Source organism: Lepidochelys kempii, chromosome 1 (genome assembly GCF_965140285.1).
Source record: "Lepidochelys kempii isolate rLepKem1 chromosome 1, rLepKem1.hap1, whole genome shotgun sequence".
Taxonomy (NCBI): domain Eukaryota; kingdom Metazoa; phylum Chordata; order Testudines; family Cheloniidae; genus Lepidochelys; species Lepidochelys kempii.
In genome coordinates this window covers 33,333,433-33,455,328 of record NC_136380.1, presented here as the reverse complement: position 1 = coordinate 33,455,328, position 121,896 = coordinate 33,333,433, and the positions used below count along the sequence as shown (strand labels likewise).

The window sequence follows — 121,896 nt, the reverse complement described above, 5'->3', positions numbered from 1 at the left end:
TTTATTATGTGAAACTACTATTTTTCCTCTTTAGTTTGTGGCACATACTATATCCATGTAATTGTGAACCACCTGTGTAAGCTCTGTGTAAACTCAAAAGCTTGTGTCCTTCACCAACAGAAGTTGGTCCAATAAAAGATATCCCTCACCCACCTTGTCTCTCTAATATCCTGGGTCCCAAATAGCTGCATCAGCACTGCACACAACAAAGGTAAGTGTAATACAGTCAAGGAAATTCAGAAGCTAGGAAGGTTCCAGCATTTTCGGTAAGAGCAGCTGGAAGAGAAACCAAGAGAAGCATGAAGCTGACAGCATGGTCAGTTTTAGGGCCATCAAACAGAATTGTTGACCGAGAGGCATAGACAAGTCTGTAGTAGACTGGAGTGGGGCCACTGGATGAAGGATAAGAGATGCAACATTTACCTGGATTATTGATAATCAGATGATTTTCTACAACATACCTTTTACAAATGTAACAGAATTTATTAGCAAATCTGGAAAACCATGAAGATAGGAGATTAATTTATACATAATCTTAACCTGAGTAGCAATATAATCTCTTTTCCATGTCATTTTAATTAAATATACAATAAATTTACAACCAGCTCATTAAAATGTGAGGTATTTCCATTCTTTTAAAAATGCAATATTTTACAATAAAGTGCATAATAGAATGTCTTAAATGTAAACTAATCAACTGACATTCATTACTTGTGTTACTGTTTACATCTTTACACTGTGGTTGATTTTATAGTGTGTAGTGTTTTGAATACAAGTATACATTATATAAAGAACATGAGGCTGTATTAAAATAAAATCCAGTGAAGCATCCTTTGATAGTCCATGTTACTATCTTCTCTGCAGTCGTGATAGAGTATCAGCTGACATACTCAGATACCTTTGCATGGCTAATGGAGGATCCACAGAAGGGGAGGATGCAGATTGCTGAATGTTCTATAACAAATTGAAGAATAATGCTTTTTTATGTGTAGCATACTGTGGGGGATACCCAGAGCTGTGAGTTACTGTGTTATCCCTCTGCCTCAGCAAGAGTGAGTTTTGCTTGCTATTAGACTGTGTGTCAGCTGCCTGCTACACCAGTCTGTTTTCTTCTCAGTAAACTCCTCAATGCTCTCCCAACCCAAACCTCGCCTAGCAGGTAGCAATCAGTGAACTTCAGCCTCCGAGCTCCTCAGAGATGTTTCTCTGCAATGTGAACTCCTTACACTGTGCATTCACAGAAGATATTAAGTTTGCTGGTCTGTTACAGAGTCAATCACATCTTATTAATTTAACTGGGGTAAATATAACCCTTCAAACATAGCACTGAATTGGCTTATAATAAACGTAAAACAAGTGTACTAACAAAAGAGCATGGATTAAGTGATACCAAATAAAAGAGATAAAGGTAGAGATAGTTACAAGCAAATAAAAGAGAAAACACACATCTAAAAGTCTAAAACTTAATCTAGCAAGGTACAGTCTTTGTTCAAGATGGTTTCTCTGACCCCCAGTCTCCTTTCCAGCCTTATACTGGCTGACCTGGTCAGGACCCATCACAGAGATTAAATCACTTAGTTTCTTTGTCTCCTTAAGGTGAAGGTTCAAGATGAAGTCTCTTTCTGGTCCTTATATCCCCAAAGAGGTTGTTTTTGTCTTAAAAGATAGGGAGGCCTCCTGGGGATTCAGTCTTCTGTCTCTCTGGATTGCAGGAACTATGTTAATTCTCTATCAAGTTCAAGACCAGGATAACACACTGGTTTAGCTTGATAGCTTTGTTTACTGCTAATATGCAAATTGAGGGAAACCCACATGCCTTTGTCTAGGACAGACCTGTTTATCACCTTCACCTAGGCTAGGCTCTCTGGTCTTAAACAGGTTCTAGTAACATCATACAGAGGGGATTCATAATTTCACATACAAGATTAACATGCATCTTATAAATAATATTAATGACCAGTGTGTTGCTAGCATTCCTGTGATACCTCACAAGGCATATTTTGTACAGTAGTGTGTAAGGTGTGAATACAGGGGTGCCTAAGGTCACAATATGATAATTTATATTTTATGGTGTTTAACATAAAACCAAAGAAACATCAATTGACAATATCATGTGATCTTCTATTTTCAGCTACATAAAAGGTGCTGAGCCTTTCCTCTGAGGTAATGAATGGCCCCTTCTCTCACTGAAATCCATGGGAATTGAAGAAGATAAAACTCACCCACAGACTTCGATAGAGCAGGAGTCAGAGTGTAAACTCTTTGAAACAGGGAATATGTCTTATTATATAGTTTGTATACAAAATCACTAGTATCCCTGGTAATAATCCCTCTGGTGCAGGAGAGGGGAATCTGACTTTTCAAATTCCACACATACTATCATGGCTAGAAGGAATGGAGGCAGTTGAAGTGTCCTGCCTTCTTTTACAGTCTTGCTTCTGGTATCATTGAATCAGTAGGGGTATAAGTGCTTCCACAGGCACTGCTTTCAGAGATTTCCGCTGTTATGCTGTACAACTGGTGCAACTCCAGCTAGTGAGAATGTATAGAGGCCTCTTGAAGAATGAGTAACTTCTTTCAGACCAAATTTTTCTTTACACTCATTACACATTTTGGGGGTAATAGAACTGTGTGAAATATACAGTCACCTGTCCATATTTTTTCTCAATATACATGTAGAGTAAAATAACAGAGAATACTGAATCACACACAATATTTTTTGAATAACAGTGATAATTTGAAGTGTAAAGTCTGTGCTTAAGGTACTCACTAGCCTATACAATCCTATATATACCTGAAACTGGTATTATATTGGTTATATTATATTAAAGAAACAAAACTATAAAACAGAAAATAAAAATACTGAAAAAAGAAATATAATGCAGATTAGTTGTAGAACATGAAGTGATCTCTGCAGGTCATGAAAATATTTAATTATAGACTCAATTACCCTTCAGGTCACAATAGAGTACATCTTTTTTTCCTTCACATTATTAGGGAAAAATAACTAATTAAGGGCCTTATTTAGCTCAAATGAGCCTGCAAAGCCACTGTTCTTAGGAAACTTTGTAGGCTTTGTGGCAACTGCTCCAGATTCCAGAAGAGGAATGATACGTTATATTCTCACCTAAAGCCAAGGCTGACAGGCCAGATACTCAGCTGGTGTAAATGAATACTTAACGTAGCTCCATTGACTTCAAAGCCTGATATAAAATCCCAACAATACACTTAAAATTTAGGGCACACGGCTCATTAATTTATTCTGTTAGGTGCTGAGGGTCTCAAATCCAGGCCTGCGAGGTTGCTGAGCAAAAACCACCTCTATGACACTGCACAGAAGGATCAGATGAACGAACTGCACCTAATGCCCAGCTAATGCCCCGCCTGCTAATTCACAGAGTCATGTGACTAGCAGCAGAATACTGGACACCACTAGATACATAGGTGCTGATTTTTCTTTTTTCCAGTGGATGCCCCACACTAGCTCTGCCCCCGGGGCCCCACCCTCACTCCACCTCTTCCCGCCCCGCCCCTCCCCCCAAGACACCCTCCCCTGAGCGCCTCCCACCCACTGCTTGCTCCTTTTTGCCTCCTCCTGCCTTAAGGGCAGTGAGGGAGGGAGGGAGAGAGGGAGGTGGGCAGAGAGGAGCCAGTGGCAGGGCAGCCCTGCTCAACAGTTGATGGGCAGGATGGCCTTGCTCAAAAGCTAAGGGGAGGGGCAGCCCCACTCAACAGCTGAAGGGTGGGGCAGCCCCGCTGAAGAGCTGCTGGGAGCATAGGTTCAGCCACTGAACAACTGATTGGTGGCCAAGCCCAGAGCCACCACAGCAGCAGCTCTGGTCAGCCCTGTGGATGCTGAGCACCCTCTATTTTTTCTCTGTGGGTGCTTGAGCCCCTGAGCACCCACAGAGTCTATGACTGGGTATAAAGTTTCCTGTACCTGTTCTACCTCTTGTCTGAGCAACTAGTTGCAAGGCCTGTTGCTGCCTAGATCCCTGAGACCAAGTCTCTGCTTCTTTGTTCGGCTCCTAATCCCTTTTCCTATCACCATGGCTTGTCCACGCGCACACTACCAGGCCCTACTCCTTCTTCCTGCTTCCTTGCACTGATGCCAACTGCTGACTCCATCTTTCATCCTGGGTGTGACTTCTGACTCTGATTCCAGCTTAATCCTTGGTGTGGCTCTGACCCTTGTCATGGCTTCTGACTCCGGCTTTGATCTTTGGTGTGACTCCTGAGAGCAATGCCAACTCCACCTCTGGCTCTGACGACTAGGTCAGACAGCCCTGTTCCGAACACTATCCCACACAAATGGCACTCTGAAATTCTAGCAACTCAGTTAATCCTAAAACAAACCAAAGTCAATACTGTCTAAGTCAGAAAACAGTAAATCTGAATGCTTACCAAAGGAGAGATTATCTGTAAAACACTTGATGTGGATAAGTTTTTGGCAATGGTTTCTTGGACATCTAAAAATAGTACAAAGCTATGATGCAACAATTATATAAAACACCTGCTAGAACAAAAACATGAACAATAGTCAACAAGTCAGTACCAACCTTCCTAAAGACTGTGGAAAATACAACAATTTAACTGCAATTTAACAAGTTAACTATTTTTCTTTGGCCTGAGGAAGGTTGAAACATCTACTTTATTTGTATTTATAAAATTTGGAATTGTAAATTAAACATGTAGCACCTAAAAAGAAATCCAAATCTGAAAAAGAGAAGGCCAGTTCCTCAGAGATAGGATAACAAAAACCAAACCAAACAAAAAATAACCCACTCAGAATGGGTTAGCCATTTACATGGCCATGTTGAAGGCACACTGTCTTGTAGTATAGTGCCAGATTTATGTTTTCTGTAAAACAAAACAATAAAGGAGCTGAGATGGTGAAGGTTTAACAAAACCCTGGCATCTCTGTCAAGAATGCTTTTTTGCCGGCTCTCAAATATAAAGGGAAGGATAGCAATCTTTATGCATGCGGTAACATAAAATCCCTCGTGGCCAGGTGTACTGAATCACTTTACTTGTAAGGGGGTTAAGAAGTTCAAATAACCTGGTTGGCACCTGACCAGAAGGACCAATAAGGAAAGAAGATACTTTCAAATCTGGTGGGGGGCGGGAGGTTTTATTTGTGCTCTCTTTATTTGTTCCCTCTCCAGACAGAGAGAGAGACCAGGCAGGTAAAACATCTCCTGAAAACCTACCTGAAATGATTAATCTAAGATTACAAAAATTGTAGGTAAGGCAAGGAAATGCGTTAGATTATCTTTTGTTTTAGCTTGTGAATTTTCCCTATGCTAAGAGGTGGTTTCATTCCTGTTTTGTAACTGGGAAGCAGAGTCAGAGGGGAATCCTCTGTGTTTTAAATCTTTTTATTTACCCTGTAAAGTTACCCTCCATCCTGATATAGCAGGTGTGATTCTCTTACTTTTTTTTTTATAAATAAAATTCTTCTTTTAAGAACCTGATTAATTTTCAGGGTCCTAAAAACCAAAGGGTTTGGTCTGTGCTCATATTGTAACCAATTAGTTAGTATATTATTCTCAAGCCTCCCCAGGGAAGGGGATGAAGGGACTTGGGGGGATATTTTGGGGGAATAGGGACTCCAAGTGACCCTTTCCTGAATTTTTGTGTGAATCACTTGGTGGTGGCAGCAATACTGTCCAAGGACAAGGAAAGGAATTTGTGCCTTGGGGAATTTTTTAATCTAAGCTGGTAAAATATAAGCTTAGGAGGTCTTTCATGCAGGTCCCCACATCTGTACCCCAAAGTTCAGAGTGGGGAGGGAACCCTGACACCAGCTATACCTGGCCAGAAAGTTGCCACCTTTTCTTTCAGATATGGACTTTGACATAGTGATCCATGTCTTTGACACCTCCACACTGGATTACTTTGCAATACATTCTATATAGCATTACATCACTTGGAGCTAAGACCACTTGGAAATGTCAGCTGGTGATGGATGCTCGTACCCATACTGCAAAGTGGCTGGATTCTGGCTGTAAATTTTCTTGGGATAATTCCTCTTGTGGAGATGAACTTCTTACTGAGATAAAGCTGGCAGAGTCGACTTCTGCACCAGCCACCCTCCCCTGCCTCTATTGTAGGGGTCCATCAGGGGAGGAAAAGGACATACTGTGGATGGTGCCGGGACCTGTCTGCTACTTTACCTACCACCAGTGTGGGTAGACTCAGAATTAGGGAGCCAGATCTGATGGCCACCCCCCTTGTTGCACCTAGTGGAGCTTGGATAAAAGGGGAATCGAGCCCATGGTGTCTGATAAATTTGGAATACAATGTGCAGTAGTTAATTGCACACTAGCAATGTTTTACTTTAGTTTTTGTAATTGTATGGTTTGCAGTCATTACTTTTACATTTCTTTCATTGTTCCCTTAATATTCCTTGTTGGACTTTCCTTTTTACTTTCTAGTTTTCTTAACTTTTTCTCCATTTTAATTATCTTCTGTCTGTTGCTTTGCTACCTTCTTTAGTTTTACTATCTCCTGTCCCTTTCCGATCTGCCTCTATGTGCGTGTGTCTCTCTCTTTTTCCTCTACAGTTCATAGAGTACCTTCTTTTCCATTTTTCAGTGTTTCTCATTTAATATCTCCTTCTGCCTAATCCAGAGGACATCATACCAAAACTACCTCTTAAAATAGAGAAGTCGGAACTGCTGTTTTTCTGGGATCAGTGACTCTGTGTTACAGCTAAGCAGATTCCCAGTGGGTGCAAGGTTCCTCTTCTCTGCTTCTGCCACTCCTATGGGAAAGGGGAAATCTGAACTCCTTTTCAGAAGTTGTATTGAGATGTCATTCAGGCTAACATCTCATGTGGGACCAGTGAGCATACACAAGTTTAACGGATTAAAAAAAAAAATACAGGGACAAATCCAAAAATCTTACTTCGTTTTCACTCAGGCAAAACTCCCATTGTTTTAAATTAGTTTTGCCTGAGTAAGGGTTTTGTACTTTTTGGTAAGTTTACTAAACAGCAAAATGCAACAGGACGGAGCAGATGCACCTATAGGTCTTTATTGCCACATATATGTCTATGCTTATATATGTCACTCAAACGATTCTTTAAAATTTATTACTATGTTAATACTATACATTGTACTTACTCTGCAACCTTTGATTGAGACGATCAAGTGACTGAAGAATCTTCTGTTCTTCTAGTGACAGTGCACTCATGCCTCGTTGCTGGGCCTTGGTAAGCACCATGGTTTGTCCAGGTGGTTGCACTGTTTCCATAGCAGCCAGGATTTCACCTTCTGTAACTGAGGTACTTGCTAGATTTTCTGCCAGCAAAAACTGGGCAGTGCTTTCTGAAACTAAAGATTTTACAGAGCTGGTCACAGTCTGAACTTTTTCAGATTAGAATATTTTATAACATCTAGACCTATTGCTCATTTTCATGGATATACTGCACACAAAAATCCACATTAAAACAATATTAATGTCACAAAGTCATGCATTCAAATGTTAAGAAATGCCAGAATTAAGGTTGCCTGTGCTCTTACTATGGGGCAGAGGAAGAGAGCTGGTGGAGGAGCCAGTCCTGCCAGCTTTACGTCCAGCTAATGGTGACATACTGTGCCTGTACATGTAGCTGTCATACACTTAAATAAAACGCAACACTAGAGGAATAGAGACTTTTTTTTTTCCCAGTGATGCTCTTCTAAACCACCACTCAGATTTCAGTGATATTGTGCTGTGCTGTATTAACTTTTAGTGGAAAAATCTTTACTTCCAGCCAACAGACCATATTTTCTGATTCAGAATCATTGATGCTACAAGGCAACAGCTGATGTATAGTGCAACTATTTTATCTATAACAAAGAATGGAACTGAAATGAACTACTATACCTTCATCAGAATTAGGGATGCCACTCACAGTTTGCACTGGCTCAAATGCACATTGAAATGGACTTAGCTGGACAGTATGTATTGTATTCTGTAAAAATTGATCACTTTATCAGAATAATTTTTAAATATTATTTAAAATCTTAACATTTCTGGAGCTTTTTAATGTTTTAGTTAAATAAGATAGTTTATGTTACTGAAGTTTACAGGCTGTGTGTTTTCAAGTTCAAAAGCTACTGTATTTTGAAAAATATGAGCAATTAATAAAGCTTTTTTAAAGCACACAAAAATGTCTATGTACATCTTTGTCTATATTGTGATTGCTAAGCAACAGCCTGCACTGGAGAAGTGTGGAGAGGATCCACAATAGCAAGAGACCTTAGAGGCATTCTGGTTGACTTTTGTTTTACACTTTTAGTAGATGTCAAGGTTCCTCCCCCACTCTGAACGCTAGGGTACAGATGTGGGGACCTGCATGAAAACTTCCTAAGCTTATCTTTACCAGCTTAGGTCAAAACTTCCCCAAGGTACAAAATATTCCACCCCTTTGTCCTTGGATTGGCTGCTACCACCACCAAACAAATACTGGTTACTGGGGAAGAGCTGTTTGGAAACGTCTTTCCCCCCAAAATACTTCCCAAAACCTTGTACCCCACTTCCTGGACAAGGTTTGGTAAAAACCCTCACCAATTTGCTTAGATGACTACAGACCCAGACCCTTGGATCTTAAGAGCAATGAACAATCCTCCCAACACTTGCACCCCCCCCCCTTTCCTGGGAAATGTTGGATAAAAAGCCAACATTTGCATAGGTGACCACAGACCCAAACCCTTGGATCTGAGAACAATGAAAAAGCATTCAGTTTTCTTACAAGAAGACTTTTAATAGAAATAGGAGTAAATAGAAGTAAAGAAATCCCCTCTGTAAAATCAGGATGGTAGATACCTTACAGGGTAATTAGATTCAAAACATAGAGAATCCCTCTAGGCAAAACCTTCAGTTACAAAAAAGATACACAGACAGAAATAGTTATTCTATTCAGCACAATTCTTTTCTCAGCCATTTAAAGAAATCATAATCTAACATGTACCTAGCTAGATTACTTACTAAAAGTTCTAAGACTCCATTCCTGGTCTATCCCCAACAAAAGCAGCATTTAGACAGACAGAGACCCTTTGTTTCTCTCCCTCCTCCCAGCTTTCGAAAGTATCTTGTCTCCTCATTGGTCATTTTGGTCAGGTGCCAGCGAGGTTACCTTTAGCTTCTTAGCTCTTTACCAGTGAGAGGAGTTTTCCTCTGGCCAGGAGGGATTTTAAAGGGGTTTACCCTTCCCTTTATATTTATGACAGTAGATTTAATAGAAATTTCAGTTGGAACACTGAGGGTTCAAAAGTCCTTTACAGATACCCTTTTATATTCCTTCAAACTCTTCTCTATTTAAGGCTAAATAAGCACAGTCTTTGTAGTATCTCATATGTAAATTTTTCCATACCTCTAACCATTTTCACTGGATCTCTTTGATTTACGCTATTGCATTAATAGTTGCTGGCAATGATGGTAAAATTCACCATTGTGCAAAGGACCAGCACGAAACCTTAAATCCCACATAAGCCCTCAAAACAGGAGTTAAATAGGAATTAAAGGCTGAATTTCATTTTGAATGAATACGGTTGTGAAAAATTACTATGATTCAAAATATGTTCCCAGATATTCAACAAAAAGTGTTCATATGAAAGTTATTTACAAAGCTTCTTAGATGTTGTATTAGTGCTATATACAAATAAGAAATTCCTGTACTAACATAGTTTGGTATTTTTATAGTCTCTTTATTGTCATCATTAGCAATTTTAAAATCAAGATTAGATGTTTTTTCTAATTGATAGTATATACAGGAATTATTTCAGTGAAGCTCTACGACCTGTGTTTTGTAGGAGGTCAAACTAAATAATCACAACAGTCCCTTCTGGTCTTAGAATGTATTAATCTCTCCCGAATGTGCATTTTGTAAAATCCTCTAATGACTGATTTTGTTTTTATTAAAAACACTAATTCATTTATTTTACAAATATTAAAAAACAAGGAGCCCAGTGACTATTAGACATTTTATTTAAAAGTTCTAATAAAAACTTTGAGCATTTTTATATGCCCATATTTGTAATGTATTTAGCTCTGAAATCAATGACAAGTAGGCTAGTGCCAGTAACAGCATCCATGATGTCAACCATATCAGATTACCTTAAACTACATCACATTCCAGTAAGATGTCGCTACCACGACAAGTTTTTACAGCTAAAGCAATATTTAATTCTGCTCTGTATACTTTATATGTACAAAATGATGAAAACAAAACATTTTGATGCAAAGGAAACAGTTATATTTGGAATAAGCAATGTTGATTAATGAATCTCATAACAGCTGTATGCCTTCTATAAAGATATTTGGTAACATTTGGTCTATGTATTTCTGGTGACTGGTTTATAGAAACAAAACCCCTAAAGAAAATAATACATTTGTTGTTAGGGTAGATAAAGTATTTTATTGTGACAATCATTAAAAACTATTGAGAATGTGCAGAGAAACTGTTTTTATGTTTGCAGGAATGTTGGACAAGTATACAGCAGTAGGAGACTATTATTCTGTGATAACCTTTGACTGACATTTTCAGTTCAATGTTCCTGAAACTGATATTTACCTGTGCATGATGAGCGGGTCTCCTTCCTGCAGAGGTTATAATTTGTCTTCTCTGTTCTAAAAGAACTCTACGTTTATTTTCGCTATTGTCGGAAATTTGTTTTCGTCTTATAACAGGAACAGCACCTAAAATGAGAAACACAAAAAAGCAGCCAGTATGTAAAAGCATGCTAAATACAGAGGTGCAAAGATTATTGGCACTTTGATATTACAGTAGAACCTCAAAATTATGAAGACCTCGGGAATGGAGGTTGTTCGTAACTCTGAACAAAACATTATGGTTGTTCTTTCAAAAGTTTACAACTGAACATTGACTTAATACAGCTTTGAAACCACTATGCAGAAGAAAAATGTTGTGCCTCCCCCCCCCCCGCTTTTTTTTTTTTTAAGTCTAACACAGTACCGTACTGTATTTGTTTTTGTCTCTGCTGCTGCCTGATTGTGTACTTCTGGTTCCAAATGAGGTGTGTGCTTAACTGGTCAGTTTGTAATTCTGTTGTTCGTAACTCTGAGGTTCTAGTGTATAGTGACTGATCCTTTATAAATATGTAAAGGTTGATGAAAACTGAATAGTTAGCTAACTTCTGAGTTACCTTTGTGATACAGCAACGTCTAATGACATGCCAAACAATAATTCCATTTTATAAGATAGGCAACATTTAGGAAACAGCCTTAGGACCTGACTATCCAGGGTAATCAGTGCTTCCTACTCAGGGCTGCATGGTCTCAGCTCCCGTTTGATTAAGTTTCATCCCATTTGACTAAGTTTCATCCCATGAGATTTTACTACCACTGCTGTACATATTAGAGCTCCTGGCTATCTTTGTTTTCGCCTTGCTAATTTATGAATATTTGTATTCATTTTAATGTTTTTAAAACAAAAAACACTGCAGCAATTTTCTTCCGATACATAAGCTTAAACTAGATACTATACTGCAAATTTAATTCAGTTTTCTTCTGTGTTTTAATACATTTTCAAAACTCAGCCTCTAACCTACACCTGAGGGAAACATACATCCACACATGGAATTTGCAGGTGCAAATCAGGAACTTGTATACCCAAATAGATATGATATGCTAATTTTGTGCTTACAGTTACTTGATGTGAAAATGGGGGTTCTGCGTGTGCAATTATATATGTGCTTGACCATTTTTTGGGTGTACAATTTGGTAAGGTTTTGAAAATTTGCCCAAGAATGTCTTTTGGTGCTTTTAACAGCATTTTCTCTGTTGTTTTTACTACAGTGATATCTAACAAATAAGATCTCTTACCATTTGATGACGAAGAGAAAAATCCATTCATTCTAGATGATTTAAAACTGGTCAGAAGGTTGCCACTATCAATAGTAACATGGGATATGTTAGCTTTAGTAGGTTGCAAATTAGTGCTACAGGAATTATTGTAATGAACATCGTAATGCCGGAAACCACCTGAAAGGAAACTGAATGTAATGAAGTTGTATTCATTATATACTGAGGAACATTAACAATTTTGAAATGCTGAATTATTAATCAAGTAATACATTTCTGAAAAACAGTCAGTTAGAAGTGAGCTTCTTGATCTGCACCAAGATTAGTTTCATTGGTAAGTAAGCCAAGATGGATTTAGATCTATGAAGTGACTACGGAATAAAGTTTTAGTGAGACTTACCCAACACAGTAACAGAATATGTTAGGACTTGATCCTTCAAGGTATTGAGGACTCTATCCCGATATAGCAAAGCACGTATGCAAGTGTTTAACTCTGAGCATGTGAGTTAGTCCCACTGACATCAGTGGTACCATTCCAGTGCTTACTGTTAAGCATGAGTCCCGATGAGTCGAAAGAATAGTAAATATGGCAGGCGACCAACTTGGCTTAATGGTGAAATCCTAGCGGATCTTAAACATAAAAAAGAAGCTTACAAGAAGTGGAAGGTTGGACATATGACCAGGGAAGAGTATAAAAATATTGCTCGGGCATGTAGGAATGTTATCAGGAGGGCCAAATCGCACCTGGAGCTGCAGCTAGCCAGAGATGTCAAGAGTAACAAGAAGGGTTTCTTCAGGTATGTTGGCAACAAGAAGAAAGCCAAGGAATGTGTGGGCCCCTTACTGAATGAGGGAGGCAACCTAGTGACAGAGGATGTGGAAAAAGCTAATGTACTCAATGCTTTTTTTGCCTCTGTTTTCACTAACAAGGTCAGCTCCCAGACTGCTGCGCTGGGCATCACAAAATGCGGAAGAGATGGCCAGCCCTCTGTGGAGATAGAGGCGGTTAGGGACTATTTAGAAAAGCTGGACGTGCACAAGTCCATGGGGCCGGACGAGTTGCATCCGAGAGTGCTGAAGGAATTGGCGGCTGTGATTGCAGAGCCACTGGCCATTATCTTTGAAAACTCGTGGCGAACCGGGGAAGTCCCGGATGACTGGAAAAAGGCTAATGTAGTGCCAATCTTTAAAAAAGGGAAGAAGGAAGATCCTGGGAACTACAGGCCAGTCAGCCTCACCTCAGTCCCTGGAAAAATCATGGAGCAGGTCCTCAAAGAATCAATCCTGAAGCACTTGCATGAGAGGAAAGTGATCAGGAACAGCCAGCATGGATTCACCAAGGGAAGGTCATGCCTGACTAATCTAATCGCCTTTTATGATGAGATTACTGGTTCTGTGGATGAAGGGAAAGCAGTGGATGTATTGTTTCTTGACTTTAGCAAAGCTTTTGACACGGTCTCCCATAGTATTCTTGTCAGCAAGTTAAGGAAGTATGGGCTGGATGAATGCACTATAAGGTGGGTAGAAAGCTGGCTAAATTGTCGGGCTCAACGGGTAGTGATCAATGGCTCCATGTCTAGTTGGCAGCCGGTATCAAGTGGAGTGCCCCAAGGGTCGGTCCTGGGGCCGGTTTTATTCAATATCTTCATAAATGATCTGGAGGATGGTGTGGATTGCACTCTCAGCAAATTTGCGGATGATACTAAACTGGGAGGAGTGGTAGATACGCTGGAGGGGAGGGATAGGATACAGAAGGACCTAGACCAATTGGAAGATTGGGCCAAAAGGAATCTGATGAGGTTCAATAAGGATAAGTGCAGGGTCCTGCACTTAGGACGGAAGAACCCAATGCACAGCTACAGACTAGGGACCGAATGGCTAGGCAGCAGTTCTGCGGAAAAGGACCTAGGGGTGACAGTGGACGAGAAGCTGGATATGAGTCAGCAGTGTGCCCTTGTTGCCAAGAAGGCCAATGGCATTTTGGGATGTATAAGTAGGGGCATAGCGAGCAGATCGAGGGACGTGATCGTTCCCCTCTATTCGACATTGGTGAGGCCTCATCTGGAGTACTGTGTCCAGTTTTGGGCCCCACACTTCAAGAAGGATGTGGATAAATTGGAGAGAGTCCAGCGAAGGGCAACAAAAATTATTAGGGGACTGGAACACATGAGTTATGAGGAGAGGCTGAGGGAGCTGGGATTGTTTAGCCTGCAGAAGAGAAGAATGAGGGGGGATTTGATAGCTGCTTTCAACTACCTGAAAGGGGGTTCCAAAGAGGATGGCTCTAGACTGTTCTCAATGGTAGCAGATGACAGAACGAGGAGTAATGGTCTCAAGTTGCAGTGGGGGAGGTTTAGATTGGATATTAGGAAAAACTTTTTCACTAAGAGGGTGGTGAAACACTGGAATGCGTTACCTAGGGAGGTGGTAGAATCTCCTTCCTTAGAGGTTTTTAAGGTCAGGCTTGACAAAGCCCTGGCTGGGATGATTTAACTGGGAATTGGTCCTGCTTTGAGCAGGGGGTTGGACTAGATGACCTTCTGGGGTCCCTTCCAACCCTGATATTCTATGATTCTATGATTCTATGATATGTTTAGTGCTTTGTTGGATAAGGGCTAGAGTGCTTAGCACTATGCAGGATCAAACCCTTCGGGAATACTATGCCTTGGTCAGTAAATACAGCACTTGATGCTTGCAGCTCCATTTAAAACAAGACCCTCATAGCTGATCATTTTGTTTACGGAAATTAACATTTTGTTCCCTGACTGCCCTCCCTATTTTGTTTTTCTTTAATATATAGTAGGTTGTATGTTGCAGCAAATAATATTTTTTGTTTTCTAAGCTGCTCACACACACTGCTGAACTTCAGGGTATTGTTGCAGCACTATATGTCACTGAAGAAGAACAGTGCAGGATTCGCTCTCTCTTGGAAAGAACTTTAGGACAAGGATTGTGTCTTCTCATATGCTTGTACAGTGCTGAGAACATTTTGGGCACTACTGTAACATAAATAATAAGTCTCTAAAACCAAATTTGGGTATTTAATTAAATAATCTGACTTAAAGAATACAATAGACATAATGAATAGATACTGAAAGAATACCACCACTGATTTTCAAAGAAAAGGGAATGTCTCCATCTATCCCTCCAGTATATAGGTATGATTGGGGGAGTGGGGCAGGGGAAGAGGTTTAAAATATTTGCATGTGATGCTTAAAATCTGTCTCTAAAAGTTACACTGCTCAGTTGTATGAAGACACAGAAGGGTAGGGAAACAAACTCTCCTCTCTCTCTCCCTGCCTCTTTAACAAAAAATATATTCAAAGCACTCTGCTCTTCCCCAAAGAAGTAGTTTTTGAGACACACAGTGTACTGTGACAAAGTTCCTCCTCTACCTTGGTGGGTCTTGCGCTTATTGGCGGATTTGCTCGCCTTGAAGCTTCATGGCAGCCCTCAGTTTGGCTGTTTTCGTGAGCCCACAGTCCAGGTCAACTCCTCCTGTGTTTGACCAGGAGTTTGGAGGTTTCAGGGGAACCCGGGCCCGCCCTCTACTCTGGGTTCCAGCCCAGGGCCCTGTGGAATGCAGCTGTCTAGAGTGCCTCCTGGAACAGCTGTGTGACAGCTACAACTCCCTGGGCTGCTTCCACATGGCCTCCTCCCAACACCTTCTTTATCCTCACCATAGAACCTTCCTCCTGGTGTCTGATAATGCTTGTACTCCTCAGTCCTCCAACAATATGTGTTCTCACTGTCAGCTCCTAGCACCTCTTGCTCCCAGCTCCTTACACCCACACCACAAACTGAAGTGAGCTCCTTTTTAAACCCAGGTGCCCTGATTAGCCTGCCTTAATTGATTCTAGCAGCTTCTTGATTGGCTGCAGGTGTTCTAATCAGCCTGTCTGTCTTAATTGTCTCCAGAAGGTTCCTGATTGTTCTGGAACCCTCCCGGTTACCTTACCCAGGGAAAAGGGACCTACTTAACCTGGGGCTAATATATCTGCCTTCTATTACTCTCCTGTAGCCATGCAGTCCAACCCTGTCACAGTATGTACTGTAAATAAAGTGACAGGCCCAATTATAAGGGACATGGAAGCTCCTTATTTTAATAGAAGGGGGCTCTGCACCAGCCTGAGTGATCCTTAGGATGGTCACAACAGTATGGTAGGAGGCACAGAGTGGCTCCTGGTACACGAAGTGGAGTTGGTGGAGTCATGGACTCTGCCTCTAGAAGAGGGTGCAAGGATGGAAAACCACACAGCAGCTCAGCTGGGTACAGTGTGGGGACACAGGATTCCATTACTGCTCCAAGGCATAGAACTTGGCTAGAGTACAAAGGGGTTACTTGGAAAGCATTTGTAAATATAAATTAATCAGTCTGAAACATGCTTTCAAAGTTAATTAGCAGGAAGATATGATTTAGTCTTTTAAATTTTCTTGTGTATCTTTTGCTCTGTCTTGCCCATAGTTATTTCTACAGTAATGTTCCCAGAAAATGTTTTTGTAAAGCACGTAAAGCTTCTATAAATTCACTCTGACACAAATATTTGCCAGCACAGTGACATATGGCTGTTAGAAATTTCTTCCACTTTCTTTATTCTATTAACATGGGCAACTTTCTTTGAAACATTCCCTGTGTTAGTGACACTTAGAGTCTTCGCAATACCAAATATTTACAGAGCAGTCACTTTAAAAACATGGCAGATTTATGGCTCTTTCATGAGATCCTGTCAAAAAACATTTTCCCAGATGACAGAGTCCTGCCAGCTGATAGTGGCTGGCAGGTGGTAAGCTATAGTTTACCATGTAAAACTCACTCATTTTACTGGTTTCAGAGTAACAGCCGTGTTAGTCTGTATTCGCAAGAAAGAAAAGGAGTACTTGTGGCACCTTAGAGACTAACCAATTTATTTGAGCATGAGCTTTCGTGAGCTACAGCTCACTTCATCGGATGCATGCATCCGATGAAGTGAGCTGTAGCTCACGAAAGCTCATGCTCAAATAAATTGGTTAGTCTCTAAGGTGCCACAAGTACTCCTTTTCTTTTTTACTCATTTTACTGTTAACTTGTTCTCTGCCTTCCTCCTCCCACATGTATTTGTTTCATCCACCTGTCTTTGGGGTAAGGATTTTCTTTTTATTTAATGCTTGTAATGTACCCAAGAAAATGGGGCCACCATCTCTGACTGGGGCCTCTAGGAGATAACAGATAATGACCAAAGTAGAAACTCTTCATACTGTTGTGTGAAAGGTGAAAACAGCATTTGTAACTGAATGCAAGAGCCTGTTATCATTTTAAAACTCCCTATTTTGAAAAAAACAAGAATGGTTCTTACCAGCAGCATAATCCTTTTGAGCTAGGGCACTATTCACACCCTGCCACAAAAGATTTATTTCTTCATCAGTTGGTGTACGATCAAGGCGTAGTCCATTTTCTGCACATACAGGTTTCCTTTTGGTACCAGTTATCAAGCTGTCTTGCTGGGCAATTGTCTGAATATTATTTACAGTGTAATTTGTCTTTTCCAAAAGCTCACTTGGAGATACATTGTAGGAAGGTGGGGTTGCCAATGTCACGGTGACCAAGTCAGAACTACAAGTAATACTCTTATTATTTTCTATAGTGGTTCTATTTAAAACCTGATCTGCTGGCAAAAGATGTCTTGCATTTACATAGTTACCATTTGTAGTGTTGGATTGAAGTTTGGAAGAATTTACTGGTTGACACATAGCGTCTGCAACATTTTGATCAGTCTTGTTGCCTGGTACAGGTTTAGGTGGTGGATGAGGTACAATGATTTTACCCTGAGCTTTTATAACCTTATGAACTTCACTAGCAGACTGTGGTCGGATTATAGTGCCCTTTCTATTCTTAGATGTAAAACCTGACTGGGTTTTGGCAGATCTTGGTCTTCTGATTATCTTTGTCTTACCTTTATGCAGATTACCTTTCTGAATTTTAGAGTCACCACTATATCTTTCATCACCCTTTGATGCCATCCAAGCTTGTTTAGCAAAGTGGTAACCTGTAGATACAAAAGAACGCAGAGGCATACAGTCTCTTTCTGAGCCTCCAGCAGCAACAATTTTTGTGGATATCGAGGGATAATCCTGGTGATTTTCTGTGCAGATAGAATTTGTGGTGCAAGCGGGAATACTTCTTAAATTACTGTTAATAGCATTCAGTTTACTTTGAACATAAGATGGCTGCAACTGTGCCTGAGATACTCCTGTGGTATTCTTTTCTGAACACTCTTCATCATCTTCTACTACTATTTTGTCAATTTCATCAAACCATCTGAGTTTCTTATTAGTCTTTTGATTTTCTGCATCTTTCTCTTTTATTTTTGCCAATTCTAAACTGTCTCTGATAGAAGATGCAGTTTGATTCCCAAAGCAGATCCTTCGGTTCATAACCACTGCTTTGAAACAATAATTTTCATATTTAGATTCTTTCTTTAAAATGCTTTTGGGCAATTTCACTCCCTTTCGCTCATGCATGTTATTTCTCAGGTATCTGTGATGTTCAGACAAGTCACAATTAAACTTTGCATTAGACAAAGGTGACATGGCTTCAGCCACATTTCCCTTTTCTTCTTTTTTGTCCTCTTCTTGATCAGCGTTGCACAAAATGGAAGCATTAGATGTGTCTTGAAATAAAGATGATCCCTGATTAATACCATTAAAATTTTTAATGTTTTCATCTTTTGTTTCTGACAAATTGTTTAGATCATCAGTACATGGCACTGTGTTTGTATTTTTGCCCTTTTGTAAAGGATTAGCTGAGATGGTACTGTTGTGAACACCAGTTGAATTCCATGGTTTTGGAGGTAAGATTACAGGTGTTGCCATAGGTTGATTTGAGGTTTGTACTGATGAGGTGGTTCTTCTCTGTTGGGTCAGTTCAGAACTCTGCTCCTGTACAGAATCTGGAACTCGTTCTCTTGGAGTAGGATCAGAGGTGGCCCAGGGTTTGCTGGATTTGAACACAAGGCTATCAGTGGCTAATGAACTCTCTCTACTAACCATTCCAGAAGATGGAACTTTCAACATATTGTTTTTTTCCTCTTTCCTATTTTGCATAAAAGTATACGGACTGTTTACAAAGGTTATTTGATTATCGGAAGTACATATCTGTGTTCTTTTTTCTGTTCCACTAGAAACAAATGATTTCTGTTTTGGATTGTGTATATTTTCAGCAGGAATTAGAACATTTTGTTTAGCTAAAGTGTCATGAAAAGGAGTGTTTGCCTGGCTATTTTGGGTATTTAAATTTATCAGCCAATTATTTACATGTTGATTTTTAGAAAAAGTTAGTTCAGGTGTATCAAGGAAGCTCTTATTCGTAGACTGTGATTTTTGTGAATCGTAGAGTATAGAGTCGTCCCACTGTGTAGTCAAAGATATTTCACTAGGTGTTGTATAATTTTCATTTTGTTCTCCTGCCTCAAGGCTGTCCAGGCTTGACGGGCTGTCATAATTTGTTATTTGGTTGACTTCTTGGTGAAAATTCTGAAACACAGAAGTAAAACAGGACTGCTTACATTCATAATATGCTATTGTATTGATTAGTACTGTTTTGTTCTTTTATATTAATTAAAGCTTAGGTTAAAATCAGATAAATACTACTACACTTTCGGTAGAGTAACAGAAGTTATTTTCACTCTTATGTTCACAGCATCATCAATTGATATCATTTATTATATTTATTACAAAAGAAAAGAATGAACTTTTGAGATCACATTCTAAGGAAACAGATGTATAATTCAAGGATTTTATTTCTGTGTTCTTATATCAGTTCTTCAAGAGCAGAATTAAAAAATACATTGGTGTAGTCATGGATCTATTGCCACTGCCTAATCCTCAAAACTTCCCTGGGTGCTAAGACACAAGGAGCATCCTAGAGATCTGGGCTTTATGGCATTCAAGGGACAACACAATTTAGGTTTCCTAAATCCTGTTGCCATCCATGCAGTGAAATCACAATAGTTCTGCTGTGGTCAGGGACATCTACATCGGTGGGGTTGTGGGGCTTTAAAATTTTTAGTCTCTTGCACTGAACTGCTCTCATTTTGTTGACCCACAAATTACATTACTTTCCAGCAAGATGGTTACTATCAGGACTAAGCAGTGAAATGACAACAATTAGGCATTTTTATTTTTAAAGATATTTTATAGTCAATAAATGGTGAGAATTGCAGCTCCCATGTGAACTTTCAAATTGGTCCACTTAATAAAACAGATGCATGTTATTTTAAATATTCAAGCCCTGATTCTCCACCATGTCCATGCACTATGCTGCCCCTGACAACTTTCACCTGGTACAGGGTTCCCCTACATGAAGGGAATGCTATACTTGCTATCTTCATTTAGTGGGCAGGAGAATCCAATAATCATTTTTTTCACAGTTTGCAATGAAATTCATCTTAAAAGTTTATTGCTAATACCAAATATCTGACGGTAAAACCCTCATCACTTCTAATCCTCTGTAATTTTACAATCTTTGCAGAGGTAGATAATTGGGTTGTGAATCAGGAACCATAACAGAAAAAAGCATAGCTTCTAACTTTTAGTATATTGTACTATATTTATGAGGAAATTGTTACTTAAGCTACCTTTCCATCCCCTTTACACTTCCGGAACAGCACAAAGAAGATGGAGTGAGGCCATGGCTATAACTCAGACTGGAATTTGTGCATAATATTGGAATAAATATCCTTATCCTTATGCAAAGTGTCATGACATCTTTTCTCAATTCTAGCGGTTACAACTCAACCACCTATGATCTTATACAAAGTTCATCACAAGAGTATCTTAACACAACACATTTTAAAAGAAATACATAGCATCTCGATTTCTTTCTTTTTATCTCTCAGGAGGAAGGAAATTACATCACATCCAAAAGCATACAGTAGTGCAGTGCCGTTCACCTCCCCAAAACACCTTAGTGAGACACTAACACAGTAATTATCTCAGAGGAAGGAGTGGCACCTACTGAATCATCAAAGTCATCTCTTTCAATACTAAGGTGTTCGGTGGATGTCTTTCATTCCAGTACTGCCCCAGCCTGGACATACATAATTTATAATATCTAATGGTATCATTACACAAGGCAGTATGTCTGAAACTGTACACAAACAATGAAAGAAAAATGGCATTTCAATTATTTTCCTATTTTCTCTCCACTTCTTTTTGTTATAGTTTTAATGCCCTGCCTCAACACTGTAGACTAGACAACTGATTTCAGAATCTAACATGAATTAAATTTAGGGTTGCCAACTTCCTAATTGCAGAAAACCGAACACTTTTCCTCCCCGTCCTCCTGCCCCTTCCCTGAGGCCCCGCCCCCCACTCACTCCATCCCTCCTTTCTCTGTCGCTTGCTCTCCCCCACCCTCACTCACTCACTTATTTTCACTGGGCTGGGACAGGGGGTTGAGGTGTGGGAGGGGGTGAGGGTTCCAGGTTGAGGTGCGGGCTCTGAGGTGGGGCCAGGCATGAGAGGTTTGGGGTGTAGAAGAGGGCTCCAGGTTGGGGGGTGGGACTGAGTGGTTCAGAGTGTGAAAGAGGGCTCTGGGCTGAGGCAGGAGATTGGGGTGTGGGAGAGAGTACGGGCTCTGGGCTGGAGGTGCGGGCTCCAGGGTGGGGCCAGAAATGAGGGGCTCAGTGTGTGGGAGGGGGTGCAGGCTCCAGGAGAGAGTTTGGGTTTGATCGGGGGATTGTGGTGTGGAAGGGGGTGAGGGGTGCAGACTCTGGGTGGCTCTTACCTCAGGTGGCTACCGAGAAGCAGCAATATGTCCCTCCAGCTCCTAGGGGGAGGGGCAACCAGGGGGTTCTGTGCACTGTCCCCGCCCACAGGCGCCGTCCCCACAGCTCCCACTGACTGCAGTTCCCAACCAATGGGACCTGCGGAGCCAGCGCTTGGGGTGGGGGCAGAACGCGGAGCCCCCATAGCCGTCCCTCTACCTAGAAGCCAGAGGGATATGCTGGCCACTTCTGGGAGCGGGGCGGGGAGCCTGCCAGCTCTGCTGCTCCAGCAGCACAGCCAACCGAACATTTAACGGCTTGGTCAGAGGTGCTGACCAGAGCCACCAGGGTCCATTTTCGACCGGGTGTTTCAGTCGAAAACTGGATACCTGGCAACCCTAATTACATTCTGGTGAAAAGAATAGTAGGAGATACATTAAGAATAATAGTGCAAGCACTATTTTTTTTTTTTGGCTTGTAACTTTAAAGGGAAACATTTGCAAATTGGAAGAAACAGGACTAACTATGGTAAGAAATTATATCTCCTTTAACAGTTATGTTGAAAGAGCTGAATTTCTGAAGGCTTATTAAAGAAACCACACACAAAAAAATCTGTTAATAAATAAGTACATCTTTCCCCAGCGGAATGCTATTTATTTTAATATTGTTATTGTTAAACTACAATATTGCATATTTTAAAGTTGTTCAATGATTTTCAATCGCAAAATAAAAATTTTGAGAGCCCTTTTGAAACAAAAGTATCTTGAAAGACTTTTTATGGTTGAATTAAATCTTATCTTGCACTAAATGTTCAGATGCAGGCTTATATTATAGTTATTATCTGAGATAAAGAAACCAAATACAAGAACAAAGAACCAAGTGTAGGCAAAGATCCCTTTAGGGAACATTTTCAAACTAAGACTATGCAAGCTGGTGTCTTTCTAGTAAAACAGAATATATGGTTACTTATTAACCTTTCCTTTTAGCCAAATTATATTTTAACCTCTATTTGAGCTTTGCAGCTGAAGAAAGAAGGGGAAAAAATTCCTTTCTAAATTTTCTACATAAGACCACACTTTGGGATTAGCTGCAGTGTTTCCAGCTAGTAAAAATGTACAAGATATCAAGGACCTCATTCTTATTCTCATTTATACCCGGTCTCCACCTAAAGATAAGTAAAGGTGTATTTCTAAACTTATTTAGTTAAACGGAGGCAGAACTTTGAGTGGACTCTACTATATCAGAAAAGGATTACTTGTGGCACCTTAGAGACTAGCAAATTTATTTGAGCATAAGCTTTCGTGAGCTACAGCTCACTTCATTGGATGCATGCAGTGGAAAATACAGTGGGGAGATTTATATACATAGAGAACATGAACCAATGGGTGTTACCATACACACTGTAATGAGAGTGATCACTTAAGGTGAGCTATTATCAGCGGGGTGGGGGGGGGGGGCACAGACTTTTTGTAGTGATAATCAAGGTGGGCCATTTCCAGCAGTTGACAAGAACGTCTGAGGAACAGTGGGGGATGGAGGGGGGGGGGAAATAAACAAGGGGAAATAGTTTTACTTTTACTTTGTCATTACACAAAGTAAAACTATTTCCCCTTGTTTATTTCCCCCCTCCATCCCCCACTGTTCCTCAGACGTTCTTGTCAACTGCTGGAAATGGCCCACCTTGATTATCACTACAAAAAGTCCGTGCCCCCCCCCCCCCCCCGCTGATAATAGCTCACCTTAAGTGATCACTCTCATTACAGTGTGTATGGTAACACCCATTGGTTCATGTTCTCTACGTATATAAATCTCCCCACTGTATTTTCCACTGCATGCATCCAATGAAGTGAGCTGTAGCTCACGAAAGCTTATGCTCAAATAAATTGGTTAGTCTCTAAGGTGCCACAAGTAATCCTTTTCTTTTTGCGAATACAGACTAACACGGCTGCTACTCTGAAACCTGTTACTATATCAGAGTAAACTTGGCTTATATCAGTTTAGTTGCATTTGAATTATCCAGAATCTTCATAGTTCTGCCTAATCCTATTCATCTCATCATCCCAGACACATACTATGCACATCAAGTCAGGATTTTATCATTGCTTTGGATCTCTCTCTCTGATTTTAAAGTTCACTGATTTCTCCTTCACCCGTTGCTACTTTTGATACTGCTCTGTTGCCTCAGTGGACACACCTAATGCACAGTAATTTAGTACTTAGTGGTTTCCTTCAGTCTTCTAGGTTTGTTAAATAGTTTTTAGTTTGGAATTATCTGAGTCACTTCCCTAATTTGCTGTTGCTGTGGTTAAGTTATCTGCAGGATGTAATAACCCTTTTTTGTACCATCATGGTTTTTTTCTGCCCAAAAATAACTTAATGCATCTTTTCTTTCTTCTATACAAGTAGGCTTGGGAGAATTGGATTTAAAAAAAAATAATTTTGATGGATAGTATTAATTGTTTGAAGCATTTTCCTTGAGTTAAATTTTCACAGCTGCAGAAAAATATGGGGGGGGGGGAATTAGACAATTATTTAATGACAGTAGACAGTGAGACTCAAACAGTTAAAGCTTTATAACCATTGAAACACTAGTTGTCAATACCATGTCAAAATATACAAAATAAATATTGGTAAATCAAACTCAAGTTCTCAAGCAGCATTTTTCTTACTTTGCCTATCTGCAAAATTCAATTATCATTGGTAGAAATATTTTTTGTAAGTTTGTGTATGTCTGATGAAATCAAAGTTTACTAGTATTAACCAATAAAAATCTAATCCTTCCAAGCCTACGTATAAGCAACTTAGAAGTACAAAAATAGAATGTGCAAATATAAAAAAAAGAGAGACTGACTTAATATTTATTTTGATATTTGGAAAAGACATCTCGCACTGGGGAAAAGTTTGATTTCAACTACAGCAATTTTCCTGTGAATAATTTCTACTAAGGTGAAACCAAATATTCAATCCCCATCATGTATGTTCCGGGACTGAGAATTTCATTAACAGTACTCAAATCCTAAATTCTTTTCTGTCTGGTTTGGAATTGAAAGAATCCAGTGTCTTTCCAGCCACTTTGTCTCATTTTTGTACTACTGATTATATAAGTAGGATGGCAACAAATACTAAAGGTTGGGTTTTAAAAAGCACCTATGTGAGGTAGGTGCATAACTCTCATTGAATGTTAATGGGACTTAAGTGCTTTTGAAAATTTTACCCCAAACCTAGATGTTTTCCCAGCAGTAACAAACACTGATATCCTGATGCTTCTGAATTGATCAGAGACTTGAAAGGTTTTGCTCAGACCCAGCAATTCATCTTCTACATCTCAGTTATCAGTATGCTTTCTATATTCGCTTTGCTAATACCCTTTGTGGAATATATTTAATCATGACAGCGTGTGATGTGTATGGAATTCAGTGCAAGTCTCAGAGGCAATGCCCCACTATAATTTAAATCTCACTTCAAAGGCTACTGCCAGTAGTTTTAGACGCTGTTACTATTGAACTCCATTGGTGTCCCCAGGGGTCATTCTGTGGCTCATGTTATTTGCTATTTACATATAACCATTTTCACAGTTATGTGAACTATTGATGTCTGAGGAGGTAAGGTAGTCTGTTTGTTCTCCCTGTGGGATAAGACCTCCTATTGGAAATGGCTGTGAATTTCCAGAAGCACAATATATTATCCAACATTTTAATATTTATCCATTTATGTTTAAATTTAGCTTCGTAACTTAAATATGCACTTCAGATGGAACCCTACTTGAGGAACCCTTAGGGAAAAGTCCTACAGAACGAGATGAAATAAATACAAGTCTTACAGAAATGTTTCTAAAATCCTATAACCCTGTAAAATCTGGTAGAGAATATCTTTCATAAAGGTTTTTGGAATTACACGTAGCACATATAGTAACACCTACGGTTAAGGCTGCATAAAACTTTATATTTTAAGACCAGAGGGGAGGCAGAGGGGCAGGAGTTGTGCAGTGGATAGGCTAAAAGCAGATGCGGGGGGCAACGTAACTGAGTAAAAGCTTGGGATAGGAGCACGAGTTGGACCAAGCCAGGACCTGGGTAGAAAGAGGGGAAAGGATAGCAGCAGGAGACAGGACAGGATCTGTGGATGGGTGGGAGGAGAGCACGACAAAGAGACATTTTTTTGTTCTACAAATGAAAGCACCCAACTCATATTTTAGTATCAGTAGTCTTACCTTTCTAATGCGATGGATGTGCCCTCTTTCCCCTGCCATGGCAGCCCCCAAGCTGGGGCTGGGAAGGAGAGAGGGTCTTCCCCACTGGGGCTGAGAAGGAGTGGGGGTCTCTCCCTTGCCGCAGGAGCCCCCAAGCTGGGGCTGGGAAGGTGGGCCATCTCTCCCCGGCAGCCGCAGCCCTGGAGCTGGGGAAAGTCGCCTCTTTCTCTGGCCCACTCAGCCCTGCATGTCCCAAATTCCCCCCACCCCCTCTTCTCATCCAATTGCCCCCTCCCATCTACCTCTTATTTCCCCCAAGGCCACCACCTCACCTTACATGTGTGTCTTCTCCAGGGTCCAGGCACCTAATTAGTGGGGTTTGAGAACCTCTGATATGGATGATAATGGCATTGTACTTCTACTAGTTTCTCTATTAGCTCAAGTGGTGGAAGGTTATGCTGTGGATCTAAAGAAGCCAACCTTGCTAATGAGCCATAGTCACAATATGGGTCCACATGAAGACATTTATTTATTTCAATTATGGAAAAATTTTAGGAAATCACATTAAATAAATGTTAATGTTGCAAAGTCAAGCACTCAAAAGTTAGGAAAAGCCAGAATTAAGGTTCCTTTGGAACCGTGATTTGGCTCTCTTGTGCGTATGCATTACTATACAGCAGAGGTTCTCAAACTGTGGTCTGCGAACCAGTAGTGGTCTGCGAGCTGCATTCACGTAGAAGAGAAAGAGGCGACTTTCCCCAGCTCCAGGGCTGCGACTGCCAGGGAGAGATGGCCCTCCTTCCCAGCCTCAGCTCTGTGGCCGCTGTGGCAGGGGAGATACCCTCCTCCTTCCCAGCCCCAGCTCGGGGACTGCTGTGGCAGGGGAGAGAAGGAGAGACCCCCCCCCCACTCCTTCTCAGCCCAAGCTTGGGGAAGGTAAAGACTACTCATATTAAAATATGAATTATGTGCTTTTATTTGTAGAACAAAAAAACATTATTACGTTTTTTTTAATATAGGACTTTTATCCAAAGTGCTTTGCAATAGTTAGCTAATGGTACAAACAACATCTGGAAAGATCATTAAGTGGTCTGCCGAGACCCTCAACAATTTTCAAGTTGTCCACGAAAAAAAAAAGTTTGAGAACCACTGCTATACAATTTAAAAACAGAATCACATATTACTTTTTCAACAGAATCCCTGCCTCATTCAGTGCACAGGAGGAACTGTGGAGGGAATGAATCAGGTGTGTATAGAGAATGAGGTTATTGTCTGTAGGACCCCAGCATCATTAGTTGCAAAAGTTGGAAGATGTGTGGTAAATAAGATAGGGAACAAAAAGTCTTACAGTTAAGGTGTTTGAATGCTGCCCTGGACAATTAGATTCCATCCTTACCTTTGCCAGAATTATTATGTCACATGAAGCAAAAATTTCTGAGATGGCTACTGTGTGTTCCTCATTTTCTGGGCACCCAACGTGAGAAACCTGGTGTCTGATTTGCAGAAATGTGGAGTACACACAACTGCAACTGAGATTCAATGGAAGCTCTACCCTGAACATTAGAAGTGCTGTAAAAACAATAAATACTCAGAAAAATCACATCCTAGACTTCTCAAATTGGGCAAAAATAGTTAACACTTTTGACAATTCTGATTTTAATCTTTGGGCCTCAGTTCCTAATGTGTAATACTGATTACACCTCACAGGAGTGTAATGAAGAAAAAATAATTAATGTATGTAAAGGACTAAGATACTATGATGAGAACACCATAGTAAAGTCCACAAGCAAATTAATAATTCTGTATTCAGTGCATGGTTTGGATGATGTGCTTTAAATAATGCATAAAGCCACAAACTGAATGATGAGGATGAAAATACATATTGAATAGATGAGTATTCCATCCATCGTGTGCACTGAATGAGGGAGGGCTTCTGTGGAAAAAAGTTTGCAATCATGTAACTGAAGACTATATCATAATGCATATGCACAAAGGAACCAAACAGATGGGCAACCTTAATTCTGATGTTTCCTAACTTTTAACTATCCTTCTGAATGCATCTCTTTATAAAATTACTCTCTCCCAACACAACCACTTCACCAAGCAAGCACAACTATTAGTGCTGGGGAAATAATAATCTGGTAAATGGGAGTGTGCAGAAAAGCAAAAGGGACGGGGTGGTGGTGCACAGTTAAAGTTGTGTTCATGGTAGTTGTAATGGTAAGGTGTGTACTTGTGGGTGGAAGAGGAGACAGTTATGTACTGTTAGGTGTCTTAACTTCTCATTTCCTTGCTTTTGTGGTTTGTGCCAGGCATGTTGTATGTGCAGCAACCCTAACTTCTTCACAGCAAAGTGCTTTTAGATATTAATTAATTGGTGAAGCAGATTCCTTTCATTTGTGGTTTGCTATGTTGTGGCCCTTACCCGCATAAGTATCTGCTAAAGTGGACCCCTGTATCTATGTAAGGTGCCCTTGAAACCACAAACCCAGATTGCCAGATCTTGAGTGAAGGTGTAGTTCCATTCTATAGATCAAGAAAACACATGTGCTTGGAAGCAATTGTAATTTCACTTACATAAGAATACTCTGAGAAATACACTGGCAGCTATATTTTAATTTAATTGGGCAGCTATATTTACTTTGATTAATAAGAGTTATAGCTAATATAAAGTTTACTTTAGTGTCATTTGGAATAGAAAAATAATCTGGATTATGTTGCTATATTGCAGGACTGAATGAGAGCCAACAAAAACTTGACGTCATTGACTTTGCTAAGAGGAAAGTTAATGTGGAGGTCACCTGATTCTGTCATATGACCAACACATTCAATTTTAGCTATTAGTTTTAACCTATAAAAATGGCCATTTATGTAAATGTAACTCTCCACCAAATTAAACTTGATTTCTATCCAAATTCCATGTACTCCTTAACAGTCCTTTTAAGAACCTGTTTTCCCTAATTAGCCCAAGAAACTATACAACTTCTTAGAAAGACAAGGTAGGTGAGAAAATATCTTTTAATAGTTATATTAATAAATTAAATTAAAATTAATGTAATATTTAGTCCAATACAAGTTATTACCTCACCCACTGTGTCTCTCTACTATCTTGGGACCAACAAGGCTACATCAATACTGCAAACATACAACTTTTTGACACTCTGACAAACAGTATAGAATGGAATGCTCTTTTTTTTTTCTTTTTTTAATCTCAGTCACGTCTAGATGTCTGAACAAGGCAGCATGATAGAACATGCACTGAAGATGCAAGTGATGATGCAGGTCAACTCCATCCACAATAATGCAAAGGTACTGCAAAAATGAATTCCATTTTCCCAATGAGTTCCATTAATTACCTTTAACATTTTAGTTTTAAAGAAGTATAGTTCAATTCTGCAAATACACAGGAGAAACTTTGCTAATGCGGTCAATGGTCACATGAGTCAACTCAAAGAGATGCAAGCAAGGTTACCCACATGCATAAGTGTCTGCAGGATTGGTCTTCTCAAGGTTGTATTTATTAACTCATCATGAAATAAAAACAAAACACGTTTTTTCATTATTTCAAATACAATGAAATTTATATATGTGTAGAACAGATCAGGTACTATTTTTTTACAGGTTTCTGCCTTCTTCAGTAAATGGGGATTTAATTACTCAGTTTTTCTTTCTATTCCCCTCATTCAATGTGTGGACCACACCTTTATGCACACCATCCAACCCTGAGTTGAATGCAAAATTACTGATTTCCTAAAGGGTGTTTTTATGATGCTCTCACAATTATATCTACTTCACAAACATTAATAAATTTATCTTCATAACACCTCTGAGTGGCATGGTATTATCTTAATTTTATAGCTCGCAACCCTGAGACACAGTGTTAAAGACCAAAAGTGTCCACTAATTTTGGGTGCCCAAATTGAGACACCTTGGGCCTGGTTTTTCAGAATACTTAGCATTTTTATAGCACTTTGTGTGTTCCAACACAGAGCCAATGGAGTTCAGTTGCAGCTGTGAGTGTTCTGAGCACCAGAAAATCTCATGTGGAGCACCAGAAAAAATGAGGAAAACACAATTAGCGGCCAATTGTAAACATTTCGGTTTAAGAAACTTACCCATTGAAGTCTGTGGCAGAGACAAAGAAAGGATCCAATTAATCAGAGTGACATAAATTTCCTGATCTATGGGGCCACTCCTACTTTTCCTGCAATCCTCTGCCTAATCCACTACACACCATCCAATTTCTGCAACGAATGAGGCAGGGTCCTGCAGACCATTCACTACGTACACATTTGATTGATTTCCAAGCCCCAGACATCCTGTGCACTGAATGAGGCAGGGATCACGTGGAAAAAATAGTTTGTATTCATGTAATTGAAGTCTTTCTCATACATAATGCATATGCACAATCCTTAATTCTGGTATTTTCTAATTTTTGAGTGCTTCAATTGCCACCTACCATTCTTTTAACATAATAGATTACATTAAAATAAAATTTCTATATTTTGGTTAGTTTTTATTTTATCTGCGTCATTAGGGAATGCACCATTACATACACAGCAGAGACCTCTTCCATTTGAAGTAGTAGGCTATCATCCTCTCTGTGGACCACACTTTGCCACTGGGTTTCACAGCTATTTGCCACCAGCAGAGTAATGTAGACACTCAGGACTCTTGGGTTCAATTCATGGTCTCTAAGTGAGTGTGCTCTATTTGTTTTTAGACCCCTTTGCCCAGGCTGTCTTTTTTCTCCTCTGCTCCTGTACACCCCCAATCTCCTTTCCAACCTCCTATAATTCCAGTTCTGTCCCCTTTCCCTTCTGCTGTCCCTTATGCTTTATTTTTCCTGCTCCCAATCTCCCTGTTCCCCTCACCTCCTGCATTACTCAATCCTCTGCAGTCCAGTCACTGTTTCTTCCTCCTCTTGCACACTGCTTGGATTGGGCCCCAGCAGCATGAGCACTGAAAGCACAGGAGAGAAGTTACTCTCAGTTACTGTGCTCAGCATTAAAGCGTCCTCTGGCTGCCAAAAAGAGCAGTTGCAGGGAAAAGCCTGCTCAGCCTCTGCACTGGGGCATGCTCATTACAGATGGAATAATTGGCGAATTCAACTGCCAAACTAAAGATTTCTGTGGAAAGGAACATTTATGAGTTTCTACCCAATTTTAACACATCTCCTCAAAGCAAGTGCGAACTGACAATTTTTAGAGGCTTATAACATGGACAAATTTTATATGGACTGCAAAAGATACATCCCTGATACCTGGGCAACCTCCTTTCCAAGTTTCAAGTCCCTGCTACAAAGCATGGCGGTGCTTGTTTATCTTAACTAAATGGCTGTAAGAATTTTTTAATGTGGGCAAAACAATGTATTTTCCCCCAATCTCATTCTTAGAAATGGCTGAACTGTTATAATAGAAACTTTCCAAAAAGTTCAGCCAGGTCTGGAACACTTCCGCACAAACAGTTAATAATCTTGGGTAATGGTGGATGGACCACTGCAAAATGCAGATTTATTTCTGGAACAATATTAATCTTTAGGGATAAAAACAGGAAACAAACACTGAATATTAGGGCTATAAGGAACTTTATTGCCCTGTAAGAAAGAAAGAAAATTTTAGGAATCTGAACTTGATCATCTTTGAGAAGAAAACAGATTTTTTTAGACAAAGGAAATGCAGTGGATCTAATTTACTTCAATTTCAGTAAGGCATTTGATACAGTTCCAAATGGGGAATTATTAGCTAAATTGGAAAAGATGGCGATCAATATGAAAATTGAAAGGTGGATAAGGAACTGGTTAAAGGGGAGACTACAATGGGTCACACTGAAAGGTGAACTGTCAGGCTGGAAGGAAGTTACTAGTGGAGTTCCTCAGGGATCGGTTTTGGGACCAATCTTATTTGATCTTTTTATTACTGACCTTGGCACAAAAAGTGTGAATATGCTAATAAAGTCTGCGGATGACACAAAGCTGTGACGTACTGCCAATACAGAGAAGGACCGGGATATCATACAGGAAGATCTGGATGACCTTGTAAACTGGAGTATTAGTAACAGGATGAAATTTAATAGTGAAAAGTCATGCATTTAGGGATTAATAACAAGAATTTTTGTTATAAACTGGGGACACATCACTTGGAAGTAACAGAGGAGGAGAAGGACCTCGGAGTATTGGTTGATCACAGGATGACTATGAGCTGCCAGTATGATATGGCCATGAAAAAAGCTAATGCGGTCTTGGCATGTATCAGGCAAGGTATTTCTAGTAGAGATAAGGAGGTGTTAGTACTTAGGAACAAAGCCACCATTCTCATGCACTTTGTAAAAATGCGGAGGCTGTGGATAGGCCAAATGGCAGGACTGCAAACTGACAGTGGGATTCGTTGACCATAAATCTAAGGAATCTCCTGTGGCTTTGAGGTATTGCCACATGGAAATATGCATCCTTTAAGCTGAGGGCAGCATACCAGTCTCCAGGATTCAGGGAGGAGATAACAGAAACCAGACTGACCATGTGAAACTTTATTTTCTTTATGTATTTGTTCAGCTTGCAGGTCTAGCATGGGTCTGAGACCTTCTTTAGCTTTTGAAATTAGGAGTAACCCCTTTCCTCTGCATAAAGGAAGAACTTCCTCTATGGCTCCCAATAGGAGGAGAGATTAAATGGAGGAGAGGCAAACAGAGGGAGTTTGTCTGGGACTTTTGGATCTGGTTTTGATCAGCAGGGATGAATTAGTTGAGAATGTGAAGGTGGTCGGGAACTTGGGAGGAAGTAATCATGATCTGATATAATTGAAGATCCTAAGGAAAGGAGGACATAAGAACAACAAAACAAGTACACTGGACTTCGGAAAGGCAGATTTCAACCAACTCAGAGAAACAGTATGCAAGGTCCCATGGAAAGGCCAATTAGGAAGAAAAGGAGTCAAAGGAAACTAGGAGTTCCTAAAAGATGTAATACTAGAGGCTCAACATTTAGCTATTCCAATGCAGAAGAAACATAGTAAGAGCCACAGGAGGCCAATGTGGCTGCACAAGGAGCTTTTTAGCTATCTCAAACCAAAAGGGAAAACAAACAGGAAATGGAAGAAAGGGCATGTCACCAAGGAAGTGTACAAGGGAATAGAGTGTAGGGACAAAATCAGGAAAGCCAAGGCAAAGAATGAGTTACAGCTGGCAAGGAAATTTAGAGAAGGGGTTCTTCAAATACGTAAGACAAAAAAGAAAGATCAGGGATGGAGTGGGTCCACTGGTCAATGCAGGTGAGCTGATAACAGAAGATGATGGCTTGGCGGTAGCAGCACACTGAGAAGGTTCTGGGAGTTGTGGTGGATCACAACCTCAACATGAGTCAGCAATTTGATACTGTTGCAAAAAAAAGCAAATGCAATTTTAGGTTGCATTAACAGGTATAGTATGGAAGTCACAGGAGGCGATAGTACTGCTCCAGCAATGTATAGAAAGGATGCTGAGAAACTGGAAAGGATCCACAGGCAAGCAACAAAGATGATCAAAGGGATGTAATGCAAACCATATGAGCAAAAGCTGAAGGAACTAGATATGTTTAGTTTGGAAAAGAGGAGATTAAGGGGAGACATGATTGTGGTCTTCAAATACTTGAACGGCTGCCACAAAAAAGAGGGAGAAAAGTTGTTCTTTCTTGCCACCCAGGGCAGAACAAGAGGCAATGGGTTCAAAGTAGGGCTGTCGATTAATCGCAGTTAACTCACCCAATTAACTCAAAAAATTAATCGCGATTAATCAGTTTTACTCGCACTGTTAAACAATAGAATACCAACTGAAATTTATTATATATTTTGGATGTTTTTCTACATTTTCATATACCGTATATACTCGTTCATTAATCTGTTCGTTTATAAACAGACCCCCCCTAAGATGGATAGGTAAAAAATTGTAAAAACTGTACGACCCTTTCATAAGCCGACCCTATATTTCAGGGGTTGGCAAACTTTGGCTCCTGGCCCGCCAGGGTAAGCAGCTGGCGGGTCAGGACGTTTTATTTACCTGGAGCGTCTGCAGGCATGGAGCCCCTCAGCTCCCTGTAGCTGCTGGGTTGCCGTTCACAGCTCCCATTGCTGGGAACGGCGAACTGCAGCCACAGGGAGCTGAGGGGCTCCATCCCTGCAGATGGTCCATGTAAACAAAACGACAATGTATTTTATATTCAATTCAATGATTTCATAGAGTTTAAAATCATCAAATTTTGGTGTAGACCCATTTATAAACCAACCCCCTCTCTTTGATGCGTCGTTTTTTTACCAGAAATATTTGGCTTATGCATGAGTATATACGGTATATTGTATTCTGTGTTGTAACTGAAATCAAAGTGTATATTATTTTTTATTACAAATATTTGCACTGTAAAAATGATAAGAAATAGTATTTTTCAATTCACCTCATACAAGTACTGTAGTGCAATCTCTTTGTAGTGAAAGTGCAATTTACAAATGTAGTTTTTTGTTTGTTACATAACTGCACTCAAAGACAAAACAATGTAAAACTTTAGAGCCTACAAGTCCACTCAGTCGTACTTCTTGTTCAGCCGATTGCTAAGTCAAACAAGTTTGTTTACATTTACAGGAGATAATGCTGCAGTCTTCTTATTTACAATGTCACCAGAAAGTGAGAACAGCCGTTTGCATGGCACTTTTGTAGCCGGTATTGCAAGGTATTTATGTGCCAGATATGCTAAACATTCATATGCCCCCGCATGCTTTGGCCACCATTCCAGGGGAGATGCTTCCATGATGATCATGCTTGTTAAAAAAAAAAAAAAAAAAGTGTTTTTATTAAATTTGTGACTGAACTTCTTGGGAGAGAATTGTATATCTCCTGCTCTGTTTTACCCGCATTCTGCCATATATTTTATGTTATAGCAGTCTCGGATGATGACCCAGCACATGTTCATTTAAAGAACACTTTCACTGCAGATTTCGCAAAACGGAAAGAAGGTACCAATGTGAGATTTCTAAAGATAGCTGCAGTACTTGACCCAAGGTTTAAGAATCTGAAGTGCCTTCCAAAATCTGAGAGGGATGAGGTGTGGAGCATGCTTTCAGAAGTCTTAAAAGAGCAGCACTCCGATGCGGAAACTACAGAACTCTAACCACCAAAAAAGAAAATCAAACTTCTGCTGGTGGCATCTGACTCAAATAATGAAAATGAACATGCGTTGGTCCGCACTGCTTTGCATTGTTATTGAGAAGAACCCATCATCAGCATGGACGAATGGAATGATGGTTGAAGCATGAAGGGACATATGAATCTTTAGCACATCTGGCATGTAAATATCTTGCGACATCGACTATAACAGTGGCATGCGAATGCCTGTTCTCAATTCCAGGTCCTGACTGAAAAAGGAGTTTGGGAGAGGTCGCAAGGTTATTTCAGAGGGGTTGTGGTATTGCCACCCTTACTTCTGTGCTGCCTTCAGAACTGGGCAGCCAGACAGCGGCAGCTGCTTACTGAAGGCCCAGCTCTGCAGGCAACAGTGCAGCAGTAAGGGTGGCAATACTATACCATGCCATCCTTACTTCTGCACTGCAGCTTGCGGCTGCTGTGCCTTCAGAGCTGGGCTCCTGGCCAGCAGCTGCCGCTCTCCAGCTGCCCAGCTCTGAAGGCAGCCGCACTGCCATCAGCAGTGTAGAAGTAAGGCTAGCAGTACCGCAACACCCCCTACAATAACCTTGCAACCCCCCCAATGCCTTTTTCAGTCAGGACCCCTACAATTGCAACACCATGAAATTTCAGATTTAAATAGCTGAAATAATGAAATTTATTATTTTTAAATTCCTATGACCGTGAAATTGACCAAAATGGACCGTGAATTTGGTAGGGCCCTACTCATCAGGAGATGAGCACGAACCCAAGGCTGGCTGAGGTGGTGCTTCCCCCAATTCCTTCAAAGAGTATATCAGTACTGAGTGAGATATCTCTTGAAATTGAGAAATTGGCACCAAGAGACTCAGAAGATCGCATGCCATGGCATATGCCTCAGGTGTTGACGGCACTGATACATTCTCTTGCACTGATGAATAAGATGGTGCTTCCTTACAGATTGGTCTCAACAGCACCACCTGAAGTGTTGTCTGCACCAGGGAGTGTCTGCTTCCAACCTTGTTTGTTGGACATTGGTACCAAAGACCTCAATCTCCTGGATGACAGTTCCCTTGATGCAGTATACTGGCTTTTTCTTCAGGACTGAAGAAGGAGATTGACACTGAGATTCCGCCATGTCAGGAGGAGTACTCCTAACCAAAGCAGAAGTGTTCTATGGTCTCCCCAAGCAGGAAGGTTCCAAGGGTGGGGGCAGGACTGCCTCCATAAGAAAGTGCTTTATAGTTTGACCTCCCTGTATTTTTAGTTCTGGACTTAAACTCCCTGTAGATTTGGCACTTTCCCCTGATGTCAGCTTCTACAAGACACTTCAGGCACCTGAAGTGCAGGTTACTGAACTGCAACAGCTTCTTGCATCCATCACAAGGTTTGAAGAACAGGGACTGAGGCATGCCCTGGCATCAGGCAACAGTACCCAGAACCAGTGAGAACTGAAGAGTACACTGAATACAATGGTAAAATAGGAAACCTACTAGGTAAAATACTACACTAAGACTATTAACAAGTACCAAATATATTCAAATGGAAAGAGTAGGAAAGAGGGAAACTCTCACAGTAGCAAAGTAGTACACTGCCACAGCCATCATGAGCAGTAAGAATGAACTGGAGGGTGAGGGGCATGGGCGGATCTCTCCTTTATATCATTGTGCAGCAGCACGAAGGAGCAGACAGTGCACGTGCTTTCCTGACTGGCACCATGAAGGGAAAATCTGATACTATTAGTATACTGGGCAGGCACACACCTAAAGTTGAGTGGACATGTGCAATCACTTGAAACCGAATCAGATTGTCAGGATGATAATTGCCTATCTGACTTTTCATTTTTAGTAAGACACTTAAGAAACATTATTTAGTGAATAACTTCCAAATAATCCTACCGCCAAGCTGCTGAGATGCTGTTCTTCAAGGAGTCGCTGCATTTCTTCCAGATTTTGCTGGAACAGAAGTTGGTCACTATCCAAGTTTGTTCCACTGTTTTCTTGGATCATTTTATCATAGCCACCATTTGTGGAGATCTGCTTCCGATGTAAGAAGCCATTTTTAGATGCTGATGAATCAGAGGGAGAATCTGTAGTTCTTGGTGTGAAAAAATAAAAATTAAGCCTAAAATAACTAAACTATGTATTTCTTGATCTAACTATATACTTTACAATACATATCTTTTAAAATAAGAAATATACTGAAGTGCATGGCAAGAATATAATATCTCCCAAATAAAGGCAACATAATATATACATAATTCCTCGTGGGGCTGATAGCACCACCGATTATTAAGGCTGCGCAGTTGCTTATAGCTTTGCCAAACTTTAACCATTTGGGCTGGAATTTTTCATGCTTAATGACTGCCTCAGGATGAATTTTTTTGGAAAGCTTCTGCCAAAATGGTTCAGCCATTTCCAAGAATGAGTCTAGGGTTTCTTTTTGCCCACGTTAAAAAATACTGGTGATATTTTCTTTGAGAAGCTCTAGTGTCCCCATGCCTTGGAAGAGGGATTTGAATTTGACATAGGGTGGAGGAGAGCTTTGTGTCAGGGATGTGGCTTTGCCATCCCACGAAAATTCACCCAAATTTGGCCAAGTTATCATAAGCCTTTGAAAAACTGGAGTTCACAAATGCTTAGCAGAGACTTGCGAGAGCTTTGCAACTAAACTCCCCAAAGATAATGTGTACATTGTACATGCGCCAGCCCATGGTTAAGCAAGATTTTCCCTGCAATTGCAGCTCTGGGCTGCAGCAGGCTGGGTCCCAGCACTGAAAAAGACAACAGGAAGCCTGTTTCTCCTGTGCTCCCAATGACCGCTGGGCCCCAAACAGCTGGGAGGAGGAAGCTGCCTCATTTGAATGCAGAGAAGACAAAAACCAGACTAGGGATGGGAGTGGGGGAGTACATTAGGATAAAGAGCCAGGGAGGGACAGCTGGGATTGGAAGTAGTGGGGGAAGAGGAAAAATGGGACTGGGAGTTGGGATGGAGAAAGACTGAGACTGGTTTGGCAAGGAGACTGGGAGAAGACACTATGACTGGAAGCCACGGAAGGAAACAGGTGGGAGATACCTGGGAGCCAGTGAATCGGGTGGAGTGGAAGACTGACGTCAAATGAGGAATTGACTGGCAGGGGTGGGGAGGAATGGGACTGAGAATCGGTGGTGCAGGGGGAAGGAGCAGGTAGTAGAGACAGCTTGGAGGAGGAGTCATGGTGCATGAGAACTGGGATTGGCTGGGCAAAGACTGAGACACAAACACAATGGTGGTCAGGGACACACTGAGACTAGGTGAGGGAGGAAAACTGGAGCCAGGGAGGAAAACTGGAAGTCACTGAGGACAGGAAATGTGGGCAGGGGTGACTGAAAGGGAGAGAGAGAGATTGGATGAGGAGCCGGGAGGGTACTTGGTCTGGTTGGGCAGGACATTGAGAACAAGAAGCTGTGGGGGAGGGACAGGGAATGACTGGGCAATGAGACTGGGATGAGAAGCCTATGGAGTTGAGAAACGACAGAACTGGGACAGGGGCAGGTAAAAGCGGGAGGGGAAGAGGAGATCAAGCTTGGGGGGATTAGGCAGAAGAGTCTATGCTGCCCACTAAAACACACACTCCTCTGCAGCCTGGAATAGAACCAAAGGTTCCTGACCCTCAACTTTCCTCTGCTGTCAGAAAATCATAGACAAATCATAGAAGGTTATGGCTGGAAGACACCTCAGGAGGTCATCTAGTCCAACCCCTACTCAAAGCAGGACCAATCCCAACGAAATCATCCCAGCCAGGGCTTTGTCAAGCTGGGCCATAAAAACCTCTAAAAATGGAGATTCCACCACCTCCCTAGGTAACCCATTCCAGTGCTTCACCACCCTCCTAGTGAAACCCATGAAGTGTTCCATTCCCCACTAGTGCTGGTCCACAGAGAGGATGACAGCCTACTACTGTTATCAGTTAGCCACTTAATTCAAGTAGGAAAAGTCTATGCAGTGGATATAAAGATTCCAGCCTTTCTGATGATCCATGTAGGTGTCAATATGGCATCACACTATAGAGATTCTATTTTTTCAGATTGCTTTTTTAAAAAAGAACCTAGAAAATCACACAGAATAACTATATTCAAAGAACATTAAGATTGCAAAATCAAGCACTCATAAATTAGGAAATGCCAGATTAAAGTTGACTGTGCAACCTTAATTCAGCCCCCTTGTGTTGTACATATTGGGATACAGTCTTTAATTAAAAAGAAAAGGAGTACTTGTGGCACCTTAGAAACTAACATTTATTTGAGCATAAGCTTTCATGAGCTACAGCTCACTTCATTGGATGCTTGTCTTTAATTACATGATCACATGCTATTTTTATAGAAGTTGGAAAGTATATAGTGGATGAGGCAGAAGATTTCAGAAAGAGAAAGGATGGTCTCACAATTAAAGCAGTTGAATGCTTTCCTGGAGAACTGACTCTGCCACAGAGTTCCTGTGTGATGCTGGGCAAATCACTTAAATAAAACATTTCACGTGGGGTCAATAATTCTGTGTTTCTCATTTTCTGGGTGCCCATCTTGATACACTGGGAATCTGATTTGCAGAAATGCTGTGCACTCTCAGCTGCAACTGAAGTCAATGGGAGCTGTTCTTTGACCACAGTAAGTACTGTACAATGCTAAGTACTCTGAAAAATCAGGTCCTAAGTGCCTCAAATACAAAACTAATAGATAGTCTCGACCTTAATCTTTGTACCTCAGTTCTCCATACATGAAATGGGAATAACACCTACTCATATCATATCTTCTTGTGCTTCAGCAATCCTGGGTAGAGCTGGGTGAATTTTTTTCAACTAATAGTTTATTCACTGAAAAATGCAATTTTGGATGACCCAGTATTATTCACTAATATGTGCTGAGTTCGCTGAATAGCTTTGACCAAACTGAAATTGCAATGTTTCAGAATGGTCAAAATAAAATATTTTGTTTCAACCCAACTTGAAATTGTTATAACGAATGACCACAAAATGTTACTGGGAATGACAATGAATAGGCATTGGGACAGAAAAAAATAGAGAGAAAGACTCTATACCCTGATGGTTAGGGCACTCGTTTAGTATCTGGGAAACCCAAGGTCAAGTCTGTGCTCCAATGACTTTTTAATTATTTATATCAAGTGGAAGAGTTTCAACAGGAAAAATTACAAAAGACCAATGCCACATATATCCCATAGCCCAGGGGCTAAGACATTGTCTTGCAACATGGGAGATCAAAGTTCAAATTCCTTCTTCACACCAGGTAGGGGGAAACCAGGGGAATTAAACCTGGGTCTCCCACATCTCTGGTGAGTTTCCTAACCACTGGGCTAATGCTCATAATGAGGGTTCCACCTCCTTCTCCTCCTCATTCCTGCTGTTTGTAAAGCTATTCCTCCTTTGCTTTTGTTAAAATGCCCAAAATTGAAACAAAAAATTTCAAGTTAGGCTGGAACAAAATGTTTCATTTTGATGAGACTTGAAATTTTTTCAACATTTCAATTCAACCCAAAATGAAACCTTTTTAAAAAAAATTTTTGGAACTGCCCAGAAACAAAGAAAATTCCTTATTCATCCCGTTCTAATCCTTGGATGGGAGAATGGCCTTTGGCAGCCACTGCAACTGGTTCAGGCTAGAACAGTCCCGAGGCTGCTCTAACTGATGCTGGGCATTGAACTAGCCCCCAGGATTAGGGGAGTGTAAACGTTTGCCTCCTTTCCTCTGCTTTTGTGCCATGTAGACATCAAACAATTTAAGGATATGACACAACATTTTCATTTTAATAGTACTCATAGCAGCATTTTTTGCTACTTGATAGTTTGCCAAAATTTCCAAAAGAGTAGTGTTAATTATTTGCTGTATAATACAATGCATTAACTAAATAATTTAGTTTTTAAACACAATAGAATAAATAGAAATGTTTACCTGCAGGTACTTTTGTGCCTATTAGATGATGATAAATATAACCTTGATGTTAAAACTGATCCTTGAATTTGTTCAAGTGCCTCTTCTAATCGAGGAGCTGGTTTTCTCTGGACTATATGAGTTAAAGGGAAAGACACATCATCAGGAAACATTCTATAAAACTTTATCATAAAACATTTTGGCCAAAATTTTCAAATTTGGATACCTAAAGTCAGACTAACAATAAACAGAAATGGTTTGATCATCACGGGGAGCTGGGGTTGCTCAGTACTGCTGAAGACAAAATCCAGGCCAGTTCTATTTAGATGCCTAAATATGGATTATTCAGGAGCCTGATCTGAATTTGACAATTTTGGCATTTGTCTTTAGTCTACATTGCTGAAAGAAATATGCAATATACCACTCTTTTTGTTGTTGTTGTTTTAGCCAAATCATATTGTACAACCTGATAAATGACTGAATAATTCTGTCCAGTATTTTCCCAGGATGAATTATGGTCTACTTTCCACATCACAGGTAGTAGTAAAGGAGGGGAAAGATGGTCCACAGAACTGTTACATCTCCTTTTGTGCAGGTGGGCAGAACTGGGGACTTTCTCCACCTCCTTAACACATTAGGTGGTGTAGCTATTGACCACTGGCGCCATTTATTCCTGCCTTGAAGCAGCAGGGAAAACACAAGAGCGTTTGCAAAAACAACTATGAGTCCTTGTGGCACCGTAGAGACTAACAAATTTATTTGGGCATAAGCTTTTGTGGGCTAAAACCCACTTCATCAGATGCATGGAGTGAAAAATACAGAAAGCAGTATAAATATTACAGCACGTGAAAAGATGGGAGTTGCCTTACCAAATGGGGGGGGGGGGTCAGTGCTAATGAGGCTAATTCAATTAAGGTGGAAGTGGCCTATTCTCAACAGTTGACAAAAAGGGGTGAATATCAAAGAAGAAAAAATACTTTTGTAATGTTAATAAGGCCAATGCAATCAAGGTGGACGTTGCCATTTCCAACAGTTGACAAGAAGGTGTGAGTATCCGCAGAGGGGAAAATTACTTTTTGTAGTGACCCATTCACGCCCAGTCTTTATTCAGGCCTTTTTGATGGTGTCCAGTTTGCAGCCTGACTCTCACTCTGGGCTCATGGCAAAGCCATGATTAAGTCCTAAAGTAGTACCATCCTTTTTTTTTTTTTTTTTTACTTTGATATTTGATCTTAAAGTCAGAGACATTAACTCACAGTTGATGCTGCTGCATTTGTGACAACAAATCTGACAAAACCCTGTTATTATTTAAGTGACATACCACTTTTGAGGCTATGGCTATACTACACAATTTTTTTGTTCAATACAGACCCAGTCTTAGGCTGGGTTAGGGTGCCCCCAATCCACTACTGCTTTGAGCTGGCTGGCTTGATAATACCATAGAATATTTGGAACAGCTAGTCCACCCTATTTAAGGAATCTGTACAAAGTATCTACTCTCACTCTTGGTTTTTTCTTATTCCATATAAATTCTAACAGCATCCTCAGTATTCCTGCTACAGTTTTATCTAGGATAAACACAGAAAGATTTTAAAATAAGAAAGATATCCTTGTCTGAATATTCATTTTGACTGTGGCTATTCTTCCCAATCAAGAAACTGCATACTTTTTTCATTTGCTGAAGTAGTGGTTTGACATTTAACTCACAGAGTTCTTCTAGGTTGTTTGAGATTTGAATTGCCAGATATCTTATAGAATTTGTACCCAAATGTTTTCTGGAGGAGTGACTTTTCAGAGTCTGGCAAACTGAAAGCTAACATTTGAGATCTGGCGTAGTTTACTTTAAATCCAAAGTCCTGGATTTCTTTATACACTCATTTTAGAGAAATACTCGGTTTAGATAAAAACAATATAATACTATGTACATGTAATGCTATTTTCTAATGTGTTTCTGAATGTTTTAATCCCATGATAGATCCATTGTTCCTTATTCTCTGTGCAAAAGGCTCGATAACCAGCGCACAAAAAGTAAAGGAGACAATGAACATCCCTGCCTAGTTCCTCTGTGTAATTCAAAAAGGGGAGATTTAACTCCATTAACTTCCACAGCTGTTTTGGGCCAGTGTAAAGACAACTTATCCCTTTAAGGAACTGGGGGCCAAAGTTATGGCTAAGTTCCCTCTAAACTGTGCAGCTGTGCAGAAGGATATCAAGGGCTGCGCAGGTGCGCAGCGAGGAGAGGCGCCTCTCCCCCGCCACACATCACCTCCATATTGGTGCACATAACAAAATTCATTCCGCACATGGATGTAAAAAATTAGAGGGAACATTGCTTATGGGACAGGACTTGAAAAAGAAAGTTCCACTCTACTTTATCAAAGGCTTTCTCTGCATCTAGTAATAACAAGAGAAATGGATCTTTTTTGGTCTTGTACTATGGATGATTCCAAGTACTCTCCAAATATTGTCTGACATTTGCCTATCCTTAATCCAGTTTGAGCTGGATTTATAAACTGAGTTGATTACAGTTTATGCTTTGTTATACTTTGTTTTATATGTAACTGTATCTGTTTCTATCATTATCCCTTTTCACTATCTCCTAAATCTTAGCCTTTAGACAAGAAACATGTTTGTTTTCACTATAAATATATCTCAGTGCTGTGAGGTTACATTGGGGCTGATCCTCAGCTAAATCAAACAGGCTGGTGTGTGCACTGTTCCTTTAGAAGATAATTTATCTAGTAATTTCTGTGAGTATCCAGTGGTTAAGGGAACATTGGACACTGCAAGGGAACACTTTCAGGTGGCTTAGGGATTGGGGTACATCTATTGTTAACCTGCAATGCAAAGTGAGGGCTAGCACTGCCCTGAGGAGATTGTTTGGGTAGCTGACAGATTGATGGTGTCAGGGACTGACTCTAAGTTTAGTATAAGAGAATCTTCCTATCACTGGAGGTAGAAGGGTAACAAGTTGACTCACAGTCCTGGGCACTTTGAGGAAGCATTCTACTGACAAATACATACAATATGAGGATTCACTACACTGAGCGATGAATTTCCAAACCTGTTCTCCTGCGCTGGGAAAAAGGGAGATGAGCACGCTGGAACTTTTCAGTTGCTTCTTGAAGTTTCAGTTTCCTTTGTTTCAGGATCTGTTCTCTAAATCTTAGTTCTTTTTCTTCTTCTGCCTTCTGTTTTTCCTCAAGTGCTCTATTTAAAAAGCAAAAACAACAGGATATCTTGTTTTTCTGATGAACATAACCCATCACACAGGAATTATAATTACACTCAGAGAAATGCCTTCATAAAACTATTTGCATAATATTATAATATCCTGTTTAGTTTAAAAGTTTACTTTTGACAGATTGCAGTGCCACACAAACTTCAGAGTAACTGGAATATGAGGGTTCAGTTGAGAACATTTTTAAAATTGGACAATGTCCTACAAGTGCCAAGAAGAGGGGTCATATCACAATCTTTTTATTTGCTAACTTTGGTAAGAAGATCTGACCCTCCCTTATGAAAGGAATATAAGAATTGCCAAGCAGATTAGACCAGTATCTGGTCTCTGACAGTGGCCAGTACTAGATGCTTCACAAGGAAGAGTTCTGTAACAAGGCATATCCTCCCTATAATACCCTTTGCTGGCCAAGTGTGGCATTGCGGGTGCTCCCTGCCTCAGTTTCCCATGTCATCAATAAGTTTAATGAAGCTTTACATTGGGAACAATGCCCTTTCTGAGGGGTCTAGTTTATGAACCACAGACACAGAGAAAATACAAACCTGGGGCCCTAGACACTATTTGACCCTTCCTCTCTCCACTGTGTAAGAGTGATTAAGACTCAAATGGGAGTCTTGTTACACACCACAGATCTGAAGTCACTGATAATCTAGGTCTAAGCATTAGACCTGCTTTGGGACAGTGTCTCTGATGCAAGAGACTGTCCACTGTGCACTTTTTTGGTGGCTGGACTTAAGAACCTGAGGGAAAAGGGTGTCTTTTGCTCATCGTTTATGTTTATGAACCTTGTTTATGGCGTTTTCCCAAATTAATGCTCGGTTACTTCCCTCCTTTTGTTAAAAGGGGTTTCTTTTCTACACTCAGACTCTGTGCTTGTGAGAGTGGAAGTATTGCCTCTTACAGGCGCCCAGGGGGTGATATGTAATTGTCCCAGTCTACTGGGTGGGGTTTGAGCCTGTTTTGTGTTGTATTGTTGAAAAGAAACCCCTAGATATTGAACCCAGCCCTTGTTGCTCCCAACTCCAACAGGCAGAAAGGTTACACAAATATTCCTGCAACAGTGACCACAGACTACATTTTTGAACTCTGTGGCTAAGGGATGACAATGACTAGAAGCTCATCTTCCAGTTAAAATCCCCAGCATGTTTAGTCTAAATTCCCATTGACATTGATGAGGACTTCTGCTTAAAAACGATGTCATGAAATGGCCCCGAATAACTAACAGTAGGTGTGTCTATGCCGAAAAATAATTTGTAATCCAAATATGTCAAATTAATGCTGGTTCCAGTACTAGATGGATATGATAACTGCCTTCTACTTGCTTGAGACAGTAAATAATTGAGTGATTCAAGCTGAAATGTGCCCAGATCTGAATATAACCTACTGGAAAAGGAAGACATGTACAAGAAAACTATAGTAAATTTAGATTTGAATTTAGGCCACCTAAAAACCAGTTACAACATAAAAGTCCTATCATAAAAGGTCTTTCCTACACTCCTTCCTCAAGCTAAATTCTGTTGACCTTATTGGCAATTATGACTACATAAGGAGTATGCAATCAGTCCATTTGTCTCATTGAAGGGTAGCAAAATTCTCCTGTGGTTAAAGGAAGGTATTGGAAATCAGGACTTCTGGTCCCAATTCTGTCAATGGCTTGCTATGTGACTGTGAGCAAGCAACTTAGCCAAATGTTGATGTTGCTTTTGTTTTGAATGTTGAAATTGAGACACTTAAGATCTGATATTCAGAGATCCTGAACATCCCAAAATACAATGGAAGTCAATGAGAGCTGCAGGAACTCAGCATCTCTGAAAATTAGGCCCTTGGTGTATCAAACTGAGATCTCAAATGTTACTAAAAATTGTGGACACTTGGTGGCATGGGGGGCCTAGAGGGAGAACATTTCTGTGGCTCAATTAACTTTTCTATAAAACTGGACTATTTACATACCTGACAGAGATGGTTTGAGGCTTAATTAATGCTGTCAGATTCTCAAATGGAAGTGCAAGGTATTATTATATTTGCTGTTTGTTTTACTATTTATAAAACAAGGGCATTAGGAGGTATGTTGTATTATACCACTGACTTTTTTACTAAGCAATAAAGGTTATTTTCATACACACACCTGAAGTCATTTGTACTTTATACCTCCAAAATAAACAAGAAACATTGTATGAAGATGGTGTCAATAGAAGCAAGGAATCCCAATGGATTTCATAACCTCCCCAAATTTTACAGGCCTAACCCAATGACCCACTCATGAGGAGGTAAACCACATCCCTCTCAATGGAACAGCCAGGAAGAAAGAATAAGTTAAAACTCAAGGAGCTTCCTAGTCCCTACATTATTTTCCCCACAAAGGGGAACAGTAGCTCTTGATTTTCAAGTTTTCTATATTTTGTATATTTCACAATGTATTCATGCTGAGAACTTTACAACTTTCAGACTGCTGAGCAGAACAAAACAGGTAGTTTCCCTTTCATCTTCCACTTGTTAGGAGAAGATCTCTCACAACACACTTACAGTTCAACCACTGATAAATTATATCTCAGATGCCATACAAATAAACAATTATTTATTCTATATACATCATACCTACATTATTTAACTAATAATTTTACCTCAATCATAATCTAGAAACACATCATATTTCTTAAGGCTACTATTATAATGGAACTCTTATGGAAGTGCATATAACATCTACATGAATACCCATTTAATGACAGTAGTCCACTATAAATACAGACTTCTAGAGTCTGTTGTTACATTAAGAGTATAATATTTCAGGATTAATAAACTAATGTACAGTGTACATCTCAAATGCATAGCAGTAACAACAGTAATGTAACAAAACTAAGCAAAATACCTTATCTTGCCATTGTGATTTAGTTTATTATTCTTTTCAAAGCTCATCAGTCAAAACATTGTGTTTGATGATTTTTAGCCAACTGTCATGTTTTTGCATACAACATGTATTAGGAGAGGTAGACAATTCAGAGTTGCCATTTAAAATACCCACAAGATGACTGTTACAAATAAAATAAAAAGGGTTCAATCCTGTATTTGTTGCAAATTCAAAGCTCCCACAAAGCCAATCAGAGTTTTGAGAACACAAGGAATACAGATGGGGCCCAGCAGATGAAGAAATATTGCTAAAGGAAGGTAATTCTGATCAACAAAGCTAATTAAAGAAAAAGTTTCCATAATAATGAGAAACTCTGAAGAAGACTCACACTTTTCATATTTTGGGTGTCTTATAACAACAAACTAATCCTCGATTCCTCTGGAATGGAGCTGTGCTACTATTTAGATCCATAGATTTTTTTTAAACAAATCAATAAAACAAATCTCTAACAACTTAACTAAGTCCTCACAGAACAAAATACAAACAACCCCCCACAACCAAATCCCATAATTACTTACTTTCTTCTTCTGTTTGTCTCTATACAATGTTTTCGTGCCCGACTCCTACATATTTTTTGATCCTCTAATAATGCTTCACGCTCTTCTTCTAAATCTCTTTCAAGAAGAAATTTCAAAGTTCTGACCATGGCATTATGTTAAGGAGAACAGAAAATGTATCTGAAATCCTTGAAATTCCTATGCAGTATTCTTATTAAGTTTTAGAATGATTATAAAAGAGTTTGTAGTGTTCGGCACATATTTACAATTGGACTTTTCATGGGCATAGTAGTCTGTTGCATCCTTTCGCGTGATTGGAGCTTTATGTAGTTTTTTGAGAAAGTGTAAACTTTATCCATGAGCAACTAAAAGATGACAGGTTTCAGAGTAACAGCCGTGTTAGTCTGTATTCGCAAAAAGAAAAGGAGTACTTGTGGCACTTTAGAGACTAACCAATTTATTTGAGCATAAGCTCACGAAAGCTTATTGGTTAGTCTCTAAATTGGTTAGTCTCTAAGGTGCCACAAGTACTCCTTTTCTTTTTAACTAAAAGATGATGATTCTTCAAACTAATTACACAATGGCTCCTTATCACAAATATATAATTTTAAATAAAGGTACTGCCTTAATGTATATACACTAAGAATGTAACTCCATCACTTAGTTTCTATGACCATATCAAACCACTCACGCTTTGCACTCTGGCTTTATGATGTTACCACATGGAATTACAACTTTATTATGCACAGTTGAGGATACATCAGTCCTTATTATCTGAACTAGCTACCAGACAGCAAGGTTATCAAAGGGAAAGTATTTCTTAAAATAACATTAAAAAAATCCCTAAATGGTCATTGTTTAATCTGTAATTTAATGAGTAATCCCAACTGAAAATTATATGATATTCTTGCTTAAAATACTTATCTATACAGTAAATGTCACTCTGGATCCAATATTTGCCTTAGTATTGTGTCCATTACTTTCCTGGGGCACCAATACACACACATGAATGTTTAATACAATCTGTTTAAGGAATCTGTAAAGTGCCTGTTGTTATAATACCTAGGCCTGGGATTTTCAAAGCAGCCCAAGGGATTGAAGCACTCAACCTCCATTAAAATTCAATGGGAGTTGAGTGCCTGACCACATTAGGCCTCTTTGAAAGTCCTAGCTGTCAGTTTTAAATATGATCTTTGTATTTTGGAACATGAAATGTTTGGATCAGAGACTGAGTGTTTTTCTTTGTCTTATTCAAAACCAAGCACGTCGCTACTTAACAAATAAATAATAATAGTATCTAATCAGATACTGCCCTTATGCTTAGACATTACAGCAATGGGTGCAGTAGAAATACAGTGATTAGGCACACAGGTTATATAGACAGCAGGGAAACAAACACATAGGCTAGACATTTCTGGTAGTTGCCAACCACTGTACTACCACTGGTACAGTAGCACCAAGGGTAGCAATAGTGGGAGCAAAAGTGCACACAGACCACAGGCTCTGTTATTGCTATGTTGTCTAATCAGAGCAAGTCTCACTAACAAAGTAGTAAAAATAAAAGGAGTACTTGTAGCACCTTAGAGACTAACAAATTTATTTGAGCATAAGCTTTCGTGAGCTATAGCTCACTTCATCGGATGCATTCATCGGATGAGCTGTAGCTCACAAAAGCTCATGCTCAAATAAATTTGTTAGTCTCTAAGGTGCCCCAAGTACTCCTTTTCTTTTTGCAAATACAGGATAACACGGCTGCTACTCTGAAACCAGTAGTAAAAATACTGCTGAGCATGAGTGCCCTGTCTACTCAAGGACTCCCATCATTTCTACCACAGGTAAAGATGAATCAAATTGTGCAGCAGTGAGATATCCCCAAGATATCTACCGTATGCAAGACTAGAGAAAGACAGAAAGTTCAAACCAACTAAAACCAAATGGTTTTAGGTACTGTTTTATTCTCCTTGATGTAAAAAGAGACTGTTTTTATGCCCATGTATCTTGCTGTAACATCACAATATATTGCTCCAAGATGATCAAAATGGTTCCTTCTAGCTTTAGAATCCAAGAATAACCCCATATTGCCACCACTCTGGGGAGCACCACAGGGACTGGGTACCTTGGGTATCCTGACAATAGTGTAAGCAGGCCCCTCCTGTAAAACCACTGGGGAGGATACGCCCATCCATTCGACAAACCCCACCCCCATCTAAACAGGAGGGCAGTTGAGCAATCCTGAGTCCCACCCATCCCTGGGGTGGCTGTCCCACCTATTCCTAAAGCAGCCACCTCTTGGGACCGCTGAATCAAGCCTCTCCCGCATATCCCCAGTGAGTCACCCCATGGGGCCTGTCCTCCCATCCCCAGCCTCCCTCCTCAAGAGGCCCATTCCATGCACCTCTTCCCTTCTTCCCCAGAAAGCCTGTCGCTGGGGCCCGTCTCCCCCTCCTCCAACGTCCCCCGGGGCGGGGGGGGGGAAGGGGGAGCCCTCCCGCGGGGCCCGTCAGCCCTCCCCCTGCAGAGCCCGCCGTGGCCAGGGCCCGGACCTGCGAAGGATACGCGCACGCGCACGCGCTGCCCGCGAAGGTGCCGGCGTGACTCTGGCGGGCGCTGTCCGGCTCTGGGCGGAAGAGGCTTCTCCAGCCGGGGCCGCCCGGGGCAGCAGAGCCCGGCTCCCGCTGTGCGGGGCTGACGCCCCCCGCGGCCCGCACGCCGGGCTCCATTCAGCCCCGCCGGGCCGCCCCCATGCCAGTTCCTGCCTCCGGCCCGCTCGGTCCCTCACACGCAGGTCAGTGCGGGGCGGGGGCGCCCACGGCCCCGGGGCTCGGCCGCCCCGCAGCCATCTTGGCAACCGGAGACGCCGCTTCCTTCGCAACGGAAACCAGGGACGACGCGAGGGGAGGAGGAGGAGCCTGGGCACCCTCGGCAAGTGAGACGGGGCGGGGCCTGGGGCAGGGCGGGGGAGGGGCTGGGGGGCAGGGTGGGGCCTGAGTAGAGGGCGGGAGTGGAAGCGGAAGGGGCTTGGGTGAGAATTGAAGGGAGAAGCCTGTGGGGAGGATGTTGCTAACCTCTTCAAAACCCTTAAACAGCCAAGAAATGAGTTTTTTTTTTTTAAAAAGATACACATTTGGGGTTCTTTTTATTTGCTGTCTAGTTTTTGAGCATTTAAGGGATCATGTTTTCTAAGAAAACTACTTCTTTTAAAAAAACGAGTATCTTATGTAATCAGGAGACTCTTGGAGCTGGGGCTTTACCAAAACACCAAACATAACCAGTCTAGTGATAACATTTTGTGAGAGCTGGTAATACTGGGACACCTTTATGGGTAAATCATGTTAACAGTTTTGTAAGCTCTCACAATTTTAGAGTTCTTCTTAAAGTCCCAGCTCCATGACTTGTATCTGGTAAGACTGTCTGCTTGTGTAACCCACACACTTCTTTGGTGTGGTGCTCTGTCCCATCTAGTAGCACCGGGACCACTTAGAGAGAGATTAATGTGTCTGCTCTACAGCCTTAGCTAAGAAGGGTCATGTGGCTTTTATCTCATGCAGTAGATGTTCATGCACTAATCTCCAGAGATCCCAACTTCGATCCCACCTGCCAACAACCAGGGTCTGTTGGTGTTAAAAATGGGGGCTTGTCGGGGATTTCAACAGAGAAGTCTCTGATGCTTGGCATATGCTTCCTCATCAAGTTGCAGTGGGGGAGGTTCAAGTTGCAGTGGGGGAGGTTTAGATTGGATATAAGGAAAAACTTTTTCACTAGGAGGGTGGTGAAACACTGGAATGTGTTACCTAGGGAGGTGGTAGAATCTCCTTCCTTAGAGTTTTTAAGGTCAGGCTTGACAAAGCCCTGGCTGGGATGATTTAACTGGGAATTGGTCCTGCTTCGAGCAGGGGGTTGGACTCGATGACCTTCTGGGGTCCCTTCCAACCCTGATATTCTATGATTCTATGATTCTATGATCTAGGAGAAGTATGTAACCCACACACCTCCTGGGTGCATCTAGTGGCACTGAGACCACTTAGAGAGAGATTAATGAGTTTGCTCTATAGCCTTAGCTAAGGGCCATGTGGCTTTTAGCTCATGCAGTAGAAGTTCATGCATTTAGGTCCACCAGTCCTAGGTTCGATCCCACCCACCAGTGACCCCACCACTTGCTTGCTTTCTCCGAGTTTCTAGCTTTCATGTTTGCCGAGAAAAGCTGGAAAACCTGAGTGCACCTTGAAAAATAGAAGAATATCCAAAAATACTCCTATCTTAAAGATCCTGTCCTAAAGATTAGAAAACAATTTCATGATTTTAATCCAATCTCATAATTCTTTGAAGCATGAACTCATTTTTGAATGCTGGGAGTTGGCAGTACTGATGTTGTTTCAAATGGGCCTTTTATTGGCTCAGAATCATGATATGGAGAACAATACTCATTGCTGCACTTTGCTCCCTTTTGGAGGCATTTGGGAGGATTTTGTACTCCTTTCGTTCCCTCCACACAGTGCAGCACTTGGCATATAGACACTGCTCATCAGCAGGCAGGACAGCCAAGCTAGTGATGTGGCAGCACAGGGTGTTAACATGCTTAACTGAGAATGTTTACATGCTTTTAGAATAATAATAATTTTTTTTTCTCTAAAAAGTAAATAGCATTATGTGGAATTCTATGTTTGTTGTCTCAACTATTTCCATATTGTTCCTGATTTATGGTAAAAGGATGTCATTTTCTACCTGTCTACAAACTAAGGCTGGATTCTTTGCTCGTCTTGTTACTGAAAATAAAGATTTTGCAGCTCAAAACGTGCTTCAGTGAGCCTATTGCCTTCAGTGGATTTGCACAGATGTAACTGATTACCTTAGTAAATCATTTTGTTTGTTGATGATGCAGAACATGAAATAGAATTCAGCTCGCTTTCTGCTAGCTGTGCTAACTTTGCAATGCTAAAATGAATAGACAGCAATGAACAATTATATTTGTAATTACAGTACACAGTTATAACACATAATACAAAAAGGGAGCAGCTGTGTGGAATAAAAACGTACTGTTTGTTCCGTTAGAAGAGAAGAACTGCACTTTAAGCAATAAGACAGAACAGGGTGTGTAATACTGGGATATTGCCATACCTTGGATGAGATGTCAGTACAAGGCCAAAAGCCCCGGTGATTTCCTGGCAAGGCACTTCTTGGCAGCTATGTTTGTTTTTAAACCACTTCTTCTCTTTCATAATGTGCAGCTGTTCTGTGGTTGTACTGATGAGAATAAAAATAATACTTTGCATTTGAGTTCTTTTTTCAACAGTGCTGTACAGGGCTCACCATACTTTCTGACAGGTTTCAGAGTAACAGCCGTGTTAGTCTGTATTCGCAAAAAGAAAAGGAGGACTTGTGGCACCTTAGAGACTAACCAATTTATTAGAGCATAAGCTTTCGTGAGCTACAGTTGAGCTGTAGCTCACGAAAGCTTATGCTCTAATAAATTGGTTAGTCTCTAAGGTGCCACAAGTCCTCCATACTTTCTGAGGTAGGCATTATTATCACCATTTTACAAATGGGAAAACTTAACTCAAAAGGCTAAGAGACTTGCATAAAAGTACCCAGCATATAAATGTCAGAGCTGAGATGAGACTCCAAGAATCCTTGCTCTCAGTCCCCAATGCTAAATACTAGCGCAATAGTCACCTTGTATGCTTCCCACCAGTACAAAATTGGTATAAAGCATTAACAAAACAGAATAGTAATGTTTCACATCCACTTTTAAGTTGGGTATATTGTCACAATTCAGGGCAACTGCACCTGTATTTTACTTCAGTGTTCCAGCAAGGGTAACCACTTTCAGGCTTCCAGCTTCCCAGCCATTGCTTTTCTGCGAGGAGTCCCATGTCTCTCTCCCTTCTGAATGGAGTATTGCCAAGCTGCACAGTTCCCTGCCTTCACTGGGTCATGTCCAACACAGGCAGGTTTACCAAGGACATCTGCTTGCTTTCTCTTCAGAGACAGTTAACAGGTGTAATTGCTACAGGTATAAGGCACCACACAGTTCTTTCTCTGAATGACTATTTTATTCTTCAGGTAAAAGCATTACAGAGAAAACATATTAAAAACAATTAAAGATCCTACATGCATGCTAATAAGCTCGTCAGAGTTCAACTTAAAATGGATTCTGGCAGGTGTAGTCTTTCAACGCCAAACCCAAGGGGATTCTTTGCAGTTACCAGTTCATCAGAGCTTCAGCTCAGAACAAGCACACAGTCTTATGAGGCCTCAGTAGGCCCAGTGCTTCCACCCTATCGTAAGGATTGGGGCCCTCAGGGGACCAGGAATCATTTCCATTTGATTTATCAGGAAGAAGGCCATGAGACAGTTTAAAACCAGACTATGTATCCAAAAACCATTTCTTTGCTTGTTGGTCCCTGGAGAATCCAGTCTGAACTAGTATATGTGCACCTTTCTAGGGATGTGGCTTCAAAGGGCTGATAATGGAGGAAGTACATTATCACCTCCCTCCCCACTAGAGAACATATACAATTGTATTTTTAATACAATATACCCCAAAAGGTATTAATCCTAATTCAATAAAGTTTAATGTAAATCAATAAAATAGGGTTACCATAGTTGAACATTCAAAAAAGAGGACACTCCATGGGGGGGGTATTTGCTCGTATCCCCACGCCCCCACCTCAACCCCACCCCCATTCCAACCCCTTCCCCTAAGTTCCCGCCCCAACTCCGCCCCCTCCCTGCCCCATCGGACCCCTTCCCCAAATCCCTGCCCTGGCCCCGCCTCCTCCCCTGAGCATCTCGCGTTCTCCCTCCTCCCCCCTCCCTCCCAGCCATGTGAAACAGGTGTTTCGCGGCGCAAGGGCTGGGAGCTAGGGGGAAAAAGCGGGCACTGTCTCAAGTAATCAACATTTACTTTCTTTCTCGAATGATCAACATTCACTCTCTTTCCTGAACGATCAACTCTTCTTTGGGGAAAAATAATAATGTCAAAATCCTGGACGTTTTTAGATATTTAAAAATTCCTCCTGGGCGGTGATTTAAGAACCAAAAAGCCGGACATGTCCAGGAAAATACGGACATATGGTAACCCTACAATAAAATGTATCTTATTTTCTTAAGGTTTGTCCAGGATACTACAGGATATTTTCAATCTGTCACATATTTTGTGAAGTCCTGTCCCTTTAAATGTGTGAGTAATGCCTCCCTACCCAGTACAAAGCCTCTTTTTTGTGGTACTTTCAGTTTTGCAGCCAGAACAATTAAGAGAGCAAAGCAGACATCTGTGTTTCTATCAGCTCCCCCTGTGTCTGTCTATCTCTTTCTCTGCTGGGTCCAAATGTATCATCTTGCAACACAGGATTTCTATCCCACAAGTGCCCACTGCTGTCTCTGCGTGAAGAACAAGAAAAAGTAAGCAAATAATACTATATAAAAAGGTTGACATTTCACCTAGAGGCACAAGATGACAGACTGCTGCTTTTTGCACCTGGGATAGTGTGAGCCAGATAGCTAGAGAGGGGAAGTGGGCAAATAAAGATAGAACAAGGGATAAGGGTACTGCAATTACTACCAGAGCTGTTTAAACACAAAAGCCATGAAGAGAAAGTAAGCAGACCACATGATTGATTGACCACATGCAAGCAGTCAGAGAGAGAAACAGCTTAGCCTGCACTGAGGATCTATAGCTAGCAGAGGGAGTCCAGGTACCGCCCAAGGAAGAATTCTGAAATCTGCAGTGTTGGCACACAGCCAGAAAAGGAAGAATGAGTACAGACAGTGCAGTAACAACAAAACAGTTTCCTGTGGCACAGAAGACATCCAGGAGGAAGTCCAACAGGAGAGCAGAGAAAATGGCAACTTTTGTGGGCACTGTTGGTGAATTCAACCACAGCTGCAAATCATGGGTAGTATACCTTGAATATTCTGAGTAATTTGTAACCTGCAACACCATTCTAGATGGATGAAGAGTTTCAAGTTTGCTGACAATTATGGGACTGAAGGCACATGGACTGTTGTGTGACCTATTGTCTACTGTGCTTGGAACTGTCACGTATGCTGAAGCTACTGCAGCAATGCAGGAACATTTTTCTCCCACCCCACTGATTATAGTGGAACAATATCGGTTTAATCGGCAACATCAGGGAAGTGGAGAGTTGATAGCGCAGTTTGTTGCTGGTCTAAGGAAGTTGTCAGAGCATTATCAGTTTGGACAAACATTAAGTGATGTCCTGTGTGACCAATTAGTCTTCGGATTATGCAATGACCAGCTCCGGAAGAAGTTACTGATTGTATCAGCGCTTACATTCAAGAAGGCTGTTGAAGTAGTAGTTGCAATGGAAACTGCTGAGAAGACTCCTATGGAAATTAGTGTGAACTGAGATGTTCACCTCCTGCATCAGCGTGATGGAGGACCACAAGAATGTAAAGGATTTCCATGTGGCGGTTGTGCACAACCTACACACACTGGGAAGGATTGCTGGACATGCCAAGCTATTTGCAAAAGTGCCAGAAGAAAGGACACACTGCCAGGACCTGTCGTACAGTTCAACGATGAGAAACACAGAGTAACCGTACATCCAAGAAGACATCTCTGAAGACTGAACCTAAGAAAGGACAGAAATCAGGAATTCATAAGTTGAAAAAAGACAAGAGCTTTAGTGACACTGACCAAGACCTAGCACTACACATGTTATCAGAAGTTGGAGTCAGAAATGGCTTTGGGTCACACCTTTGTTCAAAGAAGTTCCTACAAGAATAGAGCTTGATACTGGAGCGCCGTTTCATTGATTTCTGCCTGTACCTATCATCATTCTTTGTCACAATCATCTCTGGAAGAAACCTTCACAGTTTTGAAGACTTATACAAGAGAAAATTTAGGATACCCCAAAAGGGATATTCCAGGTGAAAGTTAAACTAGATGGACAATCTGTTGTTTTACCCTTGTATGTGACTGAAGAAAAATATGCACCATTATTGACAGATCTTGGTTTGAGGAGCACAAAGTGAATTGGACTGAGATCAAGGTGATCACAAAAGCACCTTGAAATCTTCAAGAAATACTGGACAGACTAAAGTTTTTGAAAAAGAGCTTGGATAGATGAGCAATGTGTCAATGAAGCTCAGTGTTAAGTCTGATAGCCAGCCAAAATTTTGCAAGTCCATAGTTATCCCTTATACTCTGAGGCCTGTGGTAGAAGCTGATTTGCTCCATTTAGTGAACACTGGCATCCTGTCACTGGTTTCACACAGTGAGTGGGCTATGCCCATTGTACCAGTGATCAAGAATGATGGCTCCATTCAAATTTGTGGAGATTTCAAAATGACACTGAATCTAGTTTTATCTGAAGATCAGTGTCTACAACCTCGTATGGAAGATTTGTTTGCTACTCTTAGTAGAGGACAGTGTTTCAATATATTAGATTTGCTCAATGCATACCTACAAATGGAGTTTGATTCAGCATTTTGCAAATATCTCACAATCAGTACAGAATAAGGTTAATTTTGTTACAACAGGTTGACTTTAGGTATCACATCAGTACCTGCCCAGTTCCAGAAAGCCATGGATGAGATCCTGAAGGGACTGAATGGAGTTCAGTGCTATTTGAATGACATTCTTGTTACAGGAAAGGTTCAAGGGGATCATGTTTGAAATTTGGACTGTGTCTTGCAACATTTGGAATATCATGGACTGAAAGCATGTCGAAACAAATGTGAGTTTTTCAAAACTTCAGCTGAATACCTTGGACATGTCATTGATGCCACGGACTTAAGAAAATCACCAGAGAAAGAGACGGCAGCTCTTGAAGTGCCAACTTCAGAAAATGTGTCACAATTACATTCTTTCTTAGGATTGCTTCATTACTACAGCAAATTTCTGCCTAATCTGGTGACAGTATTTTGTGACAGGGCAAGGCCAGATGGCTATAGAAAAGTAGTGGGAGATAGATATATTAGCTCCAGGCTAAACAAATCCCTTGTACCAGGTTAAGTGAAATGGAAGCTGCTCCAGGTCAATTAAGACACCTGGGGCCAATTAAGAACTTTCCAGAAGGCAGGGAGAATGCTAGGTTGATTGGGACACCTGAAGCCAATCAGGGGCTGGCTGAAACTAGTTAAAAGCCTCCCAGCCAGTCAGGTGGGTGTGCATGTCAGGAGCTGTGGGAGGAAGTTGTGCTGTTGGAGAGACTGAGTAGTACACACCATATCAGGCACAAGGAAGGAGGCCCTGAGGTAAGGGTGAAGTGGAGCTTGAGGAAGTGAGGGCTGCTGTGGGGGAAGTAGCCCAGGGAATTGCACATGTCATGTTTCTAAAAGGTCAGCTACCATAGCTGATACTATTAGGGTCCCTGGGCTGGAGCCCGGAGTAGAGGGTGGGCCCGGGCTCCCCCCTGATCTTTGCCCTCTGATTAATCACTGAGACTGGGAGACAACAGAGACTGTGCAAGGAAGGATAATTTCTCCTCATCTCCCTTGCTGGCTTATGATGAAAATGACTCAGTAGACTGTGACCCTTGTCTCTAGAGAGAGAAGGGTTACGTGGAGGGTCACAGTGAGCCTCTGAGGCTAGCGAAATCTGCCAGGAAATGCGGACCCACGGAGGCAAGGACAGAGCTTTGTCACAATTTGCATTGTTACATAAACTCTTACAAGCAAAGAAAAAATGGAACTGGACTAAAGAATGTGAATTTAGAAAAGCAAAGAAACTGTTGACATCAACCAAAACTTTTATGCTCTTTGATGCTTCACTACCATTACAATTGGCTTACGATGGTTCACCATACAGAGTGTGTTCAGTTCTTTCCCATGTTTTTTCTAATGGCATGGAGAAACCAATGGGAGAAATTTTGGTACCAAATCCATTTAATACTGTACCAGTCCAGTTGATTCCTGTTGTTCAGGACACTTCAGTACTATGGTCACCATGTTATCCCAAGAGAGTGGAAAAACCAGTTGTCCAACTGAATTTATAAATTGTTTAGTTAGTGAGTTGCTTTTCAGAGAGAATAATCCCTTGCAGTTTAGGAGTCTGTGATAGTCCACCTGCAACTTTTAGTTAGGCTATATGGTGTTTCATATTAGCCATCTAAATGATAATGTATATGTGTTTAGAAAGCTTTTAAAAGTAGGATGAAGAAATGTTATGTCCTGTCTCTTTAAATCTTTGAGCACTCCCCCCTCCCCAGTGCAAAGCCTCACCTTTATATTAATTTCAGTTTTGCAGCCTGAACAATAAAGTGAGCATGGTAGACATCTTTTGTATTTCTATCAGCTCCCTCTGTGCCTGTGTCTATGTCCCTCTCTGCTGGGTCCAAATATAACATTTGTGACTAAATAAAGTGTAATACTGAATAGCCCCTGTTTACTTGTTGCTTTTGTGAGGTATCTCCACTTACGATTTGACCCACAGTCCACTTCTTTAATCCATATATTTATTGTTGTTTCATAAAGGGTATTCTTTCAGAAAAGCTTTATGAGACATTAATCAACATGTTTCATCTGAACAGAGTTGTTAACGGGGCTGTAGAACCGTCTGGCTAGAACCCTAAATCTATCTGAAATCTGGGAAAATTCAAGTTCTAATCCTGTCCATAAAAATATCAGCCTAGATCTGTGAATATTCACAGACCTGAACTGACAAAATTTGCACATCCCAAGCCTCTTGGGAAACAGCTGTCCCAGCCCGCAGGACCCCCAGCTTTAACTTATATATCTTCTGGGGATTGCTGGAGAGAGCAATGGTGAGGATTTAGATGTCTTCTGGGCCTCCCCTTCCTACTTCCTAATGGCTTGGATGCTCCCTTCTAGAGGGTCTTCAGGGTCTCCCACAGGTGGCTGCTCCCACATTGATTAGCTTTGGTGGGGGTGGAGGGGAGGACTCTCACCAAATCCATATAGTTCTTCAGGGATAGGAAGCAGCCTAATCCCAGCCCTCCACAAACAGAAGGAATAGGGAAATACTCCCAATCTTCCTGCAGTAGCTATAATAAGTCATTGGAAGATACAGTCCCCATAAATTTTAGTGTGATTGCTAGGACTTCAACCTTCAAGTGAACTGGCAGGATTTGTTTCATTGTCCAACCCTATGAAAGGAGCTACAGGATGCAGTTTGTGTAACCCACATGAATCAAACCCAGCAGGGCTTATTTACTTATAATTGTTAAAACTCAAGGATTGTTTATTTAATAATCTATTAGTTTTATTGTTTTATTAAATCTAATTATCTATCATTGCAATGAGGCTGGTGGCAATCACCATTACTGAGGTTGCCTAACACTGCCAATTATAACCCTCTATTTTCAATTGCTTATAACTTTACTAAACTTAAACCATTCAGACTAAAAATGTCCATGCTTGGTCTCTGTCTCAGGGTCTCAGGTTTATTTATTTTTACGTTTTGGCAAAAATGGTTTATCCTTTTTTTAGATTGAGGTTAAGGGAAAATAGATGGTTAATTTTTTTTTTAAGGAAAACCTATAGTGCCTCAGGTTTTTTCATCAGGAACTTAACATTTGTCCTAGGATCCAAGAGGTCCTTTTCCTGTATCTATGAAAATCCATTCTGATTGGGTCAGATATAACAGCCACAGTAAATCACATTTGCACACATGCACTGGAGCTTGTTGGAGGCTGGATGTCAAAATCTCTGAATATTGCATCTGCATTGAACATGCTTTCCAGTACTCTGAATCAGCCACATAGACTAGCCCCAAACCCCTGTCCAAGACAAAATGGATTGTCTTTTAATTCTGGCATTTCCTAACTACTGAATTCTTTACTTTGCAACTTCATTTCATAGATAGATTCCAAGGCCAGAAGGTCATCTAGTCTGACCTCCTGTATAACACAGGCCATAGAACTTCCCCAAAATAATTCCTAGAGCATATCTCTTAGAACAGAGGTCAGCAACCTTTGGCATGCAGCCTGCCAGCGTAAGCGCCCGGTGGCCGGGCCGGTTAGTTTACCTGCTGCGTTCACAGGTTCGGCTCATCGGAGCTCCCACTGGCCGCCGTTCGCCACTCCAGGCCAATGGGGGATGCGGGAAGCGGCGCCCTGGCCAAACCTGTGGATGCAGCAGGTAAACAAACCGGCCTGGCCTCCCAGGGGGCTTACCCTGGCGGGCTGCGTGCCAAAGGTTGCCAATCCCTGTATTAGAAAATCATCTAATCTTGATTTAAAATTGCCACCGATGGAGAATCCACCACAACCCTGGTAAACTGTTCCAATTGTTAATTACCCTCAGTATTAAAAATGTATGCCTCATATCCATTCTGACCTTATATAACTTCAACTTCCAGACACTTCCATCACTTTAATGATATATTAATTAACTTCAAATTTTGTATGTAACATGTTATAAATATCAGACATCTTTCATATATATTTTTTATATATATATGCTTGTAATACATATTTTCCAATAAACATGTCTCCAAGAATCCATTGGAACTTAGTCAACTCTTTTATTAAATAATGAATTTAAGTTATGGGTCAGTACTTCAATACTTTTCTGTCCCAATGAAGTCAGTGGGAGTTTTGCCTGGTTGAGAGCAAAGATGAAGGCCTAAGTCCTTATAGATTGTGGTTTTTCAGCAAGCCTTGAGTAAGAGGTAGCTTTGCTGCTGCAAGAGCAGACCAGTCTGGTTCCCCCTTTCTCCATGGGGAAGTAATCTGTTGCAGCCCTTTACCTGTGTATCTTACTTGTCTCTATGCTCCAGCTCAGCGGTGGTGACTGGTGCTTGGAGTGGGGGAGGGGAGGTAGAGTAAAGGCTCTGCCTACTTCCCCTCTACTTCTCACCCACGTGTACAGAAGAAGGAGTAGACATTGCTGTCTCCCTCCACACATTCTACTCCTGGGGGAATTCTGCGCCAAAAATTAAAAATTCTGTGCACAATATTTTAAAAATCTGCATTTTTATTTGTCAAAATAACACTATATAATCACGCCAATTTCAATTATTTTGGTAATTTATTTCAAATACTTATCAGCAACTATGTCTGTAACAATACAGACACAAAAAAATTCCTCCAGGAGTAGAGAATTAAGGAAACATCTATGACAAACCAGTTCCTATTTCTCTGCCCCCTCCCTCCAGAGCCCAGCAGCGGGGCCTGAAACCCACACACACTCCCTCCAGAGCTCAACTGTGGGGCACCCCCAAGCCCAGATATGCACGTCCCCTTCCCCTATCCCTCAGAGCCCAGCTGCAAGGTGCCCCCTAGCCCAGACACCCGCACCTCCTCCCCCCAGGCCCCAGCTGCAGTCCCCCTGCCCAGACACTTGAACCTCGTACCCCCCAGAGATCCAGAGGGAGAAACAGCCTGATTCTGGGTCCCAGGCTTGTGTGGCGATTCCTGCATGCCACTTCCTTCCTTCAGGGCTCCCTCCCCCTCCCCTGGCAGTGTGCTCTGCCAGGTCTAACAGCCCCTAGTGGCAGTCAGCAGTTCTGCAGCTCATTTCTGTGGAGGAAAAGGAAATTCTGTGCAAAACCCATTCATTTCTGTGCAAATTCTGCATGTGAAGTGGCACAGAATTCCCGCAGGAGTAACATTCTCTGTAATTAGCTGGTGCAGGGGAGTAAGACAGAGTCTTTCACCCCCTTATTTTCCTGTGTGGGCATGTCCTGTGGGGCACAATTTAGCTCTGTAAACCATGAGCAAGTAAGTTATTGGTGCTCTGATTAGATATTATTGTATCTTATTGACACTGTTACAGGGATGTTATGAAGCCCGTTAAAACAAATTAGGGTCTGATTTTGAGAGATGTTGAGCATCCACAGCTGCTGTTGACTTGAGTGAGAATTATAGATTCTCCTGTCAGAATCAGGCCACATACAGTATATTTTTGCTTTTCATGCTGAAAAAAAAATCATTGGTACAAAGTGAGATTTTTTAATAGCTATTTTCAAACCTTACTGCAGTCAGGGTTACTACAGCATATACCAATTGTTCACTAGCCATGATACTCTCTTAATACAATACCTCAGACTGGGGATTTTCATGTATTGAACCATGGATTCACCAAGGGAAAGTCATGCCTGACTAATCTAATTGCCTTCTATGATGAGATAACTGGTTCTGTGGATGAAGGGAAAGCAGTGGACGTGTTATTCCTCGACTTTAGCAAAGCTTTTGACACGGTCTCCCACAGTCTTTTTGTCAGCAAGTTAAAGAAGTATAGGCTGGATGGATGCACTACAAGGTGGGTAGAAAGTTGGCTAGATTGTCGGGCTCAACGGGTAGTAATCAATGGCTCCATGTCTAGTTGGCAGCCGGTATCTAGCGGAGTGCCCCAAGGGTCAGTCCTGGGGCCGGTTTTGTTCAATATCTTCATTAATGATCTGGAGGATGGTGTGGATTGCACCCTCAGCAAGTTTGCGGATGACACTAAACTGGGAGGAGTGGTAGATATGCTGGAGGGTAGGGATAGGATACAGAGGGACCGAGACAAATTGGAGGATTGGGCCAAAAGAAATCTGATGAGGTTCAACAAGGACAAGTGCAGAGTCCTGCACTTAGGACGGAAGAATCGAATGCACCGCTACAGACTAGGGACCAAATGGCTAGGCAGCAGTTCTGCAGAGAAGGACCTAGGGGTGACAGTGGACAAGAAGCTGGATATGAGTCAACAGTGCGCCCTTGTTGCCAAGAAGGCCAATGACATTTTGGGGTGTATAAGTAGGGGCACTGCCAGCAGATCGAGAGACATGATCGTTTCCCTCTATTTGACATTGGTGAGGCTTCATCTGGAGTACTGTGTCCAGTTTTGGGCTCCACACTACAAGAAGGATGTGGAGAAATTGGAGAGAGTCCAGCGAAGGGCAACAAAAATGATTAGGGGACTGGAACACATGAGTTATGAGGAGAGGCTGAGGGAACAGGGATTGTTTAGTATACAGAAGAGAAGAATGAGGGGGTATTTGATAGCTACTTTTAACTACCTGAAAGGTGGATCCAAAGAGGATGGATCTAGACTATTCTCAGTGATAGCAGATGACAGGACAAGAAGTAATGGTCTCAAGTTGCAGTGGGGTATTAGGAAAAACTTTTAGGTTTTTCCTAATACCCCTAATTTTTTTTCCTAATTAGGTTGGATATTAGGAAAAACTTTTTCACTAGGAGGGTGGTGAGACACTGGAATGCGTTACCTAGGGAGGTGGTGGAATCCCCTTCCTTAGAAGTTTTTAAGGTCAGGCTTGACAAAGCCCTGGCTGGGATGATTTAGTTGGGATTGGTCCTGCTCTGGGCAAGGGGTTGGACTAGATGGCCTCCAGAGGTCCCTTCCAACTCTGTTATTCTATGATTCTATGATATCATACCAAATATCAATCCTCACGTGTACCTGGATCACACAAAAACAGTCAAGTGGATCTTCACTAAACTTTCAAAAACAGTTCAGCTTTGAGGTGAAATCAAGCATGAGGAATTTCAGGCCCAAATTGTACTGTTCTATGTAAAAGATGTAAGTACCTGAATATAAGGCTTATAATTAGGGATTTATTGTTTAGGTGCTTAGTTTTCCTATTTTTCAGATTTTTACGCACATTTACTGGGAAATTTTTTAGGAATAAAAATTGTTTTCCTTGAATTATTTTAAAAACTAGTCCATTCAAAGTCCCTTGAGTTCTGGAGATGTGCTGTCACTGAGTTTGAGAGATCTTTAAAGTCCATTAGTCCCCTCTATAAGCAATTTTCAATATAGCACAAATGGTAAGTTTTTATAAAAAGCCAATCTCAGATTTTTAACTGCAGTGCATTTTTATCAGTTTTAATTTAAAACCAGAAAACCTACATACTGTATTCTGAAACTGCCTCCTTAACCATAGATATAGCACTGCTAGTGCAAAAATATGGACAGTTTTTTTCTAGGTTAAAGGGTTTATAAAAGGATTTAAACACTAATTAATCATTTTTTCTTTCAACCAGTCCAGCCCACTAAACACAAATAAACATATTTGAAGGCAACGTTTCCCAAGACCTGTCCCAATCCTATTACAGTGTAAATGTTAATACATTAGTTGTGTCATATGCAGGTACTAAGCAGTAATTGCCTTCAGGGTCAAAACACTGTTTTAAGTGCAGTATATCAATCTTCTATTCTATGAATAAAATGTGTTTTGTTAAATCGAGGCATAAAAGGACTAATGTGCTGGCTGCTGTTTGTGCTGTACACATTCCCAAATACTTGACTCAGGACTTCATAGTGAACAAGCCTTTCCACAGAAATTTGAAACCCGTTGAAGTGTTTGCATTTCTTCAAGTAAAAGATGATCCAGTTTAGTGGAACTTCATTGATCTGTCTAAATATCATTTTTTTCTTTGGGGGTGAGACTGTGCTAGGTAATGTCAGACCCTGTTCTACTAAGGTAAGGTTTTCAATTACATTGATTTGATAAGATAGTTAATGCAACTGAATAGAGGTTCTGAACAGTGAGTGATGCTTTTAAAATGTATATTGTTTTACCCTAGATGGACTATGATGTATAGAAAAGTTAAATTTCCTCAGAGAAAGAAAAAACTGTTAAAATGGCAGCAACAAAGTTAGTTCATTAACAGTGGAACACAGAGACATTCCTCTTAAGGAGTGTTATCTGAGTTTTGAATCTTTGGGCCAGTTTCTGATTTCATTTACATGATCCAGAGTAACTCCATTTGCTTCACTAGAATTATACATATTTATACCTATATAATTGAGATCAGAATCTGACCCTTTGTCTTTTAATAATTGTTTTGCTTTTGTTTTTATATAAATACTGGTTAAAATAATAGATTGACCCTGTGTAATTGAACATGGATGCTGGTTAATTCCAACAGCGTGGTTGGTAGTCAGGATGAAACCCTGGACCGAAACTCTATTTCAAGTGGTCTGGTTTTAACTGTTACATAAAATTTCCTGCTTCACTTTGTGATTATTTTCAACTAAGAGAGTGGAATCTGCAGTTCAAGAAAGCTACAAATGTATCTGCTTAGGAGACTCAAGATACAACTAGTAATTCAAGAGATTTTCTAAAATCTGTCAGTTCACAATCTTTTGTAATTTTTGCTTTCACTTTTAAAAATGAAAAACAGGTGCCAAAGAAAAACGTGTTCAATTTTATGCCACTGCTGTCCTAGTGCCAAAGGGAGGAATCTGGAGCAGGAAGGGAGAACCAAATATGCTGCAGAAATATTCAGGAATAAATTAAGTTTTCCTTTTAAAATCCTAATACTTCGAGTTATGCTTCAGTTTGAATAACACAATAGACAATCACTATGCAGTGTTGTAACAAAACAATAACATTTTAACAACAACAATCTTTAGAGGGCAAAAAACGAATCTGGAGAAAACATTTGGAAAGTCAATTGCATGTTGTCCTTTCTGCAAGGCAGAAACTAGTTCAGAGTTTTTACCTTTATTGTTACAAGTAACACCCATCATTATCAGAGCCCAAAGGGATCAGAGAGAACATGTTTCAATGTGTTTACTTTGACAGAACTTTGTGAATAATCAGTTTCCCCTGTTGATGGTGTGGGTTCCACACAGCAACAGGGGAATGAAAAACATTTTAAAAGTGTGAAAATGTTAATATATAACCACAGTGGGGGCAGTGCCTTGAAACTGTTTTTGACCCTTTTCTTTCTTTAGAATTGGCTAGATTTCAAGTTGATAGTGTCCATTTAAACTTTCTGCTCCAGGGGAATTAAAGACATTTTGCTGATGTGGTATGTGATTGTAAATATGAGCTGACTATATGGGTAGAATTTATTGACTTCTTAGCTGGGTAGAGTTATGCATGTATATCAGTATTTGCCAGGTCGGGGTCTACCTGATGCATTTGTACTATGTACTAGGCAGAGTGGGACTACAATTATGAATAATAAGGGATAAGCCTGAAGACCTGCTTCTTCACCACAACATAAATAATTTTGTTTAGAAGCAGGGCTTGATCCTGCTAACAAGGACTACTGGATGTGATACTGCTAGGCTTATTTCAGAGTAGCAGCTAGGCTTAGAGCTTGATGTCATGAGCAGTCCCATTAGAGTCAATGGGTCTGCTCGCAATATAGCAAGTAAGTATTTGCGAGTTCAGGCCTTAGGTTAACAATGCCAGGAGGTGGAAGCAGCTCACCAGCCAGTTCTTAGGAGCCTTTTAAGATTGTTTTTAAAAGTCTAACTTACTTCTGGCTCAATCCTCTGAGGGGCTGCTGAGCAGGAAACATTCAACAGTACCTTGCAGGACTGGGCTCAAACCTCTATGGTCTTAGCTTTGAGTTACTAGCTGGCAATTATTGTCTTTAATTTTTAAGAAGAGGATACAAAGGCAAATTCAAAATATAATCTGTCTTCCATTATTTGGTATAACAGGATACACCCAATGGCAGTGCTGTGCAAACACCACCCAAGACTGCAGAGAAAAATACATCAACAGCTATTTCAAAACAAAAGGAACAATGCCTTGTGCCATGTGATATTCAAGCTAAAATGTTACGCGGAGAAAAACATTATATGTGCAGTATGTATTCATTAAGAAAAGCCTTTGGGTCAACAACAAACTCACCTATGCTCTATGTACCTATAACAAACTTTAGTTACTTTGATTCTTCCCAAGCACATGGGCCAGCACCACACCTAGCGACTCAGTTTGGGCACCATGCAAAGGATTTACTGATGGGCATAAAAGGGCTGGGACAGTGGTTATCCTTTGTGCAGATACCCAGGTGGAAGAGGATTCCTTGTGCTCTCTCCCCTGCCTCGTCAAACCCCGCAGAGCCTGCTGCAATCTGCCACAGAATATTCTAACAGGTCTCTTATCTTTTCTCTGCCTCTTTTAACATGCATTATTCATCTTCTGTCTGTCTTACATTTAGGTCTATTGGCTTGTGAGCAAAGCCCAGAAGGATGAGTGTTGATAGATGAGCAAAAGATTTGAAGCTATGGTGACAAAAAACCTTAGATATCTATCTGTCTTTTACTTGCATTTGTACTTTTAAGGTATCATTCACATTGTTACCTAAGAATGCTGTAAGAGGCTGAGATTCATCCTTGTGCAGAGAGCCTTTCTGTGGGGACAGATCTTCCACAGAGTCAGCACAACTCCACTGAAGTCAATGGGGCTATACCAATTCATGTCACCTGAGGGCCTAGTCCAGAGCTAATGCACCACTTAGGTCTCACTTAAGCACTCTAAAATAAGACATCTTCAGTGTTCACTTAAACTTCATAAAATAAGCATGAAGTTTATACAGCTTAAAATGGCTCTACAGTTTTAATATTATAGTGGGTGACAATACCTCTTTTTTAGGAAATTTGCAGAACTCTCTTGTTGAATATGCAAGAAGTACAAAAAAACTGGTAAGAAATATGATGGATGACCAACAATCTTCTTTGGATTATCTTTCTAATCAGGTACTAATTTTTATTTATAATATGAAAATTTCTTTTCACTTAGGTCACACATTAATAGTTATTGGGTTACTGTGGTAAATGTAAGTATTTATGGCATGTAAAACGCTGCCATTCTTCTTTGTTAGTGTGTAACAATCATTGTGCACTCACTTTGCACACATATAAGGCTCCAAACCAAGTCCCATTGAAGTCCTTTGAAAAATTTCTCTTAAGTGGCAGTTGGATCAAGTCCTAAATGATTGCTCAAATACAAGGCAGTGGAAAATCAGGCACTCAGCATGGCCTATGGATATGTAAAGTGTGCATCACCCTGCATCATAGAAATGAACTACAGACATCTGTATAAGGGAAGGAGCAAGTCATAAGAATTCAAATCTCAGTGCTCCAGTCTGAGTGTATTTAAACTCTTGTTTACTTCTAAACTTACAGGTGAGTGAACTTATGAACAGGGTCCTTCTTTTGAATGCAGAAGTTTTGAGAAAACATTTGGATCCACTTCCTTACAAAGCAGTTCAGTCTCATGGTAAGGACTTTTCTTGCAAACCTTTACATCTTTTCTCTTTATCTTTTTAAGTGTCTTGATAAGGAAATGAGAAAAGCAAAGTCAAGAAGATATGGGATTTATAATAGCTACTCAGAAGTGATTTGTACTGCATAAGCTTTGGAAAACTTATGAACTGTTTTAAAATCTTAATTTTGCAAAAGTACTTTGGATTCTTTTTAAAGAAAATTTATGCCAGATGGATAATATTTGTAGAAAATATCAGGTTTGCTGTCACACAGGTGCTGTGTCCCTTCTGAACTGGGGATGCAGGGTTGTTCAGCACCTTGCAAAATCCTGCTAGTTATGGTTAGAAAGATCAACTGTACGAAATGCTTTTTTGTGTGGAAACTTCCTTTTTGTCTATTCTCTGCCTATTTCTGACCTTACTACATTCCAGAGAATACACATTTTCAAAATAAATCTCTGATAAAAGATAACTTTATATTTTACTTGACAACGAAATTTAATTTGAGATCATTCATACATTTATAGCTGAGTGCCTTCCTTTTGTCACAATCTGTATTTGTTATTACAATGTTTAACCTAAATTATATTGAATAATTTGTTCTCTAGGACTGGATTGCACCGATATTAAAGATACCATAGGTTCAGTTGCAAAAACTCCCAGCGGTCTGTACATAATCCATCCAGAAGGATCAAATTACCCCTATGAGGTAATAAAATTATCTCACATATTGGGCATACTTTACTGGAAAATATGTATTTAGAATATGTTGAATAATTTTAAAGTATTTTCCTTGGATATTTCTCATTGTGTGAATAAGAATTATATTAAGAGCCATCTAAGTGGCTCTGCCATAATTACAATTTTGAAATCTTTCCCAGTTCCTATAAAGAAATACAATATCTGATACAAGACCATATTCTGTCTTTTAATATACAATGAAAACCACCTGGAAGAAGACTTTAGGTACTTTATATGGCCCCATCAGCATAATAGCCGAGTGCTTCATAACACGCCTTTTATGCAATGTAGTTGTAGCTGTGTCAGTCCCAGGATATTAGAGAAACAAGGTGGATGAGGTAATATATTTAATTGAACCAACTTCTGTGGGTGAGAGAGACAAGCTTTTGAGTTTACACAGCGCTCTCTCACCAACAGAAGTTGGTCCAATAAAAGATATTACCTCACTGACTTTGTCGCCCTCATAACACACCTGTGAGGTGGGGGAAGTGCAATCCTCCCTATTTTACAGGTGGGGAACTGAGGCACAGAGATGCTAAGTGACTTGCCTAAGGTCTCTCAGAAATCTATGGTAGAGCAGAACCTGATCTTGAACATTCTAGGCTAGTGCCATCAACCAATGAATCATCCTTCTTCTCTATAAAACTCCATAGCATTCAGTGAGTGGAAAAGCCATTGCTTTTTTGCTCTCCTCTTATGAGTTTGAATAAAAGGGCCATGGAAGGGCCATGGAGCATGACTAGACAATGGCACACACCTGCACAAAGACTAAGGAACTGAAAGAAATTCTATCCTCACACCCATAGATGTTAGGGCATTTTCTTGTAATCTTTATTCCCTCTATTAGTTTCTCAAAACTGACAGAGATGCTCTCTTGCAACATGGACACTGGGTTCCTCACTGTGGCTACATAATCCTTCCTTATCTAAGGGCAGGGTACAGGAGTAGAAAAAGAGCTAATGCTGCATTAAGCTATGTGGCCTTTTGCTAGAAAATTTAGGGCTTCTTTCCTTGGGAGCATATAGGGCTGTGGTTTCCTAGCTGCACTGTCCTTTCCCAGCAGCAATGTGAATTTTAAAACCTCATCAGTGCCTTGAAGCCTATGTATGGTTGGGTATGCAACGCAAACAGCTGTCCCAATCCACATGTTTCCACACTTTTGTTCTCCTCTGTGTCAGTGAGAGAGGTAGTGGGAGAGGATAATGATCTTAGTTCTGATTCTGACCACAAAGTCCAGGTAAAATTGGAACTTGCAGAACCCAAACGACAGACTAAATTCTTATTTTTTTAAAAAGTATTCAATGTCCAATGTTTTTCTTTTGTTTCTGCTTCTGGGTGCTCTGTTTGCAGAAGTCCATATGTGTTTGCTGCGATTTGGCATTGCATCTACAGGCCTTTCCACTTTAATTTTGCATATACATGCCTGGGATAGTCAGTTATTGGAAGAAGAATGGAAGGCAAAACAAATACTACAGTATAATACTTAATTATAGATATTTCTCTGTTGTAACAAAACAGGGATGGGGGAAGCAGGTAGAAACATCCCATCCATCCCTAGCCAATTGGTACCTGTGATGGGGAATATAAACCGCACACTGGGATGGAAGGGGTTGAAAGACAACACTTGGTCCAGCTACCCCTGCCCCTCCAACCTTGCAGAGCATACTCCAACTGGAGACAGGGTTGAAAAGGGAACAACCCAGCTCAGAAGGCTGGAGAGGAGTACAGACCTACGCTGCAGGCTCATGCCAAAAGGGGCTAGAGATGCCCTGAAGTACCAGGACTGTATGAGCCTGGTTGGGGCTGACAGTTCGGTTTTCTTTTTCTTTTTCCTTATCTGGGACCAGAAATGGAGGGAGAAATGGTAGGAAGCAGCCCAGGAAGGATAACTCAAAAAGTCCCCCCCCCCACCTCCAGGGGTCAATGCTACTGACCCTCCTACAGCCCTGGGTTGGATTTGGTGCAGTGGGTGGGCTGGCATCCCCTACCACTACCCCATGACTGAGTGGATGCTAACCACTAGGCCACCCAGCCCATTGAGGACCTTACTGTTGTATCCCACAAAATAGTCAGAAAACTCAGAGCCCAAACCCATAGTCCTGTGCAGACAAAACTGTCATATATGGTGAAATCTAATGAAAGGGCTAAAGGAGGACCTTGAGAGCCCTCAAAAGTAGCAGAACTGTGGTTCTTCTGGGCAGGGGAGGCCAAGCTGCAGAGGCTACACAGCGTATCTGGGTTCCACCTGATACTGAAGAACTCTGTCCTTCAGTAGTTCTCTCACCACAATGTAGGGGATAGGGCTTAGGACCAAAAAAAAAAAAAATCTATCCAGAATCACCAGCCAATTCTACCCATGGAAGTGGACTGCAGAGGCCACAGATGCTACTAAAGTAGAGGTAGTGTCCACAGAGCAGTTGCATTAATGCTCCATAGATTCTTGCAAGGAGGATTCTCTCTGTCCCAATTCCAGGCAGATCCACTGCACAAAACTCATGTATTTCAGGTTTCAGAGTAACAGCCGTGTTAGTCTGTATTCGCAAAAAGAAAAGGAGTACTTGTGGCACCTTAGAGACTAACCAATTTATTTGAGCATGAGCTTTCCTGAGCTGTAGCTCACGAAATAAATTGGTTAGTCTCTAAGGTGCCACAAGTACTCCTTTTCTTCATGTATTTCAGGCTTTCTTCAGGAGTCAGGATTTGGCTCTGAAGTAGAGGGTTCCAGCTGAGAAAACTATTCATGCCTTTTCCAAAATCAGGTGTTTACTGGAGGAGATATAACTATTATCTCTCAGTGAGAAAAGAGATTGCTCAGTCCATTTGCTGTAACTTTTGGCTTCAAGTGGTTAAATTATTACCTGTTTCAGAGCATAGTGCAAACCCTTCTGAAATGAAAAAGTTCTTTTCACTTCAAAAGCATTTTTGACACTTTTCTACATTTGGCACTTACTGCCAATGTCTGAAGATATGGGAGATATCAAGTAAGTGGGGAGATTCCTTAAAATACTGACAGAGTCAGGAGACAAAGGGAAAAATAGTCATAAATTAATTATAACCATGAAGGAACAATAAATAATGAGAACAAAACCTTCACTTACAGAAAGGTATCTCATTTCATGTTTAATAGATGCCACACAGATCTGAATGCAGATCATGCTGACAGGATCTCCCTGAGAATGTCCAAAAGTATGGGTGTGTATTTTATTAAAGAATGATATTAAAGGGAAGGATTCTCTGCTCCTTGAAGTCTTTAAACCACGATTGAGGACTTCAGTAGCTCAGACATAGATGAGAGGTTTTTCGCAGGAGCGGGTGGGTGAAATTCTGTGGTCTGCATTGTGCAGGAGGTCAGACTAGATGATGATAATGGTCCCTTCTGACCTTAGTATCTATGAATCTATGAAAAGAGTTTAATGTAAAACCGCCTATGGGATAAGGCATAAAAAGAGCAAAAGACAAACATGTGTTTGTAATTAAAGCTTAAAATATAGAAGAACAAAAGACTCAAGAAATTAAGATATAAACCTGTAGACAAAATAACTAATAATTCATTTCTAAGGCTTGACTCATAGTCAAGAGCTGTGGAAGGCTTGTAAAACATAACTAAATGAAAAAATTACAAAAAAGACAGTATGTCCCAGTAAAAAAAATACCAAAGCCAGCATGACAGTATTAATTTCAGTAACCAGTTATCCAACAACAATAAACAAAAAGCCCCTCAAACAATCAGGAACGAAAATAGAAAACAAAATATCTTTAGTCTTCTCACAGTTTTGGGGTGACTGTACTTTGTCTCCCTCCTGTGGTCTGCTCTAGGAATGCCATTAAGCTCTCAGGCCATCACCTCTCTATGGGTAGAGAACTGTATCCTTCTCTCTTCAGATTGGGGTTTTTAGGCTGCCTCTGTAGTTCATTGTGATTCTCCCAGCAAGCAGGTCTGACTTGCTCTAGCCCCTGCATTGTGCTTTCTTTCCAAGGGTTAGGGCCAGCTCAAAGCATCCAGGAAGTTGACTTACTCAGCTACTTGAGGATTCAGAAATCCCCAGGTTGTGTAGAGTCAGCATAATGAGCTCTATCCCCCTCCTGGCTCCCACATAGGGGACATTTCCAGAGGAAAGAGGGCCTGGATAGAGTGCTGCAGTGTTCCTACAGTCCCTGGTTGCAGGAAAACCCAGTTGGGGCCATAAGAGCTGGGTGCAGCAGAGTGCAGCCCTGAGGCTGCTGTAATTTGTCCAAACTGGCTCCCATCCAGACTCAGGCTCAGGCTCAGGCTCTGGGAGTGGCAAAGGTGGCCAACGTTACAGCTCCTCTCCTTTGCTTTGCTGGATGCTGCTGTGGCACAGCTAAGGATCTGGCTCATAAACTTTCTGCTGCTTTCACTCAGCAGAAAATGGAGACAATTTACTAAACTCGCTCCAGGATTCTTTCCTTTACTTATCTTCTTATCAGTTATTGAGCAACAACAGTGTAGTCAGTACTTACCCTTGTTGTAATGAGTACACCCACTGACTTATGTCTCTGAGACGTTCAGTTCCATTAGTGTTAGTAACATTGGGAGTCTTGAAATATGTAAGTCACTGTCTGCAGCCATCATTTTAAGCCCTGTGAACAAGTTTAGGTGATGTGGTATCCAAAATGGTGTACACTATTCTGCACTAGGGCTCCTAATGTTGATAATACCTGTGCAGCTGAACTAGCATTGGCTATGGTGGGAAATATTTGAAAAATGTCTTTAGTGTACAAAAGCCCTGACAATGGGTGAGTGTGCCAATATTGTCAGGGTATATTGGGGTTCAAAAGGTTTTGAATGGCAGGAGAAAGTGAAGCACAGGCAGGTGGGAGGGATAGCTCGTTGGTTTGAGCATTGGCCTCCTAAATCCATGGTTGTGAGTTCAATCCTTGAGAGGACCATTTAGGGATCTGGGGCAAAAATTGGGGATTGGTCCTCCTTTGAGCAGGGGATTGGACTACATGTCCTCCTGAGGTCCCTTCCAACCCTGGTATTCTATGTGATATTCCCTACTGGGGAATGTGATCTCACATGCATTGGCTCTAGTTCTAACACACCCGAAAACATAAATTTTACTAAGGTCCCAATACAGCAAAAAACTTTAAGCATGTGAGTAGTCCCATGGCATTCAATGGGACTACACACTTGCCTATGTTAAGCATGTACTTAAGTGCTTGATTGGATCAGGTTCTATTTTATGCAGAGTTTTCCATCCCACTAGGGTGAATTAGTGTGATTCTGATGTCTCTGAAAAGAAGCTCTTTCTTTACTTCCTATATCTGGTGAGTCCTTCAGTTAGGAGCCTGTGTTTCCCATGCATAACAAACAATGCTGGAAAGGAAAAAAAAATTCAGATAAGAAGTTGTTTGGAAAACTAAATTAAGAGGACCAGTAGGAAGCAAAGGAGAAAAATGCACAAAATGGTGATGAAATATTTGTTGCCTTTAATGTCTTTTTCAAGTTTAACCAAGGTGCCACAAGTCCTCCTTTTCTTTTTGCGAATACAGACTAACACGGCTGTTACTCTGAAACCTTTTTTCAAGTTTGTTCTGCTGAAGTAGAAATGTAATACTGAATATTCTTGCACATATATGTAATTATTACATACCCACGGCAAATATTTCCAATTCAAACGGAGATAAATACAAATGTAGTAGAATGTTTATTGGTGTGTGTGTCTGTGTCTACATACATACTTCCCCCAACACATCTGATAATATATTTATTGATATATATGAAAGGTGGTTTCACTTGTTCAGTAATTCTCTGATCAAGCCTTCCGATCAATTAACAGGCAATATAGAAAATTCTTATAACATTATTGGTTCCAGGCATTTATCTTAGAGTACTTTTGCTGATACATTTTAAAGGGATGTTATTTTGGAAAATTCTGAATGTCCTGCTTTTTAAAAGTTATTTTCCATGTTGCAGCTGCATCAGTAAGTGGTTCATCAGAGGATATTCTCTAGCCATTCATGTTTCTGTTCTAGGTTTTGTGTGATATGGATTTTAAAGGAGGTGGATGGACTGTGATTCAGAAAAGAACCGATGGGGTAATTGACTTCCAAAGAAATTGGTCAGAATACTTGGATGGATTTGGAGATCTTTCAGGTACTAATTTAATATGTTAAAGAGATAAATGTTCTACATTTTCCAGATTCTAAATATATTTTCTTATTGTAAGAAAAAAAGGGCTTTGGACCCAATCATGATGTCCTAATGCTGATGACACTCTTGTGATGACCCCGCCTGGGATGCAACCTAGAACTGGGGTACCACTGAGTCCTCTGTCTCACCAGCATGGGTGCCCTCTCACCCTGTGCTACTGGACAAGCTGCAGACCACTCCAAGTTCTGCACTCTCACAAACCTTTACACAGGCAGGGCCCCACCCAGCTGCAGTTACATGAAGGCTTCTCCTCAGCTCCACAGCCTGGGACTCCAGAGCTGTACTGTCTTGCCCTGGTTGAAAGCCTGACCAGTATAAATTTATTACCCAGTCTGACCCCCCACCGCCCCCGAATGTGGAGAGGAATGTGTAAAAGCCTTTGTTAACTGAGCTGAGGTTTTTCCTCAAGCACTTCACTCAAACCACACTGTTTTTATGTAAAATATAAATAGATTTTAAGTGATTATAAGTGATAGGTGTACAGATCAAAGAAGATCACCTAGGAAACAAACAAAAACACAATCTAAATTCTCTGAACTGGATAGGATTTGAATCAAGCAGTGTCTCACTCACCCTGTTAGATAGTACAAACAACCCACCAAGCTTCCATACAGAGGCAGGCTTAGGGCCCCCCTTCCCCAGTTCAGTCTTTGTTCCTGAGGCCTTTTCAGGTGCTGTGTTGTAAGAGGAGTGAAGCCAATTCCTGATGTCACTTCCCCCTTTTATATAGTCTTCCAACTTACTGGAAAGATCCTTTGCTGTGACATATGTCACACAGTCTCCCTTGAGTATGTGCTATCTCTGAAAGTTTGCATTGTATGCCAGTGGTGTATTTAGAGTTAGTGAGGCCCTGTGCGCAGCTTCGTTTTCGCCCCTCCCCCTGGGACCCAGCCAAGAAAAAGAACATTCTCTCTTATCTCCCCCTGTTTTTCATTCTTTTTTCCTTCACTTTCCTGCTATATTATAAGTAATAGGAAGTAAATGAAAATAAAGTGAGGTACCTTGATTGTTTTTGTAGTCTAACCTTTTTTTTCCACAGACCACTTGAAAATTGCTGAGGGTCTCAGCGGACCGCTTAATGATCTTCCCAAATGTTGTTTGTACCGTTAGCTAACTATTGTCAAGTGCTTCGGATAAGAGTGCTTTATAAAAAAAAAAAAAACCTAACTTTTCCTCACTCCACCTGAATGGAGTTCTTGGACCACAGTTTGAGAACTTCTGGTCTATATGAAAACTTTAATTTGCATTATGCTAATGTGAAAAATGTGTAAAAATAAAAAGTATAGATGATACATGAATGGAAAAATAAAAGTTAAACTTCCTCTGAAGAAACTTATTAAATTTGAAAAAAACAATTATTTGAATAGCTTTTTCTCTACACTTTCTTTACAAAATCATCAATTAAGTCATTGTAAGTAATATTTTGTAAAGATGCATTTTCAATTGTCAATATTGCCAAACTTGTCAAATGTTCCTGACTCATCATATTTCGCAAATAATTTTTAATTCGTTTCAATACAGAAAAAGAATGTTCACTAGAAGCATTTGTGACCAGTATTGTTAAAAATATTTTCAGAATGGTTTCTATATTTGGAAAGGTTGCCTGCAAACCGTCACGTTCAAGTCTATACAAATCAGCTGGTGATCTCAAAGCACAGACCTCATCATTTTCGATAAAGTGAAACATTTCATTCATTTTATCTTCAGAAAGATTTGTGTCTATGTCCTCTGGGTAGAATTCATTTAATTTTTTACTGTAGTTGCTTTTAGCATTTTCATCCATACTTCTGTCAAAAAACATGCAAAATAAAACAGTTTTTTATTTCATTTTTCATTAAATTTGCAATGATTTCCAAAACAGTTGTCTCTAGACATTCAGAAGTGTGGGATTTTAGCGGGACAAAACAAAGAAATTGCTCTACAACTTTTCGATAAAGTGAAACATTTCATTCATTTTATCTTCAGAAAGATTTGTGTCTATGTCCTCTGGGTAGAATTCATTTAATTTTTTACTGTAGTGGCTTTTAGCATTTTCATCCATACTTCTGTCAAAAAACATGCAAAATAAAACAGTTTTTTTAAGAGATTCATCTCTACTCTGCAATTGCACTATTATTGTGTCCCAAATAACATTGACGTCTCAACGATGATCTTCTCTTTCCCTTTTAAATTGATTTATTTATCTCTAGTTTCATCAAAAAATAACTTCCTGGGGTTTTTTTTACGCTTCTCGTCAGATATATTAGAGGAACCTATATTTTCTGTTCTGCTTCCACCAAGCTATAGTCATTTCAAACTACTATGACAAAACTTTTAACTGAGGCTAACAATTGTGCAGCATTCATTCAATCAATTTGTATCAACCTTTTGCAGCAATTTGCTGACGGCATTAATTTTTTGAAGTAAACGGTTCCACAAAAGACTAAAAACAGCAATATCATACTTTTCAAACTTTTCTGCTAAGGATTTTGCTTCAGTTTTCATAGGTGGTTTTTCAGAATTTGGTGTGACTATGTCTAATAAGGTTTTCTTTATATCATCATAGCTCATTTTCAAAGCCAAAACAGCATCTGCATGAGCAGACCACCTGGTGTTACAAATTCTTTTGACTGTCAAATATTTCCATTTGCCTGCTCCAAGCATGATTGTAGCATACTCCACCGATGTGTGGCAACCAAAAAAAAGGCATACACATTATGAACAAAGTCAAAAAAATGTGTAATTCCCTCACAAGATTTGGCTGCAGCATTGCAGATTAAATTTAAGGAATGGCTGGAACATGGTATGAATAAAGCAGATGGGCTTTCATGGTTCAGTCTTGCCTGTAGACCTGAATATTTTCCTGCCATATTTGCGGCATTATCAAAGCTCTGCCCACGACAGTGTTTGATGTCCAAACCTAAATTTGCAATGATTTCCAAAACAGTTGTCTCTAGACATTCAGAAGTGTGGGATTTTAGCGGGACAAAACAAAGAAATCGCTCTACAACTTCACCATTGCCGGTCACATATCTTAAAATTAATGTTAATTGGTTTACATGACTCACATCTGGTGTTGAATCAACTATTATGGAATAGTACTTGGCATCCTTTACCTCATCAGTGAATTGGTTTCTGAGCCGCTCTGCCATTATAGTGATGAATTCATCGTAGGTTTGGTGCATTAAAAAGTTGGTCTTCCCTGAGCCACAATACTGATAATTTTTCAAATGTTCTTTGAGAAAATCATCAAATTCACTAAGATATTCAAGACAGGGTAAAAAATTACCTTTTTGATTTGACAGTGATGACTCAGTCCCAAAGATGACAGGAGTTTGATTGTGGCAACAACACGTCTCAGCACTTTCCTCCAATAAGCACACTCCTTTTCAAACTGAGCCGACAACACAGAATCAATTCTTCCAGATAATTTACACCTTTGAACGAACTTACACATAGCATTAATATGAGCTTTGGGAGTTTCATGATCAGCAATATGTCTTGCAATGTTTCTCCAATTAGAGTGCCTGTTGACGAATGTTTGCTTTCCTTTACTAGGGTTAGGGAATAATTTGCAAACATAACAGGAGACTGCCTTACTGGTTTCCGAAAAAACCAACCAATTTCTCATTTCTGTCATCCCATTTTTCTTCATCCTCAGAAAATGGGACTCATGAAGACCTCTAAATTGTTTTTGTCCTCCAACCTCATACTCTTTTCTCAAATTTTCCATATTACCTACATTTTTTGGTTTATTTTCTAAGAAATATTCTGTCATATCCAATGAAACAGATTTTAGCCAAAATGCAATGTCTTCAGGGAAGGTTTCTTCCCTTACTTTGACAAAATTACCAATATTTTGTGGTTCCATTGTCACTTCAGAGTCCACTTGTTCAACTTTTGCAGTCGTCGTGGTATCCCCATAACTTGGCAAGTGATCAGATAATTCAGATGTTTCCTCGCCCATACTTTTTGATGAATGTCCACTATTCAATACTTCAAGCTTTTTAAAATAAAATGACAAACTGTCTTTTTGCTTAGGTTTGTCTTCTTGCCTTGCCTTCATTTTTTTTGCATTTTTGACTGCCAGACTCATAGTGTCACTTCATTATTGCTAAAAAAAACTGACCTTGATTTTAGGCAGATTAAAAATGTCTGAAAGATCCAGGGCATAGCCACAGGTGGTCCTGTGTGGGCCGTGGACCACCCAATTACGTTTAACGCCAGTAGCACTGGAACATTTTTAATAGCAGGGGTGCTGAAAGCCAGACCCCTGTCCGCCCCAGGCACGGGTCCAGATCTGGGTATGGGCCATGGGGCGGCAGCAAAGCCCTTTAGAGCCTTGGGTGTGGGGCGGCAGCCGGAACCCTGGGCGCCCCGGACACAGTGCATGAGCAGAGCCACCATGGGGCTGGAGAAGGTGACACCAAGATCTTCATGGCTGAGGACAGCTTCGGACACCCCGGCAGTCCTGCGCTGGCCAGCCTGGAGAAGCAGGCAGAGACCCGCGTAGGCTGAACAGCCACCTGAAGGCAAGGGGCGGGGGCACAGTTCCATCGGCAGCCACCTGAGCACCCCACTGTCTCCGCACGCTGATCTCTGTTCGCCTCCCTTGGCAGCTGGGTCTTGCAAAGTAGGCGGCTGCCTATACCCCTTAGCCATCGTGGCCGCGCTGCAGCCCCAGTGGCCAGGCTTGGGCACCTCCCTGTCTCCCCAAGTGCCCGGGTGGTTCTGTGCCCTTAACAATATGTTTTATCTTAAGTGGTGTGGGGCGGCAGCTGGGACCCCGGGCGCAGGGTGGCAGCAGAGCCCTGCATAAAATGTGGGGGTGCTGCAGCACCCCTGTTGTTGGGGGCCCCGTGCCATGGCATGGTATTTTTTGGGGTAAATCCTTTCCTGTTATACACAGTTCTTGAGGTAATCCTTGTGAGTGTTTGTATTCTCCTCAGTGAGACAGCCATTTTGTTTGGCCTTTATATTGTTGTATCTGAAAGGCTGCTTGTGAGTGTTCCCAACCTCAACATGTTTCAGTGACACATACATAGCGAAACTTCATAGCTTCATATACAGTGAGAGCACATACAACTTAACAGGATATTAATGTTCAACAGATTAAGACTTCTAAAATGATATCTCACAAGGCCTACTTTGTACAAAATATATCACAATTATGTATTAATATGGTGAATTTGGGGTGCCGAGTGTCTCTTTGGGGCACACACTGTCACAACTCCCACTGAATTCCATGGGATTTTTAGCTGCAAAAGGGCTGGAGGATCAAATGTATTCCCCCCCCAATTCATTTCATACTTAAAAAGGCTCTACTGTTTTTGCTCATACACCGTTTTTTTTCTCCTGAAGCAGAGCTGAGGCCCTGTAAAATTTCATCCCAATAGCAGCAAGTTTCTGAAAGTTGTGAGCAAATGAAAAGATCAGAAAATGGAAGATCGCTAAGGACAGATCCTCCTTCAGAGGAGTACCAGGTCTTGTTAAAGGCAGGAAAGCTCTCAATTTTTCAGCTTCAGAAACCATCACAACCCATGCTGGCCAAGCTTTCATGGTTTGAAGCTCATAAATGCATCAAACCTCAAACACGTTCTCATCAAGATGGTTTGAGATTTGATGCTGCTCTAACATTTAGCAACGTTACTGTTAAGGTTGACACTGGATTATGTGTGGCCAAGCAGACAATCCACCCGATTTTTTGTACACCTGCAATGTATACTGAGGACAGTTCTTGCTTCTATATATATATGTGTCACTGAGGCTATGTCTACACTATTGGCTAAATGGGCACCGCTGCGATTGATGGAGCAGTGTTGATTTAGCGGGTCTGGTGAAGACACACTAAGTTGATAGGAGAGCGCTCTCCTGTCAATGTCTGTACTCCACCTCCCCGAGAGGCGGAAGCTATGTCGATGGGAGTGCATCTGAACTAGCGTAAATTAGGTCAACTAACTGCGTTAGTGTAGACCAGCCCTAAGTAAGGACGTGTGTGCAGGAGAATCCAGTTCATGGATTTTCATGATGAACTAGAGAACCTTCTTCTCCTTCCTAAGCCTTTTAAGTAAGTATGTTCCTTTCAACCAGCACAATATTCATTACTTTTGGTCCAGGAAGGGAAATAGAGTAGGGAAAATGGAAGAGATAATTTTGCTTCTATAGATATTTTTTACAAAGTTTATTTGATTTGTATTTTCTTTATTTCACAGGGGACTTTTGGCTTGGACTGAGGAAAGTGTTTCTTATATTAAATCAGAAAACAACAAGCTTTATGCTTTATGTGGGTTTAGAATCTGAAGATGACACATATGCCTATGCATCTTATGACAACTTTTGGCTAGAGGATGAAGCATGTTCCTTTAAAATCCATTTAGGCCGTTATTCAGGAACTGCTGGTAAGATCACACTCCTAAGTATTAAAATAAGTCTGTCTAAAAAAGGTGGAGATGATGAAATATTAAGTTAGGATAATATGAAAAATGTCCATTTCTAATTTGTGTTTTTCTATAAAATAAATTTCTGCGCATGATGAATTTTAAAGCTGTGAAAGTGAGTAACTGTTAATGTTATGGTGATTGGTTGGACCAAGGTTTATTTTTTATGTAGGCATAATCCCTCCCATCCCACCCTGTCAAGGTTCCTTCCCCACTCTGAACTCTAGGGTACAGATGTGGGGACCTGCATGAAAACCTCCTAAGCTTATTTTTAGCAGCTTAGGTTAAAACTTCCCCAAGGTACAAACTATTTTACCTTTGTACTTTATCGCTGCCACCAAACGTCTAAGAGATATATAGCTGGGAAAGAGCCCGTTTGGAAACGTCTTTCCCCCCAAAATCCTCCCAAACCCGCCACCCCCTTTCCTGGGGAAGGCTTGATAAAAGTCCCCACCAATTTCCATAGGTGAGCACAGACCCAAACCCTTGGATCTTAAGAACAATGAAAAAGCAATCAGATTCTTAAAAGAAGAATTTTAATAGAAGTAAAAGAATCACCTCTGTAAAATCAGGATGGTAAATACCTTACAGGGTAATTAGAGTCAAAACATAGAGAATCCCTCTAGGCAAAACCTTAAGTTACAAAAAGACACAAACAGGAATCTATATTCCATTCAGCACAGCTTATTTTCTCAGCCATTTAAAGAAAACAGAATCTAACGCATATCTAGCTAGCTTACTTACTAAGTTCTAAGACTCTATTCCTGTTCTGTCCCCAGCAAAAGCATCACACGGACAGTCAGAGAGAGGCTTTGTTTCTCCCTCCTCCCAGCTTTTGAAAGTATCTTGTCTCCTCATTGGTCATTTTGGTCAGGTGCCAGCAAGGTTATCCTAGCTTCTTAACCCTTTACAGGTGAAAGGGTTTTTCCTCTGGCCAGGAGGGATTTTAAAGGTGTTTACCCTTCCCTTTATATTTATGATACACCCCAAGAAGGAATTTGAGTAAATTCAAGTTAAGTGTGAGATATATAATGCAATAAAGGTCTGATTCTTTAGTTGCTCTGGGCTTGAACTAAAGCCTACTGAAGTCAGTGAGAGTCTTTCAGATGTTAGTCACGTTGTTTAATGGACTACTGGAAGATGGTTTGATGCCATGCTGATGAGGGTGAAAAAAGAAACTGAATAGAGCAAATCAAGCCCAGAGTGTGCAGAACTTCCATTGATATCACTGGCAGTTCTGTAAAAGTAGCAGATGAAATCACAACTTAAGTACTTGTATCGAAGAAGAGTTAAGGCAATTCCAAATGGGTAAAGGTATTTCAATTTTCTATTAACAATCCTACAGTACACTTCCTCTTATTTCAGACCTTCCCCCCCCTCACATTTATTAAAATGTATCAGTATTCCTCCAAAACTATACTGATGGTTGCTCACTTCTCTTCACACATTGTCTCTCTTGGTAGCCATCAGTAGACAGTCCTTTGTCTTTTTAACCAGGAAATATTACTACATCAGGTTAAATGTACAGGACTGGTTGTCAAGAACTCCTGTGTTGTAATGAACATAGTTTACAGACTGACTCTCTCTGGGGCCCGAAGCTACTCACAATGGACCAGATTTCAAAAGTGATCTCATATTTTAGATTCCAATTTGAAACAGTCCTCACCTGGAGCTGTGGTTGCTCAGCACCTCTGAAAACCAGGCTTTAGCTGTCTAAAAATGGGCACTCAAAATTAGAGGCCACCATTGAAAATCTGAATCACAACGTCTTTTTTCTGACAGCTTTCAGAGTAGCAGCCATGTTAGTCTGTATTGGCAAAAAGAAAAGGAGAACTCGTGGCACCTCAGAGACTAACAAATTTATTTGAGCATAAGCTTTCGTGAGCTACAGCTCACTTCATCGGATGCATTCAGTGGAAAATACAGTGGGGAGATTTATATGCATAGAGAACATGAAACAATGGGTGTTACCATACACACTGTAACCAGAGTGATCACTTAAGGTGAGCTATTACCAGCAGGAGAGTGCAGGGTGTGTGGGGGGTGACCTTTTGTAGTGATAATCAAGGTGGGCCATTTGTCATTACACAAAGTAAAACTATTTCCCCTTGTTTATTCCCCCCCCCCCCCCAGTTCCTCAGACGTTCTTGTCAACTGCTGGAAATGGCCCATCTTGATTATCACTACAAAAGGTTTTTTATCCCCTGCTGGTAATAGCTCACCTTAAGTGATCACTCTGGTTACAGTGTGTATGGTAACACCCATTGTTTCATGTTCTCTATGTATATAAATCTCCCCACTGTATTTTCCACTGAATGCATCCGGTGAAGTGAGCTGTAGCTCACGAAAGCTTATGCTCAAATAAATTTGTTAGTCTCTAAGGTGCCACAAGTACTCCTTTTCTCTTTTTTCCCGTTTCCCCATTTTTTGTTTCTATCTTTCAGGACAGAAAGCTCTAGATTACATGCATGCTAAGTTCTTATTGTTAGAAAGCCACAATCTGTTCTGTCTCTTTTCAACTTCTCCAGCATTTCTCAGTATCCCTCCTGGTTTCAGTTATAACTATTTCTTTCTCTCCCTCTCTCTCCAGGACATAACTCTCCCTCTCCTCCTCTCTCTCTCACACACACAATTGTGGTGTCATGCCACAACACATCACCCTGGATGTTTGAAGAAGCACAGCTTTCTAACAAATGAGGATAAAAAAGGCAATTTATGCATTAATTTAGAGGGCTTTGTTTTTGTACAAAATAATTATCTTAACGTCTATGGCAGTTTCTTTCTGGTCTGTTTCACTCAGGTGATGCATTTCGAGGATACAGAAAGGAAGATAACCAGAATGCAATGCCCTTCAGCACATTTGATGTAGATAATGATGGATGCAACCCAGTATGCTATCTCCAAGAGCAGCCTGTGAAGAGCTGCAGTAATTTCAGTGATAACACTGGCTGGTGGTTCAATCAGTGTGGCCTTGCAAATCTCAATGGTGTTCATCGTTTCACAGGAAAGTTTCTTGCAACAGGGATTCATTGGGATACATGGGCAGAAAATAATAAACCAATCAGAATTAAATCAGTTTCAATGAAAATTAGAAGAACCTATAATCCATATTTCAAATAGCAGCCTATTAGGATAGAATTATAGCTCTTCTAGCAATTATACTGGTTGATATATCAGCATAATCTTAAAGATTCTCACTTGTAGTTAATGCAGTCTTATGAATTATTTTAACTATTTACATGCAGTACTACTTAATCAATTTTATTTCCATTATGAAATTATGCCTGATATTATACTACTGTATGTCAGTATAGCTCAGTGGGTTAGCACCCTCACCTCTGAATGAGAAGGTCCTACGTGTAATATATATCATATGAGCACAAGGCTTTTATCATTCATTAATCTCTATTCAGCTCCCTCTTATGAAATTTCTCAGAACTGGTGGCAGCATTTTAAAACACACGTCTTTGCATTTCACATTTTTTAAAAATAATAAAGTGACAGTAATGCTGACTTTTGAAATTAGTTTCTCTGCATATCTGAGTTACCAAGAAACAATCAGAGAAAAAAAAGTATTATCAGTAAAATGCAGCAAAACACGTTTGTCATTAAGATAATTTAGAAAATTTCTTTTATCTGGCATAAATTTCCAGACTCCTGCAATCCTTATTTAAGCAAGACTCTCATGGACTTCAATAGAAGCCCCATTAGGGTTAACAAATGAGTCCTTAATATGTAAAACAGATTTAGGGCTTTTGAATGGCCTAAATTATGAATTCACTAAAAATGAATGCATGCACGACATGCATGATCACCAACAGAACTTGTAGGAATTTCAAAATGTCTTTGAAATTGTAATTTTTGGAACTATGGACTTGATCCTGCATCTCTCGTTCTATAGAAGTGCCAGTTATATTAAGTAATCTGGATGGTTTGTATTTTTTTCTGTCAGTAAAAATGCAGGCCTATCAATAAAAATATGAATATTGTCAGAGCAATTGTTGTTTCAGAGTCTGGCATCCTTGTTGCACAAAGTATATGTCCCTATTTCATCCATCTTTTGCTTCAGTTTTAGTCAGGAGTAACTGTCATAAGCAATGTTGTAAACCTAAGAAGGGTGTCTATGGGCCACATTCTCCACTATCTTGCACCCTGGGTTATCATTTACATCTGTAAAAAGTAAGTGTAATGTATGGAGGTGGGGGGTGAGAAAACCTGGATTTGTGCTGGAAATGGCCCACCTTGATTATCATGCACATTGTAGGGAGAGTGGTCACTTTGGATGAGCTATTACCAGCAGGATAGTGAGTTTGTGTGTGTGGTTTTTGGGAGGGGGGTGAGGGGGTGAGAGAACCTGGATTTGTGCAGGAAATGGCCCAACTTGATTATCATGCACATTGTGTAAAGAGTTGTCACTTTGGATGGGTTATCACCAGCAGGAGAGTGAATTTGTGTGTGGGGGGTGGAGGGTGAGAAAACCTGGATTTGTGCTGGAAATGGCCCAACCTGATGATCACTTTAGATAAGCTATTACCAGCAGGACAGTGGGGTGGGAGGAGGTATTGTTTCATATTCTCTGTGTGTATATAAAGTCTGCTGCAGTTTCCACGGTATGCATCCGATGAAGTGAGCTGTAGCTCACGAAAGCTCATGCTCAAATAAATTGGTTAGTCTCTAAGGTGCCACAAGTACTCCTTTTCTTTTTGTAAAAACAGTGGTTCTCAAAGCTGGTCCGCTGCTTGTGCGGGAAAAGCCCCTGCTGGGCCGGACCGGTTTGTTTACCTGCCGGGTCTGCAGGTTTTGCCGATCATGGCTCCCACTGGCCGCGGTTCACTGCTCCAGGCCAGTGGGGGCTGCGGGAAGCGGTGTGGGCCGAGGGATGTGCTGGCCGTCTTTCCCGCAGCCCCCATTGGCCTGGAGCAGTGAACCGTGGCCAGTGGGAGTCACAATCAGCCGAACCTGCGGACCCAGCAGGTAAACAAACTGGTCCGGCCCAGCAGGGGCTTTCCCTGCACAAGCAGCGGATCAGCTTTGAGAACCACTGGTGTAAAACATGATCAGTTCATAAAGATCATGTTTTACACTTTCTTTCCACAGATGTAGATAACTACACAGGGGACTAGGCGGAGGGAAATCAGGCCCTATAAGTGTAGAGAGTCACATCTAAACGCCAGTCATCTTCAATAAATTTTTAATCCTAACCTTACAGTGCTATCTTGTCTCTGACAAGACCCTTATTATCTTCTGATCAGCTTAATTGGTGAGCCTATAACCCATATTATCTAAACAATAATATTCATCTCCTAAAATCAGTCAACAGAACAAAACCCTCATACAGCTATATAGCCCCACATGGATATGCCAATGTTCCCCTATGTGCTTTTCCAGTAGCAGCACAGGATGTGAAGGTGTTCCTCAGCACAGAGAGATGCCACCCTCTGCCTCCCTGCTGTTCCATGATGTGTGCACATATGGCATCCCTGATTTTCCATGCCTGCTGGGAACCAGGACCACTGTGCACGTAGGTGGGATCCAGCTACCTATCCAGAGTTTGTAAGCCATACTTGTCCTATGCCAAATCGGGACGTAAACACTTCCCTTTATCCTCACAAACATTATGGAGTGCACAGCAAGTGATAATTATGTCAATGGTTTTGGCCATACTGGCATCCAGATGGGTGTTCAGGCAAGAGCCAATGAGATTTCAGCCCACCCTACATGCACTCCATGGCCATTCTACAGCTACTGAGTTTGTAATTGAAATTCCCTTTTTTCCAGGGTCATTTATATTGGAATATGGTTTGTGAAGGAGTAAACTAACTTTAGAATGAACAACAAAGGGTTAAGAAGCTGTTCTGGGCTCAGGCAGCTCCGTCCTGCCATACCTGCTGGACACAGGCTGGAGGAGGAGCTTTAAAGGGGAGCAGAGCAGCTCACTTGTTGGCAGACCAGGGAAGAGAATAGACCTCCAACCCTCAGCTTCTGAGCAAAAGGTTGACTGAAGGCAGGAGCATTGCAGATGACTGCTTCCCAAAGGCCACACCCATGAGGGGAGGAAGGACCAGATTCTGTTGCCTCCTGGGAAGGAATTATTCCCCTCTATTTCCTATGAACTCAGGTTTTTTGTATTCATTCCCCTTGCATTTTGTTTGTGGACAACACTGTAAGGGGAGAGACTTTAAAGTGACCTGGCTAGAGGGCCAACGAGAAGTTCCCTCAGAAGGTTTACCTAAAAATGAAATGTTCCCAAGGGAACATCCTAATTAGAGTTACTAACGTCATCAAGGATCAGAGGGAGGATGAAACCTTGATCTGGGCTTATGACCAGCTGCCATTGGCTAATGGGTAAGTGATAGACCCACAGCAAGCAGAGCAGCACCTCGGTTTGAATTCCAGGAAAAATTACTGTACTGGCTGGAGAAAGACTGACAGATGGGGAAATTTTGGTCACACCTCCTCATTCCCTGGCCTCATAGGTGCAAAGTCACGTCATTGGCTCATGTTATCCCCTCTGTGGGCCACCTTGTTCATGAGAAGACCCTGGCCGGGGTTCTAGGCCATTTCTAATGGGGTATATGCCATGACCACCAAGGACCGGCACAATAGTCTTTTTGGACCCCCTTGGCATATCACCAGCCCCAGAGTACCTTGTCCAAGGGCTCCTGGTCAGTGGCATCCGAGCCCAGGCTGCCGATAGCCTCAGCCAGCCTCCCTGCACCAAAAGGTGATGAAGGGATTTCGGTTATAGCACCTTCACCGGCACAGACCCCTGCCCCTATGGTGGAACAGGGGATCATTGACCCAGAACAGCAGGTTGAGCAGGAGATCCCCAGACCAACAGGCCCAGGATGACCCGGTTCCCCTGCCTGCATCCTCGTCCTCTTCCCCGGATGAGGAGGTTGCGGGAACTTCGGTCTCAGGACCACCACCCATAGATAGCCATGCCCCCAGGACCTACTCCACAAAGTGGCGTGCAACATGGGCAAGCCGAGAAGGTGGTGGAACAGGAGGACCCAATGGTGGACATTTTGGCCCCAGAAGGTCCATCCCGAGTGGCACTGCCACTCATTTGCACCATTCAAAACAACACCAAAACCTTGTGGCAGACCCCAGCCTCTATCCTGCCAACGGCCAAGGGACGAGAACGCAAATACTTCATTCTCTCCAAGGGTTACGAGTATCTATACTCCCACCCTCAGCCCTGCTCCTTGGTGGTGTCTGCAGTTAATGAACATGATAGGCAGGGGCAGCAGGGACCCAAGCCTAAGTCCAAGGACTCTAAAAAACGTGACCTTTTTGGTAGAAAGGTCTACTCCACGAGGGGCCTATAGCTCAGGATTGCTCATCAGCTGTCAGTCCTGAGCAGATATAATTTTATCTCATGGAACTCCATGCTCAAATTTAAGGAGCTAATACCACTGTAGTCCAGGGACGAGTCTGGGGCCATTGCGGAGGAGGGCAAGATTGCATGTGGGTCTGTGACTAGGGACTCCTGGTGATCACTTCACCTATACTCATCGCCACTCACTCGTCACCACGGGACTTTTATGGATAGAGGTGGGGAAAAAGTTCTTCCTGTGAAAGAAGCCTGCTCATGAGTAGTTTAATGTGGGGGAGCTGTTGCGCACCAACAGCCACACAAATTGTGGTGGAAGAGGCCCCTGTGTCCAGTGGCAAGGAGATCCAAGATGACTGGGGGTGTCTCCTCCATTGCAGCCTTTGTCTGCCTTCTTAGACATTGAGAGGTGATCCTGCTTCATCGGCCTGTTCTGCCATTAAGGTCTTATACTGGGCTGTGTTGTGCTGCGCTGCATTTTGTCTAGTACCCCGCTTTTGAGCTTACTGCCATGGGTGACCCCTCCCAGGAGTACAGGACTCCAGATGGCATTGCTCTTAGGGTCTCAAGTATATACAAGCTTCTCCACCATGTCAAGGTGGCAGCCCAAGGAGAAGTTATCCCTAGTAGACATTCGGCACCTTAGAGACTAACCAATTTATTTGAGCATAAGCTTTCGTGAGCTACAGCTCACTTAGCTCATGAAAGCTTATGCTCAAATAAATTGGTTAGTCTCTAAGGTGCCACAAGTACTCCTTTTCTTTTTGCGAATACAGACTAACACGGCTGTTACTCTGAAATCTAGTAGACATTGTTTAACATCCTCTTTGGTTATTCATGCACTAGAAAGTACTACCTCACTTTCCTGTGATAAAAAAACATCATCCTGCTTCTTTCCAAATACAGAACAGAAATATGTATTGAACACTTCTCCCTTCTCTGCAATGTTATTAGCAATTTTACCATCTCAATCTATGGGCATATACCATTGCTAGGATTTCTTTTGTTCCTGATGTACTAAAAACTCCATTTTATTGTTTTAGTCATGTCAGCCATGGATTTTTCTCTGTCTTTAGCTTACCTTATTCATTTCCTACACCTCATAACTTGTATTCCTTGCTATGTATTTCCCCTTTTTTCCATTTGCTGTATATATTTTTTTATTTTTAATTGCTGCCTTAACTTTGGCACTGTACCAGGATGCGCTTTTAGCCAAAGTTGTCTCATTCTTGATTGTGATATTGTGGCTTTTTGGCCATCTAATGGACTCTTCTTAAGGGACTCCCAATTTTCATTCTCATTTTTCTGACTAAATATTTTCTCCCAGTCCGTTTTGCTCATAGTCTTCCTCAAATTTGGGAAATTAGCCCATATCAAGCACCAAGGACCAATATTACTGCTTGGGACTGTGAGACATAATGATAGCATAATAGAAATGAGCGATTCTAAATGAGATGCATTCTAAATATTCTTGGCCTGTTTTTCTTGCACTTATCTAAAATGGAGAATTAAGGGGCACAAAACTGATTCCAGTGTTTTGTATTCAATATTTTAAAGGATGGCTAATAACCATACCCAAGTTTTTGGTAGCCAGATATTTAAAGCCAGTGACCAAAAGGCCATCAGCCCACATACTGATTTGTTTCTCCTGAACAGAAAGTAAAATACATTTCTAGACTATGACACATTCAGAGAAAGCAGCTTTAATGTTCCAAGTCAAATGAAGCTTGGTAATGATATTTAATATCTGTTCCAGGAACGACAGTCTAGACTATAAAAATCACCTTTAAAGGACATGTAGTTTGTGCTGCTATGAACAAATGGAATTAAACTGGTAAATCTCCCTTTGGTGAATGCAAAGGTTTTGACCCAATTCGTGCATGGTTCAGTCATAAAAAAATGACAACAGGGATTCCATAGCAACTAGGTAGCTTGAATACATCTGACGTGGCAGTGGAGCATTCATCGTGTGTTAAACATCTGGAAATAACAGTATAATCAAAGGCATTTCATTTTCCACTTAGGAAAGCTTCTAACTGGACAGTAAAATATTTGCAAACTTACTTAGATTACTAGCATTTTTTCTTTGCTGTAAATTGAGACATTATAAAATAATTTTGAATTATCCAATGTATTCCATTAGAGTGAATTTACATTTAAGACTTTATTAATGGCCTATATGTTTATATTATGCTGGATTAAGGATTCATAAAGTAGTGCAATGAAGGTGGGCAAATTATACTGAGACTTTATTATTTTTGCACAATATTGTATAGTACACTTACCTGTAGATTATGAAGTGTTACAAAAGAACTACAGTTGTAAAGATAAATTAACAAATACATTTTGTGATGCAGAATTCTTGATATTTTAAAATTTTTTTATTTGGTTACAATCAATAATTTGCAACAATTATGCAATGTCATTTAATGACAGTCTAATGTAATGTATTATTCATCATTAATTAAATTCATTATTATTAAAGTGGCATGCAGAGATCCTAATCAAAATTGGGGGCCCTATTGTGCTGGGTACTGTATAAAGACACGATAAGAGAAAATCCCTGCTCTGAAGAGTTTGTAATCTAAAAAGTATAATGTCAGGGCATAGGGGGCCTGAGGATGCCACTCAGATTGTTTCAGGTGCAGATGAGAAGTTACACTGAGAGAAACTTGACCTGACATTTCTTTTCTCTTGCTCCTCCAGATCCAGATCGTGGCGAACCGGGGAAGTCCCGGACGACTGGAAAAATGCTAATGTAGTGCCAATCTTTAAAAAAGGGAAGAAGGAGGATCCTGGGAACTACAGGCCAGTCAGAGTCACCTCAGTCCCTGGAAAAATCATGGAGCAGGTCCTCAAAGAATCAATCCTGAAGCACTTGCATGAGAGGAAAGTGATCAGGAACAGCCAGCATGGATTCACCAAGGAAAGGTCATGCCTGACTAATCTAATCGCCTTTTATGATGAGATTACTGGTTCTGTGGATAAGGGAAAGCAGTGGATGTATTGTTTCTAGACTTTAGCAAAGCTTTTGACACGGTCTCCCACAGTATTCTTGTCAGCAAGTTAAGGAAGTATGGGCTGGATGAATGCACTATAAGGTGGGTAGAAAGCTGGCTAGATTGTCGGGCTCAACGGGTAGTGATCAATGGCTCCATGTCTAGTTGGCAGCCGGTGTCAAGTGGAGTGCCCCAGGGGTCGGTCCTGGGGCCGGTTTTGTTCAATATCTTCATAAATGATCTGGAGGATGGTGTGGATTGCACTCTCAGCAAATTTGCGGATGATACTAAACTGGGAGGAGTGGTAGATACGCTGGAGGGCAGGGCTAGGATACAGAGGGACCTAGACAAATTGGAGGATTGGGCCAAAAGAAATCTGATGAGGTTCAATAAGGATAAGTGCAGGGTCCTTCACTTAGGATGGAAGAACCCAATGCACAGCTACAGACTAGGGACCGAATGGCTAGGCAGCAGTTCTGCGGAAAAGGACCTAGGGGTGACAGTGGACGAGAAGCTGGATATGAGTCAGCAGTGTGCCCTTGTTGCCAAGAAGGCCAATGGCATTTTGGGATGTATAAGTAGGGGCATAGCGAGCAGATCGAGGGACGTGATCGTTCCCCTCTATTCGACATTGGTGAGGCCTCATCTGGAGTACTGTGTCCAGTTTTGGGCCCCACACTTCAAGAAGGATGTGGATAAATTGGAGAGAGTCCAGCGAAGGGCAACAAAAATGATTAGGGGACTGGAACACATGAGTTATGAGGAGAGGCTGAGGGAGCTGGGATTGTTTAGCCTGCAGAAGAGAAGAATGAGGGGGGATTTGATAGCTGCTTTCAACTACCTGAAAGGGGGTTCCAAAGAGGATGGCTCTAGACTGTTCTCAATGGTAGCAGATGACAGAACGAGGAGTAATGGTCTCAAGTTGCAGTGGGGGAGGTTTAGATTGGATATTAGGAAAAACTTTTTCACTAAGAGGGTGGTGAAACACTGGAATGCGTTACCTAGGGAGGTGGTAGAATCTTCTTCCTTAGAGGTTTTTAAGGTCAGGCTTGACAAAGCCCTGGCTGGGATGATTTAACTGGGAATTGGTCCTGCTTCGAGCAGGGGGTTGGACTAGATGACCTTCTGGGGTCCCTTCCAACCCTGATATTCTATGATTCTATGATTCTATGATCTGTTCCGGTTTGTCTGACAATACATTGACTCAAAAGCCACACACACAGCTAACACTGAGGTGAAAGGGATTTCCCAACTTTGTGATCCTGTCTGCCCTCCATGTTACGGAGGAGGCACAAGATGCAACATGGCTTAATAACACTTGGGGATAATGGTAAAATGGGGGGCTTGGTAGTTAACACATCCTGAACTAATCACTACTCCCAGTCTCCCAGCAGAGCAGAAGAGGTGACCAATGGACCTAAAGCCAAGGAGTCTGTTCTTCGTTTCCCTTTGATCCTCTGCAGTGGACGCAAGAATAGATGAAGCTTTGCACCTCACGAAAGTGGAGAGAACTTCAGAAAGGGGCATCTCTACAGATCTCTACATCTCTACAGAATAACAGAGACTTGGTGGGATAACTCACATGACTGGAGTACTGTCATGGATGGTTATAAACTGTTCAGGAAGGACAGGCAGGGCAGAAAAGGTGGGGGAGTAGCACTGTATGTAAGGGAGCAGTATGACTGCTCAGAGCTCCAGTACGATACTGCAGAAAAACCTGAGTGTCTCTGGATTAAGTTTAGAAGTGTGAGCAACAGGACTGATGTAGTGGTGGGAGTCTGCTATAGACCACCGGACCAGGGGGATGTGGTGGATGAGGCTTTCTTCTGGCAGCTCGCGGAAGCTACTACATCGCATGCCCTGGTTCTCATGGGTGACTTTAAGTTTCCTGATATCTGCTGGGAGAGCAGTACAGCGGTGCATAGACAATCCAGGAAGTTTTTGGAAAGCGTAGGGGACAATTTCCTGGTGCAAGTGCTAGAGGAGCCAACTAGGGGGGGAGCTTTTCTTGACCTGCTGCTCACAAACCGGGAAGAACTAGTAGGGGAAGCAAAAGTGGATGGGAATCTGGGAGGCAGTGACTATGAGTTGGTTGAGTTCAGGATCCTGACACAGGGAAGAAAGGTAAGCAGCAGGATACGGACCCTGGACTTCAGGAAAGCAGACTTCGACTCCCTCAGGGAACGGATGGGTAGGATCCCCTGGGGGACTATCATGAAGGGGAAAGGAGTCCAGGAGAGCTGGCTGTATTTCAAGGAATCCCTGTTGAGGTTACAGGGACAAACCATCCCGATGAGTCGAAAGAATAGTAAGTATGGCAGGTGACCAGCTTGGCTTAACGGTGAAATCCTAGCAGATCTTAAGCATAAAAAAGAAGCTTACAAGAAGTGGAAGGTTGGACATATGACCAGGGAAGAGTATAAAAATATTGCTCGGGCATGTAGGAATGAAATTAGGAGGGCCAAATCGCACCTGGAGCTTCAGCTAGCAAGAGATGTTAAGAGTAACAAGAAGGGTTTCTTCAGGTATGTTGGCAACAAGAAGAAAGCCAAGGAAAGTGTGGGCCCCTTACTGAATGAGGGAGGCAACCTAGTGACGGAGAATGTGGAAAAAGCTAATGTACTCAATGCTTTTTTTGCCTCTGTCTTCACGAACAAGGTCAGCTCCCAGACTGCTGTGCTGGGCATCACAACATGGGGAATAGATGGCCAGCCCTCTGTGGAGAAAGAGGTGGTTAGGGACTATTTAGAAAAACTGGACGTGCACAAGTCCATGGGGCCAGATGAGTTGCATCCGAGAGTGCTAAAGGAACTGGCGGCTGTGATTGCAGAGCCATTGGCCATTATCTTTGAAAACTCGTGGCGAACGGGGGAAGTCCCGGATGACTGGAAAAAAGCTAATGTAGTGCCAATCTTTAAAAAAGGGAAGAAGAAGGATCCTGGGAACTACAGGCCAGTAAGCGTCACTTCAGTCCCCGGAAAAATCATGGAGCAGGTCCTCAAAGAATCAATCCTGAAGCACTTACATGAGAGGAAAGTGATCAGGAACAGTCAGCATGGATTCACCAAGGGAAGGTCATGCCTGACTAATCTAATCGCCTTCTATGATGAGATTACTGGTTCTGTGGATGAAGGGAAAGCAGTGGATGTATTGTATCGTGACTTTAGCAAAGCTTTTGACACAGTCTCCCACAGTATTCTTGTCAGCAAGTTAAGGAAATATGGGCTGGATGAATGCACTATAAGGTGGGTAGAAAGTTGGCTAGATTGTCGGGCTCAACGGGTAGTGATCAATGGCTCCATGTCTAGTTGGCAGCCGGTGTCAAGTGGAGTGCCCCAGGGGTCGGTCCTGGGGCCGGTTTTGTTCAATATCTTCATAAATGATCTGGAGGATGGTGTGGATTGCACTCTCAGCAAATTTGCGGATGATACTAAACTGGGAGGAGTGGTAGATACGCTGGAGGGCAGGGCTAGGATACAGAGGGACCTAGACAAATTGGAGGATTGAGCCAAAAGAAATCTGATGAGGTTCAATAAGGATAAGTGCAGGGTCCTTCACTTAGGATGGAAGAACCCAATGCACAGCTACAGACTAGGGACCGAATGGCTAGGCAGCAGTTCTGCGGAAAAGGACCTAGGGGTGACAGTGGACGAGAAGCTGGATATGAGTCAGCAGTGTGCCCTTGTTGCCAAGAAGGCCAATGGCATTTTGGGATGTATAAGTAGGGGCATAGCGAGCAGATCGAGGGACGTGATCGTCCCCCTCTATTCGACATTGGTGAGGCCTCATCTGGAGTACTGTGTCCAGTTTTGGGCCCCACACTACAAGAAGGATGTGGATAAATTTGAGAGAGTCCAGCGAAGGGCAACAAAAATGATTAGGGGTCTGGAACACATGAGTTATGAGGAGAGGCTGAGGGAACTGGGATTGTTTAGCCTGCAGAAGAGAAGAATGAGGGGGGATTTGATAGCTGCTTTCAACTACCTGAGAGGTAGTTCCAGAGAGGATGGTTCTAGACTATTCTCAGTGGTGGAAGAGGACAGGACAAGGAGTAATGGTCTCAAGTTGCAGTGGGGGAGGTTTAGGTTGGATATTAGGAAAAACTTTTTCACTAGGAGGGTGGTGAAACACTGGAATGCGTTGCCTAGGGAGGTGGTGGAATCTCCTTCCTTAGAAGTTTTTAAGGTGAGGCTTGACAAAGCCCTGGCTGGGATGATTTAATTTGGGATGGGTCCTGCTTTTGAGGAGGGTTGGACTAGATGACCTCCTGAGGTCCCTTCCAACCCTGATATTCTATGATTCTATGATTCTATACCCATGAGCAAGAAATGTGGGGGGAACCCCCTCCAACAAAGAGAGAGAGTGAGAGAGGAGAAGCTCCTTTACCATAGCCATGGAGTGGGGACATAAGTGGAGAGACAAAGGGTGAAAGAAAAGCCCCTGGAGCTCCAGACTACCTAAAAGGACAGAGAGAGGGAAGAAGCTCCTAATCTCCCTTGGGGAAGAGCTAGAAGGGGAAGTCCTCACCCACAGCAGGGAGTAAGTGTGAGGAGATGTCCCCAAAAGATGCAGAGGGGCATCTGGCCTGCTGTCTGCTCAGTGATGCTTATGGCAACAAGCTCCATGTAAAAAGGACTAGCAGGAAGAGGCGAGAGGGTAGGACCTTCGGGAGGTTGTGGGAGGTGAACTGCAAGAATGAGAGGTTGGACCCTACATACTTTTGGGTCAAAATATTTGAATGTGGGTCACTGAAATCCATATTTTGGAACCTAAACAAAAGAGGCCAGATTTTCAGAGGTGCTGACCAAGTCTGGTTCCCAGTGGAGTTGACAGGAACTGCCACACCTCTGAAAATCAGACCACTTCCATTTAAGTGTCTAGGGGATTGTCTACATGGAGACACTTTGGACAATTAATCCAAATTAACTAAAGGTGTGAATTTAAAGTAATTAGTTAAACTGCATTAAACCCCTGTGAATACTTTCATTCAAATTTGAGGGACTCTCTTTCCACAAAAGCAAAACATTTTGTCAAAGTTGTTAGTTCAGATAAATGACATCAAATTTCCACCATTCAGTCCCTTGACAGGAGCCAGGGCAGTTCTGCTGCACATGGGTGGTGGGATCTACGTAAGGATGTCTCCACCCAGGCTGGGCAGAGGTCCATAGATGCCAGAATACACTGGGTGCACAGGGGTAGAGGTGGAGATATACAAATAAGAATAGCAAGACATTCCAAATGCAGAAAGGCCCAGCCCCAAATGATGTAATCAGTGGTTCTCAGACTGTGGGGCAGGACCCCAAAGTGGGTCGCGACCCTGTTTTAATGCGATCACTAGGGCTGTCTTAGACTTGCTGGGGTCGGGGGCTAAAGCTAAAGCCTGAGCCCTACCACCCAGGGTTGAAGCCCAAAGACTCCAGCCCTGGGTGGCGGGGCTCAGGTTGCAGGCCCTGTGCCTGGGGCTGAAGCTCTTGGGCTTCATTTTTGTCCCCCGAACCCCACCCAGGGTGGTGGGGCTTGGGCTTTGGCCTCTCAACCCTCAGCTATGGGGCTCAGGTGGTCTCAGGCTTCGGTCCCCACTCCTGGGGTCATGTAGTAATTTTTGTTGTCAGAAGGGGGTCGTGGTGCAAAGAAGTTTGAGAATCCCTGTGTTAACCTCCTAAGCTTACTTTTACAAGCTTAGGTTAAAACTTCCCCAAGGTACAAATTAATTTTATCCTTTGTCCTTGGAATATCCACTGCCACCACCAAACTCTAACTGGGTTTACTGGGAAACGTAGTTTGGACACGTCTTTCCCCCCAAAATCCTCCCAACCCTTGCATCCCACTTCCTGGGAAAGGTTTGGTAAAAATCCTCACCAATTTGCATAGGTGACCACAGACCCAAACCCTTGGATCTGAGAACAATGAAAAAGCATTCAGTTTTCTTACAAGAAGACTTTTAATAGAAATAGAAGTAAATAGAAGTAAAGGAATCACCTCTGTAAAATCAGGATGGTAGATGCCTTACAGGATAATTAGATTCAAAACATAGAGAATCCCTCTAGGCAAAACCTTAAGTTACAAAATAGACACACAGACAGAAATAGTCATTGTATTCAGCACAATACTTTTCTCATCCATTTAAAGAAATCATAATCTAACACATACCTAGCTAGATTACTTACTAAAAGTTCTAAGACTCCATTCCTGGTCTATCCCCGGCAAAAGCAGCGTACTGACAGACACAGACCCTTTGTTTCTCTCCCTCCTCCCAGCTTTTGAAAGTATCTTGTCTCCTCATTGGTCATTTTGGTCAGGTGCCAGCGAGGTTACCTTTAGCTTCTTAACCCTTTACAGGTGAGAGGAGCCTTCCCCTGGCCAGGAGGGATTTCAAAGGGGTTTATCCTTCCCTTTATATTTATGACACGCCCCCCAAATCGCAGCTAGGGTGAAACACTGGCTGGGATTTCTTCCTGGAGCTCTAGGAAAAACAGAGTTAATAAGACACATGCATCTCTAAATATACTACCAAGTACATAAAGACTAACAATATTTTCCACATCTCAAGGACGATTTTAACCAGTTGATTCTGGGAAACTTTCACGGGAGAGTGCATCAGCCACTTTGTTAGAAGCTCCTGAGATGTGTTGGATGTCGAAATCAAAATCTTGGAGAGCTAAACTCCACCGAAGAAGTTTTCTGTTATTTTCTTTGACGGTGTGAAGCCACTTCAGTGCAGCATGCTCGGTTTGCAGGTGGAAACGCTGTCCCCAAACATATGGGCGTAGCTTTTCCAGAGCGTAGACAATGGCGTAACATTCTTTTTCACTGACTGACCAGTTGCTTGCCCTCTCAGACAGTTTTTTGCTGAGAAACATTACAGGGTGGAATTCTTGATCAGGTCCTTTCTGCATTAAAACTGCTCCCACACCACGCTCGGATGCATCTGTGGTTACTAGGAACGGTTTTTCAAAGTCTGGGGCCCTTAGGACAGGGTCAGACATGAGTGTCGCTTTAAGCTTGTTAAAGGCCTTCTGACACTTTTCGGTCCACTGAACAGCATTTGGCTGTTTCTTTTTGGTTAGGTCTGCAGTGGGGCGGCGATTTGGCTGTAGTGCGGTACAAATCGTCTGTAATAACCGGCCAAGCCTAAGAAGGATTGAACCTGTTTCTTTGACTTTGGGACAGGCCACTTTTGGATAGCATCCACTTTGGCCTGTAGGGGGCTGATAGTTCCTTGACCCACCTGGTGTCCAAGGTAAGTCACTCTGTTTAGGCCTATTTGACACTTCATAGCCTTAACAGTTAGTCCTGCCTCCCTTATGCGCTCAAGGACTTTTTGTAGATGTTCCAGGTGGTCTGCCCAGGAATCCGAAAATATGGCCACATCGTCAAGGTAGGTGACTGCATATTCTCCTAATCCCGCTAGGAGACCATCTACAAGTCTTTGGAAGGTGGCGGGTGCATTTCGCAGCCCGAAAGGGAGTACATTAAATTCATACAGCCCGAGATGTGTGGTGAAGGCTGACCTTTCCTTGGCAGATTCATCTAGTGGTACTTGCCAGTACCCCTTGGTTAAGTCCAAGGTAGAGATGAACTGGGCCCGTCCCAGTTTCTCTAATAGTTCATCTGTGCGTGGCATTGGATAGTTGTCTGGGCGAGTTACAGCATTTAGCTTACGGTAGTCCACGCAAAAACATATTTCCCCATCTGGTTTGGGAACTCGAACCACTGGAGATGCCCATGCACTTCCAGAGGGGCGGATTACACCCATCTGTAACATATCCTGGATCTCCCGTTCTATAGCAGTTTTAGCTTGAGGAGACACCTGGTAAGGTTGGACTTTAATTGGGTGAGCATTACTTGTGTCAATGGAGTGGTACACCCGTTCAGTCAGTCCTGGGGTGGCTGAGAACGTTGGCGCATAGCTAGTGCACAGCTCCTTGATCTGCTGTCGCTGCATACGCCCAAGGGTCATGGAGAGGTTCACCTCTTCCACACCACCAGCACTTTTCCCTTCATAGTAGACACCTTCAGGCCACTCAGCGTCCTCTCCTCCCTGAGCTGTAAACTGACAAACCTTTAATTCTCTGGAATAGAAGGGCTTTAGAGAATTAATATGGTACACCTTAGGCTTTCGGTTGGAGGAGGGGAATGCTATGAGATAATTAACAGCTCCCAGACGCTCCTGGACCGTGAATGGCCCTTCCCACGATGCTTCCATTTTATGGGCCTGGAGCGCCTTTAAGACCATGACCTGGTTCCCTACTTTGAAGGAACGCTCTCTGGCATGTTTATCATACCAAGCTTTTTGCTCTTTTTGAGCATCCTGTAAGTTTTCTTTAGCAAGGGCTAAAGAGGTTTGGAGGGTGTTTTGTAGGTTGGTTACAAAGTCCAGAATGTTAGTTCCTGGAGAAGGTGTAAATCCCTCCCATTGCTGCTTCACCAATTGTAATGGCCCCTTAACCTCACACCCATATACAAGTTCAAATGGGGAAAACCCTAAACTGGGGTGTGGTACAGCTCTGTAGGCAAAGAGCAACTGCTGCAACACTAGGTCCCAATCATTGGAGTGCTCATTTACGAATTTACGTATCATGGCCCCCAAAGTTCCATTAAACTTCTCCACCATGTCTTTTGTTTGATGGTGGTAAGGAGTGGCAACCAAGTGATTTACCCCATGAGCTTCCCAAAGGTTTTCCATAGTTCCTGCCAGGAAATTAGTCCCTGCATCTGTGAGGATGTCGGAGGGCCAACCTACCCTGGCAAAAATGTCTGCTAGTGCCTGGCACACACTTTTAGCCCTGGTGTTGCTTAGACCTACTGCTTCCGGCCATCGGGTGGCAAAATCCATGAAAATCAGTATGTACTGCTTTCCTCTGGCTGTCTTTTTTGGAAAAGAATCCAGAATATCCACAGTTACTCGCTGAAATGGAACTTCAATGATGGGGAGTGGCTGGAGAGGGGCTTTGACCTGGTCTTGGGGTTTTCCCACTCTTTGGCATACCTCACAAGACTGGACATAGGTAGAAACATCCTTGCCCATTCCCTCCCAGTGGAATGACCCCCCCAAACGGTCTTTGGTCCTGTTCACCCCAGCATGGCCACTAGGGTGATCGTGGGCTAAGCTCAAGAGCTTGGCCCGGTATTTAGTTGGAACTACCAACTGTCTCTGAGGATGCCAGTCTTCCTGGTGTCCACCAAAAAGAGTTTCCTTGTATAAAACAACAAACCTGGATCGATTAGAAGAGCTGAGAGGCAGTGGGTTGCTCCGTGCCGCCGTCCAAGCTCTCTGGAGGCTTTCATTTGCTTCCTGTTCGGTCTGGAACTGTTCCCTTGATGCTGGAGATATCAGTTCCTCATTGGATTGTGGACCTATGCTTGGTCCCTCTGGAAGCGAAGTAGGGGATGGGGCTGTTTCCGTTGACTGTGAACCGCTTTCCGCTGGTGCACTATGTTGGGATTCAGGCTCCGGCTGAGCCTCTTGTGTAGGGTTATTGGCTGCTGCCGGTTCAGGTTCGGTGAGGCCCTCTGGTGTTGAGGTTGCAAGTACTGGATTCAGTGCTGGCAAATGGTCTGGTGCTGGTTGTTCCGCTGGTTCCGGTTCTGGGACTGGTTCCATCTGGGTCTCTGGGACTGGATCCACTACAAAAGTTTGAAAAGGAAACTTTTTTTCCTTTGGGCTGCTGGTAAGCAGGTTTCCAAGTAGTTGGAGGTTTTTTGCTTTGATTTGGGGCCAGAGCAGAGACAAAGGAAATTGTCTTTTTCTGTAGACTGACAATCACTATCAGAGAATAGATATTCTCGCTGGCACCTGACCAAAATGACCAATGAGGAGACAAGATACTTTCAAAAGCTGGGAGGAGGGAGAGAAACAAAGGGTCTGTGTCTGTCGGTACGCTGCTTTTGCCGGGGATAGACCAGGAATGGAGTCTTAGAACTTTTAGTAAGTAATCTAGCTAGGTATGTGTTAGATTATGATTTCTTTAAATGGATGAGAAAAGCATTGTGCTCTTCAGAATGACTATTTCTGTCTGTGTGTCTATTTTGTAACTTAAGGTTTTGCCTAGAGGGATTCTCTATGTTTTGAATCTAATTATCCTGTAAGGTATCTACCATCCTGATTTTACAGAGGTGATTCCTTTACTTCTATTTACTTCTATTTCTATTAAAAGTCTTCTTGTAAGAAAACTGAATGCTTTTTCATTGTTCTCAGATCCAAGGGTTTGGGTCTGTGGTCACCTATGCAAATTGGTGAGGATTTTTACCAAACCTTTCCCAGGAAGTGGGGTGCAAGGGTTGGGAGGATTTTGGGGGGAAAGACGTGTCCAAACTACGTTTCTCAGTAAACCCAGTTAGAGTTTGGTGGTGGCAGTGGATATTCCAAGGACAAAGGATAAAATTAATTTGTACCTTGGGGAAGTTTTAACCTAAGCTGGTAAAAGTAAAATTAGGAGGTTTTCATGCAGGTCTCCACATCTGTACCCTAGAGTTCAGAGTGGGGGAGGAACCTTGACATGGTGGCAGAGTGGTGGGATTAACCTGAAATCATTTTGAGATCAATTTGAGATTTTTTGAACTTGAAATACAGATTTTAAAAAGGAAATTTTTTTTTCCTTTGGAGCTGCTGGAAAGCAGCTTGTTTTTTCTCTGCTTTGGGGCCAGAGCGGAGACAAAAGGGGATTATCTTTGTGAATTGCCGGTTTTCTTTGCCTGGAGGCAGGGTACTTAACCTCTTGCAGGGAAATTCACAGTCTTGATAAACCAGAAGTTTTTTTTTTTCCTAAAAGTAAATAGGGGGGGTGTTCTACCCATTTGTCTGGAGACAAAAGTGGCAGGGGCTTTTTTTTTTTTTTAGGATTTTGATTTTTGTTGCCAGAAGGGGGTCGTGGTGCAATGAAGTTTGAGAATCCCTGTGTTAATTGATGCAGCCCTATTTCCATTCCAACATACTGAGACTTTAGAACAGAAAAGCTCAGTAGAATAAAATTAGTCTGAATGCTACTGGAGTACTGTGTCCAGTTTTGGGCCTGACACTACAAGAAGGATGTGGAAAAATTGGAGAGAGTCCAGCAGAGGGCAACAAAAATGATTAAGGGGCTGGAACACATGATTTATGAGGAGAGGCTAAGGGAACTGGGATTATTTAGTCTGCAGAAGAGAAGAATGAGGGGGGACTTGATATCTGCTTTCAAAGGGGGTTCCAAAGAGGATGGATCTAGACTGTTCTCAGTGGTAGCAGATGACAGAACAAGGAGTAATGGTCTTAAGTTGCAGTGCGGGAGGTTTAGGTTGGATATTAGGAAAAACTTTTTCACTAGGAGGGTGGTGAAGCACTGGAATGCATTACCTAGGGAGGTGGTGGATTCTCCTTCCTTAGAGGTTTTTAAGGTCAGGCTTGACAAAGCCCTGTCTGGGATGATTTAGTTGGGGATTGGTCCTGCTTTGAGCAGGGGGTTGGACTCGATGACCTCCTGAGGTCCTTTCCAACCCTGATAGTCTACGATTCTATGAAAAGAGTTTTTGAAAATTAAAATATATTAAAATTGGATATAATGTTTTAAAGAGTGAGAAATGTCAATTCCTTTAAAAAAACCTTCATATTGAATATATTTAATAAAGCAGGCTTTTTTGCAATGTTTTGTATTTAAAATTTTGGTTTGTTCCTCTCTCTTTGTGTGTCTGTGTGTGTGTATAATATTGTAAAATATGTCTTCTGACATAATCACTTTAAGGTTAGCTTCAGAATGGTGACATACCTGCAAGCATTTCTGTGACACAGATATTAGCCACAAAGACTGTTAGGTTGTTGATAGAAATGGGCAGCTTGGGTGGAATTAAGTGACAGCAGAATGGCAAGTTGGAAATAGCTGAGTCTGTTGTGATTTTGGTTTGGCAGGACAGGCTGATTGTGTTTTCTTTCTTCCATAGCACTCATTCATTCTCTCAAATTCAAAAGGATAACACAGGGGAGAGAAAAATTGAACTTGGGTCTGATGTTACAATTGCAGTACAACTACAGCTAGTCGTGTGAGGTGTCTCAAGGCATAGTAAGTTTGAGGATGCTCCCTAACATATTTCAGAATCAGGTGAGTGTAACCCCAAGGAGCTCACCTACGTCCCTGAAACTCCTTGCGCTGGTAGCTCAGGGAGAGGTGCACCATCCCTGGTAGGAAAGGGGAGCCCAGGGCAGATTCAGAGTCTTGGAGGCAACCAAGAGAGAGAGAGAGAGAGAGGAGAGACACTATTTAGAAGCAAAAGGGCCCCTGCCAGCTCGGGGGAGGATAGCAGGCATATCTGTGTAACCTTTGGGTGGGCTAGACTTTACTTCACTCCCCTTCTCCAGTGCCTAAAATAAAACCCAACTCCCCTAGAAAATCACTGGGAGACTCAGAATTCAGTCACTGAGGATTTTCAGCAAGGATTGCACAGAGTCAACCTCCCCACATTCAGGTTCAAAGAGAACAAAAGGAATGAAATTAATTCTTAAGTACCAACTTTATAAAGATAAAGAAACATAATAGTAATAATAACAATAATAGTAATAATAACTACTTAATTTCTACAGCATAACATGGCTACTTTATAATCCACATACATTATCGTCACAGGTGTATATAAACAGAAATAAAGAAAACAATTTAAATCTGAACAGGTCAGTCCCCACAGAAACACACTGAGCTGTAACTTGGAGTTCCCAAAAGCTGAGGTTGAGTTCACCTGAGTCTCAGTTACAGTGTTTGATCACCAAAATCTATACAGTCTGCTGAGCCAAATGCACTACAACAACATCTTCCCACAGCTTCCTCGTAGAAATCTTCAGCTGGAATCCAAGCGGACTCTCCCTCCTCCTCTGCTGAAATCACCCAGATAGTAAAGTCAGCTACCTAATTAACCAACCACGCAGTTAAGTATACAGAGTTAAAAGCTCCTGCTGCAAAATGCTCTAAAGTTAGGAGAAAACAGCCTGCTTTCTGATCCTATGGCTCAGCTTCTCCCACCCCACAAAGGACAAATGGTCTTTCATAAAGCCACTGCCCTCACTACTTGCCCTCATGGTGCCTGAGTCAGACAGCGGACAGCTGACCCTGAGAATAGAGTTTTACCCTGTTATGTCATAGTTACCTCCTGTTTAATATTAATTGCTTCGTTGAATATATTGTGTGTGTTTGTGTTATTTCTTGGGAGTCTCCAATTCTCTGGCAAGCAAGTGGGGGTTATTCTGTGGTTAGAATTTTCTTTCCAAGTTGCCCTGGGGACCCTGCCAGGAAGGAATGATGGGGGTGGAGGTACCGATAAATAAATTCACTTGGGAAGACAATAAACAAATTACACCCTGCTGAGCAGGAGGCTGGATCCAGATGAACCCAGGCTTGCCCATCAAAACCTGTTAGGAGATTGTCACTAAAGCAGGAAACCAGGTGGATAGGGGGTGCTACATGAGCGTTTACATTGAAGGAGAAACTTGCCCTGAAGTCTATTTGATGTCATTCTTGCAGATTTTTTCCTGAATGTCTGAGTAACCCATTTGGTCCAGAAGCATCATCCACAACCCAGGATTTCTGTTTTGTAACTACACTTGGTATTACTCACAACTTTCCTATCAGCCTCTCATGTTACTGATGGGGAAAAAGATCTGAAATGGACCAAATAATGCTCAGAGATAATTGCAAAATGCATTCCTTGTGCATGGGAATGATACATGGTGATGGTGGCAATCTCTGGTGTGAAGGAGCAGATAATATTGCTCATAGTCTTCCAAAATGTCAGCCTGCAAAGAGGTACTAGACTCAGTTGAGGTGATGCATCCCCTTCGGCCATGGGATCTGTGCTGCAGCCTAGAATACAGGTAAGGAAGTGAGAAAGGTGAGGAATAGGAACTGGGATAAAGGGGCAGGATCCCCCTTCACATATCATTCTCCTTGTGAGGATGGTGAGTAAAGAAGCCCTCAAGGTTAAAAGCCTGGGAGCTTCTTTAGAAAAAGAGTTTATCAAACACCGGTGCCTAAAAAGGAAGGGCCCATTCCCTGACTTCTAATGAAAGTCCTTGGGGATCATGGGATCTCTGCTGCCTGTCTGCTGCCTGCCCTTAGCTGAGGTGTTATGGCTCTGAAGAAAAAAGGCAGCTGGATTGTCACAACCTGATTTCTAAAAAAATGTCATGATCTCCAACATAAGCTAGTTTGAATCTACACCCTGGATTCATCAGCATTGGATTATTTTTAGGGCTGTCAAGCAATTACAAAAATGAATTGTGATTAATCGCACTGTTAAACAATAATAGAATACCATTTCTTTAAATATTTTTGGATGTTTACTACATTTTCAAATATATTGATTTCAATTAGAACATAGAATACAAAGTGTACAGTGCTTATTTTATATTTATTTTTGATTACAACCTATTACAAGTACTGTAGTGCATTCTCTTTATAATGAAAGTTGAACTTACAAATGTAGAATTATGTACAAAATATAACTGCAGTCAAAAATAAAACAATGTAAAACTTTAGGACCTACAAGTCCACTCAGTCCTACTTCAGCCAATCGCTCAGACAAATAAGTTTGGTTATAATTTGCAGGAGATAATGCTGCCAACGTCTTGTTTACAATGTCACTTGAAAGTGAGAACAGGCTTCCACATGGCACTGTTGTAGCCAGCATCACAAAATATTTACATGCCAGATGTGCTAAAGATTCATGCTTCAGCTATTATTCCAGAAGACATGTATCCATGCTGATGATGGGTTTTGCTTGATAATGATCCAAAGCAGAGTGGACCGATGATGTTCATTTTCATCATCTGAATCAGATCCCACCAGCAGAAGGTTGATTTTCTTTTTTGGTGGTTCGGGTTCTGTAGTTTCTGCTTCGGACTGTTGCTTTTTTAAGACATCTGAAAGCATTCACCACACCTTGCCCCTCTCAGATTTTGGAAGGCACTTCAGATTCTTAAACCTTGGGTCAAGTGCTGTAGCTATCTTTAGAAATTTCACATTGGTACCTTCTTTGCGTTTTGTCAAATCTGCTGTGAAAGTGTTCTTAAAATGAACATATACTGGGTCATGATCCAAGACTGCTATGACATGAAATACATGGCAGAATGTGGGTAAAACAAACAGGAGACTTACAATTCTCCCTCAAGGCATTCAGTCAAAAATTTAATTAATGCATTTTTTTAATGAGCATCCTCAGCATGGAAGCATGTCCTCTGGAATGGTGGCCGAAGCATGAAAGGGCATATGAATGTTTAGCATATCTGGCAGGTAAATACCTTGCAAAGCCAGCTACAAAAGTGCCATGCAAACGCCTGTTCTCACTTTCAGGTGACATTTCAGGTGACAAATAAGAAGCAGTCAGCAGTATTCCTCATAAATGTAAACAAACTTGTTTGTCTTAGCAATTGGCTGAACAAGAAATAGGACTGAGTGGACCTGTAGGCGCTAAAGTTTTACATCATTTTGTCTGAGTGCAGTTGTGTCACAAAAAAAAATCTATATCTGTAAATTACACTTTCACGATAAAGATATTGCACTACAGTACTTGTATGAGGTGAATTAAAAATAGTATTTCTTTCGTATATCATTTTTACCGTGCAAATATTTGTAATAAAAATAATAATGTAAAGTGAGCACTGTACACTTTGTATTCTGTGTTGTAATAGAAATAAATACATTTGAAAATGTACAAAAACATCCAAAAATACTTAATAAATTTAAATTGGTATACCATTGTTTAACAATGCGATTAATCATGATTAATTCTTTTAATCGCCGTTAATTTTTTTGAGTTAATCGAGTGAGTTAACTGTGATAAATAGGCAGCCCTAATTATTTTCCTTCTGTGTGACTGAAATCTCTCTAACCTTTATCGTCTACTTAGGCCTGACTGAGTAGTGGGATGGGGAATACTGGGTGGATTTTCACTGACTCCTCAGTTTTATATACCCTGATATCAGGGTTCATTGGATGGGGGTATCCTGTGATTTCTATTGGCCATTTGCCAAATGGCTCTCAGCTTTCAAGTTTCTCAGTTTTTGTGCTGTTTCTGTTGCTATCCAGTAGATGGTGCCAGTGTATAACAAACTTCTTTAATGCTTGTTTTAGATCGAAGGTTTAATTCATTTAATGGATTGTAGTTCACGTTCCCTAACTATTATTTGGGATCCCTCTTTTTAAACAAAAAGAAAAGGAGTACTTGTGGCACCTTAGAGACTAACCAATTTATCTGAGCATAAGCTTTCGTGAGCTACAGCTTACTTCATCGGATGCATACTGTGGAAAATACAGAAGATGTTTGTTTTTATACACACAAATCATGAAAAAATGGGTGTTTATCACTACAAAAAGGTTTCTCTCCCCACACCCCACTCTCCTGTTGGTAATAGCTTATCTAAAGTGATCACTCTCCTTACACTGTGTATGATAATCAAGGTGGGCCATTTCCAGCACAAATCCAGGGTTTAACAAGAACATCGGGGGGACGGAGGGGGGGAGGGGTTAGGAAAACAAGGGGAAATAGGTTACCTTGCATAATGACTTAGCCACTCCCAGTCTCTTTTCAAGCCTAAGTTAATTGTATCCAATTTGCAAATGAATTCCAATTCAACAGTCTCTCGCTGGAGTATGGATTTGAAGTTTTTCTGTTGTAATATCGCAACTTTCATGTCTGTAATCGCATGACCAGAGAGATTGAAGTGTTCTCCGACTGGTTTATGAATGTTATAATTCTTGACATCTGATTTGTGTCCATTTATTCTTTTACGTAGAGACTGTCCAGTTTGACCAATGTACATGGCAGAGGGGCATTGCTGGCACATGATGGCATATATCACATTGGTAGATGTGCAGGTGAACGAGCTTCTGATAGTGTGGCTGATGTTATTAGGCCCTGTGATGGTGTCCTTCAGAGTAACAGCCGTGTTAGTCTGTATTCGCAAAAAGAAAAGGAGTACTTGTGGCACCTTAGAGACTTACGATAGACTGAGACACTATATTAGAGGAACAAGACAGATAATTGAACAAAGAGATATGTCTATCTGATTCATCAGGCAAACAAAATGTGTATCTTCTATACTGGGATGAAAGATAAAGAGTCCTGCACTTGGGACAGAAGAATCCCATGAACTGCTACAGACTGGGGACCGACTGGCTAAGTGGCAGTTATGCAGAAAAGGACATGTGGATTACAGTGGACAAGAAGCTGGATATAAGTCAACAGTGTGCCCTTGTAGCCAAGACAGCTAACGGCATATTGGGCTACCATAGTAGGAGCATTGCCAGCAGATTGAGGAAAGTCATTATTCCCCTCTATTTGGCACTGGTGAGGCCACATCTGGAGTACTGCATCCAGTTTTGGGCCCCCCACTCCAGAAAGGATGTGGACAAATTGGAGAGAGTCCAGCAGAGGGCAACGAAAATGATTAGGGGGTTGGGGCACATGACTTATGAGGAGATGCTGAGGGAATTGGGGTTATTTAGTCTGCAGAAGAGAAGAGTGAGGGGGGATTTGATAGCAGCCTTCAGCTACCTGAAGGGGGGTTCCAAAGAGGATGGAGCTAGGCTGTTCTTAGTGGTGGCAGACGACAGAACAAGGAATAATGGTCTCAAGTTGCAGTGCGGGAGGTCTAGGTTGGATATTAGGAAAAGCTATTTCAGTAGGAGGGTGGGGAAGCACTGGAATGGGTTACCTAGGGAAGTGGTAGAATCTCCATACTTAGAGGTTTTTAAGGCCAGGCTTGACAAAACCCTCACTAGGATGATTTAGTAGGGGATTGGTCCTGCTTTGAGCAGGGGGTTGGACTAGATGACCTCCTAAGGTCTCTTCCAACCCTGATATTCTACGATTCTACGATTCTATGATACACAGAGACTTCTTGAGGTATCAGGAAGTTTGACCTTTGGAACTTTCAGGTTTTTGGGTCACCAACTCCTAACTGGTTTAAACCTACATTTTGTTTTTCCACTCCTCTGGTTCTTAATTAACATATAGGAAATAGTAGGGGTCTACACAGGAATTTGAGCTGGTATTCTTGTCTGTTGCCTTGCAGTGGTTCTCCTTTCTAGACTAAGGGAGATGGAAATTTTGCCCATAAGTAAATTATGGGAGTCTTTAGTTTGAGAAAATAACAATAGTGGGAAACTTACTTGTCAAGCATCAGTGAGTTCCTTTCCTGGGAATTGTATATTTTAGCTTCATTAATGCTCCCGAGTCAAGATGTCCCACTTCTTGGGAGTGATTGCCACCAGATAGCTAAAAGAGAGAGAGAGAGAACTGTAGATTTCAACAACCGATTTTCAAGGAATATTTTAATGTCTATAAACCTTAAAAATCTCTTCCTCCTAGTCCTACAGCTCATATTCCCCTGTTTCCTAAGCAGCAGCAGTGAAAAGCTGAATTTAATGTGATGCTGGGGAGCTCTGCATGGCTTCTACACAAATCTATAGCCAGGATTGTAGTATAATGAGTGGAACTGGAGGAAGGGGGTCAGGTTTGAAGACGGACCTAGTTTGCTGTGATACCAGGACCCTCAGGAATGCAAACCGGTATCAAGCTGCTTTGTCTCAAATTGTAGGACCCCAGCCTGTAGCACTGGCCATTCAATATACTCCTACACCTCTGTGTGCTGGTCACACCATTCATGTCTATTAAAACAACTCTGTTCTCCATAAGGCCCCTGTATCTCCTCAATAGGCCCAAGCTTTCCCCACTATCTCTTGATTATTTTGTTGTGGGGTGGGGGGTGGGGGAAATCACCCATTCCCTTCATAACTTATCATAGGACCTAATAACTTATCATAGGACCATGATAGCACAGTACATTCTGAAGCCCCTTTTAGGTCTTGCCACTGCTGCCTACTTGAAGTGAAAAAACAGACTGTTTCCCTGAAGATCCTCCAGGCAGGCTGCACTAGCTCTACGAAGGCTGATGATGGTGAAGAGGTTGCGAGTGGGTCAGCTAATTGCCTCTTAAGATAGCAGCAGAGAAGAGCTACAGGACACTGGGCACCCAAAAAGTCAACAGAAGGTAAAGGGTGTGGGAGGACCTGAATGAGGAAGGAGTGAGTAGACCAAAATTGGAATGTCTGTCCAGGTTTTCCCAAAGCTGATAGATCCCAGAAAACCTGGATCAATTTTTGATTGGTAACATGTTTCACTTTGTTTGCCTCTTTTAATGCAAATAGTTTCCCCAACTCTCTTTACCATGTACAATTCCATTGCTATAAGAAATGAACCAGATGGTGGCAGCACAACCACATACATTAGTAATTAGATAGTAAGCTACGACCAAGCAATTGGTTTAAAAGAGAATTGGATGAACGTAGCCAGAATGCTGAGCAACAGTAACAAGTGGAATAAAAGAGAGAAAAGGTTACATTAAAATTAATAAATTACCTTGCTAACATTTACAAGGAGTGACGCTGGATACTAATTTTTTTTAGGCATGGGATTTGGAGTCTAGAGACATGGATTCTGCCAGAGACTTTGTGTGTGATATTGGACTTAAACCAGAGCCAGCTCTAGGGGGGCTCCAGCCAACCCAAAATTTGACTTAGCCCCCCAGTAGCCACCCCTCCCAGTGCAAAGGTCAAATATTAGGCAGACGATACCATCAGCAGCAGCATGGAAATAAGGGTGGTACGGTATGGCATTGCCACCCTTAATTCCGCAGTTCTGCACTGCTGTTGGCGGCGGTGCTGCCTTCAGAGCTGGGTGCCCGGCCAGCACCCGCCACTCTCTGGCTGCCCAGCTCTGAAGGCAACGCCACCGCCAGCAGCAGTGGAGAAGAGACAGTCAGAGGAAGCAAACCAGACCTAGTTCTGCTGAGAAGGCCTGCCAGATGGCACCCAGCTCAGGGATTTTCCAAGCACCCCAGGGCACAGCAATTGACAGGGGAGCTATTGGGGATCCTCATGATAAAACGCACAATTGAGCCACGACTGCAGGGTTTGTGCTTCCCCCCTACTATGTGTCACTGAAGGGCAGAGCCGGAGAGCAATGCTGGGGGAGTGTTCAGTGGGCTGAGCTCTCTCTGAGACTGTAGCACCCTTCCTCTGAAGCTCCCCAGGCCATCACTCCAAACTCTCCCCTCTCGCTCCACCTCCTCCAGTTCCCAGTGGCCAGCTCCTCCCTGGCTGGCCTCCCCTCTCACTGTCTCTTCAAACGGAACTTGCAGCCATGCTGGGCTGTACCTGTAAACAGCGCCCCCATCTATCCACAGCAGTCTTGCTAATTGTGTCAATATAGCACAGCCCCCTCCAATGTTCTGTCTAGCCCACCTCAGCCCCCACCACCAGAAGAGGCTGGTGCCGCACAGACCTAAATCAAAATTTTCAAAAGTGTCTATTAATGTAGTGTGCTTAGATATCTGAAATCCCAACTTGAGACACTTTAAATCTGAGTTTTAGTAGCCTTAGAATCAAAAACACTGAGTTATTTGCTTCCCTCAGTTATAACTGTTTTATATAAATACAACCACATAGTTAATTTTATTTAGTATCAGTGTTCTTTATTGATGCATAAGACACAGCTGCTTTTATTTCCAGGACATTTGAGGAGCTGATGTGGGGTCATTATATGGCATTTTGCTTTGCAGTATCCAAGCCTCAGTGCAAATGTTTCTTTTAAATAATAATACATTCTGTAGTGTAAGCCTGGATGGAGACCCATCTAGAAAATCGAACAGAAGACAAGTTGGCAGGACTAAACCTGATTGAAAACTGTAGTGGTGCAAATAAATCTTCCTCACATCTAGCTTCAGGGCCACATCAGTATTTTTTTGGATATGCAACTACATTGCAAGTCAGCATGGACCAAACTGACAGTGGCTTTAGTTCTGCAAAACTTTTCAGTTGGTTATTGGTTTTGCACAGCCAATACCAATGGGGGTTTGGAAGTGGGTCCCAATTTATCCAAACCTCTGAAGGTTGGCATTAGGCGTTTCAGAGTTCACTCCTTGTTTTGGCTGATCTTTAAGTACACCATGTGGAGGATAGCATTCCACTTGATCTATTGCTTAAAGAACACAAATGTAAAATGTTGTTTCTTGGTTCTTCCAGTTTTCAGAAGATTCCGTTTTCCAAGATCTCTATCAAGCATTCTTACAACTACAATACCAAATACAATTGATAGGCCAGAAGAGTTCCCAGAAGTCACCTACTACAGCACAGGCCTAACAAAGAAAATAACAGAACGCCACTAGCCGTCACCTTCAGCCCCCAACTAAAACCCCTCCAATGCATTATTAAGGATCTACAACCTATCCTGAAGGATGACCCATCACTCTCACAAATCTTGGGAGACAGGCCAGTCCTTGCCTACAGACAGCCCTCCAACCTGAAGCAAATACTCACCAGCAACCACATACCACACAACAGAACCACTAACCCAGGAACCTATCCTTGCAACAAAGCCCATTGCCAACTGTGCCCACATATCTATTCAGGGGACACCATCACAGGGCCTAATAACATCAGCCACACTATCAGAGGCTCGTTCACCTGCACATCCACCAATGTGATATATTCCATCATGTGCCAGCAATGCCCCTCTGCCATGTACATTGGTCAAACTGGACAGTCTCCACGTAAAAGAATAAATGGACACAAATCAGATGTCAAGAATTATAACATTCATAAACCAGTCGGACAACACTTCAATCTCTCTGGTCACGCGATTACAGACATGAAAGTTGCAATATTACAACAAAAAAACTTCCAAACTAGACTCCAGCGAGAGACTGTTGAATTGGAATTCATTTGCAAATTGGATACAATTAACTTAGGCTTGAATAGAGACTGGGAATGGCTAAGTCATTATGCAAGGTAACCTATTTCCCCTTGTTTTTTCCTACCCCCCCCCAGATGTTCTTGTTAAACCCTGGATTTGTGCTGGCCCACCTTGATTATCATACACATTGTAAGGAGAGAGATCACTTTAGATAAGCTATTACCAACAGGAGAGTGGGTTGGGGGGGGTGGGGGGAAGAAAATCTGTATTTGTGCTGGAAATGGCCCAACTTGATTATCATACACATTGTAAGGAGAGTGATCACTTTAGATAAACTATTACCAGCAGGAGAGTGGGGTGGGGGGAGAGAAAACCTTTTTGTAGTGGTAAACACCCATTTTTTTCATGTTTTGTGTGTATAAAAAGATCTTCTATACTTTCCACAGTATGCATCCGATGAAGTGAGCTGTAGCTCTCAAAAGCTTATGCTCAAATAAATTGGTTAGTCTCTAAGGTGCCACAAGTACTCCTTTTCATTTTCCAATAAGTGCTTTTAATTTTTTTTTAACATCAGATGGAGTTTGGTACAAATTATCCTCCCCGTTGCCTTGACATAGATTGTGCTTATGTACCACATGTTGCATTGGCCTGTCATATTTGGAAGTTAATGTTTCCATAGAAACTAATGTCAACAAGAAGGGACACCCTGTTCTGGTTGACACAGTATTGTGTTCCTGTTATCTTCCACTACTGAACACACTAGTACTTGCATTTCATCAGCAGGGTACTTACAAAATAGAGTTACCGCTAACAATTAGTTAATCAAAAGCTTCAATATAGTATAGTTTGAATGTGTATTAGAATTTTTATGTGTGCTTTGGAAAGGTATATGCTTTGACTATATATGCTACTTAAGGAGTAAGGGCCCATTACTGTAACCATTACATGAGTAATCTCATTGAATTTTTTGTGAATATAATATAAAACATACAAGCTGAAAGAATGAAGTAGAGAAGATATAAAAATAAATGTTAATAAAACATTTCTACCATAAGTAGAGGTGCTCAAGTACTACGGTGACGAAGGCCAGATAAGCATCTACATAGATTAGAGACACCCACAAAATTAAAAACAAACTAAAAAACCCCACAACCTCCATCCCCAAACTCCTTACCCCAAGAAAGGTCTCAATAACCAGGGACAGGAGAAGACTACAACCAGTCTACTAGAAACCCTCTATGCCCATCTAGTTTATCTGCTAAATTCTTACATACTATGATGATGGGCACTTTAGAAAAATCCTAAAATAGACATTCCCCAATGAGTTATTCACAAAACAAAATTATACAAGAAAGAATCAGAGCAGGTACATTTTTCTTATCACATAGTCTTTGCTTAAGATAAGAATGACTAGACAGTTGAACTATGATCAGATTAGCTCAAGCACCCCAATTAATCTACAGGTTTCAGAGGGGTAGCCATGTTAGTCTGTATCAGCAAAAACAATGAGGAGTCCTTGTGGCACCTTAGAGACTAACAAATTTATTTGGGCATAAGCTTTCGTGGGCTATAACCCACTTCATCAGATGCATGGAGTAAAAAAAAGTAGGCAGGTATAAATATACAGCACATGAAAAGATGGGAGTTGCCTTACCAAGTGCGGGGTCAGTGCTAAGGAAGCCAATTCAATTAAGGTGGGTGTGGCCCATTCCCAACAGTTGACAAGAAGTTGTGAGTATCAACAGTGGGAAAATTATTTTTTGTAGTGACCTAGCCACTCCCAGTCTTTATTCAGGCCTAATTTGATGGTGTCAAATTTGCAAATTAATTCTAGTTCTGCAGTTTCTCTTTGAAGTCTGTTTTTGAAAGTTTTTGGTTGAAGAATATTGTTGAGAGCAGGAAAGTCTCTGCTTAAAAATTTAGGAAAAACTTGTGCAATTGAGAATGTCTTGTGGAAAACCTTTTCTTTACTTCTTAATTGTTGAAATGACAAATACTTTTGAAAAGCATGTATTTTAATTAAGTTCAAAGCATTTAGTGTAATTTCCTAATATTGTTGCTATGTAAAATGCTGTGTACACCAACCTGAAATCTAATGACCTTGCTATGCTGATTACTAATATAAGAAGCCATTAAAGTATAGAATATTTTTGCTCCCTGAGAATTTATTAGTTATTTGGCAAATTTAAGCCTCTCTTCCCCCACTTGTCAGAAGAAGAAGAATCACGTCACCAAAGATTGTTAAGGAAGTCATTCTTTTTCCTTAGTGGCTAGTTGGATTTGAAGGCCCTCTTGGAGAATTACTGAATTTGAAGGACTATTTTGTGAACTAAAAACTTTTATATAAAAAACAGAAGTGTCTGGACTTTTTTAAAAAGAGAATTTAATTTTCTTGTGAACCCTAGTGAAACTGAAGAAATCTCAGACAATGGACTGAATAAAAATAAAGCGTTACAACTCTAACTTTAAAGGTTATCTGAGACTTTCCTACCAGAAAAGAACAAAGCCAACTAGAAGCATGTTGCATATTCATTGGGCAGACTGCATATTCAGGAGCTGAAGATATCACCAAAACCAACCCACGAAGAACTGAGCCAATGCAAAAAGAGCAACCGAAAATATTTAAATTCAAACCAGTCCTAAAAAGGTGTGTCTTGTGCCTCCAGTAAAATTATGAGAGGGAAAAGGTATAAAATTCTCTCTGCTTTCACATAAAACACACACTCAAAACAGCTCATCTCTGCATGAAAAACTGAACCTGAAAAGTGAAAGCTAAGAACAGGGAAGCCTCAGGAAGCTATCCTGATGACAAACAAGACTTCAACATGGTGAGATGGAAGTAGCCAAAGGTACTGCCAAGGGGTTAGATATAAAAATCGGATAATGATTTATTGGGATATGGAAATGCAGTTGTAATTTAAGATGTTAACAGTTTCTCCTGTTAATATCAAATGGTTTGACCCGGGTGACCAAACTTACTGAGCAGCATACGATAATCTTCAGAAGTTCGAGAGCTGGGCACACCTGCCAAGGCTCAGGGCTTCTGCCCTGTGGTAGGGTGAAGGGGCTAGGGGATTCAGCCTTGTGGAAGGTGCCTGCTGGGGCTCGGGGCTTCAGCAAGAGTGGGGCTAAAGCCCCGAGTCTTGGCAGGCACCTCCCATGGGACTGAGCCTCAAGACCCGCCCCCCCCAGGCTGGGCAGAAGCCGCTAGCCCCACTAATCAGCTGCAGGGAGAAGCCCTGAGCTCCCCTCCAGTGTGGTAGGCAGAGAATGGGGGTGGGGGAGGGGGCTCTGCAAGCCATACTTTAACTGTAAAAGAGCTGCACGTGGCTCGTGAGTCATGGTTTGGCCACCCCTGGGTTAGACCATGTATTCCTGAAGAGGAGACAGGGGCTAAACACTGGTAAACAGAAAAATGGCAGGATTTAGTTGGATGTAAGATGCTCAGTATTCATTAATTGTCCTGTCTTAAGACAGCTCCTTAGATGGCTTCTTCTAAGTAAGTAGTTTAAATATTTTCTTCAATTTCCAATTTAGTTAAAATTGCTTATCTTACCCATTTATAAATTGTTTGTTATTTCTGATGACAAAACAGGATCCACCTGCCCTTAAATAAAATTGTTTTGCCCATCCATAGATAGTTTTAGTTATGTAAGGATATACCAAGAATGGACTCACAAAATCTTCGGGAAATAAGACCTGGGTCTCAATTTACCCAAATTCACCCCAAAGGCAGGCCTGCTCTAAAAGGTATAATCTAAGTTGAAAACTCTCCATAGAGAGGCATACAGAAGAAATAGTAGTGGATGTAACCATTTGTGTTGTTTAATGTTTTATTTTCCTTTCTTTAATAATAAAATAGCTCTCGTTAACAAATGGGGTGTTTTATCTTAGTTTTAGTCACGGTGTCCCCAGGGGTGAAAGTGAGCCAGTATGGGCTGGTATGGCGAACGAGTAAGAAGCTGGTACCCTAGGCACAGGGTCAATCAGGGAAGCTCCGTGCGCTGTCCCCTTCCCAAGTGCTCCCTCTACAGCTCCCATTGGCCGGGACCCACAGCCAATGGGAGCTGTGGGGGTGGTGCCTTCAGGTGCGGGCAGTGTGCACCTCATAGAGTTGCCTGGCTGCACCTCCACCTAGGGGCTGGACATGGCAGCCACTTCCAGGAGCAGTGTGGAGACGGGCAGGTAGGGAGCCTGCCTTAGCCACGCTGCACCACCAACCAGGAGCCGCCTGAGGTAAGCACTGCCTGGCCGGAGCCCACACCCCGGACCTCCTGCCCCAGGTCGGAACCCCCTCCTGCACACAAACACCTTCCCAGAGCCCACATGCCGCACCCCCTCCCGTACCCCAACCCCCCTGCCCCAGCCCTGGGCCCCACCCCAGAGCCCGCACCCACAGCTGGAGCCCTCACCTGCTCCCACATCCCAACCCCCTGCCCCAGCCCAGTGAAAGCGAGTGAGAGTGGGGGAAGAGGAAGTGATGGAGGGAGGGGAGTTGGAGTGAGTGGGCAGCATGGCCTCAGAGAAGGGGCAAGGCAGAGAAGGGGGGCCTCAGAGAAGGGGTGGAACAGGGGATGGGGCAAGGGTGTTTGGTTTTGTGCAATTAGAAATTTGGCAACCCTAATCTGAGCTCATAGACTGCTTTGCCACTCTGCCCTGATTGCAGGCCAGAGCCTACCCATTGCTTTCCTGCCCTGTCCTGCCCTGGCTGACCTGGGGCTCATAGACTGCTTAGCTGCTTTGCCCTGATTGCTGGCCAGAGCCTACTCATTACTTTGCTGACCCACTCTGGCTGAGGGCCTGGGGCTCATAGACTGCCCTACTGTTCTGCCTGGGCGGAGCACCAGAGCACTAAATGTAGCTAATTCCCCCGTTTGAGCTCACCTTTACAAGCACGTGACAGGAAGAGGCGTGGCCTCCCTCAGCTACTGACAGGGAAGCATGGCCATGCTGCCTACAATGGGCTTTTATCTTCCAATATTTTGAATATTCTTGTTATCCATATAAACATCCAATTGCTCTTTGAATCTTGCTAAATTCTTTGCCTCACAAATTCAACAGTCTAATTCTATATTATGTGAAAACAATATTTTAAAATCAACTTTGAATTTGCCATCTATTTGCCCGTTGCAGGGTTAATTTATTGTCAAAAAAGCCCCATACACAAACCATAACTCAAATCCCATAACCATAGTGCAGACAGTACATCACACAGAGCCCTAGCATCCCTCTCCACCACCCAACTTCCAGTTTTCAACTTTCTTTGGTCCTCTAGCTTCAGCTTTCCAGCTCAGAGAGCCAGCAGATATCTTCCTCTGATCCACTCAGCCTTCAGCCATCTCCAGTCTTCTTTGGCCATTGCTTTCTGGCTCAGGAAGTTCAGCTGTCTAGCTCCTTGTCTGGCTTCCTAGCCCTCAGCCCTTCTCAGCCTCCCAGTGCTGGCTTTGGCTCAGGAAGATCAGCAGGCTAGCCCCTCCACTAATTCCTCCTTCTTTCTAGGGAGGTCCTGCAGAAAGTAGAATGCTCTCTTCAGCTTTCCCCAGAGACGGTCTCCTGACTCCAAGGTAGCTCTCACCTGCCCCTTTCTGACTGAAGAAAGGTAACTCTGACTCACCAGGTCTCCCTTATGTCATCAGGCACTCCCCACTTTATATGGCTGAGGTGCCCTTTCTTAAAACCCAATTGGGGTAAGCTGATGAGTCACAGGTGCATGGGCCCTACTCCCCTTTATAGGACCAGTGTCACCCTGTGACAGACCCAATTACATATTCATTCAAAAAAGAAACCCAGCGAATGGCCAGATAAGGACCCACATGCCCTGCCATTCACGTGAGCCACCTGTATGACTCCCATCCAAATCCTCCCTGTAAAGAATGCAAGCCACACTGTTTGTGTGACTATGGTAAGAGTGGGGTGCAAGTGTTACACTTGGACTTACTCAAAAGATTAAAAATCAGAACTCTTGAAATCTAACCACTAAGATTATTGTGTCATATTACTCTGGTGAAACCCTATTGCCTTCCTTTGAAGGATGAATTTGGCCTAATGAGTTTGATGAGAATAAAAATGTTTTTAAATGTTAAAAATAGAAATATGTTTTCAGATTGTCCTGTGGATTATATTGAAAAGGTTCACGGAGTGGAAATATTCAGGTCTTCACCCCTGTCAAGATCTTTTCTACAGAGTACAAAGGACCAAGAAAGGCAATAATTTCACTTAGATTTTATCTCTGCTAATCTCTAGCAAATTCAGTCTTTAACAGTGATCTCCGGCCAATATTTTAACAAGAGACTCCTACAAAAGTGTACTCAATTAGCTTGCAATAAACCCTGTATTAATTTTTTCCCCATTAGTCTGTGATAAAGTGCACAATGCATGCCATTTGTGTTCAGGAGGAGTGAGAGACCAGGGGATCCATTAATTTGCTTTGGCACTTAAATAATAACTCTCTGATGCCTGTAATCAAATGAGGAGGCAGCAAATTAGGCAAATAAGCTTATATAAAGATGCACTTTGCTAGAAAGGCTTTTTTACTTTTTTTCTTAAAAATATACCAAGGGTATAGCACAGTGTTTATCTTTTGTAATTGGAAGGGAGGGTGGAAACTTTGTAGGGAACTATGGGGTGTCTGCCTGTCCAACTTTTTTTTTTAAAAATGTTGTTTGGTGCTATCTGCTCATCAGTAGCTTTTTATGAGTCCCAGGAAAAAATAATCACTGTTGGGTAAGTTTAGTGGTATGCAGACGAGGGGAAAAGTACATAAAACCAGAGAAATCACCCCAATCCTCCCTTCAATATGGTGGTAGAACTTTTGAGGGATTTACAAAAGGTCTCCCCCATCATATCATTGGTTGTATGTGTGTATGTATTTAGAGAAAGAGTATTGTCCTTAACTGAACTTGCATTGTTTTTGAAATGATCAAACAGCAGAAGTGTGGAGCTCAGTACTTGTAGCATACATTAATGCCGAAATTGGATGCACAAATACTAAGCGTGCCTTGGAGCACTAGTGACAGATAAAAAATACTACCACAAAAATTGTTGGCCTGAGACCTGTCTCCCTCTTCACTTTCTGCCTAATTGCTGGTGGAGATGAAGTCCTGTTCCTGCAGCCTGATTTCCTATGAAAAATATGATTAAGGCATACAGACAGGCCAAAGCCAAGGGCTGAATTGTTGAGAATGTAGCTCCATAAATATACCCCAAAGACCTTGGAGAGGTCTATAAATATCAACTCTACATGCTATAGTTGTCCTAAGGTACAATAGACTGTCTATACAGATTGACAAGGCAATTTGGGTAGTCTAGAACTACTAAGAATTAGATGTTATCATGTCCTGTTAGCTACTAATTTCTTTCTTTCTTTCTTTCTTTCTTTCTTTCTTTCTTTCTTTCTTTCTTTCTTTCTTTCTTTCTTTCTTTCTTTCTTTCTTTCTTTCTTTCTTTCTTTCTTTCTTTCTAGGAAAGGAACAAAGATGTGGCCTGATTGTTTCTAAGAGTCTTTTTGCTTTATTACAGTTCCAGTTTCAACATACTGGAATCAATTAGAATTGTGACTGGAATAGACAGATTAAACAAAACCAGTCAAGGGCCAGATTTGTAAAGGTGTTTAGGTGCTTCAGAATGCAGATAGGCACCTAGTGGGATTTTCAGAAGTGCTTTAAAGGAGTTAGGCACTTCTGAATATCCCGCTAAGAGCCTGTCTGCTTCCTGAGGTGCCTACACTGGCCAATAGCAAGTAAGAAACACAGGTTGAACAAAGTTCAGGAAGTATGATTCAACCCACTCTAAAACACTTGGAGGGAGGGGGCAGGAGGAGGAGTAACTAGGATGTCAGAGCAAAGCTGATTGGCTGAATGAGTTGCCACCCTCACAGGGAGGTCTCAGCTTGAAATGTTAACCAATCAGAGAAGGCCATAAACTGAGTATAAGGAGTCAGCTGTCACATTTGTGTGTGGGTAACCTGACAGCAGCTTGGAATTGAGAGTGGAGACTGAAGGGAGAGATCAGATCAGATCAGAGCAGAGACTGACCGAGCAGAGGGACCCCTGACAATCAGAGGGATTGGTGAAGGAATGTCAGTCTGATTTTTTTGTCTATTTTAAAAGAGTGCTTATGTTTTGTATCTCAATAAATCTGGATGCCTGCTTCTGTGTGTGATCTGCCCCACCCATCCTGTGAGCGGCTGGCCACTGCTCACAGAATG

The 121,896-nt window shown here is 41.7% G+C and overlaps 2 protein-coding genes across 6 annotated transcripts; one reads left to right on the top strand and one right to left on the bottom strand.

Annotated features, from left to right (window-relative positions):
- Window positions 1-567: 567 nt before the first annotated feature.
- On the bottom strand, window positions 568-50,303 carry CEP126 (centrosomal protein 126). Of its 3 annotated transcripts, none has more exons than XM_073338023.1 (12): window positions 49,984-50,303; window positions 47,449-47,568; window positions 43,849-43,994; window positions 40,806-40,917; window positions 36,762-36,960; window positions 17,145-19,320; window positions 11,833-11,991; window positions 10,562-10,686; window positions 7,873-7,960; window positions 7,128-7,337; window positions 4,405-4,469; window positions 568-954 (listed from the first exon to the last, which is right to left on the bottom strand). In XM_073338023.1, the coding sequence occupies exons 1-12, from the start codon at window positions 50,145-50,147 to the stop codon at window positions 850-852; spliced, it is 3,669 nt and encodes a 1,222-aa protein (XP_073194124.1). In that variant the 5' UTR covers window positions 50,148-50,303; the 3' UTR covers window positions 568-849. The 3 variants fall into 3 exon arrangements, with proteins under 3 accessions (XP_073194124.1, XP_073194118.1, XP_073194134.1); XM_073338017.1 differs by having other exon boundaries at window positions 862-2,532; XM_073338033.1 differs by lacking the exons at window positions 568-954; window positions 4,405-4,469; window positions 7,873-7,960 and having other exon boundaries at window positions 7,199-7,337.
- ANGPTL5 (angiopoietin like 5) lies at window positions 49,991-85,634 on the top strand. Of its 3 annotated transcripts, none has more exons than XM_073338051.1 (8): window positions 49,991-50,349; window positions 66,760-66,907; window positions 67,697-67,800; window positions 68,230-68,323; window positions 68,918-69,018; window positions 75,051-75,171; window positions 81,420-81,605; window positions 84,445-85,634. In XM_073338051.1, exons 1-8 carry the CDS (start codon window positions 50,170-50,172, stop codon window positions 84,762-84,764), a joined length of 1,254 nt encoding a protein of 417 aa, XP_073194152.1. In that variant the 5' UTR covers window positions 49,991-50,169; the 3' UTR covers window positions 84,765-85,634. The 3 variants fall into 3 exon arrangements, with proteins under 3 accessions (XP_073194152.1, XP_073194169.1, XP_073194161.1); XM_073338060.1 differs by lacking the exon at window positions 49,991-50,349 and adding an exon at window positions 64,571-64,780; XM_073338068.1 differs by lacking the exon at window positions 66,760-66,907 and having other exon boundaries at window positions 49,991-50,353.
- Window positions 85,635-121,896: the final 36,262 nt, after the last annotated feature.

Excerpts from the sequence above, each read along its gene's own strand:
- CEP126 (XM_073338017.1), bottom strand. The coding sequence starts at position 50,147 with ATGGAGCCCGGCGTGCGGGCCGCGGGGGGCGTCAGCCCCGCACAGCGG. Across the intron at positions 36,961-40,805 it reads AGGCACAAAAGTACCTGCAG|AACTACAGATTCTCCCTCTG; the intron begins GTAAACATTTCT and ends TTTCACACCAAG. Across the intron at positions 11,992-17,144 it reads TCAAAAGGATTATGCTGCTG|GTGGTTTCCGGCATTACGAT; the intron begins GTAAGAACCATT and ends GTTTCCTTTCAG.
- ANGPTL5 (XM_073338051.1), top strand. The coding sequence starts at position 50,170 with ATGCCAGTTCCTGCCTCCGGCCCGCTCGGTCCCTCACACGCAGGTCAG. Across the intron at positions 50,350-66,759 it reads GAGGAGCCTGGGCACCCTCG|GATACACCCAATGGCAGTGC; the intron begins GCAAGTGAGACG and ends TTGGTATAACAG. Across the intron at positions 69,019-75,050 it reads GATCAAATTACCCCTATGAG|GTTTTGTGTGATATGGATTT; the intron begins GTAATAAAATTA and ends TTTCTGTTCTAG.